The 143,794-nt window shown below is 44.8% G+C and overlaps 3 protein-coding genes across 7 annotated transcripts; 2 read left to right on the top strand and 1 right to left on the bottom strand.

Moving 5' to 3' along the window:
• Positions 1–25,684: 25,684 nt before the first annotated feature.
• On the bottom strand, positions 25,685–57,629 carry GVQW3 (GVQW motif containing 3). Of its 4 annotated transcripts, none has more exons than XM_033208037.1 (2): positions 56,636–57,629; positions 25,685–28,539 (listed from the first exon to the last, which is right to left on the bottom strand). In XM_033208037.1, exons 1-2 carry the CDS (start codon positions 57,098–57,100, stop codon positions 28,300–28,302), a joined length of 705 nt encoding a protein of 234 aa, XP_033063928.1. In that variant the 5' UTR covers positions 57,101–57,629; the 3' UTR covers positions 25,685–28,299. The 4 variants fall into 4 exon arrangements, with proteins under 4 accessions (XP_033063928.1, XP_033063925.1, XP_033063926.1 ...); XM_033208034.1 differs by lacking the exon at positions 25,685–28,539 and adding an exon at positions 52,402–53,279 and having other exon boundaries at positions 56,461–57,629; XM_033208035.1 differs by lacking the exon at positions 25,685–28,539 and adding an exon at positions 52,402–53,151 and having other exon boundaries at positions 56,461–57,629.
• A 136-nt stretch (positions 57,630–57,765) lies between these two features.
• THAP12 (THAP domain containing 12) lies at positions 57,766–89,505 on the top strand. 2 transcript variants are annotated; one of them, XR_004436253.1, is made up of 6 exons: positions 57,944–58,161; positions 72,909–73,029; positions 74,746–74,840; positions 78,094–78,201; positions 83,831–83,867; positions 86,665–89,505. XR_004436253.1 is itself a non-coding variant. In XM_033208033.1 (5 exons), exons 1-5 carry the CDS (start codon positions 58,073–58,075, stop codon positions 88,593–88,595), a joined length of 2,286 nt encoding a protein of 761 aa, XP_033063924.1. In that variant the 5' UTR covers positions 57,766–58,072; the 3' UTR covers positions 88,596–89,505. The 2 variants fall into 2 exon arrangements, 1 of the variants encoding a protein (XP_033063924.1); XM_033208033.1 differs by lacking the exon at positions 74,746–74,840 and having other exon boundaries at positions 57,766–58,161.
• Positions 89,506–117,748: 28,243 nt separating this feature from the next.
• LOC117081341 (collagen alpha-1(XXII) chain-like) lies at positions 117,749–119,516 on the top strand. The gene is made up of 2 exons (XM_033207148.1): positions 117,749–118,245; positions 119,326–119,516. Exons 1-2 carry the CDS (start codon positions 117,749–117,751, stop codon positions 119,405–119,407), a joined length of 579 nt encoding a protein of 192 aa, XP_033063039.1. The 3' UTR covers positions 119,408–119,516.
• The last annotated feature ends 24,278 nt before the right edge of the window (positions 119,517–143,794 follow it).

The following is a 143,794-nucleotide window of genomic DNA, read 5'->3' as shown; positions in this document are numbered from 1 at the left end:
ATAATATGGTGTTCATGGTATTAGCAAGTTGTTTTTATTTTTTTTAATTTCTATTATTAATTTTTTTTGTGTTTCGCTCTTGTCACCCAGGCTGGAGTAAAACGGCACGATCTCAGATCACTGCAACCTCCGCCTCCTGGGTTCAAGCAATTCTCCTTCCTCAGCCTCCTGAGTAGCTGGGATTAGAGGCGTGTGCCACCACGCCCAGCAAATGTTTGTATTTTTAGTAGAGATGGGGTTTCACCATGTTGGCTAGGCTGGTCTTCAACTCCTGACCTCAGGTGATCCACCCGCCTCAGCCTCCCAAGGTGCTGGGATTACAGGCATGAGCCACTGCACCCAGCCGGTATTAGCAAGTTGTAGAAAAGAGTTCCTGTAATCCTAGCACTTTGGGAGGCCGAGGCAGGTGGATCACAAGGTCAGTAGATTGAGACCATCCTGGCTAACACAGTGAAACCCCGTCTCTACCAAAAATACAAAAAATTAGCCAAGCGTGGTGGTGGGCACCTGTAGTCCCAGCTACTCAGGAGGCTGAGGCAGGAAAATGGCGTGAACCCGGGAGGCAGAGCTTTCAGTGACTGGAGACCTCGCCACTGCACTCCAGCCTGGGCGACAGAGTGAGACACCGTCTCTCAAAAAAAAAGAAAAGAGTTGAGGAGCCGTTAATTCTTTCTAGGAGCTAGTAAGGAAGTCACCAAGAAGACAACATTCAAGTAGGGCCTTAAAAGATAGAAGTTCAACAGACAAAGGAGGAAAGGCTATTCAAATCCAAGAAAGAAATAGCAATGGCCAACTCACAGGCATAAACATAAGAATTTTGAGAAATGCATACATTTCAGTTTAGCTAGGTGGGGATTTGGGGGTGGCCTCATTACCACTGGTTGGAGGTAAAAGTCCCAACTCTCCACTTGGCCTTGTCTGACCATCCCACCTGAGAAGGGAAGGGCACCTCTTTGCCACTAGGTACAGGTGAAATTCCGTGTTTTACATGTGGTGGGCTGACAAGGGTGAGAAGCAAGTATTAGGAGAGGGCCTTGTTACTGTCCATTGAGGATAAAAGTCTAAGCTTCCCCCTCTGTCTTCTCTGACATGAACCCAGAAATGGAGAAAGGCAGTTGGGTGGTCTCATTAGAACCTGGCCTTTGCTGGTGGGGTGGGGGTTGGGTTGTAATTTTTTCCCATGGTACTTATCTGGAGTAGAGACGTTATCATCTAAAAATGTTCTGTCTTGCAAAGCTGCTCCTTTCCCAGTCCTTTGACTAGACAGAGCAGGCTTTTCCAAGAGCTTTAAAAAAAAAAAAAAGGCTGTGCCCATCGGCATTTCTGGGTTGCCAGCTTTTCCAGTACCCAATCTGGGATATATAAGAGAAAACCCAGGGAACTTACTACTGAGTATTCCTTGGGTCCCAGGTCCTTAGGTGGTCTGCCTTCTTGTCACCTTTCAGATTCTTCTTATGTTTGTTTTATGTATAATGTTTTACATATAGTGTCCAGGGTTTTTAGCTGTACCTAATGAAGGAATAGGGAAAAGTAAATAGACTCTATCTTTCTGTAAGTGGTGGTCTGAGGTCAATTGATTTGTTACAAAGCTGCCAAGGCAATGCTCTGTGAAAGCCACCATTAAAAGAATGCAACAGTGGGCAACAGACTGGGAGAAAAATACTTAGAGAACACTTATCAAACATAAGACTTGTATCTGAGTAAGAAAACAACCCCATTTAAAAACAGGCAAAAGACACTTCACCGAAGAGAATATATAGATGGCAAATAAGCACAAGAAAACATGCTGAACATGATTAGCCATTAGAGAAATGCAAAGTAAAATCACAATGTCAGAGCTGGGTGCAGAGGCTGTCTCCAGATGCTGAGACAGGAGAATCACTTAAGCCAAGGATTTCAAGGCTGTAGTGTGCCGTGCTTGTGCCTATGAATAGCCACTGCACTCCACCCTGGGCAATATGGTGAGACCCCGTCTCTTAAATCAAATAAAATCATGATACAGTACCACTACCCACCTAACAGAATGGCTGAAATAAAATACACTGACAACACCAACTCCTGGTGAGGATGCAGAGCAACTGGAACTCTCATACATGACTAATAGGAATGCAAAATAGTATGGCCACTCTAGAAAGCAGTTTGGCATTTTCTTATAAATTTCAAGCAGTTACCATATGACTCAGCAATAATATTCGTACACATTTTGCCTAGAGAAATGAAAAAGTTCCCATAAAAACATACATGAGTGTTTAGAACAGCTCTGTTCATGTTCACCAAAAACTGGAAATAACCAGATGTCTTTCAGCGGGTAAACAAGCAAACTGTGGTACATTTATGCAATGGAATACTACTGAGCAATAAAAAAAAGAGGTAAGAAACACACAAGAAATTGGGTGAATCTCAAAGGCATTATTCTGAGTAAAAGAAGCCAATATCCAAGGGTTACATATATATGATTCCATTTATATGACATTCTCCAAAAGGTACATATATCGCAACAGCATACAGATAAATGACTGCCAAGGGTTTGGAGTTGGGGTAGGGTGATGGAACTGTTCTGTATTTTGATTGTAGTGGTAGTTATAAAAACTTCGTTAAAGGCCGGGCGCGTTGGCTCAAGCCTGTAATCCCAGCACTTTGGGAGGCCCAGACGGGCGGATCACGAGGTCAGGAGATCGAGACCCTCCTGGCTAACACGGTGAAACCCCGTCTCTACTAAAAACTACAAAAAAAAAAAACTAGCCGGGCGAGGTGGCGGCGCCTGTAGTCCCAGCTACCCGGGAGGCTGAGGCAGGAGAATGGCGTGAACCCGGGAGGCGGAGCTTGCAGTGAGCCGAGATCGCACCGACTGCACTCCAGCCTGGGCAACAGAGCTGACTCTGTCTCAAAAAAAAAGAAAAAGAAAAAATTCTATACCATAAAAAGTAGTGATGCTGTATGTAGTATTTTAGAATTTATTTACTATTTTTATTTATATTGCTAAGAGTCATCGGTATTGTCACATGTTGCTGTGGTTCATTTATTCTAACTGTTGTTTTTTCATTGCGTGAATTTATCCATTTTTTCAGCCATTCTCCCGTTGATGAACATTTTGTTGTTTTTGTTCATGTGAACAGTTTGCTCTGAATATTCTTGTTCATGCCTCCTATTGAAATTATGAATTTCTCTAAGTCATTTGAACCCAAGAGTGAAATTGTTGGGTCAACTTTTCTCCTAAAGTTAAATATTCATGTGCTCAACTTTAGGAGAAAGTGCCAGGCCATTTTCAAATGTTAGACATAATACTTGACACTGTGAGAATGAGAATAAGAGTGTAATAGTGGAAGCATGGAGATCAATATTTGGGATGCTCCCACTGCACTCTGCCCTTTATCCAAGAGACTTTGCCCAAATTCCCTCTTTTTTAGAAGCCTCCCCTCTTCCCACACCAGCCACGGTGAGTTTTCCTCCTGTAGGTTCCCAAGGCACCTGTTTCATGCAACACTTTAGGTAACTATCAGACTATATTGAGATAATAATTACTTCTAGCAGGTAGGGAGCTTCTAGAAGGCATAGGCCAAGAGTCTTTGTATTCTCCATGCCTAGGACCTACACGGACACAATAAATATTTCAGTAAATGAATGTTCTTCATCAAATCTATACGCCCACTTTCCCAGTATCAGATAATGAATGAAATTTATTCTTTCTTTAATAATATAGAATATAATTGCTTGTTTCCATGATAGTTGCCAATGCCAAAGCTCCTTGAAGGAAGGAACTATACCCCTTTTTTATTATATCCAGCCTTTAATATAGTGCTTGGCAAATTTAGATGCTTGAAAAGTGTATTGAATGTTTAATAAATTGAACCTTGCAGCATTTTAAGAGTGTTGATTCACAGCCTGGGCAACATAGTGAGACTCCATCTCTACAAAAACATTTTTTAAAAATTACCCAGGTGTGGTGGCATGTACCCGTGGTCCTAGCTACTTGGTACTGAGGCAGAAGGATTGCTTCAGCCCAGAAATTTGAGGTTACAGTGAGCCATGATCATGCCAATGCACTCCAGCCTAGGCAACAAAGTGAGACCCTGTCTAAAAAAAAAAAAAAATGTTTATTCTGAATGTCAGTTACCATGGTCTAATGCTGGAGATAAAATGTAGAAGATTTAGCTACTAATAAATATGCCCTGATGACCATAGAATGTATTCATGCATGTGGCTTAAAAAACAAAAATAAAATAATTCTTGGATATCAAAGGGTGAGATTTCATTTATATTATATAAAGTTCAAAAGCAGTTGAAAATAATCTATAGTGATAGAGGTCTGAATGGTAAGTACCTTTGGGGAGTTACCACTAGAGCATGTGGGAGCCTACTAGGATGCTATCAGTGTTCTACATTTTGATCTGGGTAGGGGCTATATGTATAGATATTGCATATGTAAAAGTTTATTAGACTATACAAAAATGATTTATGTGCTTTACATGGATTGTATCTCAATAAAAGTAAAAAGCACTATAATGGTGGATTCATGGCATTATACATTCATCATAACCCATAGAATGGACAACACGCAGAATGAACCCTGGTGTAAATGATGGACTTTCAGTGAGTGATGATATGTCAGTGTAAGTTTATTGATTGTAGCAAACATACCACTTTGGTGCAGGATGTTGATAGTGAGGGAGGTTGTGCATGTATGGAGATGGGATATATACAGCCTCCTCAATTTTGCTGTGAACTTAAAATGTCTCTAAAAAATAAAGTTGATTAATTTTTTAAAAATTAAAACAGGGCAGGCATGGTGGCTCATGCCTGTAATCTCAGCAGTTTGGGAGGCTGAGGCAGGAGGATCACCCGAGCCCAGGAATCCAAGACCAGCCTGGGCAACATGACAAAACCCTGTCTCTACAAAAAAAAAAAAAAAAATCCACGTTTGGTGGCATGCACTCATGGTCCCAGCTACTTAGGAAGCTAAGGCAGAAGGATCACTTGAGCCCAGGAGGTGGAGGTTGAAATGAGACATCCGTGTTTATGCCACTGCACTCCAGCCTGGGCGACAGAGCGAGACTCCGTCTCAACAAAAAAAAAAAAAAAAAAAAAAAAAAAAAAAGAAACAATGGATTAGCTGGACATGGTGATGTGCACCTCTAGTCCTAGCTACTCAGGAGGCTACAGCAGGAGGATGGCTTAAGCCCAGGAATTTGAGCTTACAGTGAGCTATGTTGTGTTTAGATGACAGAGTGAGACCCTGTCTCTTAAAAAAAAAGAAAGAAAATGTTTGTTGTTCACTAACTGAAAAGTTCTGGGGTAGTTGTGGCTTCAGGCATTACTGAATCTGGGATTCAAACAGAGCTAGTCTTAGTATCTCCTCACCTCTGAGCTCTGCCTTCTGTGTTCACTTCATACTCAGGTTCCATCTGTTGGTTCCCAGCAGCCCCAGTTTTACATCATGCACCCTGCTTACAGCCTTAGCAGAAAAGAGCACCTACCATCTCATGAATGGTCTTACCAAAATCTCCTTGCTCTGTTGCTATGGGCTCCATCTGGGTCACATGCCCATCCCTGAACTGTAGACAGGGGCATGTAATGCCCTGATCTGCCAGATCTGAACCACATGTTACTCTGGGGAGAGAGGAAGCGATGTGGGTAAAGTCAGTTATTCCCAAAGGACATGGAGTGAGTGTGAAGGTGGGCTTGGTTTCCCTTAGGAAAACTGGGGTACTGCTGTCAGAGGAAGGTGAAAGAATGCTGCAGAGCAAAATCACAGTCGCTCACTGAAATACACCATGGAAATATATAATAAGAGTCGCTCAAATGTTCATACCCTTCTATGGGGCTCAGAACACACTACCGCAAAATATGGCATTTTGGCATATTGAATATTTAAGCTGAAGGAGTTTGAGAAAATGACTGATGCAGGAAGATCTCTCTGACCTCCTCCTGCCCTTCTCCCTGAAGCAGGTCTTAGGACCCTCTTAGCACTTGTGAGAGGTGCTATCCCTAACATCCTTTTCTCCAAGATGGAGGGACACCAAGAAGAATCTGAACAAACAGGCCTTGCTAAGTCTCCCCCAGTTTATTAACCTTAGCTTATATCCCCTTCGTCCTATCATACTTTTCCAGTACTTTCTACTCTTCCTCAAACCTAGCATGAAAACGCTTAGGTTTAAGTATTTATTTGGGTCTTTATTTCCTTATGATGGTTCCTATATCATGTAAAACTTACATTAAATAGATTTGGATGCTTTTCTTTTGTTAATCTGTTTTTTGTTACCAGGACTTCAGAGCTTAGAAGGGTAGAAGGAAAAGATATTATCCTCTGCTGTACCTTTGCTATAGGATTCCTATTGGTGGGAATAATCCAAAATATAGAAAGAGTTATATTTACAGGGATTTGAATTTCAATGCTATCAAAAACTTGAAGACAACCTAATTAACTTGCAATAGAAGAGTATTTACCTATCCCAAGCATCTACTCAGTATGGAGTCATTTTAAATTAACATTACAAATAATTGACATCAAGGAAAATGCTTATGATATGCATATGCATGTGAAAAGCATATGAAAAGCATATGGATACGAATATAAAAACAAAATTGAAGAGGCCGGTGTAGTGACTCACACCTGTAATCCCAGCACTTTGGGAGGCCGAGGCAGGTGGATCATGAGGTCAGGAGTTCGAGACAAGCCTGACCAACATGGTGAAACCCCGTCTCTACGGGCGGATCACGAGGTCAGGAGATCGAGACCATCCTGGCTAACACGGTGAAACCCCGTCTCTACTAAAAATACAAAAAGTAGCCGGGCGAGGTGGCGGACGCCTGTAGTCCCAGCTACTCGGGAGGCTGAGGCAGGAGAATGGCGTAAACCCGGGAGGCAGAGCTTGCAGTGAGCTGAGATCTGGCCACTGCACTCCAGTCCGGGCCACAGAGCGAGACACTGCCTCAAAAAAAAAAAAAAAAAAAAAAAAAGAAACCCCGTCTCTACTAAAAATACAAAAATTAGCTGGGTGTGGTGGCGTGTACCTGTAATCCCAGCTACTCAGGAGGCTGAGGAAGGAGAATTGCTTGAACCAAGGAAGCAGAGGTTACAGTGAGCTGAGATTGTGCCACTGCACTCCAGACTTCGTGACAGAGCGAGACTGTCTCAAAAAAAAAAAAAAAGGAAGTAAATATGTCCAAACATTAGCATATTAGGGTAGTGGAGCTATGGATTATTCTTTTTTCTTTTCTCTATTTCCAAGTTTCCTTTTCGGTATTTATATTATCATTATAATGTCATAATGTGTTTTGTGAAACTCTATCTTATTAAGAATATTTCATTCTCCTAAATATGGAGTAGAGCCAAAATAAAGAAACCGTGACATCAGCCAACTAATGATTCTGGCTAAGGATATAGAACCTCAGAGTTAGAAGAAACCTCAGAGATATTCCACTTTAACTGCCTCATCTTACATAAGAGACGTCTGAGACCTGGAAAGGTGAGGTAATTTGTTCTAAGTTATGCAGGAACCAGGAAGCAGGTCTCCTAATTTTCAGGCTAGTATTTCTTCCACTGATTGAGCCAGTCAATTAAGTTTTAGAATTTTGTGAGATTGCTTTCCTGAAAATGCATCCTCAAGTTCAAGTTGATATCCATTCTTTCATTACTAATTCAGATTAAACCAGCTATTATTGCTTTTGTTGGGAAAGTGATGTTTTAGAAATAGTATTTAAAACTAATATCATGGCCTTTTAGGTCCTTCTCCTTCACATCCTTGCACATGTTTCTTTATAAGCAATTTACTGAATAAATGCAGAGGAAGCCCAGATCTGACTAAATTAAGTGGACCAAGGTAAAGTCTCTTCACTTTTTGGGGTATCAGCTTCCTCATTTATTCAAAGAATGAGCACCACTGCACTCCAGCCTCAAAAAAAAAAAAAAAGAGAGAGAAAAGAAAACAATAAAACCATCTATACCAATTAGGCTTTGTTTTTCTTTTGGTGACAAATGATGAATGAATGAATGAAAGGGTTTAAGAAACAATGGATTAGCTGGACATGGTGATGTGCACCTCTAGTCCTAGCCACTCAGGAGGCTACAGCAGGAGGATGGCTTGAGCCCAGGAATTTGAGCTTACAGTGAGCTATGTGGTGTTTAGATGACAGAGTGAGACCCTGTCTCTTAAAAAAAAAGAAAGAAAATGTTTGTTGTTCACTAACTGAAAAGTTCTGGGGTAGTTGTGGCTTCAGGCATTACTGAATCTAGGGATTCAAACAGAGCTAGTCTTAGTATCTCCTCACCTCTGAGCTCTGCCTTCTGTGTTCACTTCATACTCAGGTTCCATCTGTTGGTTCCCAGCAGCCCCAGTTTTACATCATGCACCCTGCTTACAGCCTTAGCAGAAAAGAGCACCTACCATCTCATGAATGGTCTTACCAAAATCTCCTTGCTCTGTTGCTATGGGCTCCATCTGGGTCACATGCCCATCCCTGAACTGTAGACAGGGGCATGTAATGCCCTGATCTGCCAGATCTGAACCACATGTTACTCTGGGGAGAGAGGAAGCGATGTGGGTAAAGTCAGTTATTCCCAAAGGACATGGAGTGAGTGTGAAGGTGGGCTTGGTTTCCCTTAGGAAAACTGGGGTACTGCTGTACCCCATTCCATGCTAGGCCCTGGAGATATGAAGATGAATAAGGAACAACCTTTAGGCCAGGCAAGGTGGCTCACACCTATAATCCCAACACTTTAGCTGGCTGAGACAGGAGGGTTGCTTGAGCTCACGAGTTCCAAGACCAGCCTGGGCAACATAGTGAGACCCTGTCTCTACAAAAAAATTAAAAATCGAGGCCAGGCGCAGTGGCTCATGCCTGTAATCCCAGCACTTTGCGAGGCCCAGGCAGGTGGATCACCTGAGGTCAGGAATTTGAGACCAGCCTGGCCAACATGGTGAAACCCCATCTCTCCTAATAATAATTAAAAAAATAGCTGGGCATGGGGACACATGCCTGTAGTCCCAGCTACTTGGGAGGCTGAGGCAGGAGAATCACTGGAACCTGGGAGGTGGAGGTTGCGGTGAGCTGAGATCGCACCACTGGACTCCAGCCTGGGCAACAAAGCAAGACCGTCTCAAAATACACACACGCACACACACACACACACACACACACACACACACATATATATATATAAAAGCATCTAGGCATGGTGGCACACACCTGTAGTCCTAGCTACTCAGGAGGCAGAGGCTGGAGGATCACTTGAGCCTGGAAGGTCAAGGCTGCAGTGAGCTGTGATTGTACCACTGCACTCCAGCCTGGGTGCCAGAGCAAGACCCTGTCTATAAAAAAGACTAAAAAGGTACAACCTTTATTCTCCTGGAGCTCATAGTTGAGTGGGGAAGATGGGATGGGAAGATAGACATGCAGATAGCTGTATACATTATAGAAGAAGGTAATAACACAGGATGTTCCTAAAGGTGCTGTGCTATGAGACTAGGGGAATAAAAAGAAGGATTCTTTCCATCACAAAAGGCTTCGTAGCAGAGGTGGCATTTGAGCTAGACCTCATAAAGTGAACAGCACTTTACTAGGCAGAGTAGTGAGGAGAGAGTATCAAAGATAGCAAGGCAGAGGAAATAGGAAAAACAAAGGCATGAAGACATAAAAAAAAGTACACATAGAATGGGGATCTCGAAAAGCAAGATAAAGGATGTTAGACTCTTAGTGATCCTCACTGGGAGTACTTGTCAGAATAACTTGCAGAGCTCTATTAAATTTTAGAAGATTGTGACATACATCCTTGAATAAAAACCTTACATGGCCACTGAAATCTTATCTATGCCCTAGAACTTTTTGGATCTATGCTTACCATAGTAGCACCACACTTAGTAACACAAGTTATTACCATTTAATCCATGTTGGAACCCAAGTGACAAAAACAATGCCTGTACTCTGGATGGTGAATTGACACTGATGAATGGCTTGATCATCAGAAAACCAAAGAGGATTGCAAATGAAAATAGAAATAAAGACATAGTCTCACACACTGAGTTTTCCCCAGTTCATTTTTTGGGGAGAAAAAAAAAAAGCCCTCTTTTTAAAGGTTCACCCAAGTGTTAAGATGCCTCAGGTGAGGAGTTGATGATAGTCAGTAATTATCCAAGGTGAAATTCAAGATATTTTATAAAGATGGAAATAATAACCCTGTCAGAAATGGAAATCAGCTATCATGGGGTATGGGGCTATAAATCCAAATATAATATCCAACTTGTCTTCACCTCAGAGAGTTTCCAGCTGTTGATGACGTTCTGCTGTGATTTGCCAGAGATGAAGTGCATTTTTAATAAAACTCTGCTCCAGCCAGCTAAGTGAAAGGCTTGGAGCCATGCTCTCTTTCAAGAAGTGTTGAGCACTTGTGAAGTCTGCAGAGAAATGGTAGAAGGTGTCCACTTTCTTGTCAGTTCCAATTAAGATCTTTTCTTTGCAACCCCAGAGTTGAGCATTATTTTCTAAGCGAGCTAATGGGATCAAGTCAGGTCTTTCTCGGGTTGAAAGGACACTTGTTGAGATGCTATGGGCTTTAAACTTACGGCTCCAAGTCCAGTAGTTCAAATTCAAGCCTTGCTGAAGGCAGAGGTAATAAAGGAACACACGCTTATGGAGAGCCCAGGGAGTATATATGTGTCAAGAAATAATTATGGGAAGGAAATGGTCCAAATAATCCTTGAGTATGTGCATAAACACGCGCGCGCGCGCGCACACACACACACACACACACACACCCTGTGCTGAAACATACAAGGCAACCAGTAGTAATGGCAGTTATCTCACCAGATCATAATTAGATTGGAGACTCCTTGGGAGCAAGGACTGAGGCTTTTTGAGCTCTGAATTCCCCAGCAGTGTTGAACTGATGATTGGCCTGTTGAATTTGAGAAGACAGGGGTATGGGCATGTGGCAGTGTCTTCCCACAGTCCCACTAGACTGCCTACAATGCTTCAAATAAGCCTTGCTACCTTCACACCCTGCCCTGTGGCTGTACCCCTCTGATTACTCCTCTGCCAAGCACCTTCTTACACCTCTGTGGCTTTCAAAGTCTGTCAAATTCCTTCTTGTTCTTCATAATCCATCTCACTGTCTTTTGAAAATAATTCTCCAAGCACAAGGGGGAGCAGAAAATGTTCTTGGAAGTCAGAGAAATCTAGATTTGAATCCCAATTCTATCTCTTTCAAGTTCTTAAACATATTACATTACCTCTTTGTGCCTCAGTTTCTTCCAGGTGGGTTATGGGGAAAATTTATTTATTTATTTATTTATTTATGAGATGGGGTTTTGCTGTATTGCCCAGGCTGGTCTCAAACGCCTGAGCTCAAGCAATCCACCCACCTCGGCCTCCCAAAGTGCTGGGATTACAGGTGTGAGTCACTGCACCTGGCCAGTTTTAGGGAAGATTTAATGTGATAAAATATGTAAACTACCTAGCTCAGTGACGCACAGGATAGATTATCAGTGCATGATTGTTAGGTTTATTCACCTTCCTCTGTGAAACCTCAGTGCTTAATAACTGTTAGTTTCCTCTGCCTATACATCCTTTAACATCTCTCTTAGGTTTCTTCGCCTACTCTACCACCCCTGTATCAGCTATTGCCCCCTCCTCTTTTCCATAATACCTTGTTTATGCCTCTTTTCTAGCACTATATGCTGACTTGTGCTGTAACTCATTGTGTTACCCTCCTGGGTAGCTGAAAACACCTCAAGGCACTATCTCCAGCAACTAGCAGAGGGACTAGTTTAGGACAGACATTCCGTAAATGGCTTTCTAATTGAAATATAACATTTAATCCAGCTTTCCAGAAGATAAAGTGAGCATGTAACATGTCTTCTCCCGGCAAGTGCTGAATGGTCTAAGTAGCAAAGAGAAAGTTTCCTAGCAATTAAGTGTTTCAGAGTTGATTGCTGTCCATCCAGCCCAAGTAAGCAGAGCCTCAATTTCCAGATGTTTTTGTTTCTTCCACTTCCAGCCTAGCCAGGCCAGAGGAGCATTCCCATAAGGGTAACCCAATATGTGCTTTTTGATGATCTGATTAGAGTGTGAAATACTTTCTTTGGAGTAAATGCACAAGAGTGAGGTTTTTCTCTGTTTTTGTAATGGACTGAAGGTGACGGAGTGAGAAAAATCGAAGCCAGAGGAAAATCTATCATACCCCAAGAGATGAAGAGCACATAAAGCCAACACAACAGATATTGTCCTGGGTCAAAACTTCAAAGCCTGGGCCATAAATGACTATACACCTTGAAGTGACCATAGGAAAAGAAACAGAAGCAAAAGCAAAAGTTTCCTAGAAGCTGTTCTTTGCAGTGATACCTGTACCAGTGAAGAACCAAAAGCAACCTGAACATCGATCAACTGAGCAAATATTTTCTGAACTACTAAATGCAGGGCACTGGAGTTACAGATATGTTGGTGAAGCTAGACTTCTGACCTTAGTCCATTGTTCTGTCTATTTGATTACCTTCTTTTTTGTTTTCTTTCTTTCTTCTTTTCCTTTCCTTTTCTCTCTTTCTTTCCTTTTCTCTCCTTTGTTTGTTTCTTTCTTTTTTTCTTTCTTTCCTTCCTTCCTTCTTTTCTTTCTTTCTTCCTCTCTCTTTCTTTCCCCCCTTCCTTCCCTCCCTCCCTCCTCCCTCCCTCCCTCCCTCCCCCTCTCTCTCTTTCTTTCTTTCTTTCTTCTTTTCTTTCTTGACAGGGTCTTGCTGTGTCACCCAGGCTACAATGCAGTGGCACCATCTCAGCTCACTACAACCTTCACCTCCTAGGCCAAGCGATCTTCCCACCTTAGCTTCCCCAGTAGCAGGATTACAGGTGCACACCACCATGCCTGGCTAATTTTTGTATTTTTTGTAGAGGCAGGATTTCACCATGTTGCCCAGGCTGGTCTTGAACTTCTATACTCAAGCGATCTGCCCACCTCAACCTCCCGAAGTGTTGGGATTACAGGCGTGGGCCACCGCATCCAGGCTTCAGTTACTTGTTTCGCTCAGTGTTCATCTAAGGAAGCAGAACTACTATGAAGTAATGCGTAAGGAATTTGTTATAGGAATTCAAACTAATACAGTTGTGGGTGCAGCTGGGAAAGTGCCACTCTGAACTTGGAGGGAGGCAGGGATGGATGGAGTCACTGAAGAAGTCAATCCTAGCAGCCAAACACACTCAGAGGTTGTAAAGGGGCTGAAGAAGAGGAGCTGATGGAGACATCTACAGAAGGCTGTGGGTCCACTGCAAATGTCTGGTGCTAGGTTTGGAGCTACTATTGGTCAACAGGGTCAGCAGTCAGGAAGAGCTGGATATGGAGTGGAGGAGAGTGAACCTGCTGGTGCCTCCTCACCTCTTGCTGTAATGAATCCCCATGATCTTCAGAGAACAGTGGCTGCTGATTCACTTTTGCCTCCCAGATCTCAAGCAACCATCACTGTTTTGTTTTGTTTGTTTTGTTTTTTTAGATGGAATCTTGCTCTGTGGCCCAGGCTGGAGTGCAATGGCATGATCTTGACTCACTGCAACCTCCACCTCCCGGGTTCAAGCAATTCTTCTGCCTCAGTCTCCCAAGTAGCTGGGATTACAGGCACCCACCACCATGCCCAGCTACTTTTTGTATCTTTAATAGAGATGGGGTTTCACCATGTTGGCCAGGCTGGTCTTGAACTCCTGACCTTGTGATCCGCCCACCTCAGCCTCCTACAGTGCTGGGATTACAGGAGTGAGTCACCACGCCCAGCCGCAACTATCACTCTTAACCAACTTTAACCTAGAACCATACAGTTGCATTTTAACCAATCTGACACACATAAATTTTCTCCATAACCATAAAGTGATTTCTGTCTTCTCCCAGTTTCCTACAGTGGGAAAAAATTGGACTTATAAGTCTAACAGTGCTGGGCTCTAATTCTGGGCCTGCACCTCTGTAGCTGTCTGACCTCAGGGAAATGACCATTTCTGTGCCTTAATGAATCTGGAGCCCTTCCTCTGTGCTATCATAGTCCCCATGTGCTGCTTTCTGTTGTGTATATATTTCATTTTCTTCTCATTATCTATTTATGTGTCCATTTCCTCCATTAGACCTTAAGCTCAAGCACATGGGTCATATCTGATTCCTCTCTATATTTATGATGCCTGACAGTGTCTGCCACAGAGTAGATGCCCAATATATGTTTGCTGAGAAAATTAGTCCTTGAAACAGAGAAACTCATCAAATTATCAAGCTGGTAGCAGAACCCAGTACTAACATATTAAGGCAATGAGACCCACCTCTGTGTCTGTCACACTCTCAGCACCCTGAAAAATCAGGCCCCAGACACCCTCACCTCATCCACAGCTTATATCTTAAACCATTCACCACATTTCACTTTCAAACCTGTTTTAATTATCCTGATTCCTGAATCCTGAGCTTGACCTCTGTTTATGACCTGCTATCACCTCTTAGACCTTCAAATGTTCAGGATATCTTATTTGAATTTTCATTTTTCCCATCTGGTTAAATACGTTCACTTTCTTGGCATATTTCTCACCCCAAACCCTAGGTTCTCAGGTCAGAGACTATGAAAGTCCCTGCCCTCAGGGAGTACTCAGACTGGTGAACAACAGACAAGGCGACCAGCAATTCCAGGATGGTGTGGTAAGAGATCTGGTTGAAATAAGTTTAGGGTACCTTGGAAGCATAGAAAGAATGAAGAGGGCCGGGCGCGGTGGCTCAAGCCTGTAATCCCAGCACTTTGGGAGGCCGAGACGGGCGGATCACGAGGTCAGGAGATCGAGACCATCCTGGCTAACACAGTGAAACCCCGTCTCTACTAAAAAGTACAAAAAACTAGCCGGGCGAGGTGGCGGGCGCCTGTAGTCCCAGCTACTCGGGAGGCTGAGGCACGAGAATGGCGTGAACCCGGGAGGCGGAGCTTGCAGTGAGCTGAGATCTGGCCACTGCACTCCAGCTTGGGCGACAGAGCGAGACTCCGTCTCAAAAAAAAAAAAAAAAAAAAAGAAAGAATGAAGAGCACCTAAACTTAGAAAGAGAAGGGTAGTTGTCAAAAGAAAGTGTGGATTGATCTGAGTAATGAGAAACTGCACAGGAGATTCCCAGGCAGAGAAAGGGAGAATATGCGTTGCAGACAGAGACCAGCAATGCAGAGGTATGAAGACAGGAGAGATCAGGATGTGGGCACCACAGGTGGGTTGGTGTGGTGAGAGGAGTGTGAACATGCAGTTGAGAAGTGGAGGGAGATGAACAAATGTCAGGCGACGGATGGCTTGAGTTCTAAGCTAATGAACTTAGACCTGACCCTGTAGGACAGAGATGGTAAATTATCAGGATTTGGCCCAGAGATCCTCCTTTGTTCGCCCCACATACTTTTTTTACATTTGCTTTCCCAGTATTTTAAAACTGGAAAATTTTACATAAAATTCTGAGTTTCCAGCTTCTGTGGAAAAATCAGGTGATCCAGCCACACTAGGCTGTCATTCGTTGTTTGTCCTTCTTAGGTGCTAATGTGTTTTGTAACTCGCTAGTCTCTAGTACACCTCTTTGTCCTCATACTCCTACACTTTTGTTTTTCTTTAGGGGGAGAAATATTTCTCACTACCAGTATCTCTGTGAAAAGTAAGGAGTTGAAGGTTAGAGTCAGGCTTTTCAGAAAATGGGGAACAGCATGTGTCTTTGTAGAAATAAAGAAACAAAGTATATCGATTAAAACACTGCAACCTTCTCTTAAACCAGTTCTTTTCACTTGTTTATGTTACCTACAGGATTTGCTATATAAAGAATGATGACTTCACCAGGCCACCTTACTTCCATAAAAGCTTGTGATGCTCACAGACCATCAAGCAGGAATGTGCTGGGTATTCTAGTCTTAAAGAAGGTGTAGGAGACATGTACATGTCTGGCCAGAGATTGTCAAAGACTCTCAGAGTCTTTGGCCAACACTGACTCTCAGAGCCTCAAATAAGTGATGAATCAAGTAGAAAGAAATTAGGAGGGCCGGGCGCGGTGGCTCAAGCCTGTAATCCCAGCACTTTGGGAGGCCGAGACGGGCGGATCACGAGGTCAGGAGATCGAGACCATCCTGGCTAACACAGTGAAACCCCGTCTCTACTAAAAATACAAAAACTAGCCGGGCGAGGTGGCGGGCGCCTGTAGTCCCAGCTACTCGGGAGGCTGAGGCAGGAGAATGGCGTAAACCCGGGAGGCGGAGCTTGCAGTGAGCTGAGATCCGGCCACTGCACTCCAGTCCGGGCGACAGAGCGAGACTCCGCCTCAAAAAAAAAAAAAAAAAAAAAAAAGAAAAAGAAATTGGGAGGACACAAGAAAGAGCTTGTCGGGAGCCACAGGCAGCTAATGCAGCCAGTGACAGAATAGAGGAAATGCAGCATAACCCCCAACTCCAGGATCTAGGGCCTAAAGGCCAGAGCCACTCCCTGTAATCATGCAGAACTCACCCAGCTTCTCTGTAAGAGGGTTGCTGGGTCCTTCAGACTGGCCCCTGCTTCCCCCTGCCCCACCCTCACGTCCTGGGACTGCACCGCACTTCCACTAATCCGAACCCTCCTGCCCTCCCAGAGTCTTGAACCGCTGCTTCTGAGCTCCATGTAGCTGGTGAAAGGAGGCTGCCTTGGGATCTTTGGGGACCTCCTGTCTTCAGTGATGATTCTCTGCTGCTCAGCTCCTCTCCCCATGTAACTGATCCCAGTCCTCTGGTTCTGTCAGCACCTCTGCTGTGTACACTATGAAATGTGTGAGCTCCCAGCTGGGTGGGAACCCTGAGTGAGGTGTGAGTTTCCTCCCAAGCCACTGAAGTTGGCTTTCTGCAGTAAGCCAGACACTTGGGCTCTGCTGGTCTTAGAAACAGTGCTTTCACTACATGGTCAAGGAGAAGGGATTCCCCTAAGTCTTCAAATTGATCTCTCTGCTCCCCCATCTTTTCCCACCTCAATTCTGCTTGTACCCATGGAATTACTATATATTAAAACATAATACTAAATATGTCATGTTTCTAATCAAAAGCCTTGAGCAGGTCCTCATTTCCTACCAAATTCAAACCAAGTTATCTGCCCTGGCATGTTGGACCTGTCCCAGGCTGACCCCAAAATGCTATTTTCTAGGTTTATCTCCCACTATAAATAACAAATGCTGCCAGGCACAGTGGCTCATGCCTGTAATTCCAGTATTTTGGGAAGTCGAGGCAGGTGGATCAACTGAGGTCAGGAGTTCGAGACCAGCCTGGTCAACATGGTGAAACCCCATCTCTACTAAAAATACAAAAATCAGCTGGGTGTGGTGACACAGGCCTGTAATCCCAGCTACTTGGGAGGCTGAGGCAGGAGAATCACTTGAACCCAAGAGGCGGAAGTTGCAGTGAGCCGAGATTGCGCCACTGCATTCCAACCTGGGCAACAGAGTGAGGCTCCGTCTCAGACAAATAACAACAACAAAAAAATGCTCCAGCCAAAATTTCACTTGGCCTTCTCTGCAAGCAAGGAGATTTCTTGCCTTGGTTCTTTTCTTCCTTCGTGCCCATTCCCAGCTGTCCAAAGCCTACCCATTCTACAAACTTCATCTCAAGCCACCTCTCAAAACTCCTAATGGTTCTAGTCGCATGTCGCTCTTGCTCGAGGTACCTGCCATATATTGTTCTCCTTGTTTAACCCTGGGTATAGTCTATTTCTTTTTTTAATTATGGCCACACACCTTAGCCTTTTTGCAAGGCTGAGCTTAGACAAAAGGGGTTATGTATTCACCTATATCACCATTCCCTGGACAGGGCCTGGTGAACGCAAGATGCTCGGAAATATTTCCTTGAATTGTGTTCATTCTTCCTGCCATATTTTTTGGTGGATTCAAAAAAATCTACCTTCCTGGTACCTCTCCATAATCTTCAACTATTCACAAAGGAATGGCTCTTAACTGTCATTCTGTCCAGCCTTGCATTTGGTGATAGGTCTCTCTTCCTGACATCCCTGCCAAGGGAGGATGCCAAGTAATTTCCCACTGGAGCAGATGGAAAAGTAGTAAGACCCATCCAGGTGAGACTAAATACCTCGGCAAGAGAGAAATTTCACACACAAAGTCATCAGAGTTAGTCTAATTGTGTCTCACTGGGGCCTGGATGTCCCTTTTTTTTTTTTTTTAGACAAAGACTGGTTCTGTCACCTAGGCTGGAGTGCAATGGCGCCATCTCGGTTCACTGCAACCTCTGCCTTCTGGATTCAAGTGATCCTCCTGCCTCAGCCTCCCAAGTAGCTGGAATTATAGGCGCCCACCACCATGCCTGGCCAACTTCTGTATTTTTAGTAGAGATGGAGTTTAGCCGTGTTTACCAGGCTGGTCTTGAACTCCTGGCCTCAAGTGATCCACCCACCTTGGCCTCCCAAAGTGCTAGGATTACAGGCATAAGCCACCGTGCCTAACCCAGGCTATCCATTTTGCCAGATGTTCTCAAGCTACAGTAGTAAGAAAGGCCCAGTCCACTGGTAACAGAGGACCAAGACCAAGCCAACTCAGGCAACATTTGCAATCATCCTCCCCTGCATTGTGTAGCTAGCCTACCTCATCCCATGGGGAGTGATGGGACATCATATTTTAAGTACCATACATCATAGATTCAAGTTTATTGGAATTTCATCCCATAAATCAGGAGGCAATAAAACACGAAGGAAGGAGCATGGCCTTTGGAGCCAGCCAGACCAGGTTTACTTTTCATTGTTTTGCTTAGTATGATGTAGTTAAGAACTCCAGAATTAAGCAGAACCAGGTTCAAATGCTATTATGCTATTTCTTATCTCTATAACTTTGGGAAAATTACCCACCTTCTCTGAGCCTTCATTTTCTAATATGTAAAACAGGGACAATAACACTATCCTATCCTCATGGATTTTTGGTGAAAATTAAATGAGAAAATATATGTGTGTCAGCTAGGATGTCTTTAGCTCCAAGTAACAAACCAAAACTCGAAATGGCAGGAAGTTTCAGGATTGGTTAATTCATCAAAAACTCTTCTTTTCATCTTAATGCTTTTCCAACCTTGGTATATAGACTTTTCTAGGTTGGCTTCCCTCATGGTCATAAGATGGGTGCCACGGTTCCCAAATTTATATCCAGATGCTACAATATACAAAGCAGAAAAGGGTCATCTCTTCCTTTTGTGTCTTTCTAAAAATAAGAAAACCTTTCCCAGAAACATCTCACTGATACTCTCTCCCACCTCTTTGGCCAGAGCTGGATAATAAGCCTGCCTTTAATCCAATCGCTGACAAAGGGGGAATGGGATCACCATGATTGGCTTGGCCAGTTATACTGGATATAGAGCCCCTTTTCCTGCCAGATGGATTGCTGGGTAAAATTAGAATTCTATTAGCAGAGAAGAGGCAGGACGGCTACTGGGTAGGCAAGCAACAAGGTCTGTTACAGCATGGAATCTGGCACATGGTAAGCATTTAAGCATTTAACTCTTGTTATTAACTCTTACTAGCTGTATGAACTTATTCAAGTCACAAATCTCATAGATCCCCAATTTCTTAATCAGAAAATGGGAGTAGGATTATCAGCTTTGTTGGATAGTTATAAAGTTAAATAAGATGACACGTGAAATCCTCAGAGCTTAGTAAATGATAGCTACTTATAGTTGTATATAATTATTGCTAGAGTACTTAGGCAGCAGGCTGACATCTTCAGCAAAGGTTCCTGGGGTTAGCACCAAGCTGAAAAGCTCAAAAACATGAACACTAGAAACTATACATACTCAATTTTCTATAATTGTGATTCTGTGTGTTAATTTGCCAGACCTTAATCCAGTTGCCCGTGCCCAATACTTCTCCCTTCATGTAAGGAGATCCAGTAAGAAAATGATTTCTGCTAGGTGGTCCCCTGCCCTTGCCCCTAGAGGGCACTAAAGGCAATCCTGCCTCGCCTACTGGATTTGATGGCCCAACACCAACATCAACCAATCCAAGATCCCTCTTCTTGGGCTTTGAGCCCTCAACTCAGGATGGGAGCTTGATTCTCCACAGCACCCAGGGCTATAACTGTGTCAGACCCTGATTCCCATCCCAGCTCTGCCACTTATGAGCAGTGTGACCTTAGGCAAAGCACTTAACCTCTGTTTGTTTGTTTGTTTGTTTGACAGAGTCTTGCTCTGTTGCCCAGGCTGGAGTGCAGTGGCCCAATCAAGGCTCACTGCAACCTCCACCTCCCAGGTTCAAGCGATTCTCCCACCTCAGCTTCCTGGGTAGCTGAGAGTACAAGTATGCACCACAATGCCTGGCTAACTTTTGTATTTTTAGTAGAGACTGGGTTTTGCCATATTGGCCAGGCTTCTCTTGAACTCCTGACCTCAAGTGATTCTCCCACCTCAGCCTCCCAAAGTGCTAGGATTACAGGGGTGAGCCACCATGCCCAGCTGCTTTACCTCTCTTTGAATATCATCTGCCAGACCTGTAAAATGGGGTGCAGCCTCATGTTTGCTACCTTTCCCTCAAACTTAGGCCTCTGGTCACTTGAAATGATCTGACGTTACTGAACAGATCACAGTATCTCCCCCTCCAAGCCTTTATAGATTACTTTCCCTTCCAAAATCAATGCCAACCCCATTTCATCCTCACCGATCAGGATGGGGTTTAGGAAAGCATTTCCTCTTTCTCCACCTCCTGCCCACAGCTCAAATGATCCTAAAGCACCTTGGACTTGCTTCTTTTGTTCTTTTAATGGTTTATCAGTATTGTTTTAAATATTTTTATTGATACATAATAGATGTATATATTTTGGGGGTACACGTGATAATTTAATACATTCATATAATTTGTAAAGATTGAATCAGTATAATTGGGACATCTGTCACATTAAATATTTGTCTTTTCTTTATGCTACAAATATTCAAATTATTTTCTTCTGTTTTGAAATATATAATACATTATTGTAAACTATAGTCACCCTACTGATCTATCTAACACTAGGTTTTATTTCTTCCATCAAACTGTGTATTTGTACCCATTAGTCAAGCTCTCTTCATCTCCCTTCCCTCCTACTCTTCCTGTCCTCTGGTAACCACCAATCCGCTCTCTATCTTCATGAGATCCAGTTTTTAAGCTCCCACATATGATATTTTTCTTTCTGTGCTTATTTCACTTAACACAATGACCTCCAGTTCCATACATTTTGCTGCAAATGACAGAATTTGATTCTTTTTTATGGCTGAATAATATTCCATTGTGTATATGTACCACATATTCTTTATCCATTCATCTTTTAATGGATACTTAAATGGATTCTGTATTTTGACTGCTGTGAATAGTGTTGCAATAAACATGAGAATGCAGGTATCTCTTTGATGTATTGGTTTCCTTTTGGATAAGTACCCAGTCCTGGAATTGCTGGATCATATGGTGGTTCTATTTTTAGTTTTTTGTGGAACCTCCATAAAGTTTTCCATAGTGGCTGTACTAATTTACATTTTTCACTAACAGTGTATAAGGGTTCCCCTTTGTCCACATTCTTTCCAGCATTCATTATTCCCTATCTTTTTAATAAAGGCCTTTAAAAATTTTTTATTTATTTATTTATTTATTTTATTTTATTTTATTTTTTTGAGACAGAGTCTTACTATGTTGCCCATGCTGGAGTGCAGTGGCACAATCATGGCTCACTGAAGCCTCGACTTCCCAGGCTCAAGCAATTCTCCTAGCAATTCTCCTATCTAAGCGTCCTGAGTAGCTGGGACTACAGGCATCCGCCACCATGCCCAGCTAAGTTTTTGTGTGTATTTTGTAGAGACGGAGTTTCACCATATTGCCCATGCTGGTCTCAAACTTCTGGACTCAAGTGATCCACCTTTCTTGGCTTCCCAAAGTTCTCGAACTATAGGCGGGAGCCACCACACCCAGCCTATAAAAGCCATTTTAACCGGATACCTTGCACGTATTGCTATAATTGCATTGCTCTCCCAGGATGGGAACTTTTACTTGTCTTTCTTAACCACTAGGTTGTGAGACCACAAATTAAGAGGAAGGTCCCTGGACTTACTCATTGCTTTATCCTCAGAAAAATAAAGAGTGTTGAAATGTCATCACTGCAGTGAAGTGTTGTCAGTGAAGGGGAGCTCCAGTTTCCAATGAAGTTCCATGGGTGTTACCTGGAGCCCCAGTAGCACCATGGAATCATTCACCTCCCTCCCTTCTCACCCCTGGAATCCCAACTTCAACAAATAGCAGGATGATTTCCTTCCTTGGGAGCTATCCCAGCAAGTGGAGCATTTCAATAAACAAATAATAAGTGGGGAACAAATGGAAGAGGGAAATGTGGGACCCCAAGAGGAGGATTGGAATAAGACTTGGCAAGAGGCTGTGAATACATCCAAAGCTGATAGATTTATTATTGAGAAGTTTGTTTTTCCTCATGGATCTTTCCTACCTCCAGTATAATAGCACGCAGGGTGGGACATAAAGCCAAAGTGATTTGGAGGAAGCAGGACACCTAAATTCATTTGACTTGGAAAGAGCTTTAAATTTTTACATTCTGTCTTCAAACACAGAGTTTCCCAATGGTCTTAGGGGGATGCGTGTACATTTATGCACATGTGCATCCTAGATTTTTGTTTCTTTCTCACAACATATACACACATACATGCGCACACACTTCGATAGGCAGAGATTGATTTTTAAAAAACAATCATATTCCCATGCTTCTCCAAGAAATTAGGTAGAAAAGAGACCCTTAAACTTCATTTTTAAATTTTTTCTGGAGCTCAGGAGGATTTAGGCATTCCAGATTCTCATATTTCTCCAAGGTGAACCAAATGTTTCACTTCCGTATTTCAGGGTCCCATTTCTTCCCATTTAATGCTCTAACTTTCCTGTAAGAAACTTGGGGCACCTGTGATTTCTACGAACATTGTAATTCTGCACCCATAGGATTAAAATTTCGGTCTGACTTTCAATGATCTCAGTCCCATAGCTATAATAGATTATATATTAATATAATTAATGTTAATATTAATATAATTAACCTAGTCATATATAGTTTTGTATATAGTTATAAATACATATATATTTTAAAGCTATAATGGAAGTTCTCTGGTTCTCTGAACACACCTAGAACTGAGAGTTTAGAATCCTGAGCTTGAATTTTTTTTTTTATAAGAACTTTGGCACCGTCAGAAGCAACTGATTCATCTTAAAATCCTCAGTCACAATTCTCACCTTAGTAGTGCATTTCAGCAGCCATTTGGTCTTCCAAAGACTTGCCTTTGAAGGCATTTCATCCCAGTTATTCACAAGGTGCTAGTTTAAGTAACTTTTGCTACTGCGTGCCATGGACTGCCGTGGACAGTTGTTGGGAAATACAGTTCGCCAACCTCCAAATATCCTTGTATATTCTTGTTTGTCCCAAACAGCAAGGACTAACCATTTTCTGACCCTGAATCACTTACATAATTAGTCACAAAAGCAGTTAGGTAGGTAGGTCAAGGTGATCACAATGTGCAGCAATTCACTCTCCAAGGAAAGGAGACTGGCTTGTTAACTGCTTGCTATAAAAGGTTCTGCCCTTAGCCCAGGATTCCTTGGTGACATCACAGCCCCAAGGCACGCATAGCTGCCATCTGGGCCATTGTATTGACTCGTGGGATTTGAGGGCAAGGAAACTCGCTCTACCATGCTCTTGGCCCTTTTGTTTGTTATGCTATCTTTTTCTGATCCACTGGGTCTTGCTTACTTTCAGCTCCCATAGAGTTGTGGCAAGCCAATTTGGAGTCCTGTTACTCCTTGTCATCTTCCATGAGGTTGGAACTCTTCCCTAATACAGTATCCCATTTTCTACTGGCAATGAAGTCATCATTGAATTCAAGCCCGCTCAGGTCATATTACAATCCCAGATTCCTATCATGGAGGGTCAGTTTCCCATGACCGCTTTCATATCAAGTATTATATCAGCAGCTTCCTGTCAGGAAAACACATCATTCTAGATCTGTGCTGTCCAACACGGTAGCCATTAGCCACGTGTGGCTATTAACATTTAAGTATTAAAATTAAGCAAAATTATATGTTACAAATTATATATCTTGAACAGGGTTCTGGGGCCCCTGGCTATATGCCAGGTACTGTCTTTTTAGTAACTGGATCTGATGGATCCTGGGAAGTTCCAGGGAATTCTAAGAGGCGGGGGGAGGGGGTGGGCGGGATGGCTGGTGCAGTGGCAACAGGGTACCCAGGGAGCTTGGGGGTGGTTACTATTTACTAGCCAGTATAGAAATATTTTAACACTTTAATAACCAATACAGCCGAACGTACCTAATGCAGTCCTGTTGGCCGGGGTTATGACTATGTAAATGTTATTCATAATTAAGCCATATAGGGGTCTGTGAGTATATTTCCATTCTTGTTAAGATTTCAGTTTCTCCTACATTAATAATTGCCTTTTTGTTTTATTTTGCTTAGTTTCTGTATTTCCATCACTATGTCTTCTCTCAAACTCTTTGAAAGAACAGTATGATGACCAAATCTGTCAGGTCCAGCTATATCCCAGGCATTATGATAGCTTAACTATGGCTATCCATCAGATCCAGCTACTAAAAAGACAGTACCTGGCATATAGCCAGGGGCCCCAGAACCCTGTTCAAGAGGCCAGCGTTTGTTCAGATCAGCCAGTTTCTGTGCCAGTCAGCAGCCTCCAGTCCCTCCTGGGCACTGCCTTTGGCTCCCCCAAAAGGCTGACCTGAGCCTTGCTTGCTACACCTACCTGGTCCAGGGAGCCCTGCATGAGAACCATCCTGAGACTGTCCTGGTGCCACCTGGCTGCCAGGTAATAGCCAGCCACCCTCACCTCCCACATATCAGCCCCTGTCCCTGCGTGTTCCACCTGCCCCCAGGAGGCTCAAACCTCACCAGGAGAGACAGCAGCCCCGGAAGAGATGTTGGTATCTCAGAGGACAAATATTTTTTAATGGCTTCTCTGGTCATAATGTATAAATACTGCAAAATGATTAACCAAAAATTGTTAAATAATTGTAGATACAATTATATTAGAGAATGGAGGAGGGAAGCGCTATTAGAGAAATCTTCCATTGTTCAAAGTCAGTAGATAATGTCTGAACCTTGGTGTTTCAGGAATACCCTTAAAATAAAAAATAAAAATAAAAAGGACTAGGTCTATAATAAAACGTGACAAACTCTGCTTGGGGGGATTGGAACTGGTTCACAGAGAAAGGGGTGTTTGAGCTGGGTCTTGAAGAGAGTATAGAAGTTCCCAGTTCCACAAAGGTTGAACTCTAAGGTGAGTGGGTATCTTAAAGGAAGAAAATTCTTGGGCAAGGGTGGTGAAGTATAATAGGAAGTACAAAGGCACAAAAGCATGGGAACATCATTCTGGGGACAAACAATGAACTGTCCCATGGAGTGAGAAGTTCAGGAGCCATGTTAGGAGAAGACAATGGTAGAAATAAAGCAAAGACAGAAGTTTGTGACCAGAGCCCAGCGGCCTCCAATGTAGCCCAAGTGGTCCCCTCCCTCAAATTGGTGGCAGCATAACAGGTACAAATCCAAAAAGCAATTTGGAAATACACATCAGAAACCTTGAAAATGTTTCTATCCTCTATCTCAGTGATCCTACTCCTGGGGATTGTTTCTGAGAAAATACAATTTTTAAAGCATAGAGTGAGCAGCACACACTGGTTTTTTTTTTTTTTTTTGCATCATTATTGGAAATAGTGAAAAACTGGACAAAAACAAAAGTTTCATCAGACTCCTCCTGACAGAGGAGAATACTTAAGTAAAAGATAGCAAATTCACCCAGTGAATAATAAATATGCAGACTGGTATGCCTGTCATAATTTAGGTGGGCTCACCCAGCGGGCCTGCTGGGCCCAGTATCATAGGATGGTACTAATGCCATCCCCATCTTATAGATGAGGACCTGGCAGCTCAAAGAGATTGAATGATCTGCTCAGGGCTATCTAGTTTCAAAGTAGAGGAGCTGAGATTCCAACCCAAGTCAACATGATGGCAGAGCAGTCGGTGCTTTTCCTCTGCCACATGATGCCAGTTGTCGATGATGATCATGTTACCTGTGGAAAGTCCCTTTACATGACCCCTGGCATATTTCTTCAGTCTTGGGAGAACAATGCTAAGCCAGAGTGGACACAACGGGCTGGCAATAAGTAGCAAAAGAGAAAAAAACTGTATGATACAAGGCTAAGCAATAAAAACAGAATACATAGTTGTATCAGTAATAAAAGTGGTCAGAAAAATTATGCCCATGGACAACAGCAGGAAGGGGTAAGGAGAAATGGAAACAGATAATGTGTGAGTGGGTGCTCTCTTTCCTCTTTCTCTTCTTGAAGTTTCCGTTCTTAACACTGTATTATTTGCACAATAAAAAAACAATTCACAATGAAAGATAGAAAGACAGAAAATACGAGTCCCTGGGGTGGCCCATGGCCATGCCTTGAGTCCAGCTGCAGCTCTAGGATTTCCAAAGCCATTTTGACAGCAGCACTCATAAAGAAGAAGCTAGTTCCTTTTGGATGAAGGGGGGAAGGAGAAAAATGTAGCGTGTGACCCATGCCAAGAGGCTTAAGTTCCCTGCCATCATGCTTCAGAGTTGGTGTCATTGCCACATCTGATCAAGCTCTTACGCTGGCTGGGGAGGTATGCCTGTGACCTGGCACTTCCCAGTTCAAGAATTTTTGCATCTGATGGTATTGTTGATCCCTGTTCATTTGTTTCGCCTCTGCTGGCTGGGGCTTGGGTTTGGCTTTGCTGGAGGAAGGGCCAGTGTGGGATTCTCTCTAACTGAGGAACAGAGGCCAAGATGACTTTAGCCAGCAAAGAGAACAGTGAAACAGCAACATTTATGCCCGGGGTTCAGTGATTTTTCTTTGGTTCATGCTCACACCCCATACCTCATTTGATTTTATTCTACCCTTTAGATCGCCATTCCTTTCCAGATTTCACACATTTGCCTATGCTGGTCTCTCTGTCTGGAATGCCCTGTCTCATTCTTCCTGACAGAACTAAGCCCTGCCCATCCTTCAATACCACTTCATTGATGAACCTTTTTCCAATCTCCTTTTGGGGAATGAATCATTCCATCCTCTGGCTCCCAAAACACTTGATTTGTATCTTTCCTATGGCAATTGCATTTGTCTGCAGTACATTATAATTATTTATGCCCATGTCTGTTTCTCCTACTAAATGGTGAGCTTCTCAAGGTGGCCAAGAAATATGTCTTATCCAACTCTGATCCCTCACACAATGTCTGGCATGTGGTAGGTGCTCAATCAATGTATGGAATGACATTAATTTACAATGGTTGAATTCTTCCTCTTTCTATGCACGGGCTCTCTGGGAAAGCTGTTGAGATTATAGGCAGATGACCAATTGGTTTTTATGTCCATTTGAAAGAGGCAGGAAGAGGAAGAGAGTTAAAGCTATCTGTGGATCCATATTCCAGAGATTTCAGCCAGTGCTCCTTAGGGGGATGATAACTGGAATAATAACTAACACGTGCAGAGGCTCTTACTTACACTTTCACGCCCATTAACTCAGTTGAGTCACACAAGGGCTCATGGAGGTAGGCTGGTTGGGCATATTTGGCCTGTTCCAGTGTTACAGCTGAGGAAACCAAGGCTCAGAAAAATGAAGTGATTTGCAAGATTACATCAACTCAAAGTAGGGCTGGGACTCAAACCCAGATCTGTTGACTCCAAATTCCACGCTCTTGGAAATGCTGAGATGACAAGGGCACAAGCAACTCTTCTCCTTGATAAAGGTTTGCAGAGGAAGAAAGGAAGCCTATGGTTAACCTTGATGAAGTATACTTGCACCAGGCCCCAGTTGTTACCCTCATACATATTTACTTCTCATCCAGGGCAGAGACCATGCTTTCTCCATCATTTCTCTCTCCAAAGTTCAGGTCTTTGGCAAGCCTCACACTTTTGCTGGGTCTTGATTTTCAGGTCTAAAATGAGGAGGCTGAGCTAGAAGTTTAAATTGGGTCACATTCACACTGGCACCCAACACAGAGCCTGGCGCACAGTTTCCATCACTCTCTCCATGGATGACTCCCAGTTCCAACACTAGAGGCCTCCAGGACTCCAGCTGACATGATGCAGTGTGTACCCTGCACGTTGCAGCCTCTTCCCAGGCTGGCTGTGGAAACTGAGCCTCCTCCAGACAGCAGGGCTGCTCTGCTCATGCGGATCAAGTCGGGAGCCTCATTAGTCATGTCAGATGACATAGTTAACACTTGGGGCCGGTACAGCCAGTTCATCAAAAGCTCCTATGTGCCTGGCTCCATCACCGCAGCTGAGGAACTACTGTATGTGGAGTAGGCAGTACATCAGAGGAACAGCGCCAGAGTGCTTCCAAATTGGTTTTGATTAATTGCATAGACCTGTCTTTAATTGGTGCCAGTGTAGCAGCCAGAGAACTTATGGGAAAGCAGGATGTTATGCTTTCATTCCCTGAAGTCCCATAAAGCAATGAAAGATGAGGAACAGAATCACTGCTCGTTGAAAATTCATCGACTATGCAGACCTAGAAAACACAAATAAGTATCTGAATTGAAACCTAACCTCATTTTCCCAACTCATTGGAAGCCATGCATGTTCCCCTCTGCCCTGCCTGCCTGCCGAGATATGCAGCTGAGCAAAAGGTGTGATTTCTAAGAAACAAGTGCTTTAGTACAGAGACAGCATCCTCACCTCTCCCTCCTGGAATCGACGCCTAGAGGTATTTGGGAAAGCACCTCCCCTCAGAAACGCCTCCCTTCAGCCCATCTCCATCCTATGAACTGTTACCAGAGACTGATTCACTTCGGGTGAAGCATTCATTCACACATTCATTCTTTCTTTTCTACCTCTTGGAGATTTAAGACATATGTATTGACCGTGTACTAAATACAAAGCACTGTTCTGGTGTCATAAGGAATATAGTAGAATGAAAAAAAAAAAAGGACCCTTCTCCCAGGAGAATGATTACGTAGGAGAAAAGAGAGGACAGATGAACTGATGCATGATGAGTGACATCACATAAAAGAGGAAACACTGGGATTTGGCATCAAGAAGACTTGGGTTCAAATCTCAGTTCTGTTTCTTCTTACTGAGCCACCTCAGATAATCACTTTAATTCTCTAAGTTTCTCTCTCTTTGGGAGGCTGGAGTGCAGTGGTGCAATCACAGCTTACTGCAGCCTCCAACTCCTGGGCTCAAGTGATCCTCCCATCTCAGCCTCCCGAGTAGCTAGGGCTACAGACGTGCACTACCACACCCAACTTTTTCTTATTATTATTTTTTTTTTTTAGAGATGGGGTCTTACTCTGTTGCCCAGGCTGGTCTTGAACTCTTGGGTTCAAGCGATCCTCCTGCCTCAGCCTCCCAAAGTGCTGGGATTACAGGCATGAGCCACTGAGTCTGGCCTGAGTTTTAATTATAGAATAAAATAATGATACTTACTGCACATGTCGACTGTGAGACTTATAAGAATGAGCAGGGTGGAAAGTACCCAGCACAGGGCCTGGCACTGATCAATAAATTGTTGCCAATTCCGAATAAGCATCACTAGTGAGGCTCTGATAGGGTGCTGGGTGACAGTTCAGTATTCAAGGAACAAACCATTACTGATCACAGACTCTATGCCAGGCTCTATCCTGGACATTAGGGATTTAGATAGGAAGCTCAGTCCTGCCCTTGAATGAGACTGAGGTCCACTAGGGAGTCATAGTGATTTAAGGTGGTAAGAATGGCAAAGTGTCACAGGTGTGTTCACAGAAATCTACTCGGGGAGCAATGAGGAGAAAAGGAGATAGGGGTCACTTCTACCTGGGAAATCAGGATAGATTTGCCTAAAGAGGCAATGCTGGAACTACGTCCTGACACATAAGAAGATTTTCATTTACAGATAAAGAAGGAAGCATTTTCCATGCACAAGGCCACAGTTTCCTTCCTTTTGTTCCTAGAGCAAACAGGGGTTACCCCCATAGAATCTTGGAATTAGCTGTTCTCTTTGTATAGAAAGTTCTTCCCCTAAATTTTCCCAAAGCTGGCTCCTTGACATTTATAACCCGATATTTTATGTTTTCGTTTGTTTATTGTATATCTCTCCTACTAGAATGACAGGTCCGTGACAGCCTGAGATCCTGGCTGTATTCTCCTCCACTCTGTTACAACATCTAGAACATTGCCTGGCATATAGTAGGCATTCAGTATACATTTGTTGCATAAATAAATAAACAACAGGAGGCACAGGACGGCATACTGAAATTGAGGACCTATTCTAAGCACAGTGCCTGGCACGCAGCAGACACTGAATTTTCTTTTGTACAATTGAATAATGGGAAATGCCTGAAGCATAGGCCAGAGGAACTGAAGTGGAAGGTCATAGAAGAGGTGGCCTCTGAGATGCACCCAGGAAGAATGACAATGTGATAGGGATGCTAGGAAGGGGATCGGGAGGATTAAACCATAGAACTTTTAAGTCCCTTTCAGTCTTGAGCTTCTGAGAATTTCTCCCGAACAAATAATCTCTTGTCACCCTTCCTGATCCCCTCACTCACACCCCTCCTTTCCACTCCACCCTGTCTGGAGGCTGTAAGGACATCTGACGCACCATTTCCTGCCAATGTAAATCATAGACTGCTGTGTGATGCTAGTTCGCAGGTTTTACCATCCCCAGATGGAGATGGCCCCAAATCTCAGGGTGGAGGCCTCGAGCAAAGCCAGCCTTACCACAGGGTGGCAAATAAGGGGGAACTGTTTACCCACCAGCACCTTCCTGGCCCTGCTCCCAGATAATTTTATTTCCTCTGGTCCTGGATCTGCTCCTTAGTTGGATGCACCTCAGTTCACTTGCTGGAGCACTGATGTGTGACTGTTTAACTACTGCTGCTTCCTGTCCCAGGGATCCTGGGCTTCAGGGAGCATGGGAAAGAGACAAGAAAGAGAGCTTTATATGAGGTAAGCCTTGACAGTAATCATAAAAGTCAAAGACTAACTTACACTTAGATAGTGCTTCACAGTTTACAAAGCCCTAGAGGACCCCTATTCATCCTTCAAGGCCTGAACAAATGTTACCTCTTTTCACTAACTTTCAACCCTCCCAGGCAGAGCTAATCCTTTCCTCCACACTTGATAAAACCTCCATGATAGCCCTTACTGCCTTGTAATAAACGTATCTGTGTACGTGTCTCATTTCCTCCACTAAACCATCAGAACCCCGGGGACAGATCTCTTTTCTCCCAGTAAAACACATTTCTTTTTTTCTTAAAAAGTAATTTTAATGTTCATTATACATATTTTCTAACTACAAAAATAATATTTACAGTTATAATAATAAAAATTATATATATAAAAGCATAATGAAGCAAATTGAAAATCACTTATAATTTCATCACCCAGATCAAACCACTGGTAATGTTTTGAATATATCTTGAGGGCTTTTTTTTAGCATACAGAAAGTAAAAATGGGACCATATAATGCATGTGGTTTTACAGTCTGATTTTATCACCTATCTTATTGTGAACATCTTCAGACATCATTGACAGTTCTTTAAAAACATCATCTTAAATAGCTGCATTATTTCTCTTAAAGAGTATGCCATAATTTTCTTAACAATTTCTCCATTGTGGGATATTTGGGTTATTTCCTTCTTTTTACTATTTTTACAAAAAAGTCTGCAATGAATAGCTGTTACATAAATCTTTGTCTGCATCTCTGACTGTTTTCCTAAGAAAGATTCCTAAGAAATCTTCCTAGAAGATTCATTCCTAGGTCAACTGGTTTAAACTTTTTTTTTTTTTTTTTTTGAGAGGGAGTCTTGCTCTGTCGCCCAGGCTGGAGTGTAGTGGCACGATCTCAGCTCACTGCAACTTCCACCTCCCGGGTTCAAGCGAGGCTCCTGCCTCAGCCTCCCGAGTAGCTGGGATTACAGGCATGCACCACCATAGCCAGCTAATTTTTGTATTTTTAGTAGCAACGGAGTTTTACGATATTGACCAGGCTGGTCTCGAACTCCTGACTTGTGATCTGCTCACCTCAGCCTCCCAAAGTGTTGGGATTACAGGTGTGAGCCACTGCGCCCAGCCCGGTTTAAACTCTTTAAAGCTTCGTGATGCTCATTGCCAAATTGCTCTGAGAAAAAAAATCAATTTATAATTTCACCAATGCAACAACATGTCTCACCTGACCAACATTATAATCCCATCTGTATCTTTACCAAGTCCAGTGTCCTTTTCACAATGTCTCACAAGTTAAGTAATTTTTCTTAAACACAGCAGAAATTATACAACCAAACTTAGAGTTATCCTCTTCCAAGATGTCAACCTGGGTGGGCATATTTATTTATTTATTTATTCATTTTATTTTTTGAGACAGAATCTCACTTTGTAGCCCAGGCTGGAGTGCAGTGGCGTGATCTCGGCTCACTGCAAGCTCCGCCTCCGAGGTTCATGCCATTCTCCTGCCTCAGCCTCCCAAGTAGCTGGGAGTACAGGCGCCCGCCACCATGCCCGGCTAATTTTTTGTATTTTTAGTAGAAACGGGGTTTCACCGTATTAGCCAGGATAGTCTCGATCTCCTGACCTCGTGATCCACCCACCTCAGCCTCCTAAAGTGCTGGGATTACAGCATGAGCCACCACGCCTGGCCTGGCATATTTATTTAAACAGTGCTTCCACTGCTTTAAACGTTTCTTTTTTTTTTTTTTTTTTGAGACGGAGTCTCGCTCTGTCGCCCGGGCTGGAGTGCAGTGGCCGGATCTCAGCTCACTGCAAGCTCCGCCTTCCGGGTTCACGACATTCTCCTGCCTCAGCTTCCCGAGTAGCTGGGACTATAGGCGCCTGCCACGTCGCCCGGCTAGTTTTTTGTATTTTTTAGTAGAGACGGGGTTTCACAGTGTTAGCCAGGATGGTCTCGATCTCCTGACCTCGTGATCCGCCCGTCTCGGCCTCCCAAAGTGCTGGGATTACAGGCTTGAGCCACCGCGCCCGGCCTAAACGTTTCTTTTTTATTTGAAAATTGGCTGCAAAGCAGACAACACATTTTTTTGCATCTAAATTACAATATACTCTGTCTTCAGGGAATGATTTTTGATTTTTGGCAATAGTCAAAAGTCACTTGAAATTCGTGAGATGAGAAGCTATAGCTGGGTTTGGGGTCAGAAATGAGGTGCAGTATTACAGTAATGAGATTGAGGTCTTTTGCAACTTGTAAAGCAAGTCCCAGAGCAGTTCTGGGCAGTAGTGGCATCATCAGAATAAAGGCTGAGCCTTCTAGCATGACCATTCCAAAGCGGCTGCACTCAGGTGGAGGTACAACACAGTTATGACTGTAGCACACAGTTATGGAACCTCCTCTTATGACTTCATCGTTACTCTGTGGCTAGCCCCAGGACCAGGTGTCAACTTATTTCAGAACTGAACTCCAGGCCAGGTGTGGTGGCTCACACCTATAGTCCCGGCATTTTGGGAGGCCTAGGTGGGTGGATTGCTTGAGCCCAGGAGTTTGAGACCAGAGTGGGCAACATGATGAAACCCTGACTCTATAAAAAATGCAAAAATTAGCTGGGCATGGTCATACATGCCTATAGTCCCAGCTACTCAGGAGGCTGAGGTGGGAGGATCACCTGAGCCCAGGAGGTAGAGGCTACAGTGAGCTGTGATTGAACCACTGCACTGTAGCCTCAGTGACATAGGGAGAGCCTGTCTCAAAAAAATAAAAAAGAACTGATCTCCAGGCCAGGCATGGTGGCTAATGCCTGTAATTCTAGCACTTTGAGAGACTGAAGGAGGAGGATCACTGGAGCCCAGGAGTTCAAGACCAGCCAGGGCAACATAGTGAGACCCTGTCTCTACCAAAAAAAAATTTTTTTTAATTAATTAGCCAGGCATGGTAGCATGCACCTGTTGTCCTAGCTACTTGGAAGGCTGAGGCAGGAGGATCACTGGAGGCTGCAGCAAGCTACGATCCACTGCACTCCAGCCTGGACAACAGTACTGATCTGATCTCCTTCCCCCTTCTTTCTTCCTCAAGTCCACTCGGACCTGATGTGACTCCAAGACAATATTTTAGAGGGGCAGTTTAAGGGGAGGGCAGAACATGGCATGGCAATGGAAAGAGCCCTTAGACTTCAGTCAGAAAGAAATGAGTCTGATGTGTGGCTCTGCCTGTGCCTTTTGCCAGCTGTGTGATAGATCCCATTAGTAAAGGAGGATGCTACTTCCAAGGACTGTTTGGGAAAATGGAGAACATACATATAACCACACGCAGACACACAAACACGCACAGGCACGCCAAATAGCTAATGCTTATTGAGTACCGACTTCATGCCAAATACATACTGTGCTTTCTATGCACATGGCAGACCCTGTTGACTGGCTACCCAAAAGCCATTTGCTCCTTGTTACCTACCACTGCAGCTCCCTTAGGCCAATGAGATTTAATAGAACTCTGCTGGGAGTTACTGGGAGAGCTTTTGCTTTCCTGATGAAACAGGACTGCTGAGTCTGAACTGTCTGTGCCTCCCAACCCCTGCCTGCCTTGAACTTGGAGGTGAGGGCTGGGTGTCACAGTCATCTTGTAACCAAGATGGAAAGACCAAAGTAGCACCTTTGGAATTCTTGTTATGCCAGAAAATAACTACCTATTTAAGTCACTGTTAGTTATCATTACTTGCAGCTAAAAATATTGCAATATACATACATAAAAAGTGTCCACACATAATCAATGCTCAATAAAGGGTAGCTATTTGCACTCATTAAAGTTCCCATCCTGTAGAGACTTGAAATGCCTTCTTTTTCTTCAGTTAGACCTCAGTCATCCCCATTGATCCCCTGCACCTTTGCAGGGCACCTACTCAGGACCAGGCTTTGTGCAAGATGCACAGGGCAAGAGGCGCCCCCAATCTAAGGAAGGAAGTGAAAAGCCAGTGAAAAGGAAGTGAGAGTATGCCAGTCTCTGCTGAGACATGGCCCAAACCCAGAAGGACTCAACAGGTAAGTCCTACCGTGGCCTGGGCTTCCTCCTTCTGCCTGAGGCAGACCAAAGATTATGCGCAGGATGCTTGGTACGTCCCCTTCACTGCCCACCTCCTGCAGAAGCTTGGAGATGCTTCTGGGTGGTGGAGGAAATGCTTATTGACTTCCACATCTTTCCAGCCAAATGCTCCTACCAGGGGCTCCCAGGCTCAAGAGAGCCTGGCTTCACCTGCTTGCTGTTTACGCCCATAGGAAACAGGAGGAATCTTTTTCAGAATATTTGCTCCAGCAAAAATTGTCCATAAAGGCTAACAATGGAGAGAAGGCAGACGTACTGAGCTACCTTTTAGATGCCTGGATGTCCCGCATGGGATTTTACAGAGTAACAGATTGAACACAAAACCTATTTCCGTACTTAAAGTTGTATGGCTTTAGCAGTTTAGACAACATTTCTGAGCTTCAGTTTTCTTATTTATAAAATGGAGATGGCTGGTCCAAAGGTAGTGAGTTATCTCAATCGATTGTTCACAGTCACAGATTGAACTCCTCGTTCTACTCCTTCCCTCTTTCTCACTACTAAACTTAACTAGTCTAAAATAAATGCATAAATAAATAAATAAACAAAATGGAGATGTGACAGCCAATTTTGTGTGTTCACTTGACTGAGTACTGAGGTACTCAGATAGATGGGAAAACATTATTTCTGGGTGTGTCTGTGGGGATGTTTCTGGAAGAGATTAGCATTTGAATTGGTAGACCGAGTAATGAAGAGGCACCCCTTCATTAGGATGTGCATGGACATCATCCAATTCATTGAGGACCTGAATAGAACAAAAAGATAGGAGAAAGACAAATTTGTTTTTGCTTTTTGAGCTGTGACATCTGTCTTCTCCTGCCCTTGTGCACCAGCACTCCTGGCTCTTCAGCCTTTGGACTCAGACTGGAGTTTACACCATCGAACTCCTGGTTTTGGCTGGGCATGGTGGCTCATGCTGATAATCCCAGAGCTTTGGGAGGCCAAGGCAGGAGGATCCCTTGAGACAAGGAGTTCGAGACCAGCCTGGGCAACATGGTGAGGTTCTGTCTCTACAAAAAATAAAAATAAAAAATTATTTGGGCATGGCGGCACATGCCTGTAGTCCCACCTACTCAGGAGGCTGAGGCAGGAGGACTGCTTGAGCCCAGGAATGCAGGGCTGCAGTGAGCTAAAATCGTGCCACTATACTCCAGCCTGGGTGCCAGAACAATATCCTGTTTCTAAACAAACAAACAAACAAACAAACAACAAAACCTACTAAACTCTAGTTCTCAGGTCTTCACCTTTGGGCTTGGACTAGAACAGCACCATTGGCTTTCCTGGGCTCCAGCTTGCAAATGGCAGTTCAAAGGACTTCTCAGCCTCCATAATCACAATAAATCATATGACAGAATAAATCTATTTACATATATCTCCTATTGGTCCTGTTTCTCTGGAGAACCCTAATACAGGAGATTATGTCTACCTCCAAGGCCGGGAGTGGTGACTCATGCCTGTAATCCCAGCACTTTGGGAAACCGAGGCAGGCAGATCATGAGGTCAGGAGTTCCAGACCAGCTTGACCAACATGGTGAAACCCTGTCTCTACTAAAAATACAAAAATAAGCCGGGTGTGGTGGCACGCGCCTGTCTCCTTTTCATGGAAGAAAAGCAGACTGCCCTTTCTAATAGTGTGATGTATTTTATCCCATGTATTTTATATATCTATATCTATCTATCTATATCTATACATATATATAAAGAAAATAGAAGGCATAATAAAGGATAATAAAGGAACAGAATAGTATGGAGGAGAGTTAGGAAATTTGAAAAAGAACCATATAGAACTTCCAGAAATAAAAACATAATTACTAAAATTAAAGACTCAAAGATGAGTTAACCTACATATTCGAGCTAGCTGAAGAGGGAATCTGAAGAGACATTTTGAGGACATGACCCAAAATGGAGTAAAGACAGATAAACAGAGAAAACCCGAACAAGAATTTTAGAGAAATGAAGAATAAAAAGAGAGAGCCAAACAGATGTCTCATAGGAGTTCTAGAAAGATTTAACAGAGGGACCAGGTGCAGTGGCTCATGCCTGTAATCCCAGCACTTTGGGAGGCTGAGATGGGCGGATCACCTGAGGTCAGGAGTTTGAGACCAATCTGGTCAAATAGTGAAACCCTAGCTCTACTGAAAATACAAAAATTAGCCAGGCGTGGTGGCGTGCACCTGTAATCCCAGCTGCTCGGGAGGCTGAGACAAGAGAATCACTTGAACCCAGGAGGCGGAGGTTGCAGTGAGCCGAGATTGCACCATTGCACTCCAGCATGGGCGACAAGAGTGTGAGACTCCATCTCAAAAAAAAAAGGGCTAGGCGCAGTGGCTCACGCCTGCAATCCCAGCACTTTGGGAGGCTGAGGCAGGAGGATTACCTGAGGTCAGGAGTTCAGGACCAACTGGGCCAACATGGTGAAACCCTGTCTCTACTGAAAAATACAAAAATTAGCTGGGCATGGTGGCAGCTGCCTGTAATCCCAGCTAATCGGGAGGCTAAGATGGGAATTGCTTGAACCTGGGAGGCGGAGGTGGCAGTGAGCAGAGATCGCGCCAATGCACTCCAGCCTGGGTGACAAGAGCGAAACTCCAACTCAAAAAAAAACAAAGATTTGACAGAGGGAATGGTGGAAAATCATTATTTAAAATATCATGGGGTTCTTCAGAGAAACAGGAAACAGAACCAACAAGATGTGTGTGTGTGTGTGTATGTGTACAGAGAGAGAGAGAGAGATTTATTATAAGGAATTGGCTCACGCAATTATGGAGGCTGAGAAGTTCCAAGATCTGTACCTGGCAAGCTGTAGACCCAGGAGAGCCAACAGTGACTTTCCAGCCTGCGTCCAGAGGCCTGAGGAAAAGGAGAGCCAGTGGTGTAAGTTCCAGTTCAAAATCCTGCAGTCTTGAGATCCAAAAAAAGAGCTGATGTGTCAGTTTGAGTCTGGAGGCAGGAAAAGACTGATGTCCCAGTTCGAGCAGCCAGGTAGGAGGAGTTTCCTCTTACTTGCAGGAGAGTCAGCCTTTTTGTTCCGTTCAGGCCTTCAACAATTGAATGAGGCCCCTTCTCATTATTAGAAAGGGCAGTCTGCTTTACTCAGCCTATTGATTCAAATGTTAACACATCCAGAAACACCCTCCCAGACACACCCAGAATAATTGTGGGGCCAAATATCTGGGCACCCCGTGGCCCAGTCAAATTGACAAATAAAATTAACCATCATGAATTATTGATAATTTTCCAAAACTGGAGAAACATACCAAGACAGTAAATAAACAGTCCAGGCACGGTGGCTCATGCCTGTAATCCCAGCACTTTGGGAGGCCAAGGTGGGTGGATCATTTGAGGTCAGAAGTTGGAGATCAGCCTGGCCAACATGGTGAAACCCCATCTCTACTAAAAATACAAAAATTCACCAGGCAGTGATGGTGCACGCCTGTAATCCCAGTTACTCGGGAGGCTGAGGCAGGAGAATCACTTGAACCTGGGAGGTAGAGGTTGCAGTGAGCTGAGATTGTGCCACTGCACTACAGCCTGAGCGACAGAGTGAGACCCTGTCTCAAGTAAAATAAAATAAAATAAAATAAAATAAAATAATAAATAATTACATGACTAGTCACATACTGATGAAACTGCAGAACCACAAGGCAAATATAAAAGTCTGCAGTGACAAGGGTCAGATTATCGAAAGGAATGTTAACTACAATGAAATCAGCTTTCTCATCAGCAACAATGGGAACCAGGAAACAGTAGGATAATATCTTCAAAGTGTGCACAAAAAACAAATCTCAAACCAGAATCCTATACACAGTGAAACTAACAAGTGAGAGCCAAACTTACAGACATTTTCTGATGAACAAAGACAGTTTACCTCACAGAAACTTGCTGGAAGTATTTTAACACATTAATAGATATACTTCTATAAGAAAATTGAGGCCGGGTGCGGTGGCTCAAGCCTGTAATCCCAGCACTTTGGGAGGCCGAGACGGGCGGATCACGAGGTCAGGAGATCAAGACCATCCTGGCTAACAAGGTGAAACCCCGTCTCTACTAAAAAATACAAAAAACTAGCCGGGCAAGGTGGTGGGCGCCTATAGTCTCAGCTACTTGGGAGGCTGAGGCAGGAGAATGATGTAAACCCGGGAGGCGGAGCTTGCAGTGAGTTGAGATCTGGCCACTGCACTCCAGCCTGGGCGACACAGTGAGACTCCGTCTCAAAAAAAAAAAAAAAAGAAAAAAAAAGGAAAAGAAAATTGAATTCAGGCTGGGCATGGTGGCTCACGCCTATAATCCTAGCACTTTAGGAGGCTGAGATGGAAGGATCGCTTGAGGCCAGGCGTTCAAGACCAACCTGGCCAGCATAGCAAGACCAACTCCATTAAAAAAAAATTTTTTTAAAGAAAATTGGCCGGGTGCAGTGGCTCAAGCCTGTAATCCCAGCACTTTGGGAGGCCGAGACGGGTGGATCACGAGGTCAGGAGATCGAGACCATCCTGGCTAACAAGGTGAAACCCCGTCTCTACTAAAAAAATACAAAAAACTAGCTGGGTGAGGTGGCAGGCGCCTGTAGTCCCAGCTACACGGGAGGCTGAGGCAGGAGAATGGCGTAAACCTGGGAGGCGGGGCTTGCAGTGAGCTAAGATCCGGCCACTGTACTCCAGCCTGGGCAACAGAGCGAGACTCCGTCTCAAAAAAAGAAAAAAAAGAAAATTGAGGCCAGGCACAGTGGCTCACACCTGTAATCCCAGCACTTTGGGAGGCCGAGGCAGGCAGATCACCTGAGCTCAGGAGTTCGAGACCACCCTGGGCAACATGGTGAAACCCCGTCTCTACTAAAAATACAAAACATTAGCTGGGCGTGGTGGCGTGCACCTGTAGTCCCAGATACTCAGGAAGCTGAGGCATGGAAATCCCTTAAGCCCTGGAGGCAGAGCTGCAGTGAGCTGAGATTGCACCACGGAACTCTAGCTTGTCAGCTTAGGTTACAAAGTGAGACTCTGTCTCAAAAGAAAAAAAAAAAAAAAAAGAACAAAGAAAATGTAATCCAGAAAGAAGTAACATGTAAGGTGTGGGATACAAGTGAGGCACTGAAGCTAGATCTCATAAGCCCAGATAGCAGACTGTTAAAACTTTCAGGAATTTTGAGAATTGGTTGTTACACAGTCATTTTCTTTCTTTTCTTTTCTTTTCCTTTTTTTTTTGAGACAGAGTCTCACTCTATGACCCAGGCTAGAGTGCAGTGGTGCCATCTTGGCTCACTACAACCTCTGCCTCCTTGGTTCAAGGGATTCTCCTACCTCAGCCTCCCGACTAGCTGGGACTACAGGCACAGGCCACCATGCCAGGCTACTTTTCATACTTTTGTAGAGATAGGGTTTCACCATGTTGGCCAGGCTGGTCTCAAAACTCCTGACCTCAGATGATCCACCTGCCTCAGCCTCCCGAAGTGCTGGGATTACGGGCATAAGCCACCTCATCCGGCCCATTTTCAAAAATTAAATTATGTAAATTTACAATTAAATGAATCACTTTAAATATAAAGGTCAAAAATCCTCACAATACATGTCTTAATTATTTTACCACATTATGCTATTATCCATGCAACTTTTATTTGTATCTCCTGTGTTTATACAGTAGACATACCATAGAATGGTGTACTACTCTGCATCTCTTCCCAACTCTACATTCAATGATGCCACATTGGTAATTTGAATATTTACACTCTAGAAATTAACAAATGTTACAAATCAGAGATCCCCAACCCTACCAAATGAAAACTGGTGTTAAATATTTACCAGCATACCACTGAATACACGAAATAATGAATTATTTATGAATACCACTCCTAGGTGTATACCCAAGGGAATTAAAAATATATGTTCACAAAAAACTTGTACATGAACATTCATAGCAGTATTCTGCATAATAGCCAAAAGCTGAAAACAACCTAAATGTCCATCAACTGATAAATAAATAGAATGTGGTATATCCACACAATGGAATGTTATTCAGCCATAAAAAGGAATGAAGGGGCTGAGTGTGGTGGCTCACGCCTGTAATCCTAGCACTTTGGGAGGCCGAAGTGGGTGGATCACGAGGTCAAGAGATGGAGACCATCCTGGCCAACATGGTGAAACCCCATCTCTACTAAAAATGCAAAAATCAGCTGGGCATGGTGACATGCACCTGAAGCCCCAGCTACTCAGGAGGCTAAGCAGGAGAATCGCTTGAACCCTGGAGGTGGAGGTTGTGGTGAGCTGAGATTGCCATTGCACTCCAGCCTGGGCAACAAGAGCGAAACTCCGTCTCAAAAAAAAAAATAAAAAAAAAAAAGGAATGAAGGACTGACCCATGCTCCAACATGGATGAACCTTAAAAACATTAGGCTAAGTGAAAGAAGCCAGACATAAAAGGCTACATATTACGATTTCATTTATATGAAACCTCCAAAATAGGCAAATCCATGGAGACAGAAAGTATATGAGTGGTTGCCAGGGGATTAAAGAAAATGAGGAGACTGCTAATGGATAGGGGGTTTCCTTTTGGAATGCTGTAACTGTTCTAAAATTAGTGGTGATGGTTCTACAATTTTGTAAATATACTAACGATTTTATTGGATATGAATTATATTTCAGTAAAAAGAGAGAAAGATAGGCAACAAAACTGGTAGGCAGGTTTATAAATCTAAAGAAACACTGGCTGTTAAAACACCTAATTTGAGCCCAGGCATGGTGGTTCATGGTTGTAATCTCAGCACTTTAGGAGGCCAAGGTGGGATGACTGCTTGACCCCAGGAGTTCAAGACCAGCCTGGGCAATGTGATGAAACTCTATCCCTACAAAAAAATACAAAATTAGCTGGGTGTGGTGGCATGCATGTGCAGTCCCAGCTACCTGGGGAGCTGTGGTGGGAGGATCCCTTGAGCCCAGGAAGCATAGTTTGCAGTGAGCCAAGATCGTGCCACTGTACTCCGGCCTGGGCAACGGGAGTAAGACCCTGTCTCAAAAAAATAAAATAAAATAAAATAAAATAATAATAGCACAGAAACATTAAGAGGATGGGAAAATATACTAGGCAAATGCTAAGCAAAGTAATGCAATATTGACAGATTTTAAGTTGAAAATAATTACTAGGGATAAAGAATCATATGATAATGATAATGATAAAAGGAAAAGTTGACCAGGAAGATACATCCCAGAACCTCTGAGTACCACCTGGCAACACTGCTTCCAAATATACAAAGCCCCCTCAAGTCTTCAGCATGCATGTAAGGAAACTACCAGAGGCCAGAGAAAGAACTACCTAAAAGGATTAGAAGGAACTATTTTTGGAGATCACACAGGTCCACTTCCTATTCCTAACATCTAGAGTGGCAAGACATATTTCATAAGGTTTCATTCAGGTGCCCTCAACACTGGGGCAAAATTAGCCCTAGATTAACATTACTCTGGTCTCAACTAACAAAGCTTAAAAGTAGTAGCCAAAAACTATTTCCAAAAATCGGTCAACTGAAACTGAGGGAGATAGGTAAAATTGGTAGATAACGTCATTAAAACCATTATAACTGTATTCCATGTGATCAATAACCTAGAGAAAAAAATTGAGCGTGTTAAGTAGAGACATGGAAGATATCAAAAAAACCCAAATTCTGGTAGCAATACACTCATTGCCCATATCTTGATTTCTAAACACCATTCTCCAATAAAAGGAACCAGGGCTACAGAGAAATCAAGAATAGAGAAATGGCTGGTCACAGGTGTGGAGAGGCAAAAAACAAGATCATCTTGGAGCATATTGTAGTACCAGAAGGTAAGGACCTGCTAAGAAAAAACAAAAGGTTAGGAGCACATCAAAGGGACACAGAAGCCAACCTGAAAAAACATCCAATGGCCAAAGCTGGAACAACTTGAGCAACAAAATAAATAACACAGTATGGGATTACTACTCAAAATATAAAACAAACATACATGAGTCCAAACATATCCATAGAGATAGAAAGTTGATTAATGGTTGCTGGGGCCAAGGATAAGAAAGAATGGAGAATGACTGCTTAATGAGTATAGGGTTTCCTTCTAGTGTGATGAAAATGTCCTGAACTAGATAGTGGTGATGGTTGCACAGCACTGTGAATATACTAAATGCAACTGATATGTACACTTTAAAGTGGTTAAAATGGTGAACTTTGTCATGTGAATTTTACCACAATAAAAAAATTACCAGAAAAATCCCTTCTTTCATTCATCTATCAAATATTTATTGAGCAGTTCCAGGCAAGGTTTATTCTGGATGCAGGGAACACGGAAGAATCAGATGTGGGCTTGGCTTTTAGGAGGTCCTGGGCTGGTAGGGAAGAAAAACATCCTGCAAACAACTAAGTTCAGTTAAGTGTTATAGTTTTCTTGACGTCAGAATGTGCATTGCTACAATGAGATATCATCTCACGCCAGTTAAAATTGCTTTTATTCAAGACAGGCAATAATGAATGTTGGCAAGGATGTGGAGAAAAGGGAACCCTCATACACTGCTGATGGGAATGTAAATGAGTACATCCACTACAGAGAACAGTTTGAAGGTTCTGCAAAAAACTAAAAATAGAGCTACCATATAATCTAGCAATCCCATTGCTAGGTATACACCCAAAAGAAAGCAAATCAGTATATCAAACAGATACCTCCACTCCCATGTTTTTTTGCAGCACTATTCACAATAGCCAAGATTTGGAAGCAGCCCAAGTGTCCATCAACAGACAAATAGATAAAGAAAATGTGGCATATGTATACAATGGAGTGCTATTCAGTCATTAAAAAGAATGAGATTCTGTCATTTGCAACAACATGGATAGAACTGGAGGTCATTATGTTAAGTGAAATAAGCCAAGCACAGAAAGACAAACCTCTCACTTGTAGGAGCTAAAATTAAAATAAATGAACTTATGGACATACAGAGTAGAATGATGGTTACCAGAGGCTAGGAAGGATAGTGGAGGGTGGGGTGGGGGGAAGAGGGGATGGTAAATGGGTACCAAAAAATAATTAGGAAGAATGAATAAGATCTAATATTTGATAGCACAGCAGGGTGACTATAGTCATAATAATGTAATTGTACATTTAAAAATAACTAAAGGAAGCCTGGGCGTGGTGGCTCACGCCTGTAATCCCAGCACTTTGGGAGGCCAAGGCAGGCAGATCACCTGAGGTCAGGAGTTCAAGACCAGCCTGGTCAACATGGTGAAACCTTGTCTCTACTAAAATACAAAAATTAGCCAGGTGTGGTGGCGTGCACCTGTAATGCCAGCTACTCGGGAGGCTGAAGCACAAAAATTGCTTGAACCCAGGAGGTGGAGGCTGCAGTGAGCCAAGATGGCACCATTGCACTCCAGCCTGGGTGACAGAGCAAGACTCCTCTCAAAAAAAAAATAATAATAACTAAGAGTATAATTGGATTGTTAGTAACACAAAGGATGAATGCTTGAGGTGATGGATACCCCATTTACCCTGATGTGATTATTATACATTATATGCCTGTATCAAAATATCCAGTGTACTCCATAAATATATATACCTACTATGTATCCACAAAAGCTAAAGCTAAAAAAAAAAATAATAATGTGCATTGTACATGATGGTGGTGGAGGGTGGCTTCTTCACTGAGTGGGTTGGTGGGTGGTGGGGGACAACAGCAATGGTGAGACTGAAGCTTGAGTCCAAAAGGGGAGTTTGCCAGGTGGATGGCAGCAGAGAGGGATTCCAGGCACAAAGTGGGGCATGATTGAGCAAGCTCAAAAAGTTGGTGTCCAAAGCCTCCAGTTTTCAGCAAACTCCAAGCCAAATAGCATAGGAGCAGTGTGGGGGATGGTCTTCAGACAGTGAGGTGAGAGGTGGGTGGCCACCCCTTTCCAGTTGCAGTAGGTGACAGTATGCGATGTTGGGGAAATCACATGGACCTGCCAGGATGTCAGGGTCAAAGAAAGCATGATTCCAAGATTGGGTCACTGGGTGGGTGGTAGGTACTGCCCATCCTTAACGTGAGCCTGCAGGTACATTCTATTCAGGAGAGATCAAAGTAGAATAAAATACACAGTCCCCTAATTGTATCCCCTCATACTACACCCATCACCTCATTTTATGTATTCTACAATTTTTAATTTTTTTATTTATGCATTGGAAACCAACTTCCCTTTTCCTCGGGCTTCCTGTTTTCATGTTTGAAATATATGTTACTATGGAAATGTCATGGCACAGTATAGTGGCATTTATAAGTGAAGTGTAAAGAATTTTCAGAACATCTAGAAACATAAGACTGGGGTTTAGGGATGTAAGTCCTAATTATGTGATAGCATTCATGACTTCAGACACTGTGTCATGAATATAAGCATACTTAGAAATCTGAGACAGCACAGAGGAGACAGTTGAGAGCTTTATCAGGATTTATGTGCCCAGATTTTTAAAAACGTAGATGAGAAATATTAAAAACACAAAACATAACACACTACTTGGGAAGAACATCTGGAAAAAATGGATGACAGAATGCCAACATTTACTTATGAATACACACCTCTGGAAGGACCAGGGGACCTGGACACCCCAGAGAAATTTGGTAAAACCCTCTGCACCACTTTCTATGCTATAAATATGTTCCTTAAACATTGTATGTAAATCAACTGTTGGTAAATCATTTGTTAAATGCGAGGGTGGGCATGATTTTAAAGATATCGTAAGAATATACATTTTAGTAAAGGAAATAATTACCGATGGAGTAATAGAAAAAACTCACAGATTGACTGGAGTTCAAGGTCCTTCATTATTATCCTGGCTCTGCCACCAACTAAATGTGTGATTCAAGAAAATCATTCAACCTCCCTGGGCCAATTCCCTCATCGAGTTGGGGTTGTAATTCTGAATTTTCACTTATTAGGTTGTTAATGCGAGGTACAGGGGTACTGGCCCACAGCCTCAAGTCCAGTTTCTTCTGAGAGGTAATATTACACACTAAATCCTTGTGGACAGAGCTCCAGGCTCTCTTACATAAGAGCTACAGTTACCATCGTTCTGTGTTTTGCTCCTTTACAGTCCACTGTCTCATTTTCACAATCACCCTCAGTTGATGATTACAACTTTTTGTTCCAATTCTTTACAAAAGTTTGTTCCTCAGCTCTGTCCTCTGGGAAAAATTGACAGTCTAAGGTAGAAACCCTTTCTTGGTGCTCCTCTCAACCTCTGTCGCCTTCCCTAACCCACAATGCTGGGCACTGCCCAAGGACAAGGGCTGTACTCTGTGCCTAGTGGAGGCCCAGGCTCGAAGAAGGAATTCAGCAAATGACTGCTGTTTTTTGTTTTTGTTTTTGTTTTTTTTTGAGACAGAGTCTCACTCTCTCGCCCGGGCTGGAGTGCAGTGGTGTGATCTCAGCTCACTGCAACCTCCACCTCCCAGGTCCAAGCAATTCTCCTGCCTTAGCCTCCTGAGTAGCTGGGATTACAGGCGTACACCACCATGCCCAGCTAATTTTTGTATTTTTAGTAGAGACAGGGTTTTACCATAATGGCCAGGTTGGTCTCAAACTCCTTACCTCAAGTGATCTGCCCACCTCAGCCTCCCAAATTGCTGGGATTACAGGCGTGAGCCACTGTGCCCGGCCTGGCTGGCTGTTTTTGAAGGAGGAAGCTGAGGCAAGGAGATGGGTCTGATGAAAGACCCGAACCCTAGGAGTGGACTCCTGGCTGCTTCTTTAAACATTTCTAAACTTTCCAAATTTTCTACAATGGACAAAAATATCAAAACCGCAAAGCATTAAATCCTCCTTTTCCTGGCTTTCTGTCAATGCCCTTGTCTCCCATAAATAATGCAGTAGGCAGTTTCCTTCTAATACTGCTAACTTTGCTCAGTGCTCCAGCATTTGGCCCAGGACATAGGGCACACATCTTTTCTTTAAGAGAAACAGCCATTTTGATCTTCTGGTCTGTTTTGCTTAAATAGCTATGACACTGTGCATTTGTCTTTGTGGACTTAACACCTGCCATCCTGCCCCAGGCAAGGACTCCTGCCAACTGGCTCCAGAAAAGGTCATTTATCAACAGTGTTTAGGCACCACCTTGATTAATCTGCCATACAGGAAGTACAAAACACCACTGTAAGAATTCTTTTGTCTTCTTAAGCAAAAACAGGTTTAGGCCTTAACTGGCAAGAGATAGGAAGCTATGAGTCAGGCTTCTTACTGACTACCACCACGTTGTAGAGTAATTCCAGAGCTGTTAAGACGCCTCAAGAAACAGACGAAATTATTCTCCATTGAGCACTTACTCCATGCCAGGTGTTGTGCTGTGTGCCTCATATACACTGTTTAATGTAAGCCTCACATCTAATAATCACTATCTAACATAGATATTTTTACTAATTTATCTTATTTCTTGTCTGTCTCCCTCACTGAAACATGTGCTCATGAGGAGGAACATTTCTTGGGGTCTTGTTTATTGTGTCTACAACGGCATCATACACAGATAAGCACTCAATAAATATCGTTGAAATGAACAAAATGAACAACTCCATGAGACAGATGGTATTATTTCCCTTTTACAGATGAATTAACTGAAGACCTTAGACAGTACAAATGAACTGCCCAAAGTCACATGGCTAGTTAAGAAGCCAGAACTGAAACCCAAGCCTCACTCACTCATTCTATAGATCAGAGGACTTATACTTAGATCTTAAAGAACTCTTTCAGCTTGGCAATTATATGAGCTATAGGCCTATAAAATATGTGTCTTACCTTGTGTACTCATTTGGAGGTTTAAAATTTCACTAAGGAGACATTTAACTTTTTTTTTTTTTTTTTTTTTTTTTTTTTTGAGATGGAGTCTCACTCTAGCCCGGGCTGGAGTGCAGTGGCTGGATCTCAGCTCACTGCAAGCTCCGCCTCCCGGGTTTACGCCATTCTCCTGCCTCAGCCTCCCGAGTAGCTGGGACTACAGGCGCCCACCACCTCGCCCGGCTAGTTTTTTGTATTTTTTAGTAGAGACGGGGTTTCACCGTGTTAGCCAGGATGGTCTCGATCTCCTGACCTCGTGATCCGCCCGTCTCGGCCTCCCAAAGTGCTGGGATTACAGGCTTGAGCCACCGCGCCCGGCCCATTTAACATTTTTATAACAATCATTTTACTAAAGCAAAGATTAAGCACACATTTTTCCAACATAACAATTTCACCTATGGATAGGCATTAGCTACATGATTTTTCATTTTAAAACCCCACAATGATTATTTTTTAGACATAAATAAAAAATACACTGGTTCTGGATGCTGACAAAATCACATTTGCAAACCTTAAGAGTTTGGTAACTTACAACATTAAGATGACTAATGATATGTGTGCAGTATTCTCAGTATAGAATACCCAAAATTTCAGTGTACATCTGTGTTGCTTGAGTGTCCCAGTATGGGAGGAGGTAGACTTGGCACATCGAAAGTCACTGCTATACTAAAGAATCATACGAAGTCTCAGGGATTCTTCAGAGAATCAGCTATTATAAAATCCATCTCAAGAATTCATTTTGTGTGAGAACGTGAGAATGAAATGCAAAGGAGGTTAATTTTACCCAGGAGAGCATTCATATCCTTTTCCACTTGTCAGAATATACTTGATTCATAATGGTCTTTTACCTACCTAGGACTACATCACAAGAGCATGCCACACATGGTGTCTTCCCTTAACACTTTGTATTTTTTTGTAGGGATTATAGTCACATGGTCACATGGTCTCTTCTCCTCCTGGGCAGGTCCTTTTCCCTTCTGGCCCAGCCTTGCTGCCAACACAAGATTATACAGCCTCTGTGTCCACCCAGCCTAGTTAATTGTTCAGAGACCAAACTAGTGATCTGGCCTCAATCTCTCCACTGCCAGCTCTAGATGCTATTGATTTTTACTGATAATACAAGTAATAATATACTGGAGAAATTTTTTTAAAGCATAAAACCAGGAAAACCCATAATCTAACTACCCCGAGTTTGCCTATCCTTTCCATCTTTTTAAAAGACATTTTCTGGATTTTTTTTTTTTTTTTTTTTGAGACGGAGTCTGGCTCTGTCGCCCAGGCTGGAGTGCGGTGGCCAGATCTCAGCTCACTGCAAGCTCCGCCTCCCAGGTTCACGCCATTCTCCTGCCTCCGCCTCCCAAGTAGCTGGGACTACAGGCGCCCGCCTCGTCGCCCGGCTAGCTTTTTGTATTCTTTAGTAGAGACGGGGTTTCACCGTATTAGCCAGGATGGTCTCGATCTCCTGACCTTGTGATCCGCCCGTCTCGGCCTCCCAAAGTGCTGGGATTACAGGCTTGAGCCACCGCGCCTGGCCGATTTTTCTGGATTTATACATACAATTTTGTATATCACTCTTTTCACTTAACACTATAAGCACTTTGCCATGCTGTCAAATACTCTTCAGAAACATAAATTATAATGATGACACAACAGTCTACTGGATAGTCATACTGTAATTTACTTAACTAATTTTCTACTGTTGGACTTTAAGATTGTTAAGTATTGATTTTGCCCACATTTTAGACTATTTCTTTAGGACAGATTCCCAGAAGTGGAATTAGAGGATCAGAGGATCTAAACATTTTTAAAGCTCTTGATAGATACTGCCAAATTGCTTTTCAGAAAACCATTGCCAATCTATACTTCCAACATTGCCAGTGTGTTTTTCTACCAATATAGATCTGTCTAAAGGATAATAAAATTTAAATTAAACACGCAGTCCTCAAATTATTAATGCAGCTGGAAAGGCATCAAGACCAGAGCACAAAGGCATGTGGCAATGGTCATACCTATTTCCAGGTATGCAGTTAACAATGGGTTAGTGTGCACACACGGAATAGAAATTTTGCAAGAGTGAAGAGTAATATAATTAGATTTCAGACCATCTAATCCAAGGCCTGTATCTATTTTGTCCACTGCTGTATCCCGGCACACAAGATAGCATCTGGCACATACAACCACTCAATAAAAGTTTGTTGAATGAATTAACACAGAATCTTCTTTCAGATGCAATCTTTCAGCAGCTGTAGGGTTTAGTTACTCCTGAACTCACAGGAAACATGACTGGCTGGATCAGACACTCTTGTAATGGTCTGTTCAATACTGAGATTCTATTACAACTTTGGAAAATCAGTTTAAATAAAGGTGACACAATAAAGAGATCTCTAGGGGAAAAACAAATACACTTACCTAAAAGGACACATCTCAGCACCAGTTGCAAGGTGCAAATACACATATGTATCTGTAATACTTATGTATATTTGCAAGCATGCAAAAAATACATTTCAGTGAGTTTTGTCATCTCCATAGTACACACTTTAATAGGTGATAACATAAGCTTATTCAAATGCTGCCCATGGTCAAATCATTTTTGGGACTACCTTCAGTTCATTCTATTATTGTTGGTTGCAGCTTGGCATCAGTTTCAGTATTGCCAACACAGGTTTTGGTATTTTACATGGGAATAATATATGTGGTTTTTTTTTTTGTTTTTTTCTTTTTTGAGACAGAGTCTCGCTCTGCCGCCCAAGCTGGAGTGCAGTGGCTGGATCTCAGCTCACTGCAAGCTCCGCCTCCCGGGTTTACTCCATTCTCCTGCCTCAGCCTCCCGAGTAGCTGGGACTACAGGCGTCTGCCGCGTCGCCCGGCTACTTTTTTGTATTTTTTAGTAGAGACGGGGTTTCACCGTGTTAGCCAGGATGGTCTCGATCTCCTGATCTCGTGATCCGCCCGTCTCGGCCTCCCAAAGTGCTGGGATTACAGGCTTGAGCCAACCGCGCCCGGCTAGGTGGTTTTATAATATCATTTTTAGTCAAAAACAGCACAAAATTTATTTTGTGAGCCAGAATATTTCAAGGTAAAATAGCCAACCATTCAGCTATAGTTTACTCTCCTGGCTCCACAGATTATCTCCAGTATTCCACAATTTCCTTTTTTTTGTTTGATACAGGGTCTCGTTCTGTTGCCCAGGCTGTAGTGCAGTAGCACAATCATGGCTCACTGGAGCCTGGACCTCCTGGGCTCAAGTGATCCTCCTACCTCAGCCCTGCAAGTAGCTGGGACTACAGCCACGTGCCACCATGCCAGGCTAATTTTTGTGTTTTTTTTGTAGAGACGGGGTTTCAGCATGTTGGCCCAGGTTGGTCTCGAACTTCTGGCCTCAAGCAATCTGCCCGCCTCAGCCTCCCAAAGTGCTACGATTACAGACGTGAGCCATCGTGGCTGGCCCACAATTTCTACATAATAAATTGCCAGATACTGCCAGATCAATGTGGCATTAATAATGTTATTGATGGAAAATAATCATCTGTCATTTTTATATACACACTATATACACTAGACTGGGGGTTATATCAAACTATAGTCCATGGGCCAAATCTATCCTGCCATCTGTTTTTCTATGGCCTAACAGCTAAGAATGTCTTTCTTTTTTTTTTTCTGAGATGGAGTCTCGCTTTGTTGCCCAGCCTAAAGTACAGCGGTGAGATCTTGGATCACTGCAGCCTCTGCCTCCCGGGTTCAAGCGATTCTCCTGCCTCAGCCTCTCGGGTACCTGGGATTACAGACACACACCACCACGCCTGGCTAATTTTTATATTTTTAGTAGAGACGAGGTTTCACCATGTTGGTCACGCTGGTCTCAAACTCCTGACTTCAGGTGATCCACCCGCCTCGGCCGCCCAAAGTGCTGGGATTACAGGTCTGAGCCACCGTGTCCGCCCTCTTTTTAACATTTTTCAATGGTTTAAAAAAATCAAAATAGTATTCTGTAAAAACTATATAAAATTCAAATTCCAGTATCCACTTATAAAGTTTCATTGGAACACAGCTGTCCTCATCTGTTTCTGTATTAACTATGTCTGCTTTTGCACTAAAATGTTGAGTAGTGGCAAAAGAGACCATATGGCCCATAAAGACTCCTTTACACAAGTCTGTTGACCACTGGACTATACCCAAGTGAGTCCTTGGAGGGGACCCACTGGAGCTCCCCACTATAGATTTTTTGTTTCCAGATATTCATACTGGTAAAGGGGTGATACAACTAGGACAGTGTTTGCAAGGATCTGATAAGGGAGACACTCTAGAACATAAATACATGATGGTTACCTCAGAAAAGATATAAACGCCTAGTAAAATCTGGGTGGGCTGATTGAAGAAGAAGCAATTGGAGAATGCAGGGTAACATACACAGTTTAGCAACAAAGGTGGGCTCTTATTGAGTCACATGGGACCCTGCTGAGACCCAATCCCAAAGAGCCCAGTGAAACTCGCTGGTGATGATGTCTGCAAATAGCAGGGAGGCTGAGCAACATTTGTAATGCAATGACAGACAATTTCCCAATAGTACCCCATTCCTTTATTAGGTGTCAAGTCATTTAGCATCCAGATTTATCCAGGCATTTCCAAAGGCAAGTCTAGACTTTGACGAAAAAATTGATCTGAAAAAAAGGTTCTGGGAAGGAGGCCCCAGGTAAACATTCTTCCCCAAATGATAACACTTCAATGAGGACTCAGTGAGGATCAGAATTCAGAAGACAGCAGAACCCTCCACAAGTTTTTCTAAGTCACAGATTTGGTGAACATTTTATTCTTTCTCTTTTTGATCATTACTAGTGGGGCAAATGAAGCAAGGTAGGGTGGGGTGATGGAAGGGGAGAATTGCATAAAATTAGTGTTAGGATGATCTGCCCCGGAAGGCATGTATTCCTGTTAGACTCTCAACTGTGGCATAAAACATTCCATGTGGACTTTGAATTAGAATGAGCGTGGGGGCGGGGATAAAGATCAACTTGAAAGCCGAACAGCGTCATTGACCAATGGTGTTAAGCTTCAGAAAGTTTGCAGATGGCCAGCTCTCCTACTGACATCCCACAGAAAGCCAGGCTTGATCTCCTGTGGTTAGGTGGAGCTTCTCCTGCCAGGGAAAATACAGCTGCTAGGAGAATGGGCTTTGGATATTATAGCTCTGAAAAAGTTTCATGACTCTTGCTACTTTAGAGGTAACCATATTGCCTCCTTGAGAAACTGGTGACAATGGGTGCCTCTGGGGAGTGTAACTGAGGGTGGCTAAGGTGCCCATGTCCCTTAGAAAAAACAAAATCAATACATAATTCCCCTACGTCACCCCACCCTGCTTCTTGAAGATAGGAAGGTAACCCGGGGCCAGGGCTGGAGCAGACAAATTTCCTTACTCAGCAGCTGACGCAGGGAGCTGAAAGAAGGATCCAAAAAATCAGACAGAAGAGGTGTAAGTTAAGTGGAAAACCATGACCCAAAAGTCAATTCAAGGATCAGCACACCAAAGTGACCAAAAGCAGCTACTGAAGATGTGACCCAGGACCAGAAAACAAAGCAACAAGGAAAGAGAGGAGTAAGAGCAATATGGTGGAGAATAAACAGAGGTATCTGAAAACAGTCAAGGACAAGAGTCTGGGGTGCGACAGACACATAGCTGGATGTGTGGGACTACCGGACCAGGAGCTCAAGAGGCCTAGGCAGCAAGGTGCAGGCCAGGGCAAAACGTGGATCAGCAATAAAATAGATTTGGTGGGTGGGCACATTAGAAATACTCATATAAGAACTTTCCTATTTGGGGATGCCTAGATCATGCTCTACCCTTGGGTTTAGAGATTCTGAGCAGCCAAATGTGAATGTTTTGCTCTGGATAACTCCTTTTCATTATAGCCAACTGGAACCATTTGAATTCACACTCCTAATTACCTGCTTCTGGTTGCTGTGTCTAAACCATAGCTTCTGGTACTCTACACTCCACCATAGGTCTTGGTCCAACATCATTGGCAGGGTCACACCAGCCCTGTTCATAGGACTGGAATAAAATCCAGAAGTAAGTTGTCTCAGGACCTCTGTTTTATAACATGTTAGAAACAACTCCTATAGGTATGGTTGTGGGATCCTGGCCTGGGTCCAGGACCATACAAATCTGCAACGATTACCACTGGGTGGGCCTCAGCAAGGATTAATATGAGGTTTAGCAACAAAGCTGCAAGAACTAGTGGTGGGGACTTTGTTCCTAAAGTGCAGTGTCCCTGGTGCCAAGTTCTTGTGGGCAACCTAGAGCTGCATCTGATGTAGGAGGACTTAATGGTCCTGAAATGGAACGTCTAGAAACTGTTAAGAAGCTGGAGGTCTATAAGCTGTTGCTTGGTTTAAGAGTTTTCTTACACAGTATCTCGTCTTCATGGGACAAAGTCTAGCTTTCAAAATGTCTCAAAACTAACAGGTGTTGATCCAGCGCAGTAGCTCACGCCTGTAATCCCAGCACTTTGGGAGGCCGAGGCGGGTGGATCACCTGAGGTCAGAAGTTTGAGACCAGCCTGGCCAACATGGTGAAACTCCGCCTCTACTAAAAATACAAAAAAATAGCCGGGTGTAGCAGCATGCACCTGTAATCCCAGCTACTCAGGAGGCTGAGGCAGGAGAAACACTTGAACCCGGGACGCAGAGGTTGTAGTGAGCTGAGATCGTGCCACTGCACTTCAGCCTGGGCAGCAGAGCAAGACTCCGTCTCAAAAAACAAAACAAAACAAAAACAGGTGTTAATAAGGAACTTGTAATTTTTGGAGGTGAGTAGAGAAAGTGAAAGAACAGCACTAAAAGTAACTGTGATGAATGAGTGTTGTGCCTCTACTATCAAGCAATATTGTCCAAGAGGAGCTGTAATATGTAAAAATCCTTGAGTAAAACAGAGACTGGTCAATTCTGTGAAACTCTATTACCAAACCCCTGCCCCCTGAATGTTTCTAGTCTATGTGGTATTACTTGGAATCTACTTGGGAAAACTTGCATTCCATAAATCTGGCAGAGGTAGGAAGAGAAGAGACAGAGTTTGAATTTGCAGAAACTGCTTGTCGGAGTCCAAATGGAAAATCACATATCAAATTAGTTGTTACAAATCTATTCACAGACTCAGGGGAAGCAATTTAATAACAACTGGCGTAGAGTTGGAGGTATAGTAGAGGAAGCAAATTATCCCAAATTGTTCATCCGCTGCAACACCATTATCTTCCTCTTGGAACTTTGTTATTTTAGCCAATAGTGTCATCATTTTTCCTTTTTTTTTTTTGAGACAGAGTCTAGCTCTGTCGCCAAGTTGGAGTGCAGTGGCACAATCTTGGCTCACTGCAACCTCTGCCTTCCGGGTTGAAGTGATTCTCCTGCCTCAGCCTCCTGAGTAGGTGGGACTACAGGCACGCACCACCACGCCCAGCTAATTTTTATATTTTTAGTAGAGACGGGGTTTCACCATGTTGGCCAGGATGGTCTCGATCTCTTGACCTCATGATCTGCCTGCCTCAGCCTCCCACAGTGCTGGGATTACAGGCGTGATTCACTGCGTCTGGCCAGTGTCATTTTCTACTGATGCAGGTTGGAAGCCTCATGCTGTTCCACCTGCCCCGGAAGCTTTCCGTAATGTCACAGCCCCATCTCACCCATCCTCATGGATCCAGTTCAAGAACCATCTCATCCATGAAGCTCATCAGCCCTTGGAGATCCTGTTCATAACTTTCACATTGTCAATGCCCAGCAGTGTTCTAAAAACAGTAAGTTCTCAAAACTACAGGCATTAGTTACTAAAAACAGGCTGCTGTGTGGGAATCCACATGTAGGCAGCAGATTCCCTTAATTCAGGGACTAGAGAGCCACCTGGTCTTCCTCCCCACACATCATGGCCTAGGGCTGGGTCCCTGGGTTTATATTTTCTAGGACCAGATACTCCTCTTCCAACAGAGGAGATACCCAAATGAGTGGAGGTCCAAAGAATAGGACTAGAATGAAACAAACCCAACTCTTCTGTGAGATGTAGGCCTGTGAGAAGATCAGTATTGGTGGCCAACCCCTGATTCCTAAGGGGCGCCCACTGAGTCATCCGGACCAGATCAGCCCCTAGGCCCAGCACTGTTCAGTAACACCAGCATGCCACTGTATTATGTACCATACCTCAGGCCCTGACTGTGAAGGAGGCTGAAACTGTAAGCCTTCTTTTGGGGTCCTCCCAGAAGAGCATGCCTCCCTGGGCACAGAGATACAGATTCCAGGAGATCCTGTTCCTCTCTTCTCACTGGCATGATCCTCTGAGGCAGAATGTTGAGAACAAAGGAACAGGACAGCCACAACAAGCTAAGGTCTGGGCAGAGAATAAATTCAAACTTGTTGAGCAAAAGAAATCAAGAACAAGCAAATACCAGAAGGGAACAGCCAGAAGTTTTTCAGTTATGAAGAACAGCAAGGAAAATGGTCCAATAGTCCAGCAAAGAGTAATGAGGAGGGCCATGGTACGTAGGGAGGAGTGGTGAAGACTGAAAAATAGGTGAGCAGCCAAAGAAGGTGCCTAACAGTGAGGCAGCATCCTAGTTCTGGTTCAGCTAACTCACATTCCTTTCACCATGGGGTGAACCAATCCTCAGCTACCCTGGGGGGAAGGCTTGTTGAAGATGACGCCTGCAGAAGCTGGCTGGCAGGGTAGTGGACTCTGGGATGGGATACGGACAGGGGCATTTCCCCATCAGCTTCACCCTGGAGATAACTCCATGTTTCAGAACCTGTTACCTTTTTCCTCAAACATGAGCTATTTTTCCTAGTTTCCTTTGAAAGATTGGACTGAAAGTCAAGTTTTCGTGGTTTAGGCTCACCCTTCAAAACACCCGAAATAACTTTTGCAGAAACCTTCCTCATGTTCAAGTTTTCTTTCAAAATGAGCCTAACAGTTTCTTTGTCTAAATTTAACTCTTCGGCCATCATCCTCACGGTTAACTGCCTGTTTGAACAAACCAAGTCCTTGACCTTCTGGATATTGTCATCTGTTCGGTGGGTGACCGGACGCCCACTTCTGGCATCATCTCGAACATCTTCCCGTCCTTCTTTAAACCTTTTGTGCCAGTCAAAAACTCTGGCCCTTGACATGACTTCTTCCCCATAAGCTTCTTTTAAAAGATGGTGGGTCTCACTTGCAGACTTGTTCAATTTCACGCAAAATTTGATACTAATCCTTTGTTCTAAATAGCGGTCACTCATTCTGGCACTGAAAAACACAGGAACGTTAACAGGCCACGACTGTAGGCCTGCAGGTGTAATTATATCGCTATTCTTGCTCTTCTAGAAGCCTCGCCGGGAAAGAGTAATTGCTTTTAAGAATTTTTGTCCCTCAGCTTCCAGTCGAGGCTGGGGAGATCCGTTCTGGGAAGCTAACAGGGCCAACAGTCGCTGCAAAGCTGGGAAAAATTAAATCGCCTACAACCACTGCATCCAACCAGTGCACGCACATCTGCCGAGAGTTTGCCAATCAGTCAACAAGGTCGCTCCGATTCCGCGGCCCTTAGGAGTATATGGCGAATTCTGCAAGAAAGGCCTAAGTGTTGGCAAATTAAGCAAGCAAGAAGAGATGCATCGGTGATGTAACGTGTAAGCTCGCCCTAGATCTGCAAAAACCCGCGCACGCCAAACCTACCGGAGCAGCCAGGGTATCGCCTGCTCTAGCGTCCCGGGAGACATGCGCGCATGCGCAATTCTTTCCCCTCCGCGCATTAGACTGTGCGCAGTCGCACTGCGCCAGCGCGCGCCAGGTCCCTCCTCCGCCTTGCCACACCCCAGCAGGCGCGCTTCCTTGCGCGTGCTCGCCTGCGGAGAAGGCGGAAAGGAGGGGCGGGGGAGGAAGGCTGAGGGAAGAGAGGGCACCCCTGGGCGTCAGGGTGCATTGTGGGAAGGAGGCGGCAGCGTCTCGGGCGGGCGGGAGGTGCACCAGCGGCGGCGGCGGCGGTAAATCCTCCCGGCCGCTCACAGCACTGTGGAGCCGCGTCCCCAGCCCGGCCTCGGACCGCGGCACCCCTCCTGGCCCTCGCGGCTTCTCGCCCGCCCGCCCCTCCCCCGCGCGTCGGCCCTGCCGAGCCGGCCGGCCGGCCTGGCTCCCCTCCTCGGCCCCGACGGGCGGGCGGACTGCCCTGAGGAGGCGGGGAGGGGAGGGCTGGGCCGGCCGGCGGGCGGGCGACGATGCCGAACTTCTGCGCTGCCCCCAACTGCACGCGGAAGAGCACGCAGTCCGACTTGGCCTTCTTCAGGTTCCCGCGGGACCCGGCCAGGTAAGCGGCGGGCACGGAGCGGACGGCCCAGGCCCACCTCCGCGGTGAACGCTGCCAGCCGCCGGCCGCAGGCGGGCACCTGGGCTGGCTGAGAGGGGCGCAGGAGGGAGGCGCAGCGCACTGCCGTCGACCCCAGCGTTGGACCGAGATGGGGAGCCGGCCCCAAGCCATGGGCGGACGGGCGTCCGGGGACCTCGGAACACGTGCGCTGGTGGGGGCTCTGCGCGCAGGGCACCACCCCAAACACGAGGGATTTGGGGCGGCGCGCGGACGCGGGATGCTGTGGGTTCTCGCCGTGGCTCACTTGCTGTGTGACCTCGGGCGAGTCGCTTTCCTCTCTGGGCGTTAGTTTCCTTAGCTGTCAAAAGAGAGCAGGACTCTATGGTTGTGGCCACTGGGGCCCTTCCGTCTCCTTGCCACCACCCCCGGGACAGTGTTTCTGTTTTGAGTCCCGCTACCTTCTTTTATCTTGTCACAACTGCTCTCTCCTAAGGACTTGTCATTGCACGGTTCAGGGTTCATTTTATGGCTGTCACCGTTACTCATTTTCTCACTTGGTTATTGTAGGGATAACAGAGGGTGTACGCGTGAGGGCGTGGGCATTGGTGTTGGAACCTCTTCTTTCGGATAACCCCCACACACTGACTTATATTTAGGGAATGATAGCATAGGGACTGTGTTTGAAAGGCTGACATGTTTCATAGGCCTGTCTTGTTGGTTCATTCATTTAAAATCAATTCCTATGTGCCGAGCGCAAATGTTAGGTGCTGGGAGTTCACAGGTGAATAAGGGTGTCACTGCTTGCAGAAAGCTCTCAGTCCATTAAGGGAACAGGTACAGCGACGGGCGATTATAATGTGTATTATTTATTAATTAGTTCAATTAATTATTGAAGGTCTACTTGTTGTGAGCGGTGGGGGTTACAGATGAACAAATCGAAGTCCTTGCTCTCATGAAGATTACATTCTAATGGGGGGGAATAAACAAGTAAAATACATAGTGTGTCGGATGATGATAAATACTGTGGAGAAAAATAAAGGTTAGAGGGTAGGGGAATAAGTAGTATCAAGGGACGCACAATTGCTATTTTTAATACAGTGATTAGAGAAGGCCTCACTATGAAGGTGAATTTGAGCAAAGACCAGGTGAAGGGGCCAGCTATGGAGATACCTTGGGCAGTAGCATTCCAAAGAAGGCAAAGACAGGGCAACCAGGAGTCCAGGGAGAGGGACTGAGAGAGAAGTGAGATGAGACCAGAAAGGTGTGTGTATGGTAGGGGCAAATTCTTTAGGTAGGACCTTGTGGGTCTTGGAAGGCACTGTGGTTTTTATTCTGAGTGAAATAGGAAGTCATTGAAGGGTTTAGAGCAGAGACTTAAATTTTAACAGGATCAGTGGCTGGCTGCTAGTTAGATTGTGGGGTGAAAGGTGAAAGCTGGAAGACCAGTTAAAAGGCTATTGCAATAATCTAGATTAGTAGAGGAGGAGGTGGTAAATTTGAGATATGGTTTGAAGGTGAAGCCAACAGGATTTGCTAATGGTTTGGAGGTAGATTGTAAAAGAAAAAGAGAACTCAAGGCGACTTCAAGATTTTAAAAACCTATGTTGGTCAGGTTGGTCTTGAACTCCTGGCTTCAAGCAATCCTCCTGTCTCAGTCTCCCAAAGTGCTAGAACAGGCTCTAAGCCACCACACCCAGCCGACTTCAAGATTTTTAACGCGAGCGTTTGCTGAGATAGGGAACACTGGGAAGAGCAGGTTTGGTAGAGGAATACTAAAAGTTTGGGTTTGAGAGGCCTGATAGACATTCAAGAATAGATGTCTAGGCCGGGCACGGTGGCTCACACCTGTAATCCCAGCACTTTGGGAGGCCGAAGCAGGCGGATCACTTGAGGTCAGGAGTTCGAGACCAGCCTGACCAACATAGCGAAACCCTGTCTCTATTAAAAAATACAAAAATTTGCTAAGCATGGTGATGCATGCCTGTCCAGCTACTCAGGAGGCTAAGACATGAGAATCGCTTGAACCCGGGAGGCAGAGGTTGCAGTGAGCCGAGATTGTGCCACTGCGCTCCAGTCTGGGTGACAGAGCAAGATCCGTCTCAAGAAAAAAAGAATAGATGTCTTTCTTCATACCATATACAGAAATGAACTCCAAGTGGCCTATAGTTTTATTTAGATCAAAGGCCTGAATATAAGAGCTGTATCATTAAACTTTTAGGAAAAAAATACAGCTAAATCTTCATGACTTTAGATTTGGCAGTATATTCTTGTTTGTTTTTTGTTTTTTTGAGACAGAGTCTCACTCTGTTGCCCAAGCTGGAGTGCAGTGGCATGATCTCAGCTCACTGCAACCTCCGCCACTGGGGTTCAAGCAATTCTACTCACTCAGCCTCCCAAGTAGCTGGAATTACAGGCGCCCACTGCCATGCCTGGCTAATTTTTAATTTTTTTTTTAGTAGAGATGGGGTTTCACCATGTTGGCCAGGCTGGTCTCGAAATCCTGACCTCAGGTGATCCGCCCACCTTGGCCTCCCAAAGTGCTGGGATTACAGGCGTGAGCCACCGTACCTGGCTGGCACCACATTCTTAGATATGACACCAAAATACTTGCAGTAAAAAGAGAAATAGACTAAGTGGATTTCATCAAAATTAAACTTTTGTGTATCAAAGGACCTTGCCAAGAAAGTGAAAAGAATGGAAGAAGGTACTTGCAAATTATACATTTGGGGTCTAGTATCCAGAATATATAACGAACTCTTTCAATTCAGCAACAAAAAGACAACCCAATTTTAAAATAAGCAAAGGACTTCTTTCTTTAAACAAAAGATACAAATGGCCAAAAAGCACATGATAAGATGCTGAACATCACTCATTATTAGAGAAGTTCAAATCAAAACCACAAGTGGCAGTTAGACGTAGAATTACCGTGTGTCCCAGCAATTCCATTCCTAGGCATATATCCAAAAGAATTGCAAACTGATATTCAAAAAAATCAAATGTACACACATTCATAGCAGCACTATTCGCAATAGTCAAAAGATAGAAACAAGCCATGTTTATCAGTGCATGAATGGATAAACAAAATGTATATCAATACAATGAAATATTAACCATGAAAAGGAATGAAGTGCCAATACATGCTACAGTATGGGTGAACCTCAGAAACATTATGCTAAGTGAAAGAAGCCAGATACAAAAGCCTGGATGTTGTATGATTCTATTATATGAAATATCCAGAATAAGTAAATCCAGAGAGACAGAAAGCGTATCAGTGGTTGCCTGGGGCTGGGGGAAAGAGTATGGTTTAATTTGAACTTCTCTAATAACAAGCGATGTTCAGCATCTTTTCATGTGCTTTTTAGCCATTTGTATCTTTTATGTAAAGAAAGAAGTCCTTTGCCTATTTTAAAATTGGGTTGTCTTTTTGTTGCTGAATTGTAAGAGTATTTTATATATTCTGGATACTAGACATACAGGGTTTCCTTTTGAGGTGATGAAAATGTTTTAGAATTAGGTGGTGGTGATGGTTGCAGAACATGATGAATGTATTAATTGCCATTCAGTTTTTTACTTTAAAATGGTTAATTTTATGTTATGAGAATTTCACCTCAAGGAAAATAGATGTCTTGAAGAGAGAGTAGGATATACAAGTCTGAAATTCAGAGACTTTCAGATTGGAAATTGTAAATATGGGTGTTCTCAGTTGATAGAGGGTATTTAAAGCCATGGTACGGGTTAAGGTTATCTAAGGAGTGAGCAAAGAGTGGATCTGAGGATTGAGTTGTGGGGCATTCCCAGTGTTTTAAGTTCTGAGACGTGGGAAAGAACTCGCTCAGTAGAGTGAGAAGTAGCCGTTGGGTTCCATGGGAACAGAGGAGAGGAGCATCTTAGTCTGACTTGGCCTTGCCCCATTATGCATTATCTTCCTTTTTCCCAAATTTTAGTCCAAAGACATTCTTACAGATTTATTTCACTTCCATAATGAGGGCACCTCTAGTCAGTTCGGGACCACAGGTCATTTGTGTTAATATGTAGTGAATCCTGTTTTTACTACACTCCTTAAGGGGAATATGGTCTATAGGGAGTTACAGTTTCAGATTTGAAAGAAGTTTTTAGATCTGGTGAAATCTCACTTGAAATACTGGAATTTTCTCAATAATAATGACTTTTAGTCATTTTTAGGGTTATTATCCTTTTGAGAATCTAACATAAGGACTCTTACCTGAAAAAACAAAAGCAAAAAAACATAGACACAATTTAGCATTCGAAGACAAAGGTGTTTATGGACCTTTATAGGCCCTGTGCATTCCTGACAGATGGGCATCTCTGCCCTGGCTGAAACACCTCTAATGACAGTCCTCCCCTTTGTGAGAAGACACCTGATAATCCTGGACAACTTTGGCTGTTGTTTCTTCCCTGTATTGAGTGGACATCTGCCTCCTGTAATTGAGGCCTTGGAGGTCCTAGTTTTGTCCCCAGGATCACACTAAGTCTGTGCCCTTTTCAGTGTTAGACTCGTTTGAATGCTTCAAGACCAAATCATGAATTTCTTTTTAAAAAGATGTTTATTGAGATACAATTCACATATAGTTCACCTATGTAAAGTGTACGACTTGGGGTGTGTACATTAATTTTTAAAATTTTGGTAAAATACATACAACAAACTTTGCTATTTTAATCTTTAAATGTGCAATTCAGTGGCATTAATTACATTCACAGTGTTGTGCAGTCTTCTCCACTATTTCCAAAACTTTTTCATTATCCCAAACAAAAACTGTAACCATTAGGCAATAACCTCCCATTCCCCTGCCCTTCCAGCATTTGGTAACCTCAAATCCACTTTCAGTCTTTATAAATTTGCCTGTTCTAGGTTCCTCCTATAGGTGGAATCATACAATATTTCTCCTTTTATGTCTGGCTTAACATAATATGTTCAAGGTCTTTTTATCCAAATCGAACCTCCTTGTACTACATGATTTCAAGTTCTACTGTATTTGATAGTTTCCTTTTCACTGTGCCCGGAGTTATTTATAACAAAGAAGTAGTTTCCAGAGGTGTTATTGAATTAATAACAGTGTTTTTAGGGTTATTAGTTCTAAACCCCACCCACACCTTTTCTTCTGTAAACAGGTTGTAGGGAAGGTTGATAAAAGGTGACATTGCCAGTCTAGTCTTCAAATGCTAGCATTGTTAACTAACAATAAAGATGAATATATTTAATGCTATTAAAACAGTACATTTCTCAGTCATCAGTTATAAATCCCATGCATGCTTTTAGAAACAGCTATTTAGCAATAATTTAAATTCAAGAGTGTAATTAATAAAGTGTATGGTGTGGAATTTACATACCATAATAGTTCTTACTGTTTTAGGAAACGTGGCATTAATATGCTTCTTTTTTAAAAAAGTGAAATAATATAATCAACCCAGCTTAGGTCAGTGACAGGGTTTAAGTAAAAACAAACAAACAAACAAACAAAAAACTGCCTAAATCTTGATTGCCCCAGCAGGGTGGCTTGCCTAATGCCAAGGCTTGCCACTTTGAGGCAGCTCACAGTGGAGCTCTTCCTAAACCAGGAGAAGGTGCAGGTAGAGCTAATGAATTGCTTTGATTAGAGTGAGTTGGGCGTTGAAGCTCTCTTCTTCCTCTTCAGGCAGCTAGTACTAACTCACCCAAGATGGGTGAGGGCTTCCAAGGTTCTTCTGGCAGTTTAATCAAGGCTGATTGAGAGTTGATGTACTCTACTTTGTGAAATGTAAAATCAGTGGTTTTCTGGGGACTCAGGAGGGTGCCTGTTTGGGCTGCTATAGCAAAATACCTTAGACTGGGTGATTTTTAAGCAACAGAAATTTGTTTCTCATAGTTCTGGAAGCTGGGAAGTCCAAGATGAGGTCACCAGCAGATTTGGCATCTGGTGAGGGCTCACTCTCGGCTTCTTAGATGGTACCTTCTTGTTGTGTTCTCACATGGCGGAAGGGGCAAATAAGGCTTCCCCTTCATGACCGAAGTCACCTCCCAGATGCCCCACCTCCCAACACCACTGCACTGGGGATTGTTTCAATATGAATTTTGAGGGAATGCAGACATTCAGACCATAGCAGCCCCCAAGACCCTTTCAGGGAGTCCACAATGTCAAAACTATTTTCATAATAACACTGATACTATTTCCATTTTTCATATTCAGTCTCTCAGGAGTGGACAGTGGAATTTTTGGAGTGCTACATAACATGATGGCATCATTGCTTTGATAAATTGTATATTGTGTCTTCTAGAATTTTCTAAATATGATTATTCAGATCTGGGTGTTTGATAGACATTTTCTCAGAAATAAACAAGCCTGCCACTTCAAGGAGAACAACTGATAATTTGAGCATTCAAGTTGAAAATTAGAATTTTGGAAAATTTATGTGCCACTGTAAGCTTGGCAGCTCTCTAATACTTGAAGACTTTATACTGATGTGGGTTTTTTTTACGTATTGTATAATTAATTGCGTTAACATTTATATGGTATGTATAACTCACTGAACTAATATTTTGCAAATGACCAATTTATGTTTTTACAGAGACATACATGGATAAAAGATCTATTTGAAGTGCAAGATAGACTATGGGATTTTTTATGTACTAGGGCATGAAAAAGCTCATTGGTCTGGTCTCAGATTTCACATTTCAACTAATCTTGAAGAAACTACCACTTGTGGAGAATTCACAATTATATGGAAAAAAGAAGAGTATTGTAATAACCTTTTTAACTCCATATCATTATGAGGCTAGATTTTCTTCATATATTTCAACCAAAACAACATATAGCAATAGATTAAATACAGAAGCAGATGTGAGAATCTAGCCGTGTTCTATTAAGCTGGACGGAAGAGATTTGCAAAAATGAAGCAGTGTAATTTTTCTCACTAAATGTTTTTGTTTTGGAAAACGTAATTTTTTATTAAAACGTTATTTATGTTAACATAAGGTTGGTATTTTTAATGAATTAATAAGTATTTAAAAAATTTCTCTAATAAATGTTGTTAGGTAAAATCCACATAAACAAAAGGTCTTTGGAGTCCTCAATAATGTAATAGTGCAGAGGAATCTGGGAACTATGAAGTTTTGAGAATTGCTGCTCTAAAACGTGAGCAGCACATTTCAAACTTTTTTTTTTTTTTTTTTTTTTTTGAGGGGTCTTGCTCTGTCAGTCAGGCTGGAGTGCAGTGGCCGGAGCATGGCTCATGGCTCACTGCAGCCTTAACCTCCTGGGCTCAAGTGATCTTCCAGTCTCAGCCACCCAAGTACCTGGGACTATAGGTGCCCATCACAACCCCCAGCTATTTTTTTTTTTTAATTTTTTGTAGAGACAGGGTCTCACCACGTTGCCCAGGCTGGTCTTGGACTCCTGAGCTGAAGCAGTCCCCTCTTGTTCAGCCTTCCAAAGTGGTAGGATAACAGGTGTAAGACACCATGCCTAGCCTGAAGTACTTTCATATCAACTCATTTAATCTTCCAAACAATGCTGTGAGTTGTAATAATAGTACTTCTTTTTTTTTCCTTTTTTTTTTTTTGACACAGTGTCTCATTGTCACCCAGGCTAAAGTGCAATGACACGATCTCCACTCATTGCAACCTCTGCCTCCTGCGCTCAAGCAGTTCTCCTGCCTTATGCTCCCAAGTAGCTGGGATTGCAGGTACATACCACCATGCCTGGCTAATTTTTGTATTTTTTGTAGAGACAGGATTTCACCATGTTGCCCAGGCTGGAACAGTATTTATATACTGTATTCTTTGTGACAGACACTGCTCTGTTATATACTTCTCTGTTATATATACATTATTTCATGTTACCCTTGCAGTAAATTTTGAGGTAGTCCTTGCTTTACAGATGACCAAAGTAGGTACAGAGAGGTTAGCTAACTTTTTTAAAGGCCCTACAGGAATGTCTAAAACCTTAAGAGTAGGACGGGATAAAATATGTATTACCCAAACTTATTTGACCATGGAACCTTGTTTTTTTTTTTTTGGAGACAGATTCTTATTCTGTCGCCCAGGCTGGAGTGCAGGGGCACAATCATTGCTCACTGCAGTCTCCATCTCCCAGGCTCAAACAGTCCTCCCATCTGGGCCTCCCAAGTAGCTGGGGACCATAGGCGCACGCCACCACACTTGACTAATTTTTTAATTTTTTGTAGAAACAAGGTCTCCCTATATTGTCCTGGCTGGTCTTGAACTCCTAGGCTCAAGTGATCCACTTGCCTTGACCTCTCAAAGTGCTGGTATTATAAGCCACCATGTCCAGTCCTTTTTTTTTTAATGGAACAGTTCTGACTGGGCATGGTCACTCATGCCTGTAATCCCAGCACTTTGAGAGGCCGAGGCAAGAGGATGGCTTAAACCCAGGAGTTTGAACTTACAATGAGCTATGATTGCGCCGGTGTGCTACAGCCTGGGCGACAGGTTGAGGCCCCCCCCCGCCGCTTTTTTTTTTTAAAGGAACAATTCTTTGACCAGGATTCCTTGGAATATACTTTTAGAAGTGCTGCATTAGTAGGAAACCATTGAGGGAAAAACATTAAAAACAAAACAAAGAAGTGGTCAGTGATGGTTGACTAGTGCTGAACGTGTTTAAGGTGTGTACAGAAAGTGGCTGCGTGCAGTGGCTCACGCCTGTAATCCCAGCGTTTTGGGAGGTTGAGGTGGGTGGATCACCTGAGGTCAGGGGTTCAAGACCAGCCTGGTCAACATGGTGAAACCCCGACTCTACTAAAAGCACAAAAATTAGCCGGGCATGGTGACGGGTGCCTGTAATCCCAGCTTCTCAGGAGGCTGACGCAAGAGAATAGCTTGAACCCAGGAGGCAGCGGTTGCAGTGAGCCGAGATTATGCCACTGCACTCCAGCCTGAGCAACAAGAGCAAGACTCCACCTAAAAAAAAAAGAAAAGTTAAAAGTGAAATAAAATCTGTACAGAAAAGTGACCATTGGATTTGGCAGAATGGGGTCATTAGTAATTGTCTTGAGCAGTTTCAGTGGAAAAGGGATAGAGCATGAGCCTCCTTGGCATTGATTAAGGAGACAGTACAGCAAGATAAGTGGATGCAGTCCAAATGGATGCTTTAACAAGTTTTGCTATAAAGAGGATCAGGGTTAAGAGAGTTTTAAAGATGGGAGACATTAGGGCATGTTTACACGGTGGGAATAATATAGTAAGATAAATGTAGGGAATTCAGATATTATATATGGAGAGGTGGAAAGTCTTAAATACCCAGAGTTTTCTGGGTGCATACATATTCATACACATATACCCACATACATGTACACTTGTGAATCAGGAAAAGTTTCCCTCAAGAAATGACATTTGAGCTAAGATCTGAAGGCTGAGTCATAGTTAACTGTGCATAGGAAGTGTATAAAAAGCAGCAAGAAGAATGTAGTAGGCTGAGTAAACAGCACTGGGAAGGCCCCAGGACAGAAGTGAACACAATTGTTTATCCTGGGAGTAATGAGAAGCCACTAAAAGCTTAAGCACAGAATAGACATTCTCAAATTGGCTTTAAAAAATACCCTGCAGCATGGAGAAGGGGTTAGAGAAGGGCAGATGACCAGTTTGGAAGAGATACTAGTAGACCAGGTAAAAAATTGTGGTAGCTTGAACCAGGGTGTTATTAATGGAGAGAAGCAAATGGATTTGGGGAGTCATTCCACTGTGCTAAGGGAAAAGTCTACAGAATCTGGAGTACAGGGAACAGAACAATGACAGGGAGAGCTGGGAAAGGGGAGGAATTGGTAAAAATTTGAGACAATTATATAAGTGGGTATATATGTATATAAATATATATACACGTTCATAATACACATATGTGAAAAGACTTATTGTGGTTTATATATATATATATATATATTTTTTTTTTTTTTTTTTTTTTAGACGGAGTCTCGCTCTCTTGCCAGGCTGGAGTGCAGTGGCGCGATCTTGGCTTACTGCAACCTCCGTCTCCCGGGTTCAAGCGATTCTCCTTCCTCAGCTTCCCAGTCATATATAATTTTTATAATTTTATTTGTGTAAAAACATATACACAGAAGAGCTACGTGCGGTGACTCATGCCTGTAATTCTAGCACTTTGGGAGGCCGAGGCAGAACGATCACTTCACCCAGGAGTTTGAGCCTAGCCTGGGCAACATGGTGAAACCCCATCTCTACAAATAATACAAAAAATTAGCTGGGCTTGGTGGCGCATGCCTGTAGTCCCAGCTACTTGGGAGACTGAGATGGGAGAATCGCTTGAACCCAGGAGGTGGAGGCTGTAGTGAGCCGAGATTGCACCACTGTATTCCAGCCTGGGCAACGGAGTGAGTCTCTCTCTCTCTCTCTCTCTCTCTCTCTAAGAAAAAAAAACCCGAAAAACATATGCACAGAAGATCACAAATGGTAACTGTACATCATGTTGGATTTTTAGAGTAACATAGCCATGAAAATTTCACCGGGATTTCTAAAAAATAGAATATTACTAGCATCCCAAACTTCCTCTGCTCCAAGGTCCTCCCAGCCATTATCCCATTCTCCCCAGTGGTAGCCACTGTGACTTCACATACCTTGGATTAGTTAGGTTTTGGGGGAAAGAGGGAGAATGAATGGAAGCTTTATTATTGTTTGAGATATAGAACATAAACAGCACCTCAGTAAGCCTCTTTTGTGCCCACTGTCAGTTGTTACCCTCCCCAAATGTGTCTACTATTCCATCACTGTGTTGAGGCAGGGCCAGACCACCCCATATTCAAAGATTCACTGGAAGGTCTTACAGGACTCAGTATATGGTTGTACTCACAGTGAAGATTTATTGCAGCATTGTAGTAAGAATACACATCTGGATCATAAGGGAAAAAGACACAGGCACAGTCTGAAGGAATTCATGTATAGGCTTTCCTATGCTCTCTCCTTCCCATGAGGGGTCAACCAGAGCCCATTTTTCCCCATTGGTGGAAATGTAGCAACACATGTGCCATGTTTCTGTGGAGAGAAGACCGTTAGAGACCTAGTGTCCAGAGTTTTCACTGGGGCCTGATCACATAGGCAGCCTCTGCCTGGCATATGATAAAATTCCAGATTCCTAGAAGGGATGGCAGGTGTTCAGCATAAATCATGTTGTTTGCACAAACAGTCTAGGCACATTGAGCTGCATTATCAGTTAGGAAAAGTTTTATTTCCGTTTACCAACCGAGTTCCCAGATACTAGCCCAAGGTCCTTAACAAACAGGCCTTTCTAAGGACAGCAGCCTCAGGTCTGCTGTGTTAACTGTTTTTCTGAACAATCATTATAAATGAGTTTTGCCTGTTCTTGAATTTCATATCAAAGGAATCATATAGTATGTACTCCTGGCTGCTTCTGCTTAACATTACATTTGTGAGACTGTACATAGTTTGTTCATTTCATAGCCAAGTAGTATTCCATTGAATGAATATACCACAATTTATCCATTCTACTGTTGATGGGCAAAGTTATTTCACCTTCTCCCCGATATTTGGTATTGCCTCTTTTACGTTGCAGTCATTCTTGTGGGTATGTAGTAACTTGTCATGGTTTTTTTTTTTTTTGAGACGGAGTCTCGTGCTGTTGCCCAGGCTGGAGTGCAGTGGCCGGATCTCAGCTCACTGCAAGCTCCGCCTCCCGGGTTTATACCATTCTCCTGCCTCAGCCTCCCGAGTAGCTGGGACTACAGGCGCCTGCCACCTCGCCCAGCTAGGTTTTTGTATTTTTTAGTAGAGATGGGTTTTCACCGTGTTAACCAAGATGGTCTCGATCTCCTGACCTCGTGATCTGCCTATCTCGGCCTCCCAAAGTGCTGGGATTACAGGCTTGAGCCACCGCGCCTTGCCTGTTATAGTTTTAATTTCCCTGATGGCAAATGAGATTGAGCATTTTTTTCATCTATGTATTGCCATTTTTATTACCTTTTTATTATAAAGTGCCTATTCAAGACCCCTTGCCAGTTTTTATGTTGGGTTATTTATTTGTAGTTCTTCATATATATTTTGAATGTGAGTCCGTTGTTAGAGATATGTATTGCAAGTATCTGACATTTTGTGGTCTGCCATTTCACTCTTAAATGGCTTCTTTTAGTGAAGAAAAGTTACTAACTTTAACCTAATTTATAAATCTTTTCCTCTAGTGTTTGTGCTCTCTGTTGCCTTAAGAGATCTTTATTCCAAGGTCATGAAGATAATCTCCTGTGTTATCTTTTAGTGGCTTTATTGTTTTACCTTTCATATTTGATTTACAATCACTTGGAATTTATTTTCGTGTATGGTGTACAAATAGGAGTTAAGATTTGTTTTTTTTTCATGTGGATATTCAACTCATTCAGCCCTATTTATTGAAAAAGAAAACTCCATATTTGCCGCTGTTCAAAGCTACCTTTAAGTATCTGTAGTGCCCTATTTTGTTTCATTGTTCTGTCCTTCTGCCAGTATCTGTCTTAATAAACTTTACAGTAAGTCTTAATATCTGGTAGTGTAATTCCTTCAACCTCCTTTTTTTTCTCTCTCTCTCTCTCGATTGTCTTGGTTATCCTGGGTTCTTTAAATTTGTGTATAAAAAGTTTTAGAATAATTAGTCATTTCTTTCTCTTGTACAAACTTATTGGGCTTGTGATTATATTGAATTAGTAAATGGGTTTGGGGAAAATTGACATCTTTATAATTTAGTGTGTCAGTTCATAAACTTATGTATTTAAGTTTGCTTTAAAAAGATTATTAGAGGTCTTGCACATCTTTCACTAGATTTATTCTTAAGTAGTTCATATAGAAAGACAGGTGTATTTAATTAGACTGTCTGCCTGATGCCCATTCTGTTCTTGATTGTCTAAGAGTTGCTGTTGATATCAGAAAGCTGCTTCAACTTAGTTTCAGAGGTAATATGTACAGTATTGCTCTGTGTGGAAGGTCTCCAGAGATTTAAGAATTTAAAAAACAAACAACTGTAGCAGTATGGCAGATTATTTTATAGTGAAATAGTTTTCATACTTAATATTTGGATGTTGAAACATGAAATGTTTATAATCGTAATGTACAACTGCGTACAAGTGTGATGAAATTGTGAACATCTTAGGCATCATTACTGTGAACAGTGTAATATTTGGTCAAATGAAATGCTGTACAATTTAGCTGTAGTTTTTTAAAAATCATAACATTTTACCATGATTTTACATTTTTAGAATAGAGAGAATTAAGTGTCAGGGGCAGGTGTGTTGGGGAAAGGTGGACAATAGTGTTAAAACATAAAAAAAAATATTGTAATTATAAAGGAATATGTTGGGCCGGGCGCGGTGGCTCACGACTGTAATCCCAGCGCTTTGGGAGGCTAAGGTGGGCGGATCACCTGAGATCCGGAGTTCGAGACCAGGTTGGCCAACATGGTGAAACCCTATCTCTACTATAAATACAAAAATTAGCTGGGTATGGTGTTGTACACCTATAATCTCAGCTCCTCGGGTGGCTGAGGCAGGAGAATCGCTTGAACCTGGGAGGCAGAGGTTGCAGTGAGCTACGATCATGCCACTACACTCCACCTTGGGCGATCCACCCTGGGCAACAGAGCGAGACACCATCTCAGAAAAATAATTTGTGACACTGTTTATCCATGGCAGAACTTTTATTCTTAGAAATTTGAGGGATGGGCCGGGCACAGTGGCTCACACCTATAATCCCAGCACTTTGGGAGGCCGAGGTGGGTGGATCACCTGAGGTCGGGAGTTCGAGACCAGCCTGACCTACATGGAGAAACCCCATCTCTCCTAAAAATACAAGATTAGCCAGGTGTGGTAACGCACATGTGTGATGCCAGCTACATGGGAGGCTAAAGCAGGAGAATCGCTTGAACCTGGGAGGCAGAGGTTGCAGTGAGCCGAGATCATGGCATTGCACTCCAGCCTGGGCAACGAGAGGAAAACTCTGTCTCAAAAAAAAAAAAAAGAAATTCGATGAAAGATCTGGTTGTGACTTTAGCAGGTTACTTAATATTTCTGTGCCTTGGTTTCTTCATCTGCACAAGGGAGATAATAATAGTACCCATCTTTGGAAAGGACTTAGAACAGTGTCTGCCTCATAATTAGTGCTTATTATTAGTTTTTCTGAAAATATTTAAGCACCGAGAGGGCATGGACTTTGTCTTGTTCCCTGTCTTCAGTACTTTTTGTGTACTGGATTGTGTAGACACAGTCCCTGCATTCATGGAGCTTGCAATCTAGTCAACACATAGTACTATAGATAATAATTTGTGTTCATAGGAAGATAAACAAATACAGCCTTTATGCTTCCCTTAGAAACTAGTTATTTAAAGAACATCTAATTACTGATTTTCTACAGTGACAGTGTTGTTTCGTTTACTTGTTGAAGTTGAAATCCTGAAGGGAATGTTAGGCTGTTAGCCTTGTCGCTGTGCAGCTTTCTGCTTGTTCTACTGATGGTTGGATCTTCTCTGATGTCTGGAGTTGGAAGATGCCGGTTTCAGTTCTAATTCTGCTGCTGATTTTGTACTTGCCTCCAAGCAAGTTACTTCTTAACCTTGTCTGTAATTGAAGTGTTGTTAAATGATTTAGAAGTTTTTTTCCAACTGTTATTTTGTTATTAATAAAATTCTCCAAATTATGTTCTCAGGGAGGGGAGCAGAAATCCGTTGTTATTAATATATGTTTGCCTTAAAACTGAAGGCTGAAATTTAAATGCTGAGCTCATTTTCATAATTGTATTTTGGTTTTATTTATAGATGCCAGAAGTGGGTGGAGAACTGTAGGAGAGCAGACTTAGAAGATAAAACACCTGATCAGCTAAATAAACATTATCGATTATGTGCCAAACATTTTGAGACCTCTATGATCTGTAGAACTGTGAGTAATAGAAGAGCTTGGTGTCTCTCTATTTGTCTTGATTTCTTTCTCTCTCACTCTCTGTGGTTGGAAATGTAAGTATTTGCCAATGTTGGAAAGTATTCCTATATCCTGCCACTTTACGGTGAAGACAGATTTGGAGCTGAATAATATCTGTTTTATTCTTAAAATCTGATTTTGCCAGTCGCCTATAATCCCAGCACTTTGGGAGGCCGAGGCAGGAAGACCACTTGAGCTCAGGAGTTTGAGACCAGCCTGGGTAACATGGCCAGACACCATATCTACAGAAAATACCAAAAAAACTAGCCAGGTGTGGTGACATATGCCTGTAGTCCCAGCTACTTGGGAAGCTGAGACAGGAGGATCACTTGAGCCTAGGAAGTCAGGGCTGCAGTGAGTTGTGTTCATGCCGCTACACTCCACTCTGGGCAACAGAGTAAGAGCTTGTCTGGAAAAAAACCCAAAATGATGAAAAAAAGAAAGAAAGAAAAACTCCTCTGTTTCTGATGCTCCATGTCTACTCACCCGAGGTAACTACTTTTTTTTTTTTCTTTTTTTTTTTTTTTTAAGACAGTCTTGCTTTGTCACCCAGGCTGGAGTGCAGTGGTGCTATCTCAGCTCACTGCAACCTCTGCCACCTCCCCCACCTCCTGGGCTCAAGCGATTCTCTCTCCTCAGCCTCTCAAGTAGCTGGGATTACGGGCACGTGCCACCACACCCAGCTAATTTTTGTATTTTTAGTAGAGATGGGGTTTCACCATGTTGGCCAGGCTAGTCTCAAACTCCTGACCTCAAGTGACCCGCCCACCTCAGCCTCCCAAAGTGCTGGGATTACATGTATGAGCCACCACACCCGGCCAAGGTAACCACTTTTAAATATTATTTAGTTTTCAGAAAAATTTTAGATGATTATAAAAGTTGGTGTTTTTATTTGGAGCTGTTTAGAGCTTTTTTATGAGTAAAATTTTCATCTTGGAATGGAGCTCTTGTTTTCATGTTTTTGGATGTACTATTAGAACCAACTCTTTTTTTTTTTTTTTTTTTTTTGAGACGGAGTCTTGCTCTGTCACCCAAGCTGGAGTGCACTGGCCAGATCTCAGCTCACTGCAAGCTCCACCTCCCGGGTTCACGCCATTCTCCTGCCTCAGCCTCCCGAGTAGCTGGGACTACAGGCGCCCGCCACCTCGCCCGGCTAGTTTTTTGTATTTTTTAGTAGAGACGGGGTTTCACTGTGTTAGCCAGGATGGTCTCGATCTCCTGACCTTGTGATCCGCCCGCCTCGGCCTCCCAAAGTGCTGGGATTACAGGCTTGAGCCACCGCGCCCGGCCTAGAACCAACTCTTAATTTTTATGTGTTAGATGTAATAGTAAACAAATTATCCAGGTAATGTGGAAAAACATTTCCATCAGTAGTATGTAATTTCATATCAAGACCAGTTAATTGTGTGAGCTTGGCCAAGTCACTTCCCCTCTCTGGGCCCCAGTTCCTAATAAGGAGATTAGACCAGGTAATTCCTGAGTTCTAAGATTTTTAACCCTCTGTGATTCTCTTGCTATGATTTATAAAAGGCACAAATAAGGCAAATTTGATTGAAATGAAGCAGACTTGTTTCAGTGTAACTAATGTAACACCTCAGATATTGGGATAGACATAAACTTGATTCGAAGGTACACTATATGTTGTTATGCAGCAATTTATTTTGATATTTTTTTCAGATACATTTTGCAGAGGCATCAGAAAACTAAAGAATGATTGGGTTATTTTATTTCTCAAAATTAATTGAAGCAGATACTTGTGAAGTCATTGGGAGGTGAGCCAATTCCGGTTCAACAGTTTAATCACAAATATTTGAGGAATATTTTTGCCTTAATTTGTTAAGAGGGTAATAATGATCAACCAAAATAAAAGGTTTCATATGTTTGAAAGGCAAACTACTTTTATGTTCTTGACATTAAGTAAAAATATCCCAAATTATTTTAAATACATTTGCCATATGCATTTTTGCATTTTTATTTTAGTAATAAATATGGTCTCTTAATTAGATAATTCTAACCAGATTGTGAGAAATTTAAAGCATAGTTCATTCTTACATTTTTTAGAGAATAGAACAGAAAGATGAGCCAGGTTTGCTTTTTTAATTTCTGAATGATTCTTCAATCTTGAATAAATGAATCCAAATGTGAGAAAATGTTCTTTCTATACATCTAGGAGATGTTATTAAAAACTGGATTTCTGGGCTGGGTATGGTAGCTCATGCCTGTAATCCCAGCACTTTGGGAGGCTGAGGCGGGCGGATCATTTGCGGTCACGAGTTCGAGACCAGCCTGGCCAACGGGGAAACCCCTTCTCTACTAAAAATACAAAAAAAAAAAGAAATTTGCTGGGCATGGTGGTGCATGCCTGTAATCACAGTTGCTCAGGAGGCTGAAATAGAAGAATCGCTTGAACCCAGGAGGCTGAGGTTGCAGTGAACCAAGATTGTGCCACTATACTTCAGTCTTGGTGACAGAGTGAGACTGTGTCTCAAAAACGAACAAGCAAACAAAAACCCCTGGATTTTCTGATATCCATATCTAAATGTTTAAGAGTTTTGGCTTTATTAGTTTGACATTGAAGATCTCATCAGTGGCAAGGCACAGTGGCACGTGTCTGTAGTCCCAGCTACTCAGGAGTCTAAGGCTGAAGGATTGCTTGAGCCTAGGCGTTCAGAGCCAGCCTGGACAACATGATGGTGAGACCCTGTCTTTAAACAAACAGACAAAAAAAATAAAAAAATCTCATCAGTAAACATTCATGACTACTGAATTTGGCCAGAGCCAAATATTTTATTATTTTGACGCTAGAGTAAGATTATTGTTTTATGCTCAAACCTTAATTCAGCAGTTAAAAATTAAATCTTGATAATGCAATACTTGATATCATAAGCAGTAATTGAATATTGTCTTTTTTGGCGTGTGTCCTTATAAATATTTACATTTTTCTTATTTTTCTTATTTTTTGAGACAGGGTCTCGCTCTGTTGCCTAAGCTGGGGTGCAGTGGTGCAATCATGGCTCACTACTGCCTCGGCCTCCCAGGCTCAAGCAATCCTTCCCGTTCAGCCTCCCAAGTAGCTGGGACTACAGGCATGTGCCACCATACCTGGCTAATTTTTGTATTTTTTGTAGAGATGGAGTTTTGCCATGTTACTTAAGCTGGTCTTGAACTCCTGGGGTCAAGTCATCTACCAGGCCATGGCCTCCCAAAGTGTTGGAATTACAGGTGTGAGCCAACATTCCTGACCAAAATAAATATTTATAAAATGTCATTTTTTTCTTGTACATATTCTGTTTTCTGATCTATAATGTCTTTGCTTTATTTGCAAATAGAAAATCAATTTGATTTGACTTTTAAAAATTGTTAAAATGTTTTTTTCCTCTCTTCCTTATTTAATAATTGGTAAGATATCAAAAGTTGATTGCATATGTGTATTTGCTTATTTTGGGGACATTTGCTCAGTATGAAAGATGGGGAAGCTTTGAGTGTAATAACTTGTACCCCCTTCAGTGATTGTGTCCCTAACCAATTCCTCATTCAGCCTCCCTGGTAGACTCGGGATCACGAGCCCAGAACTAGAAGTTGAGGGTTACTAGGAAGTCAGAGAATTATCTTTGTGCTTTCTGTTATGGCATGGAATTGAACTAGAAAATATTGGCTCTGAATAGAAATTCATCCCAAATGTGTTTAACAACTCTTTGGGTACAACCCAAGATAGTGTGTTCCATTTAGATACATGTTTTCCCTTCATGTCTTCCCGACCTCCCTTCCTTGGGTGAACAAATTTAGAAGTTGTTATTTTTGTTTGGCATGTTCTTTGAACATGCTTAGATATTTTGAAATAATCACTGCTTCCAAGAAAGCTTGTTTAAATGAAGTATGTTTTATCTTTATCATTGCAAATTGAGGAAGAAATTAAAGGCACTATTTCTTTGGACTGTCTGAGATGAGTGTAATAGCAGCTATTTATTACTCTCCCTCTTAATAAGCTTCTTATCTCTTACCCAGCCTTCTCAGGGCTGGCAGTAGGGCTGTTACCATCTAAGTATATATCCAGCTTCTAGCCAAGTTGGATGAAATTAACAGGAAGTAGGGTAGAGTATGATCATTCTTTCATAAGATCATTAGGACTTGAAAGAAATATAGAAATACCTAGATTAGCATTTGCAAAAATGTGATTATGTATATCAGTATCACTTGTGGTGTGAGAGTTGGTTTCATGTGGCACATGAATCAATTTTTATTTTAGAAGTTTTGTAATATGTGTTAAAAACGTAAAATTTTTAAAAACATAAGATAAAAACATCAGATCATTCTTCCTACAGTTTTTATTACTTAAGACAGTGTGAGTAGATTGTGTAAAAATACAGATGGTAATATAACTGAAATGGCAAGCATTATGATCGCTAGTATGTGAATAATTTCATTTTGGGAAATGTTGATGTAGTTCCATACCAGAATTTTATTCAGAAGAAGAAACTGGGGCCCAAAAAGGGAAAGTAATTTAGCCAAGGTGTCTTAGTGAGTCACTCACTGGTAGAGTTTGGACTAGTTCCTAGGTCTCCTGGGTCCCAGTCCAATATTTTCACTGTGCCTTGATACTTCTCAGTAATATTAGCAAAAGTGGAACATTAGGTAAAATAGGGATGCATTATTATGGAACATACAAGAGTACAGATTATTTTGGGAGACTTGTACCTCCTGTAGATTTGGTGGGCTCTTGGAAGGACAGGAAGATAAAGTAGCTGGGATGCTGAATTAGAAACAGATACGCAAAATGCAAGCATATTTTATGTTTTATGCCTACCTTCAATTCAGTTTCTTAATTTATAATAAGATTACCAGAAGGGCAAATGCAGGTACAGTTGGAAATAGTAGACTGACCTGAACTGACGTCAAGTTCTATAAGTCTCTATACTTTAGAGCTGGAGTTGAAGGAATATTATGGAGGTCATTAACATAGAATTTTATTGATGTATAATATATTTATAAGGATCATCTCTGAATTAACACGTTTTTCTTTTTCAGAGTCCTTATAGGACAGTTCTTCGAGATAATGCAATACCAACAATATTTGATCTTACCAGTCATTTGAACAACCCACATAGTAGACACAGAAAACGAATAAAAGAACTGGTATGTCTATGTACTTTCAGCTTTCCCACCTTCCCCCATAATACTATGAAATCAAATATGGATGCATTTATGTTAAATTAATCCAAGTTACTCTCTATTTCAGAAGTAATGTAATGGGAAATAAATGTTATAGTTGTTAAATAGTGGCCTGGATGTGAGATGATGAGTTTTAGTATTTAAATTGGAAAATCTCCCTCAAATTTAGCCAGTTGATACTTGTTGGGTTGGTCCAGAGTATGCTGTTAATTATAGGCCACTAGCTCATTCCCTTCTGGGGAAGAAGGAGAAAACTACCTTTTCTTTTGTAGTAAGGAAAGTAGAGCTGAGGTGTTTCCAGAGTTCAGCACAAAGGAATAAAGAGAGGGAAAGTGTAAAAGTGGAGACATGGAATGTTTTAAAGATAAGGCTTCTGTCGCTATTAAATATGGACAGAGTTTAGAAAAAAAACATTAGGCCGGGCGCGGTGGCTCAACCCTGTAATCCCAGCACTTTGGCAGGCCGAGACGGGCAGATCACGAGGTCAGGAGATCGAGACCATCCTGGCTAACATGGTGAAACCCCGTCTCTACTAAAAACTACAAAAAACTAGCCGGGCGAGGTGGCGGCGCCTGTAGTCCCAGCTACTCAGGAGGCTGAGGCAGGAGAATGGCGTGAACCCGGGAGGCGGAGCTTGCAGTGAGCTGAGATCCGGCCACAGCACTCCAGCCTGGGTGACAGAGCGAGACTGCGTCTCAAAAAAAAAAGAAAAAAAACATTGAAATCTCTGTTTATGGCGTAATTTACACATATTCTTATATTCCTTAGATATCCTTCAGTTCTGAGGATTGACTCCTATCTGTATTTTGTTGACCTTAGGTGAACAGAAGTATAGTAACTCCTTAGTCCATGGCTTTCTGTCATCATTGCCACTAGCAAGGCCCTTATTTTGCTTTATTTTTTTTCGTTCTTCACCCACTATTACCATTACCATTCCTTCCCTTACCAGTTGGTGTCCATGCTAGTGTATTTAATATATGTCCTATCAGTTCACCTACTGTGTGCTTTTTAAAGATAGCATTTATCTGATTTTCCTTATTCTATGCTTACCTTTCATATTTAGATATTTTATCCATTTGGAGTTTGTATGACATACAGTAGGGATCTATAATAACTTTTTCTCCTTGTAGAGAAACTGTTTTCCCAATATGGTCTGTTAATCCTTCCTTTCCTCCACTGGTGTAAAATGCCACCTCTGTTATATAAAAAGTTTACATAAGGCTGTTTTGGGGAGTTCTGTTCCATTTCACTGTATTATTTGTTTGCAACTATACCACACTGTTTTATTACCTTGGCTTTGTAATATATCTAACTTTCAAATCAGGTGATTGTTTAACTCTTCTTTTTCTTAACTATTTGTGGACCTTTATTCCTCTGTATGAATTTTTTTTTTTTTTTTCCCGAGACAGGGTCTCACGCTGTCACCCAGGCTGGAGTGCAGTGGCATGATCTTGGCTCACTGCAACCTCCACCTCCCGGTTTCCAGCAATTCTTCTTGCCTCAGCCTCCAGAGTAGCTGAGACTACAGGCACTCACCACCATGCCTGACTAATTTTGTATTTTTAGTGGAGACACGGTTTTACCATGTCAGCCAGGCTGGTCTCCAACTCCTGACCTCAATTGATCTGCCCGCCTTGGTCTCCCAAAGTGCTGGGATAATAGACGTGAGCCACCGTGCCTGGGCTTTTGAATTTGAAAGTCCTTTTGTCAAGTTCTCCTAGGAATTATTTTGGGATTTTCATTATAATTGCTTTGAATTGACATATTTACAATATTAGCAATTGTAAATTTATTACTAGTTTAGTATTATTAATGTTAGTAAACGAATATTACTAGTTTACTATTACGGTATAAACTATTGTAAAGTATTAACTAGTTCCATCCATGAATAGAAAAAAAATCCCATAAAATACCTATCAAATAACAGCAGTCATTGACAAAACTAAATACTAGTTTTTTGAAAAGAATATTAGAATACTTTTAGGAGTACAGAAAATGAAAAATTTTGAGGGCTTTTGTTACAGTTCTTTAAATGAGAATGTATACATTCTTCCTTAGATCACTTCTTAAATACATTATGGTTCTTACTGGTATAGATGATATATTCTGGTTGAAATTGTTTCCAGCACTTTTGAAGAACTTCTTTTTAAATTAATCGTAATAAGTCTTCTGAGTTTTTCCTCTGTTACTGATTGTATCATCTGTAAATAAGGAGAAATTTGTCACTTTCAGTTCTTACTATTTTAATTTTTTCTGTTGCCTGTCTTGTTTAGTCAAGATGCCTGGTACTACGTTGAACAATTCTAGTAATGTCATACTTGCCTTGCCCCATTAAGTATAATGTTTGCTGTTGGTATTGTTAGATAGTTTTTATCAAGTTAAGGAAATTCCCTTCTACTCCCATATTCAGAGTTTTCTTGTTTGTTTTTTGTTTTCTTAAGACAGGGTCTCACTCTGTCACCCAGGCCAGAGTACAGTGGGGCAGACACTGTTCACTGCAGCCTCTGCCTTCTGGGCTGAAGTAATCCTCTTACCTCAGCCTCCCAAATAGCTGGGACCACAGGTGTGTGCTTGTATTTTTTTTTTTTTTATAGATGCGATCATGCCATGTTGCCCACTTTGGTCTCAAACTCCTGGGCTCAAGCATTCCTCCTACCTCAGCCTCCCAAAATGCTGGGATTACAGAAGTGAGCCACCACACCTGACCTATATTCCGTTTTTGTATTTAACTTATCACATGCTTTCATTGCATGTATTTAATAGAAAAGTTCATTTTTTTTCATTCTTTAATCCAATGAGTAATACTAACGGATTTTCTGTGAACCATCAGCATTTCTGTAATGAATTCTAGTTGATTGCAATATGTCTGTTTGCTTTTGTATGCCATTGGATTCAGTTGGTCAGTATTTTATTTAGGATTTTACATTTGTGAATCTTGGCCTGTAACTTTCTTTTCATGTACTCTCATTATCCACTTATAATATCAAGGTTCTATTACCATCATAAAATAAGTTGGATATCTTTTTTTTTTTTCTCCTAGAAAAATTTGTATAGGTAGATGTTATCTGCTCTTAAAAGTAAGGTAGAACTTGGTAAAACCATTAGAGGGCTTGGGGTGGGTGAGGGAAAGTTTTGATTGCCATTCTGATATCTTTATTGGTTTTCTCTTTCTTCTTGTGTTTTGTTAATGTTTTGTTAGTGTTTGTAATGTTGTAAGTTTATGAAAGTTTAATAATCTTTTCAAAGAACCAGTAGTTTTGTCAGTGATTGTTGTACTTGTGAATATTGGTTTTCTTACTGGTTTTTCCTTGATTAGGGTGATTTACTTTTTGACTCTTTTTCTAGCTTCTTGAATGTTTAGCTCATATTTATGTGTATTCAAAGCTGTAAATGTGTCTCTTAGGTCCATTTTAGCTATACCCCACAACTTTAGACAGATAGTGCTGTCATATCTGGCTGTAGGTATTTTGTAATTTCTCTATTTTGTTAACACAGGATTGTTTTTCTTAGTTTCCAGATGTGGAATTATTTTTAAAAATGATTTGATATTTTAAATTTTAAATGTTATTAAGAGATACATAGAGGATACATATAGTCTATGTGATGTTGATTCTTTCTGATTTTTTTGCATCCATTATTGCTATTGAAGTCTGTGCCAGCCTGATTCTTGTTCCTTTTTAGGTAATCATCTTTTTCTCCCTCAAAGCTTTTTAAAAGTTTTCTTTATATTTGACATTTTAAATTTTGCTAACCTATATCTAGATGTGAGTTTTTTTCTTATGTACCTTAATTTGTCATCTTACAGCTGAGGACTTACATCTTAAATTCTGAGAAATCCTTAGTTTTTATTTTTCGTTATGCATTTTCCCCTCTATTTGTTTATTTCTATTTTCCTGGGACTTCTCTTAGATGAATACTGACACCTACATTACAGTCCTCCATTTCAGCTTTCTTCTTGGTGTCCATGGAGGACTGATTCCAGGACCTTCCCTCAGAGAGCAAAATCCACAGATGTTTGATTCCCTTATATAAAGTGGTGTCGTATTTGCATATAATTTAAACACATCCTCCTGTGTACTTTAAATCATTTATAATACCTAATACAATGTAGTGCTATCTAAATAGTTGTTATATTACATGTTCAGGGAGTAATGACAAGAACAAAAGTCTGTGTGTTCAGTATAGACACAACCAAACTTTTTTTTTTTTGAGACAAGAGTTTCGCTCTTGTTGCCCAGGCTGGAGTGCAAGGGTGCAATCTCAGCTCCCCACAACCTCTGCCTCCCGGGTTCAAGCAATTCTCCTGCCTCAGCTTCTCGAGTAGCTGGGATTTATAGGCATGCGCCACCACGCCCGGCTCATTTTGTATTTTTAGTAGAGACGAGGTTTCTCCATGTTGGTCAGGCTGGTCTCGAACTCCCGACCTCAGGTGATCCTCTCGCCTCAGCCTCCCAAAATGCTAGGATTACAGGTGTGAGCCACTGTGCCTGGCAGAACCATCCATTTTTAAGTAATATCTAGATTATTTATGATGCTTAATACATTTATGTGTTTGTAACACCTAGTGCAATGTAAATGGTATGTAAATAATTATGCTGCGTTATATGGGGGAATAATGAGAAAAAAGTCTGCACATTTTCACGATAGATACAACCATCCATTTTTTCCCCAGCATTTTCAGTGCATGGTTGGTTGAATCCATAGATATGAAGTGTAATATGTATCAGGATGAGGAGCTCAATCACTTGCTGTCCTGTAGCTATCATTTCCCTGTAGTCTGTCCCTCTGAGAGCCTCACATAATCTCCCAGCAGGCATGCTCTTCCTGACCCGCCATCCTTATAAACATGCAGTCCATAGGATAAGGAGGGGATGTCCAGGTTGACCAGCCTGCTGATGTTTCTTGTTATCAGCACCATGTCCATTGCTGCCCAACAGGCATCCTGCTGTCACTGGCATTGCTGCTTTTCTGCCACGGAAAACAACAAAGTGGCTTATGATTTAAGCATTGTAGAGAGTTGGAAGGAAAGTAAAGGATGCAGCTGGAAAGTTCTTCCTTTGTCTAACCCTATTGGTGCCACTTGGCCTACTATGCTCTGTGTCTGCTCTGTGTATCTCTTCCGTGCTGGTACTCTTTCACCTTCTCCTTCGCAGGGATTTCTCATCACTTTTGTGTTGAGTCCTGAGATTCAGCAACCTCCTTCTTGGGACATCTCCAGGGTTAAATTGGGAAGCAAGATGATTTGTGTCCTCTTGAATTTAACTCCAAGTGCCATGGTGTATTTTTGTGACTTTCATTAGCCAGGAAACACTTATAACCCAAAGTTATGGTGATTTAGGTAGAAAATAAGTAAAATGATGTATTCTTTTCTCCCTAGGACTTTGTTATAACCTTGGAGTCATTAACAGCTTATTCTGGTTTTCTCATTGTCTGTCTGTTTAAAGAATGTATACGATCTATATAAAGAATTTATGCTCTTGAAAGAATTAAATTGACTCAGACTAGGCATTTGTATTTGTGAGTCTAAGATGATAGACTAGAGGTCAGTTTTTTAAAGATGATTTTTTTTTTTCTCTTTTTTCTTGACATTTAGAGTGAAGATGAAATCAGGACACTGAAACAGAAAAAAAGTAAGTGATAGTGTTAATGAGTCAACTTCTGAATGCCTTTTAAAAAGGCCTTGACCTGGTAAGGACAAATAAATATGTTCTGTGTCAAAAACCTACCTTGAGAATGGATGTAAGAGTGTGCTCAACTTTGTCGTGTGTTTTGAAGTTATCTATGAGAATAAAGTCTAATTTTAGTTTGTCTTTATTGAGTGGTGCTATGCCACACACTATACTATGTGCAGGCCTCACAGAGGTGACGCCTCCTCTCTCAGTGTGGTAGAGGGGTGGCAGGCACACAGTGCTCCATTGTAGGGAAGGAAGGGCAACAGTAGAGGCATGCACTGAATCTCTTTTCTGTCCACCCAGTTGTGGTGCGTAATGAATTCTTGGTAAATGTTTAAGGACTAAATGCTGTGGGGGCACAGAGTGCCACTGGGAGTAGTGGTCACAACAGCCTTTCTGTAGGTGCTGATGCCTGAATTATGTCACCAAAGGACGAGGGCTAAAAGCTGTTTTTCTTCTTATCAGTTATTAGTTACTCCTCCTCTATTTATTGCTGTTGTTATTAACATAGCATTTTATTGAGTGCTTACTGATGCCAAGTCATTGTTCTAAGTGTTTTACTTGTATTAATTCATTTTATTCTCACAATAGCCTTGAGATAAGTACTGTTATTTCCCTCTTCATGGATGAGGAGATATGGACTTGGGCAAAGAGAGGGAAAGGTATTCTGTGCATGAAACAGGGTGCTAGATTTGGGGAACTACACTCATTTTAGTGTTGTTAAAGTTTGTGATAACTCATTATGGTTAGAAAATGAGCTTAGAGAGGACCCCAAAGGCCAGAACTTGCAGACTTGTGGGCTCTTAGCAATAGGAAACCACTTAGGGGTCTGTAAGTAGGTGATAAGAGGGACCTGATTTCCATGGTACATAGAGTACTCTGTTGGATTACAAAAGGTAACACTGGAGGCAGGGAGGCCAGTTGGGCTGTCAGCTGACCAAATAAAAGTTGACAGGCCTTGAATTAAGGCAATGGTAGAGAGAGTAAAGAGAATAGATTCAGGGAACTTAAGAAATTTGTATACCTATGACACCTAGGAAAGATGCCCAAAAGAAGAGGGACTTCACTTTTCACTTTGTACTCTTTGCTCTTTAATGAACTTCTTTTTGAAAAAAAATAAAAGCAAGGGAATTAGTACTAGTTAATTGGAAGTAGAGAAACAATGGAGGAGAGAGGGAGGGAGCCAGACAGGCAGGCGTCCAGGAAAGCCTCTTGCTTTCTGGCTTGGGAACCCTCCCTAGAATAGAACCACTGCTGTGTCACGTATGATGAATAGCAGTGTCATCTGATTTGAGGAGGGGTGAGGGAAGGATGCTCCCTGCATTTTGCTGAACCCTTATTAAGCTCTGAAGCATGGCTCACACAGGCTCCAGTCAGACTAGATTTCCCTTTGTACTTGGACAGCCTGCTTCCCTCTTCTACCTTAGTGCTTTTGCTGGAATAATTCTCACCAACTGAAATGCCCTCCTTGTTCGTGACCCCTTATTTATCCTTATCATCAAATGCAACTTCTGAATTTTTGTTTCTCCCTGCCGCCCTCCCCAGTCTTTTTTCTTTTTGAGATGGAGTCTCACTCTGTTGTCCAGGCTGGAGTGCAGTGGCACGATCTCGGCTCACTACAACCTCTGCCTCCCGGGTTCAGACAATTCTCCTGCCTTAGCCTCCTGAGTAGCGGGAACTACAGGCACATGCCACCATGCCCAGCTAATTTTTGTATTTTTAGTAGAAACAGGGTTTCACCATATTGGCCAGGCTGGTCTCAAACTCCTGACCTCATGATCCACCCACCTCAGCCTCCCAAAGTGCTGGGATTACAGGCGTGAGCCACCGCACCCGGCCATAGTCTTATGTTCTGAGAACTAGGTTTTAACTGTGACTCCTCAGATTTGGATTATTTTCCTGCAGACACCAGTGACCTGTATGACTATGGACAGGGCATTTAGCCTTTAGGGCCTCAGTTTTCCTATCCCCTATGAAGAGATTAGGCTGTGTGATATTCTAATACTAGCCCTAAGAATTACATTAATCTCCTTTATATTATACTGGTTTGTACAGTTGTCCCATATCTCCCATATAAATGTGTGGCATAATGGTTTGATAAAAACAGCATCAGCATGGATCTTGGAGCCAGACACACTTGGATTTCAACTGTACTTCCATTCTTCTAACTGTATTTGTGATCTTGGGCAAGTTTACTTAGTGACCTCATTTGTCAAGTGGGGTTGATACCACCTGCCTGAAGAGAGAGTAATGTGATGCATATAAAATACTAAGCACAGTAGTTTAGTAATTAGTTCTGTCCCAGTTGGTTTTTCTGAGGGCATGGACTGTCATTCATTACATGTGTGGAATGTCTTGTTAAGTGTGTTTTAAAAATTAGGCCGAATGTGGTATCTCACACCTTTAATCCTTGTACTTTGGAGCTGAAATGGGAGGATCCCTTGAAGCCAGGAGTTCAAGACCAGCCTGGGCAACATATTGAGACCCCCTTCTTCTTCTTAAAAAAAAAAAAAAAAATTATTCCTATCTTATAACAGCATTTACATCTAGGATTAAAATGTATCTGTTTACACTGTCTCTCCCACTAGAATGTGTCTAATTTTAATCTCTATCTTAGTCTGTAGTCTAGTAAATGCCCTATGAATATTGAATGAATGAGTTTGTGGATTTTAAATATTTAACCAAAGGTGTAATATTTTTTGTTTTGTATGATTTTTCTTGAGCCTGTCTGTAACATTAATTCTTTGTTTTCCAGTTGATGAAACTTCTGAGCAGGAACAGAAACATAAAGAAACCAACAATAGCAATGCTCAGAACCCCAGTGAAGAAGAGGGTGAAGGGCAAGATGAGGACATTTTACCTCTAACCCTTGAAGAGAAGGAAAACAAAGAATACCTAAAATCTCTATTTGAAATATTGATTCTAATGGGAAAGCAAAACATACCTCTGGATGGACATGAGGCTGATGAAATCCCAGAAGGTCTCTTTACTCCAGATAACTTTCAGGCACTGCTAGAGTGTCGGATAAATTCTGGTGAAGAGGTCCTGAGAAAGCGATTTGAGACAACAGCAGTTAACACGTTGTTTTGTTCGAAAACACAGCAGAGGCAGATGCTAGAGATCTGTGAGAGCTGTATTCGAGAAGAAACTCTCAGGGAAGTGAGAGACTCACACTTCTTTTCTATTATCACTGATGATGTAGTGGACATAGCAGGGGAAGAGCACCTACCTGTGTTGGTTAGGTTTGTTGATGAATCTCATAACCTAAGAGAGGAATTTATAGGCTTCCTGCCTTATGAAGCTGATGCAGAAATTTTGGCTGTGAAATTTCACACTATGATAACTGAGAAGTGGGGATTAAATATGGAGTATTGTCGTGGCCAGGCTTACATTGTGTCTAGTGGATTTTCTTCCAAAATGAAAGTTGTTGCTTCTAGACTTTTAGAGAAATATCCCCAAGCTATCTACACACTCTGCTCTTCCTGTGCCTTAAATACGTGGTTGGCAAAATCAGTACCTGTTATGGGAGTATCTGTTGCGTTAGGAACAATTGAGGAAGTTTGTTCTTTTTTCCATCGATCACCACAACTGCTTTTAGAACTTGACAACGTAATTTCTGTTCTTTTTCAGAACAGTAAAGAAAGGGGTAAAGAACTGAAGGAAATCTGCCATTCTCAGTGGACAGGCAGGCATGATGCTTTTGAAATTTTAGTGGAACTCCTGCAAGCACTTGTTTTATGTTTAGATGGTATAAATAGTGACACAAATATTAGATGGAATAACTGTATAGCTGGCCGAGCATTTGTACTCTGCAGTGCAGTAACAGATTTTGATTTCATTGTTACTATTGTTGTTCTTAAAAATGTCCTATCTTTTACAAGAGCTTTTGGGAAAAATCTCCAGGGGCAAACTTCTGATGTCTTCTTTGCAGCTGGTAGCTTGACTGCAGTACTGCATTCACTCAACGAAGTGATGGAAAATATTGAAGTTTATCATGAATTTTGGTTTGAGGAAGCCACAAATTTGGCAACCAAACTTGATATTCAAATGAAACTCCCTGGGAAATTCCGCAGAGCTCACCAGGGTAACTTGGAATCTCAGCTAACCTCTGAGAGTTACTATAAAGAAACCCTAAGTGTCCCAACAGTGGAGCACATTATTCAGGAACTTAAAGATATATTCTCAGAACAGCACCTCAAAGCTCTTAAATGCTTGTCTCTGGTACCCTCAGTCATGGGACAACTCAAATTCAATACGTCGGAGGAACACCATGCTGACATGTATAGAAGTGACTTACCCAATCCTGACACGCTCTCAGCCGAGCTTCATTGTTGGAGAATCAAATGGAAACACAGGGGGAAAGATATAGAGCTTCCATCCACCATCTATGAAGCCCTCCACCTGCCTGACATCAAGTTTTTTCCCAATGTGTATGCATTGCTGAAGGTCCTGTGTATTCTTCCTGTGATGAAGGTTGAGAATGAGCGATACGAAAATGGACGAAAGCGTCTTAAAGCATATTTGAGGAACACTTTGACAGACCAAAGGTCGAGTAACTTGGCTTTGCTTAACATAAATTTTGATATAAAACATGACCTGGATTTAATGGTGGACACATATATTAAACTCTATACAAGTAAGTCAGAGCTTCCCACAGATAATTCTGAAACTGTGGAAAATACCTAAGAGACTTTTAAAAACAGCCTTTCTTATATTTGATATTTGGAAGAAAAGCCGTAAGGTGTATGTAGGCCACTTAATCACTAAATATCTTTGCCTATAGGACTCCACTGAATACATTAGCCATTGGTAATCTACCTGTTTAAATGGCCCCTGTTTTTGAACTCTCATGCTTTGAAGACCTACCTGTCCTTCCAGAAGAGAACATTGAAAGTGCCGTGTTTCCTTCTGCGTGATCTCTGTTGACGGCACTCTGGAATTGTTTTAGTTAAGTCATTTTAGACATAACATTTATTATCACTGTGGATCTCTACTTGTTGGGTGTTATGAATTCTTCGAAGAAATATATTTTGAAGAGGTGTGGGAGGGAGGAATACATTTTATAAAATGGTATAGTGAAGCCCACAATTGATCTTTGACTAATAGGAGTTTTAAGTGTGCTAAAAATCTATACTGGACAGTTACAAGAAATTACTGGAGAAAAGCTTACGAGCTCGCCAAACAAGGATTTCAGTGTAGATTTTGTGTTTCTCGAACTTAAAGGAACAAATGACAGAGTTTGAATGGAAAGGCCTGCTGTTGTTCCACATCTCATTGTTGCTGTTTACATTCCTTTCTGGAGTCTACATCTTCCTAAGTTTTTTAGCAGGTATATGTTGAACACTTCTGTTTCATGATTGAGACAGAATCAGAGGCCATGGATACTGACAACTGATTTGTCTGTTTTTTTCTGTCTTTTTCCATGACTCTTATCTACTGCCTCATCTTGATTTATAAGCAAAACCTGGAAAACCTACAAAAATAAGTGTTGTGGTTTATCTAGAAAAATATGGAAAATATTGCTGTTATTTTTGGTGAAGAAAATCAATTTTGTATAGTTTATTTCAATCTAAATAAAATGTGAATTTTGTTTAAAGCTTAGGCACATTATTTTTGGTGGGGTCAAAACATTCTTGTTTAAATTCTCTTTAAAAACATTTGATAAACTGCTTCACAATTCAGGATGAGTCTTTTGTATGTGGTTTACTAATTGGGTTATAGAAAAAAACAATTAAGAAAGTATTAAATGTAAGGTTCACCCAACTAGTTTTTTTTTTGTTTTTGTTTTTGTTTTTGTTTTGATGTACTGTGTGGGCCCTGGTATAAATTGTCAGTTTGTCTTATTATTGCTGGCTAAAATGAATACAGAGGTGTTAATGAATTATTTTATGTTGGGAGTAAGTGTTCCTTGAGCTTCAGAAACCAGAGTGGTGTGTATTTGCTGGACTGCTGAGAATGATAGCTCACAGTCCATTTCTCTGTTCTAGGAAAGCCCACAGATGTGTCAAATCAAGACACATTATGCATGCAGCTTATCAAAAAGATAAGAGTTTATCTTGTAGCCAGGGCTCTAAGAGATGCCTCTGTCCTTGGCAGAAAGAACTGATCAAGTTCATGATGGCAGGATGACAATGAAGGAGACACAAAGCTGGTGTTTCAATACATTCATCCTGTTCTTAGGGCACTTAAGAGTGGTGTGACCTTGGCAGGTTATTTAACCTGCATCAGTTTCCTCCACTATAAAATCTACCTTAAGGTTGTGCTATGAGGGTTAATTAATTTATCATCAGTGACCTATTGCTGCTTAACGTTACCCCCAAATTTAATGGCTTAAACATCTGACCATTTCTCACAGTTCTGTGGGATGCTTGAGTGGTTCTTCTGCTAGTCTCATCTGGGCTCTCTGCATTCAGCTGCGAGGGTGGCTGGGGACTGAATATGATGACTGGGCCTCTCCATGTGGTCTTTTATCTTGCGCTATGTAATGGTGGTCTCAGAGTACCAGGAAAGCAAAGGCAGTGGCTTCAAAACCTGGACTCAGTAATTCAGAGCATCACTTTCACCACATTCTTTTAGTCAAAGCAAGTTACTTGGCCAGTCTGGATTCGAAGGATGAGGAAATCGACTGCTTTTGTTGGGAGGAGCTACAAAATAATGGCCCCCTTTTCAGTGTGCCAAATAATGTATTCAAAAATATTCATGCAATAAGCATTAGTTAAGCTTTTGAGATGCCTGTCATTTGTTTTTATAATGTAAGTATGTTCTCTAATTTGGGAGTCTATTGAAAGCTTAAAAGCCTAATTTATTAAAAGATGTTTTCAACAAACTGATCTTTGATGGTAGGTTGAATCAGTGGTAATCTCACTGATGAAACAGGTTGTCTTTTGCAAGATTAGATAATTTAGAAAGTGGTAGGTGTCATGACCATTTATTCCACAAATATAAGTTGAATGCTTACTGTGTGCCAGGCTTCTTGGCTTAGTGCTGGCAATACCCAGTACATTTTCTGACTCACCAAGCTTACAGCCTAGAGTTGGCCCACAGTTGGCCCATAAGTACATAAAATTGTACATACTTACAACTATACACACACAAACTTCATAGACTTCAGTAAATCAGATTTATTGAAATTAAAGGAAAGGAAAATAACATAGAGTATCCACAAAAGCCTTGTACAGTTTTTTAAAAATAAGGTCTGTATCATATCTAAATAGTTTGCAAATGTACTAGGAAAGACATTCAAGATTTAGCATATCTAATCAGAGGAATTTTTGCTTTTGACATATCTCATTTTTTTTTTTGGAAAAAAAAGTTACACAGTTGAAGCCTGATCTAGGATGTGAGACCTGTGAAATAAGTGGGAACAAATGCTTTATTAATAATTCTATGTAATTTTCAGTTAATTCTTAGAATAATTCCTGCGAGGTAAGTAAGTAGTTGGTTGAGTTGAAAGAGTCTTCCTTCTGAGACCAGTTCCTCTGCAGTAACTTAGTTGGATCAGGTTTATTTCTGCTTGATATTAGGGGCAGCCACTTTTTAAGTGCTATTTTAAGTAAGTCATAGGAAAATTGTACTTGCAGTGTTTATTAATACTTATATGTTACTTTAGCGCTTACAAGGCACTTTGAATGATCTCATTCAAGTTCTCAGAAAAACTCAGATATTAGCCCACTTTTTTCTGTTGAGAAATCATGCTCACAGAGATGAATTAATTGCCTCAAATTATATGGCAAGTAAGTGCCAGAGGCAGGTACTTCAGTCCAATACTTCGATATTGAAATTGATTGTGAAAGCCATTTCATTCTTAAGGTTTGTAAAAGGAATATTTGCTTTAGGAATAGGTTCCTTTTATGTTCTTGCTTTATCCATTGCCAGCTTTCAGCACAGCATCTCTAAAATGCACTCGTTATAGTCGACATGGGTTTCTTGCAAAGAAAAAAAAAAAGGAGCCTGAAACTTCTGAGACTTTACAAACTGGATGTAGAAGTGCTGCCACCTTTGTTTGGCTGCCAAGACACTACCACAAAGGACTAGATCCAGGTCCATTTATTTCATGAGAGTGGATGCAGCTGTCTTGCCATAATCAAATGCTTCTCTGTAGCCAGCTTTTTGTGGCCAGAAAAAGTAATTTTTAGTACAGATTAGCATAAAAATATCCACAAGATCAGTTTCAGGAAACAATTACTAGCTTAGAAGTAACAATAAGTGTGATCTATAGGTTGACTAAATGGCAGTTAATTTCCAGACCTTTTTTAAATGTCCCTTATTTCTCACCATGAATACTATATAAATAGAATACACTACCTGCCACTGTATTTAGTTTCATAAATTATTTGGACAGGGTGAACAACAGACTTCAAAACTATGTAGAGGTAGTAAATCTCCTTTTTAATGAGTTTGAATTTACAGTAGTAGTTTAAACATCTGGAAGTTTAAAATCTTAATTCATTCCAAATGTTCAACAAGGATGTACTTTAAAGAGGATATTGTAATTGAGGGATCAAGAAAACTGTTGACTCAATCTGAGGCCTTTCTACTTTCCTCTATATACATTAATCACATACAGCTTAAGAGGTTGACAGTTCAAAAAGAGAAGAGGTGGACCAAAATATCCAAGTTGGCATGCTTATATGAGTAAATTTTAAGAGTATAGTTATAACAAGGGTGAAGTTTAAATGTTGGTAATTAGCAATCTAAGGATACAGTCAGATAGTGCTGCTGTGTTCTATGCTTCTTATGGAAATGAGGTTTTTTTGAATTGTTATTAAAGCTGGGCTTAGAGGAGTCAAAACTTTTGACTTCTAAATTGTAATTTTGATTAATGCATCTCGTAACCCAAGATTCTGGTGTGAAGCCAGCACCTAGCATGAGACCAAGCATTCCTTTAGTGCACACTGACTGAGTTTCTACTGGATGCTTGTTAGGTGTCAGTTTTCTCACACCAAAACAGGGTTGTAGCAGCAGCAGTCATCATTGTCCACAGTGGCAGCTGCTGCTAACAGTGCTCAGTATATGCCAGCTATGTGCAAAAGCACTTTACCTATAGTGTCTCATTTAAACTTCTCTACTTTATGCTCTACTTTATGAAGAAGGTACTGATACCCCCATTTTACAGGTGAAAACCTAAGAATCAGAAGGTCACACAGCTAGTGAAAGGTAAATCCAGAATCCCAACATGATATAATGATTTGCAAATCTAATTTGTTGTTAATTGTATTTGCTTCTCATTCTAATTTTGAATATCATATTGAACACCTATGTTGCTCAGTCTGTGGCATCAGGCACAAGGCTGTCATGGATACAAATGTGAATGACATAGAGCCCATGCCATGGACACACAGGAGAATAAGATTGACCCCAGGCCCCCAGTGAGCTGAGTCACATGGGAGAGCCAAACAAGCAAGCTGGAGTCTGCCAGGATCAGGGCTAAAGGTGGGGTAACCCTATAATTGGTGGTCCTAACCAAAGTACTTTTGAGCATGTAAGGGGGCACTATTAATAGTTATGCCGGACAACAGATAAAACAGACTGTCTAGAGCACACCACAACTTTTGTTCACCATAGCTAGAGGTAAACTCGGTGTGAGGGGAGCACAGAGGAAAGTGCCCTGACTGACCAGAGGCAGTGCCCTGGCTTATCAGAGTGCAGCATGTGTGGTGTGTTGTCACCCTCGCAGGCCTTAGTCTAGATGCCAGTTCCCCTGGGGGCTTTCTCATCCCTGAAATCTGGGTCAGGGGATCCTTACCTGTGACTCTGAGGTGTCTCCCAGTTTGCAGCTCAGAGTAGTAGACAGCATTGAATATAGGAGGTCAAAAAGGTAGGCAACAGCCTTTGCAGAAACCTATAAAAACAGCAATATTTGTTTCCCCATATATTACCTCATTAAGTTAATGAGTGATGATGGTATGTAAAACTAAGCCAAATTCACCACCATCATTGCCAATATAGGTCCAGTTGAAACATGTTTGAAGCCACTGAGAAATTGGCATTTGCTAACAGTAGTTGGACCTTTGAAAGTGGTGTGTACTGTGCAACTTCATGACCCCAAATATTAGGTTAGTCTCTCACTTCCTTCTCAGTGAAAATGTAGCTTTTATATTAGTATTAGAAGTATACCCATATAATGTGTGATTCATCCTCCACTCCCCATGTACCCCCAACAACAACAACAACAACAAAACTGATATTCAGCATGCTATTTCAGGTTGTTAAGGTACCTGATACATAAGTAATACGTCTTCCTCACACCAGTATTAACACACGTTGAATTGTAAATTCTTCATGGTGGTGAGTTTTAGAGCTGGAAGGAGTTGTGGAAACTTTGTAGACAACTCATTTGACAGAGGACCGGAGAGGACGGCTTGCTCAGGATCGCACTGCTTGGTGATGGCAGAGGCTGGGGGTGAGCAGAAGTGTCCTCACTCAGTCCTGTGCTATGTCACAGCACACAGACGTAACTCAAGATGGAAAACCTGAAAGAATTATTTCTTGGCAGGTGAGCAGTGTCTGCCCTTTAAACTGTTACTAGTGTAAATGCTAATCCTGTAAGTACGTCAGCTTTATAGGAGAGAGATTTATTAAACAGGCCAGGATCTGGGGTTCTTGGCACCATTTCTGTTTTGTGTTACCATAAAATTTGGTTTTAAAAATATTTGGTATTGCTTACATCTTTTTTGGCAAATTCCTATTCTTGGTATGATTATTTTTCTTTAGAAGAGTCCATGTGATTAGATTGTAGATTTGCAAAGCCTTTTTTTCCCTAAAAAACATGTTGAAAGCTTTTTTTATAATTGGTTTGTGGAATTTGGACTTTCATTAATAGCAGCTGCTATATATTGAGCACTTACTATGTACCAAACATCGTTTTAGGTACTTTGTAACAGTCATTTAGGTTCACAATAATCAGATGTTACTATCCCCATTTTGGGGATGGACCAGAGAGTAAATGGCTTGCCCAAAACCACTCAGTGGTGGAGTGGGATTCAGACCCTAACCAACTGATTGTGGTAGACTAGGTTACTCCTCAAAGAGGAAATACCCACCTTTTTACAAATGAGTATGGAAAGACTAGGGGGAAAGTACACCAAAATACCAGTTTGTCTCCAGGTGGTGGGACTATGAGGAATTATAACTTTCTTTCTTTGACATTTCAATTTTTCAAATTTTATATATATATAGCCACCTTGAAAAAGATTAAATAGCATTCTGAAACAGAAAATTCAAGATTACTTCATGAAAACATTTTTCTTCTAGTATATTTGTTACTACTTTTCCAGTTCCATTTAACACACATCATGCCAGGTATTATGCTAGGTGTTTTGGCTGCAAAGATGAGACATTGACCCTGTTGGCAAACTTAGGCTGCTAATTTGTCAGGGCCCAGCTCAAGTGTCCTATAACAAGTGCACCCCTATGTCTGGCCCCCAATTAGTTCTCACTCCCACTCCTGTTACCTGCCTAGTCTAAACCATCATCATCTCTCACTTTATCATTCCCTACAAGGTTATTTTCCACCCAACATGCAGAGTGATTGCGTGGACCTCCTTTTCTCCGACCCCCACACTTAGACCAGAATCCAGGCTCCTGACCATGACTCTTAAGGCCCTATGTGAGCTGGGCTATGCCAACTTCTAGACCTTCTTCATTCTGCCCAGCTATTAATGGTGGTCTTTTGGTTTCATCTACTCACAAAGCCCATTGAGAGAGGCTTGTTCAAGGCCTTTACACTTGATGTGCCTTGAAAGCTGTTGACCCAGTTAGCTCCTAGCTCATTTTTTGTACCATTCAGGTCTTTGCTTAAATATTATCTCCATGGAGAAGCTTTCTCAGACTACCTTTGAAAAGTAGCCTACCTTTCCTGGAAATGATTGGTCTTCTCACACTAGTATGGAAGTTCTACAAGGGCTGGGACTTTGTCCTATTGACTGGCTGTATTCCCAATGTGTAAAACAGGACCTGGCGTGTAATAGTTGCTCCATACTTGTTGAACAAATGGTGGGTTCCTAGAGCCAATGGGAAATTCACAGTGGCTAGAGGATTGGAGGGGAGGAAAGCAACCAGAGTGAAGATGGAAAGGGATTTAGGGGCCAATCCATGAAAACCTAGAAAGCCCTGCTCACGAGTTGGCCTGATCATAGAAACAGTGCCCTTCGCAGGTGAGATGCATATGCAGAGTACAGCCTACAGTTTCTGGGCATGTTTAGAAAGTGAGAGAAGAGACCGGGCGCAGTGGCTCACGCCTGTAATCCCAGCACTTAGGGAGGCTGAGGCAGACAGATCACCTCACGTCAGGAGTTTGAGACCAGCCTGGCCAAGATGGTGAAAACTCGTCTCTACTAAAAGTACAAAAATTAGCCAGACATGGTGACAGGCGCCTGTAATCCCAGCTACTCAGGAGGCTGAGGCAGGAGAATCGCTTGAACCCAAGAGGCGGAGGTTGCAATGAGCCGAGATCGTGCCACTGCACTCCAGTCTGTGCAACAAGCGCGAAACTGTCAAAAAAAAGTGAGAGAACACAATCGAAAAGCAAACCCCACATTGGCCATTGTTAATCATAATTAATAACGTCTGTGATTTGTATAGTCTTTCTTCCAATGCGCTCCAAGTCTTGAGACATGATCCCTTTGGTCTCCCAGGCCCCTGCCACAATAACAGCCTTGGCATGTGACTCACCACCCTCTGCTGCCATATAATACCCTCCTATTTATCACCCGTCTTACCCCTTCCTTTCCAAGTGAAATAATTTCTGCCTTATTTTTTCTTCTCTTCCTTCCCTTCTCAAACCACAACCCATATAATTTTCATTGCCCTCTTTAGAACCTCCTTGTGTCTCGGCTCCTGCCTTTTTAATACAGAAGGGGAGCCAACCTGAAACAGTATGGATGAACAGATGTGCATTTTTAAATCACCCTCCATATATAATGGCATCTTCTTCTGGACTGCAATTCCTTTTCCAGCATACAGTCTCCTTGAAAGATAGATGACTAAATGCAAAAGTAGCTGCTTGTGCCTTAAAATCATTAGCAATCTTAGTGCTTATTTGAGGTTAAATTGCCTACCCATAGCATGAGATTTATCCATGTGCTTAAATAATAGAATTAAAGGATTGATATAATGCTTCATATAATGATGCTTACACTTAGGAAGGAATATAATAATATTTATTGTGTGCCTCCTGTATGCCAGGCACTATGGATCCACAATTTGATGAGGCTGATGTATTATTCCCATGAGAGAACTGAATTTAAGGATCATTTGCCTGAGGTCCATGTCTGCCTAAAGCCAGAGGCAGTGCTCTTTGCCCTGCACCACACAGCCAGCCTCAATCCCACAGCACTCGAAGGTGCACCAAGAGTCTGCACAGACATCTTGTCATTTCAGTCCTCGTAACAGCCTGTAAGATGGCAGTGTCATCCCCAAGTGGCTTGCCAAAATGCGGCACTGCTGGGATGGACTTTATGTCTCTTTTCCTCCAGCTCTGTGGCTTGCTTGCTTTCTTGTTTGTTTGTTTTTTGTTTTTGAGACAAGTTCTCACTCTGTCACCCAGAGTGGACTGCAGTGATGTGATCATGGCTCACTGCAGCTTCCGCCTCCTGGGCTCAAACGATCCTCCCACCCAGCCTCTGTAGTTGCTAGGACAAACTATGTATGCCATCATTCCCTGCTAATTTTTGTATTTTTTATAGAGATAAAGTTTTGCCATGTTGCCCAGGCTGGTCTTGAACTCCTGAGCTCAAGGGATCCACCCGCCTCAGCCTCCCTAAGTGCTGGGGTTGCAGGCATGAGACACCGCGCCTGGCCAGCTCTGTGGCTTTCTGATTTGGAGTCTGGTGCATAGGGTCCTGTGCATGTCACTGTGGTGGGTGGAGGGATTTGAATCTGGCTCTTGAAGAGTTAGAGCATTGGTGGGAGATGCTGGAGGAGCCTCAGCCCCTGTGACATCGATAAGAGCAGAGACATGGGTCTAGACGAGGTTGTTGTCCCTTTCCTGCTGGAGGAAGTAGAGACAAGAGTGACTGGGACCTGGAAGCATCAGAGTGAGAAAAGGGTCAGGGTTGGACAAAACAGCAGCAAGGGACCAGAGAAAGCAACAAGGAGAGTGCCGGGAGACCCCATCTAAATGCTGTCACTTTGAAGTGGTGGGGCCTTAGGTAAACCACTTTACCTCTCTGAGCTCATATATTACAGTTTTTATTGTGGACTCTATGGGTAAACCTCTTCACATCCTGGAATGCCACTTTCTCCAAGGAAAGGTCTGGCTAAACCCGACTGCTCACCAGCTGATTGTGGTTGACTATCCCTCAACAAGCATGAAATATTGGTGTGAAGAACCCAGAGACTATTTATCTTCCCCACCATTCCATTGACCTTGAGACAAATGGGCAAATTGCCACCCCTCTCTGGGCCTGTCTCCTCATCTGTAAAGCAAGGATGCTAAAATATCTCATGATGAGGGAGAAGGCATTTAATCAGCTATACGCAATATTGTTACTAAAATGCTCTGACAGAAAAAAGGCTTCTAGATGAAATTAGAACAGGGTGAGGTATGCGCCAAGGGTCCTGGAAAGGCTTCTTGGAGGAGTGTGGTGTGAACTAGGTCACAAAGACTAGATAGGTCAGCAGGTAAGGATGCAGAACTGGTGTGGACAGCTAGGGCAGAGGCCAGGTGTCCTATCAGAACAGGAGGGCTGCTGCTTTGTCTCTTTCCTTCCATCTGACCCCATCAGCATCCTCCACTCTCACAGCTCAAGCCCGTGAGTCTCAATTCTAAGAGGCTATTGGTGGAGACAAACTTTTGATTACATAATAACTTTTAGGGAAATGAAAAAATATTTCAACTATAAACATACACTAGTTTTATGTTGCATCTCAATTTCAAAACCATTAAACTGTGGGGATAAAATGTATCTTAGAATTGAAAAAATACAGTTGTCTCACTTCAGAATGAATACTACCAAAAAAAGTCATGTGGACTTTGGAACCAATGTTCAAGTTTCTGTTCTGTCACATACTAGCTTTATTATTCTGTGCCAGTCACTTGATTTCTCTAGGCATCAATGCATTTTTTAAATAGTGTATAAATTGCCTGGGCATAGGAGGTGAGCAGTTAAGGTTGTTTGAGTCTGAATGTTGATTCATTTTGGGAAGAGGTCTCCACAAACATATTTTGTCAAATTATGGGTTGCCATTGAATAACTATATGTTGTTATTTTTAGAATAGCATAACACAGACCAGAGGTTCTCAACTGGGGGCGATTTTGCCTCACCCCCACCCCCCAGTGACATTCGGCAATATCTGGAGGCATTTTTGATTGTCACAACCATGGTGCAAGGAAGGGGTACTGGCTTCTAGTGAGTAGAGGCCAGGGATGCTGCCGAACATCCCATAGACAGCCCCACAACAAAGGATCATCTGGCCCAAAATTCCCATTAAGGTTAGGAAACCCTGACATCAAGGTGAAGAACATAGATTGTGGAGCCTAACTGCCTTGATTTGAACCCCAGCTCTGCCATCTCTAGCTGTGTATCCTTGGGTCAGTTGCTTCACTTTTGTCCTTCAGCATCTCCATCTGGGAAAGGAATAATACTGTCTTCCACATCCAGTGGCTGTGTGGATTACTAGGACCTACCACAGGGGGAGCATTTCAAGCAGAGACTGGCATCCAGGAGGCACTCAGTGCCAGCTCTTATTTCAAGGACTCAGTGAGCACTAGACTTGGTAAAACTACCTGGTGATCAGTACCAAGACTTCAGAAAAGATACTTATCTCCATGAGGCAAAGTTTCTTCAGCTGTAAAAAAAAAAAAAAGCAAAAACAAAAAACAATGAAAAATCACGTTTCGGGAATCAAATGAAATCAAGAATATGATAGCACTAGGGAAACAGTGGAAGATCTTACAGATACACTTGTATCATTGTTATTGCCTCAAACTCTTTCCAGTAAGAGAATGTTCTGGGGTGAAGCAATAAACTCTCCCGGGCCAGGCTGTAACTCAGCAGAAGGGACAGCCAGAGAGAGGAGGTGCTCAGAGCAGCACGTTGCAGGCCCAGTCCTTAAGTGCATCCTCAGCTGTGAGTCCAGGAAATCGCCTTTATTGCTCTGTTATGTGCAAACTGCGCCGCAGCTTCACATACCACTTTCCCCAAAGGAGTGCTTGGCAAACCAGCATACACACCCTCTCTGCAGACTAAACTCTGGGAAAAACAACAGCATAGATGGAAAAAGAGTGCCCTATAAGTCTTTGGCCAGGGATCTCTTCCTGCTCCACCTCTGTCTTCTCTGGCCCAGTTTTCTGAGCTCTTGGATGAAGGAACTAGATTGCTGGCCTGAACTCCAAGGCCTGCTGGAGCCCTTGTTCTAGCCACATAGAACTGAGTAAGGGTTTTTATTATCTTTAATAGGGAACAATTATCTAGCAGGAACAGTGTCTATCAGTTTACATAAATAAAGTTGTGTTGGTGGGGTGTGGTGGCTCATGCCTGTAATCCCAGCACTTTGGGAGGCTGAGGTGGGAGGATTGTTTGGGGCCAGGAGTTCGAGACCAGCCTGGCCAACAAAGCAAGACTTTGTCTCTAAAAAAAAATTTTTTTTTAAAGTTGTGTCTCAGAAGCACCTCGTGAAACATTGGGTATTATGGCCATATTGTTGAGGATATCACTGAGGCCCAGAGATGCTGAGCAACTTGCCCAGAATGCATAGAGTCAGGTCCATATCACTCTTAACCAACACACTGCAGTACCCCAAGCCAGAACAAGTAAAGATTTTGGCAAACATTAGGCACTTAATACTTGTTAATTTAGTTTAATGAATGAATACAAGGGGAAATGACAAAGTAGTTTGTTCCTTATTGAGCTCTGTCTACCCCGTCTCTCACCACGTCATCTCCTCTCCTTGTCTCAGCTCCCAGTGCCCACTCACTCTTGCCAAGAGCTCTGCACCCTCTCAGCAACAAGTAAAACTGTTCTTTTTTGTTTGGTTTTTTGAGCTGGAGTCTCGCTTTGTCGCCAGGCTGGAGTGCAGTGGCGCAATCTTGGCTCACTGCAACCTCCGCTTCCTGGGTTCAAGCGATTCTCCTGCCTCAGCCTCCTTAGTAGCTGGGATTACAGACACCCGCCACCATGCTCAGCTGATTTTTGTACTTTTAGTAGAGACGGGGTTTTGCCATGTTGGCCAGGCTGGTTTCAAACTCCTGACCTCAGGTGGTCTGCCTGCCACGGCCTCCCAAAGTGCTGGGATTACAGGCGTGAACCACTGTGCCCAGCCAGTAAAACTGTTCTTTAAGGGACCTTCAGTGACAAGTGCAGAGAACCGTCCTTCTCATATTCTATTTGGTGAGCCTGCTCTGTGCCAAGCCCTGAGTGGGCTTGAGGACACAGACCTGAGTCATCCCTGACACTTGCTCTGAGGGAAGTTTACATCTGTGGGAGGTGAGTGGGAGTGAGTGGGAGACTGATGAGAAAACCGGCTTGTTACAAGAGAGCACGATAAAAGCAATCCTTGAAGGGGAAAGGCTCAGGAAAGCCTTCCCTGGAGCGGGCGGAGGCAGGGTGGGGGGTTGCAGTGAGACTTCTTTTAAAATTTGCACACCTGTATCTGACATGTACTGGGCCACAGCTGCCCCCGTCATCATCACAACTTATCCTACATTCAGTGTCCTGACACCACATGATGGAAAACTAAAAAACAGTCTCTATCTAGCAACTCAGAATGAGAACTGGGAAAAGGAGGAAAGTAACAGCTGCTAGGGACCTCCTATAGGCCAGGCACTTTAATCTACTTTAACTTATGACTAGCCTGTGAGATAGATAGACCCATTGTAGAGTTAGGAGGAAATGAAGTTCAAAGAGGTTAGACAATTTGCTGATGGTTCCAGAGGAAATTGCTTCTAAGGGTAAATAGGTCAGGCCGGCTGCTGTGGCTCATACCTGTAATCCCAGTACTTTGGGAGGTTGAGGCAGGCTGATTGCTTGAGGCCAGCAGTTTGAGACCAGCCTGGGCAACATGGTGAGACCTTGTCTCCATTAATTTTTTTTTTTTTTAATTCCCTGGGCATGGTGGTGCACTCGTGTGGTCCCAGCTACTAGGGAGCCTGAGGTAGGAGGATCACCTGAGCCTAGGAGGTTCAGGTTGTGGTGAGCCATGATTGTGCCACTGCTCTCCAGCCTGGGTGACAGTGAGACCCTGTCTCAAAAGATAAAAATAAATAAAAAACAATAAGGCCTCTCCATTTTGGGTCCTTTTGGAGGTCCACTCTCTTATGGCCCCTGAGAGGGGCAGTGTTGGGGTGTCCAGTGAGCTGCAGAATCTGGGTGGGAAGTGAGTACAGCCCAGTTTCCACACAGCCCTACCAGATTATCTGATCAAACTAACTCAGGTGCCCTCTCCTCTGGAGTGCCCGTGGGGATGGTCTAAAGGACAAGAACAGGCAATGCAGAAAGGCACTCCTAGATCACTGTCCAGTGGTTGGCAGTGTTCTTGGTGGGGCTCAGACAAGAATGAGAGATCAAGGGGAAGGTTGAGGAGAGGGACCTTTCAGCTGTTTCTGGGGGCTGCCCAAGAGCCACCAACAGGCTACTGTGGGAACCTCAGTCCAACCTGTAGAGCTCAAGCTCCTGCCTAAACTACCCACAATAAGTAGAATTGTGGACACAGGAAAAACAAACTACTGCATGCCCTACTCATTAACCCAGTCACAATCACTCCCAATGATCTAATTCTCCACTCACCCATCCACCTATCACCTCCTCCTCCCTCCTTTCAGTCATTCCCCTGTTGCACTCAGTAATTTATTTCTTTCAATGAGTGTCTAGGGACACCTGTCAGGCACTTCAAGCACTTTGCTAGGATCCAAGAAGCCTTCATCATGGTGCAAAAAGCATGAGATTCAACCCTTGACAGATGACACAGAACTTTGGCAGAGAGAAACGAGTTAAAACAAAAGCAGTCCTGATGGAAAGAATGGTGGGAGCTAAAGCAGAGAAGTATTAAAGTCTAGGAGAAATGTTGGTGATCATTTGTCATTTACTTTGACAGAGCAGTGTTTCCCAAGAATGTTTGACCATAGAGAATCTCTGATCAGTGGCCTGAGGAATGCACTTCAGGAAAAGCTGGGAGGGGTGTGTGTGTTTGCGTGTGTGTGTGTGTGTGTGTGTGTGCGCGCTGGAGAACAGGAAGGTGAGGGCATTTGTACTTGCTCCTGGAGGTGGTGATCCCCAACATCTAATCCACAGAATACTAGTCCTCAGGGATGCTGTATTAGTCTGTTCTTGCATTGCTATAAAGAACTACCTGAGACTGGGTAATTTATAAAGAAAAGCAGTTTAATCAGCTCATGGTTCCACATGCTATACAGGAAGCATGGCTGGGGAGGCCTTAGGAAACTTACAATCATGGCGGAAGTTAAAGAGGAAGTAGGCACATCTTACATGGCCGGAGCAGAAGGAAGAGAGAGAAGAAATGGGGAGGTGCTATGCACTTTCAGACAACCAGATCTCATGAGAACTCTGTCACAAGACAGCACTGGGGGATGTGCCTAAGTCATTAGAAACCACCCCCATGATTCAATCGCCTCCCACAAGGCTTCCCCTCCAACACTGTGGATTACAATTCAACATGAGATCTGGGTGGAGACACAGAGCCAAACTGTATCATTCCAGCCCTGGCCCCTCCCAAATCTCATGTCCTCACACTTCAAAACACAATCATTCCTTCTTAACAGTTCACTAAGTTTTAACTCAAAAGTCCACAATCCAAATTCTCATCTGAGACAAGGCAAATCCTTTTCACCTATGAGCCTATAGGGTATAGGCATTGGGTAAATGCTCCCATTCCAAAAGGGAGAAATTGGCCAAAATAAAGGCCCATGCAGGTCCAAACCCCAGCAGGGCAGTCATTAAATCTCAAAGTTCCAAAATAATCTCTTATGACTCCATGTCTCACATTCAGGCCACATTGATGCAAGGGGTGGGCTCCCAAAGCCTTGGGCAGCTCTGCTCCTGTAGCTCTGCAGGATAGAGACCCCTTGGCTGCTTTCATGGACTGGAGTTGAGTGCCTGTGGCTTTTCCAGGTACAGGGTGCAAGCTGTTGATGGATCTACCATTCTGCTGTCTGGAGGGTGGTGGCCCTCTTCTCACAGCTCCACTAGGCAGTGCCCCAGTGGGGACTCTGTGTGGGGCATCCAACCCCACATTTCCCCTCCACAATGCCCTAGTACAGGTTCTCCACAAGGGCTCCGCCCTGTAGCAGACTTCTGCCTGGACATTCAGGTGTTTTCATACATCTTCTGAAATCTAGGTGGAGGCTCCCAAGCCTCAACTCTTGCCCTCTGTGCACCCACAGGAAGCTGCCAAGACTTGCTTGCACTTTTTTGAACAGTAACCTGAGATATAGCTTGGCCCCTGTTAGCCATGGCTGGGATGCAGGGAGCAGTGTCCCAAGGTTGTGCAGGACAGCAGGGCCCTGGGCCCAGTCAGCAAAACCATTCTTCCCTCCTAGGCCTCCAGGCCTGTGACAGGAGGGGGTGCCACAAAGATATCTGCAATGTCTAGGAGGCATTTTCCCCATTGTCTTGGCTATTAACATACTTTAATGTAATTAATAAGTAAAGCTCCTCTTATGCAAATTTCTGCAGCCAGCTTGAATTCCTTCCCCGAAAATGTATTAAAATGTGTTTCCCTTTTCTACCACATGGCCAGGCTGCAAATTATCCACATCTTTGTGCTTTGCTTCCCTTTTGAATATAAGTTCCAATTTCAAGTCATTTCTTTGTTTATGCAGGTGAGTGTAGGCTTTTAGAAGCAGCAAGGCCACATCATGAATGCTTTGCTGCTTAGAAATTTCTTCCACCCGGCCGGGCGCGGTGGCTCAAGCCTGTAATCCCAGCACTTTGGGAGGCCGAGACGGGCGGATCATGAGGTCAGGAGATCGAGACCATCCTGGCGAACACGGTGAAACCCCGTCTCTACTAAAAACTACAAAAAACTAGCCGGGCGACATGGCGGCGCCTGTAGTCCCAGCTACCCGGGAGGCTGAGACAGGAGAATGGCGTGAACCCGGGAGGCGGAGCTTGCAGTGAGCTGAGATCCAGCCACAGCACTCCAGCCTGGGTGACAGAGCCAGACTCCGTCTCAAAAAAAAAAAAAAGAAATTTCTTCCACCAGATACCCTAATTCATCTCTCTCAAGTTCAAAATTCAAGTGATCCCTAGAGCACAGGGGCACAATGCTGCCAGTCTCTTTGCTAAAGCATAGCAAAAGTAACCTTTACACCAGTTCCCAAAAAGTTTCTCATCTCCATCTGAGACCTCTTTAGCCTGGACTTCATTGTCCATATCACTATCAGCATTTTGTTCACAACCACCACCCCCATGATTCAATCACCTCCCACTAGGCCCCTCCTCCAATGCTGAGGATTACAATTCAGCATGAGATTTGGGTGGGGGCACAGAGCCAAACCACATCAGATGGTCTGGAAAAATGGTCCCAGCAGCAAGTGTAGAGAACACCAGGCCTCAGATGGGTTCACCAGACACAGCAGCATGTTAAAGGCCACCCCACCCCAAGCCTATGCAGGAAAGACACTTGAACATCACTTAACCCTGCATGTATCAAACTTATTTCACCAAAAATCCCTTTGTGTCAGGGAACATCTTTATTTGGGGGAGTGGGGAGTTGACTGTTTTTTGTTTGTTTGTTTGTTTGTTTTTGAGACAGAGCCTTACTCTGTTGCCTAGGCTGGAGTACAGTAGCGTGATCTCGGCTCACTGCAACGTTTACCTCCCAGGTTCAAGCAATTCCCCTGCCTCAGCCTCCCGAGTAGCTGGGACTACAGGTGCATGCTGCCACACCTGGCTAATTTCTGTATTTTCAGTAGAGACGGGATTTGGCCATGTTGGCCAGGCTGGTCTCTAACTCCTGACCTCAGGTGATCTGCCCGCCTTGGCCTCCCAAAGTGCTGGGATTACAGGTGTGAGCCACTGTGCCCAGCTGATTGACTGTTTTTTGAAAAAGCTATGTGCTTATGGTATTCATATATTCCAAACAGTGCACTAGGGCACACTTTGAAGCATTTTCCTCCCACCCTTGACTCCCTCAGTCTCCAGTTTCCTTCTCCAAAGGTGGTCATTTGTCTCTCTTCTGTATCCTCCCAAGTTCCAGGCTATACAAGGATGTATGGCCGTGTTTTCTTTTCAAAATGCAGGTGGAGGCAGCTGATAAACACATCTCTACTGCAGGTATTTTAAGGGCTTCCGGTGCAAGGCAGTGTTCAGCAATGGTGTCATGGGGACACCTCCTTTGGCTGGACCTGAGGAATGAGGAGGAACTATCCGGGGGTCCTAAGGATGTATCATAATGCATTTAGCCATTCTTCCAGTGAGGGGCATTGAGATAGTTTCTAGTCTTCTGTTAATCTAAACCAGGTTTGGCAATCTCTGGATTCCTGACCAAATCCAGCTCAGCTCTTGTTTTTTATGTACCTTCAGCTATGAATTTTTTTATGTTTATAAATGGGTTTTTTTGTTTGTTTGTTTGTTTGTTTTGAGACAGTCTGGTTCTGTTGCCCAGGCTGGAGTACGGTGGCACAATCTCGGCTCACTGCAACCTTCACTTCCCAGGTCTAAGAGATTATCGTGTCTCAGCCTCCTGAGTAGCTGGAACTACAGGTAGGTGCCACCACACCCAGTTAAGTTTTATATTTTTGGTATAGACGCAGTTCCCCCATGTTGGCCAGGCTGGTCTCAAACTCCTGGCCTCAAGTGATCCTCCTGCCTCAGCCTCCCAAAATGCTAGGATTATAGGCATGAGCCACCACAACCATCCTATAAATGATTTTGAAAAAATAATATTTTGTGACACATGAAAAGTATACAAAATTTAAGTTTCAACATTCATAAATAAGATTTTATTGGAACACAGGCATACCCATCCATTTATGTTTGTTTATGACTGCTTTTGAGCTGCAGCAGCATTGTGGATTAGCTATAATGAGACCGTATAGTCTGGGTATGGTGGCTCACACCTGTAATTCCAGCACTTTGGGAGGCCGAGGCAGGCAGATCACTTGAGCCGAGGAGTTCAAGAGACTGTATAGTTCTCAAGCCTAAAATAGTTACTGTCTATCCTTTACAGAAAAAGGTTACTGACCTCTGCTTTAAACAGTGCTGCAACAAATATCTTTCCCCATTACTGCAAACATGTAAGTAGATCTCTCATAAATAGCCCATTTGATCTAAGCCAATCTGAGAGACATAGCTCAAAAAGCACATTTCAGCAATTTTAGTTAATTTTTCTTTTATTTTAAGTGAAGTTAAGTAAGCATCTTTTTAAACACATAAAAGTGTTGGGCCATGTGTGATGGCTCACACTTGTAATCCCAGCAATTTAGGAGGCTGAGACAGGAGAATAACTTGAGCGCAGGAGTTCAAGACCAGTTGGGTAACGTGGTGAGACCTCCGTCTCTACTAAAACTACTATCCAGGTGGGGTGTGGTGGCTCATGCCTGTAATCCCAGCATTTTGGGAGGCGGAGGCAGGCGTATCACTTGAGGTCAGGACTTCAAGACCAGCCTGGCCAACATGGCAAAACCCTGTCCCTGCTAAAAATACAAAAATTAGCCAAGTATAGTGGAGGGCACCTGTAACCCCAGCTATTCAGGAGGCTGAGGCAGGAGAATCGCTTGAACCCAGGAGGCAGAGGTTTCAGTGAGCCGAGATTGTGCCACTCTTACCTGAGTGACAAGAGCAAAACTCCATCTTAAAATAAAATAAAATAAAATAAAATACAAATAACTGCCCAGTGTGGTAGCACGTGCCTGCAGTCCCAGCTACCAGGGAGGCTGAGGCAGGAGGATCGCTTGAATTTGGAAAGTCAAAGCTTCAATTAGTCATGACTGTGCTACTGCACTCCAGCCTGGGTGACAAGTGTCTCAAAAAGAAATTATATATATCTATATATTTATATGTGTGTATATAGTATATATACATAATGTGTGTGTTTACTCTTTACTGTAAATTTTTTTTTCAATTTGATAAAGAATATGGGTCAGTTGTGGCGGCTCATGCCTGTAAACCCAGCACTTTGGGAGGCCAAGGTGGGTGGATCACTTGAGCCCAGAAGTTCAAGACAAGTCTGGGCAACATTGTGAGATCCTGTCTCTACAAAAAGTTTAAAAATTAGCCAGGTGTGGCCAGGCACGGTGGCTCACACCTATAATCCCAGCACTTTGGAATGCCGAGGTGGGCAGATCACGAGGTCAGGAGATCGAGACCATCCTGGCTAACATGGTGAAACCCTGTCTCTACTAAAAATACAAAAAATTAGCTGGGCGTGGTGGCGGGAGCCTGTAGTCCCAGCTACTTGGGAGTCTGAGGCAGGAGAATGGCATGAACCCAGGAGGTGGAGCTTGCAGTAAGCCGAGATCGCGCCATGGCACTCCAGTTTGAGCGACAAAGTGAGACCCTGTCTCCAAAAAAACAAAAAATATGAACAAAAGTATTTTTCTTATTGCTTTACATAAACAAGGGGGAATTAGCATTTTTGTCTGTCTTGCATCCAAATGTTTTCTCTATTTGTTACTTGACTAACTTATTTATTTATTTATTTTTTCATGTAGTAATGCTCGCCTTGTCAGTGAAGGGAAGGTGGGTTCAGGTGCTGATAGCGAAGGGGATGGGGTACCTGGGCCAGGCAGGCAATACTTGTTTCTGGATCCCCTACCTTGTTCCCAGCCCTGGCCCAGGCACTGGGGTCCAGCGGTGAGTGAGGTGGGCAGAGGCTCTGCCATCATGGCACTGATGGGTAAGCAGGGCAGTACTCAGCGCAGGTGTTACAGGGACACCTCCCCAGCTGGACCTGAAGAATGAAGAGGGACTTCCCAGGGGTCCAGGCTCTAGCGGGAGGGTTCTGAGCAGTAACTCATACAAGGCTAGACCTCCGAGAGATGAAGGTTTCAGAGTGCAGGTTCTTGTAGCCTAAGCTCTACTGAGTGGTGATGAAGCACCTGTTATGGCCACTCATGAAAGGCAAGGACAGGAGTCCCAGGAGTCTCGTTGAGTCTCTGAGGTGCACAGAAAGCTGCCCTGTGAGGGTCTAGAGAGTTTCACCTCTTTGTATAGGGGAGGGAAGTACCTCTCAGGGCTGAAGCTACCCTGCCAGCAGAGACTTAAACTCGGGTCTGAGGGGTTAGAATTGGCCGGGGCGGAGGTGAAGCATTGCTTTGCTCCAGGAACAGCAAAGGGCGTGAGGACAAGGCTGGCCTCTCCTGGAACGAAGACCTCTCCCTGCCCTTCCACAGCCCTAGCCTCCACTTTAGTTCTACCTCTCCAGAGTATCAGAGGGAGAGACAACTACACCTCCAAAGACCAAGCGGCAGCCTGGGAGGGGAGGAGGGGGCTGGAGGAAGATGTGACTGGAGGGTGAGACCAGCCCCTCAGGCCTTGAACGTCAGGCTAAGCCAGCAGCCTGCGAGCTGCTCCCCTGCCCAGAGCTCCACCCCTAGAGCTCCCTGCAGGTGATGACAAGGATGAGGGGGGAGGCAGGGGGAGAGCCAAGAGCTCACAACGGTTCTGCTGTGCTTGGCCAGGAACTCCGCCAGAGCCAGCTTGCTTGCTTGCTTGGAGGGAAGCATCTGATTTAAAAAGGTAGTGGCCCTGGGGTTCAGGGCCAGGCCTGCTGGCTGCCATCCTACACAGCAGCCCCACTCCAAACTCTCCATCCTGGGACGTCTTCATTCCTCTTTACTTTGGTGTTCCCAGTTAAACCCAAGTAGAACTTCACAGCTTTGGGCAGAGGACTTACGAAGCAGCAGGGGCCAGTGCTCACACTTGGGACTCTGAAGTCACTGGAGGACCTGCAGGACCAACCTGCTGGAGACTTCATGCAGAAGGAGGTGCGTGGAGGTGGCCCTTCACTGAGCACTTGCTGTATGCGGAGCGTTGGGCAGGGCACTTCATTTATGGGGTTCCCTTTTCATCCTTTAAGCAACTGTAGGTATTATTGTCTTTATTTTACAGACAAGAAAAGAGGGTCCTAGAAAGGCTAAGGGGATTCACCCAGGGTTACACAGTGAGTCAGTGGTAGGGCTAGAATTCTAATTCAGGTTGGCCCCACCTGTGAATCTAATCTGTGCTTAACCCCTACACTGCTTTGTGCAGGACATAATCCTGTCTTGCATGTGTCTGGCACACAGTGAAGGTCTCATCATGTTGACTTTATGATGCACTTTCTCAGCTGGAGCTGTGGGCCTCACAGCAACCCTTCAGGGCCAGTAATGCTTGTCTCACTTTCATGATGTGCAAGCTCAAGCTTAGAGAAGTTGAGCAACTTGCCCAAGGTCATACAGCTAGTCTCAGAGGGTCAGGGAAGTCGGGGAAGTTCAAAGAAAGGTAGGGTAGAGTGAGTTTTCCCAAGGAATGACAGGAATGTTCAAGGAACTGAAAGCTGGAAGTGTCTGTGGAAGCTGCAGATCTGCTGGCAAACAGTGGGGCTGCTCATGGAGTAGTGAGCCCAGGCCCTGGGTAGGGGTGTTGGGGGACTCTCACCCAGCAGAAGAGCAGCCATCAGACACCTGGGCTTGGGATGCCTGCCTGGTCCCTTGTGTTACTTGGAAACGTCAGCAAGAAGGACCCTTCACCGGGCATGTTTCTCTTCTGTCAGATGAGGGCTACTAAATGAGGTCTTTGATTTTTATTGTTCAGCAATGGCATCTTTCTTTAAAATAGTCTTGGCTGGGTGCGGTGGCTCACACCTGTAATCTCAGCACTTTGGGAGGCCGAGGCAGGTAGATCACCTGAGGTCAGGAGTTCGAGACCAGCCTGGCCAACATGGTGAAACCCCCGTCTCTACTAAAAATACAAAAATTAGCAGGGTGTGGTGGCGGGCACCTATAGTCCCAGCTACTCAGGGGGCTGAGGCAGGAGAATGGCTTGAACCTGGGAGGCGCAGGTTGCAATGCGCTGAGATTGCACCACTGCACTCCAGCCTGGGTGACAGAGTAAGACTCCATCTCAAAAAAAAAAAAAAAGTCTTAAGCTGAACTTCATTTGTTCGCCCATTCAACAAATATTGAGACTTTCAAGGCACCCGGAACATATGGTTTACCAGACTGCTTCCTGCTTTGAGTGTCTCTGACATGTGTTACAGAATTAAGGGTCCCTACGCCTCCACTCAGCGTAGGAATGGGCCGCCTGGCTGCTATAGGCCCATGCCCTCATTTGGGAGCTCCTTAACCATGGTGCTCAGCTGAAAGGTTCCCTGTCAGAGCTGAGTATATTCATGTACTCACAATTGGCCATTTCACAGATAGGGTGGGGAAGGCCCAAAGAGTGGGCCAACCCCTGGGTCCCCTGAAGCAGCCTCTTTATGGCATCACTAATCAAAGAGGCTTTGTGCAATCAGTGGAGACTGGGCGTGTCCATGATGAGAGAGAAGCAGCGAGGAGGCAAGGGTGAGCAAAGCTCTCTAGGCGGGAAAGAGGCCCGTTTTGCAGAGGCCAACTTCCTCCCTCCCACCTGGCAGAGCCTTCCTAACAACCTTCCCTCCTCCACCCACACCCGCCAGCCTCTGCCCAGAGCCAGGGTGTCAGCTTGGGTTTGGTGACAGCAGCCCTGAAGGAGGTGTTGGATGGTTAAAGCCCTCCATTGTAGCAGCTCTGGCATCTTCCATGAGCCCAGCCTCACCAAGTTGTCCTCCTGCCAACTGGAGAGTGGCTGGCTCCTGAGGGATCCTCTCCAGCTAGGTAACTCGATTCCCTACAGCCCAGCATCAGCCCAGCTCTGGCCACCAGGGCTGACAGCTGCTGTCTTGGTTCCCAGCCTCTCTCAGGAGTCAGAGAACATTAGAAATTCGGTGGAACTACACTGGGTGTGGCTTCCACTTGCCTTATGATAACCAAGTGAAACTGAATTTTTCTCAACAACTATGAGAAAGCTTAAGAACAAGCTATTTACAGGATTCCACTTAGCATCTGAATCCCTCAATTCACAAAAACCAATATGTGAGTAACGTGAAATGACGCTTTTGGTTTTCTCCCCTAGAATGTTACTATCATACATGTAAAGCATGCTATTGTAATTTCACCTACCATTCACTATTCACTACCTTTTCATAAGGACCAACTGGACTTTACTGAGATTATGCTTTTCCCATTTTGCATCGAAAAATTTTTTTAGATGAAATAGTGGTGCAATAGTACAGGATAGTTTTTCTTTTTTAAAATTTTTTTGAGACAGAGGATGGAGACTTGCTCTGTCTCCCAGGCTGGAGTGCTGTGGCATGATCTCGGCTCATTGCAACTTCCGCCTCCTGGGCTCAAGCAATTCTCCTGCCTCATCCTCCTGAGTAGCTGGGATTACAGGCGCCTACCACCATGCCGGCTAATTTTTGTATTTTTAGTAGAGATGGGGTTTCACCATGTTGGCCAGGCTGGTCTCGAATTCCTGACCTTAGGTAATCTGCCCACCTCAGCCTCCCAAAGTGCTGAGATTACAAGTGTAAGCCACCACACCTGGCCTAGTACATGATAGTTTTTGAGTAACTTTTCACAAAGTCTAATATGTATTCAGAATAATCACACTCCTAAACATATAGCTTGATGCTTTACCACTAAATGAACACACCATGGAACCACCTCCCAGATAAAGAAACAGAACATCATGATAGTTCTTTTTTTAATGTTCTTTCCTTTTTTTTTTTTAAAGCAAACTTTAAAAGCTGGTAACTTTACGCTGGTCACCTCCTCTTCATTTAAATTTTGCCAATTGGTAAAATCTAGAATTTGGAGACGTTCTGGGCTAGCTGATCTAATAATGTCCCATGCAGTGCTGCTGGAGCCCTTGGAGCCATTATCTCCTGTGACACAACAACCAGAGGAAAGCAGACACGGGCCAGGGACCCACTTCACCCCATCTCAGGAGATAGGGGGAATCTGGCCCAAACATCCCCTCCAGATTCAGCAGAGTTGGCTGCTGGATGCCAGGGCCGAGGCGCAGTGATGAGGAGTGGCTTTGGAAGGGAGATGCTGGGGAAGAATCATTCCTCCCACCCAGGCCTCTTTTGCAGCCTCTTTTCATCAGCCGTTACTTTTCCCTTCCACCTGCCCACCCCAGGGGCAGGTCTTCTGGACACCTAGGAATCCTCAGGTGCACATTGTGCATCACCATTGCCATCTCCTCTCCCCCCACTCAATTCTCAAGTCACAGCTCCGAGACCCAGGAAGCATTCTCTGACCCCTTTTTTCTCTATTGTTAATGGAGAAACCCTGGCATCTTTCTGAAAGGCTATGAGATTTGTTCAAAATCACACAACAGGCTGGGAATCCAGGAGGCCACATCCACTCAACCAAGGCAATGCACATTTGTCAAGGACTTGCTTTGTACCCAAACATAGATTAAAGTGATTCTAAGGAAGAGGACCTTTTCTGTTCAGTAAGTCTTATGTATCATTATGCTCAATAAATATGTGCCTGGCCCTCACTAGGTGTTGACCATTCATGCATTCAGCAAATATTTTATTGAGCAGTCTCTCTGTGTCACTAGGCTAAACTCACTATCTTTGGGGAGTTCGCAGCCTGGTTGGAGAAATGAGACCAGACCAAATATCTACAGTCAAAGCTAGACGTGATCACAGTAATGACAGTGAGATACAGGGGAAAGGGGAAGGAAACATCACATGAGATTGTGGGGAGCATGGAAGGCTCCTCAAAGCCATGCATTTGAATTTGCCCTAGATGGATGAATTGTGTTCCACCTACTCAGCTAACTTAGCATCCCAGTGTCCCCAGAATGTTCCTCTCCTGCTAGCCTTGCTGAGTTGGCCAGTGTCCAGCTGGGCCTTCTGCTGAAAATACTGCTCTCCCACCAAGAGTAGCCCTCACTTAAGGGCCTGTTGTTACGCAATTTAAATATTTAGTTGTACATGTGTACAGTTTAGAAAGTCTGTAAGGCTCGTAATGGAAAGCAGCAATCCCCCTGCACCCCTCCCACAACACACACACACACACAAATGCACACAAATTTTCTGCTTGACATAGGCTACTGCTTTTCACTCTAAATTATTTGCTTATACTGCTACTTCTTGATTTTTCAGTTTCTTTCTCTTTCTCTCTCTCTTTTCCCTTACTCTCTCCACACTCACATGTGCATTTTGTGTCTCCCTACTTCCTCTTAGTATCACAAGTTTGATTGGAACAGCATTCATGTTTTCATTATCAGGCGACATGCTATTGACAACTGGGCTGTGTAGTATTCTATAATTATTTTTCCTTCCCTGCATAACAATTGTGGTTATGCAATTCTCCTTTCAATATGTTTAAATGCATTGGCTAGTCTACCAATTTCATCTTCCTGAAGAAGTCCCTCCCAGAGTCTTCCACCATGTCCCATTAGGATGAATTGTCTTCTATTGCACAATAGAATAGAATGGCCTGGGGATTCCTTTGCCCCTATTCTTTGTGACATTTTCTCTTCCTTGGATGCCATGTTTTCCTCTTTCTTGGTTAACTCCCTCATTTCTGCTGAAGCACACCCTCCAGAAGCTTCCTCAGAAAGCATGCAAAGATAATTCACATGACTAGAAATGTATTCTCTCTTCACCCATGATCATCAGTTGGCTGGGCGGAAATATAACTTTCTGGGATGGAAATATAACTTTCTTCAGAATTTTGGAGGCATTTCCCTATTGTCTCCTAATTCCCATCTTGCTATTGAGAAATCCAATGATATTCTGATTCTTAATCCTTTGTATGAAGCCTTCTTATTTCCTCTTCTATCTGGAAACTTTTATGATCTTCTCTTTGTTATCAAGATTCTAAAATTTTGATGTCTTGGTGTGAATCTATTTTCATACATTGTACTGAGTCCTCAATGGGTTATTTCAGTCTGAAACTCATGTATTTCAGTCTGAAACTTATGTATTTCAGTCTCAGACATTTTCTCTAATCCCTCTTTCTAGAATTGATGTCATTTAGGTGTTTAATCACCTTGAGTAGCCCTCTAATTAACTTGTCTTTGCTGTTTTCTGTCTCTTCCTTTTCCCTATATTTTCTCAAATTTATCTTCCAACCATTCTTTTGAGGTTTTTTCATCTTTGGCTATTGTATTTAATTTCCAAGAGTTCTTTTTTGTAGCATCCCATTCTTGTTTATGGATGCAATATCTTATCTCTAAGGACATTAATTATAGTTTTCTTTTAAGTCTTCAGTCTTCAGCTTTTTGTAGCAATACCTTATTTCTTAGGATGTTAATTATAGTTTTAAGTCTTTAACTTTTTGCATAGTTGCCATCTTCTGAGTTCCTTTGTTGTTTCCCGCTATTGTTTTGACTTCTTTTTAATTAGAGGCTTTTCTCAAATGCTTACCCATCCTTTGCAGTCTGCTCATATTTAAGAATGAGACACTAGAACAGATATGATACCCTCTGAACATGATTGGGGCTGTGCTCAGGGATCTAGTTGGGCCATTCCACATCTTTTCTTTTGTGCTAGTCAAAAGAAAAGCTCCACCAATCTCCTGCCTGAAGTGTTCTACATATCCTGTCTGGAGTATTAATATTTTGCCAGGAGACAGAGTATCTGGAAATCTGATTGTTTCCAAGCAATCTTTCTGTTTTTAGCCTCCCCCTGCCCCGATCCATCCACTTTCCAAAAGTACCTGGTACAACCAATTCCTGAACCATTTGGGGGTTTAACAGTGTAAATTGGGCTGATTTTCAACTTTCTTTATTGCCTTTTAGGATTTAATCAGTTACCATTCTTTGTTGGCCATGTCTGGTTTCCAATATTATGATAAATCCCTTTACTGTTGTTTTAATTGGTTTCAGGGAAGACCATAGTGTGAGTTCCACTTGCTATCTTTATTCTAGTTCAATTTTTAAGTGGGCAGCAACAACACATTTCAGGCAGGAAGTCTCTGTTTATAAACATTAACAGAGACCGTAACCAGAATATGGAAAAGGGCCTAGAGGGGCCCTTCCCCACCAGTTCTTTACCTGTTAAGACTCCTGGCTCTAAAAGCCCAGGTCAAAAGCCACTCCTTGCAATGCCTTCCTCAGTCTCCCCAGCTTGTATTTGTTTTATTCAAGTTAGGCCAACTGAGTGATAGATATTACAGTACTTTATAGACATTATTCCATTTAAACCTTTACACTCTAAAGTGTTAGAGATTTGGAGAGGTGGATGCACTGACTAAGATCCCACAGCCTTCCTGACCACTTCACAGGTGGAAAACTGAGGTGGTCCCATGGCCAGAGCTAAGAAAGGCGGTGCTGATTCCTGGGCCCCCACTGCACACTGCGCCCTTTGGCATCACAGTAGGCCAAGAGCAGCTTACTCTTAGGTGGCCACAAGAATCACAGGGACAGTTTACATTTACTGAGATCGTAACAGCCCAAGGGGTTCACCTTGCCCGCTGCCTAGACAGAGCCAATTCATCAAGATGAGAATTGCAATAGAGAAAGCATAATTCAGGCAGAGCCGGCTGTGCGGGAGATCAGAGTTTTATTATTACTCAAATCAGTCTCCCCAAGCACTGGGGAGCAGAGTTTTGAAGGATAACTTGGTGGGTCCAGTGTGCCAGGAGCTCTGATTGAGATGAAATCATAGGGAATGGAAGCTGTCTTCTTATGCTGAGTCAGTTCCTGGGTGGGGGCCACAAGATCAGATGAGCCAGTTAATTGATCTGGGTGGTGCCAGCTGATCCATCAAGTGCAGGGTCTGCAAAACATCTGAAGCACAGATCTTAGAGCAGGTTACAGAGGGTCAGAATCTTGTATCCTTCAGCTGCATGACTCCTAAATCATAATTCCTAATCTTGCGGCTAATGTTAGTCCTACCAAAGCAATCTAACCCCCAGGCAAGAAAGAGGTCTGCTTTGGGAAAGGTCTGTTACCATCTTTGTTTAAACAATAAACTATAAACTATATTTCTCCCAAAGATAGTTCAATCTATGCTTAGGAATGAACAAGGACAGCTTGGAGGTTAGAAGCAAAATTGAGTCAGTTAAGTTAGATCTCTTTCACTGTCTCAGTCATAATTTTGCAAAGGCGGTTTCAAGATCTCTCAGTAAATGACAGACCTGAGACTTGAACTCAGGTCTCTTCCATGCAGCCTTTCTGACATAATTGCTGACTTTGAGGAGCCCCAAAGGTGGAGCTCATATTTTGGTGAAAAAATGGCACGTGTACTGCAGAGTCAGCCCTGGGCACATAAAAGGAGCACCAAATGGGGGTGAAGGAGTGGTGTGCAGTTCAAAGGAAAAAGTGCTTCCTCCCGAATAACCAGGACTGCCTTTGCAGAGGTGGTGGCATCTGAACTCATCACTCCACAGGTTCAGGATGGCTTCTTTTCTTACCTAGGGGATGGGCGGTGACAGTGAATAATAATGATGGTGGTGGTGAAGTTAGTAAAGCACTTTTACTCAGATCTCTTTGATTTTACAGAACTTTGTGGGCTGAATGTTATCTTCACTTTAGGCAAGATAAAACCAAGGCACAGAGAAGTTAGTCATCCAGCAGGAAAGCCTGGGCTTCAGGGTCCAAGTCCGTCCCTTCCAAGTCCCCGCTCTCTGCTTTAACCAGGCCGAGGGGGAAGCTTCCTATTCCAAAACATCTCTTTACCAGCGCTTCGCAACATGTGGACTATTTACTTGCTTTAAAGAGCTGATTTCCCGGTCCCATCTCAGACCTACTGCATCTTTGGGAGATGGGGCCCTGGAATCTGCATTTTAACAACTGTCCCCGTGATTCTTGTGGTCACCTACGACTGAGCTGCCCTCGGCCTACTGGGATGCTGAAGGGCGCTGTGAGCAGCTGGGGCCCAGGAATCAGCACCGCCTTTCTTAGCTCTGGCCATGGGAACACCTCAGTTTTCTGCCTGTGAAGTGGGCAGAGTCGAGACTCCGAGGGTGCCGTGCCCCGCCTGCCGCCCCGACAGCCCTGGCGAGCGCAACACCTGCCTCTCTCCCAGGCTCCCTTCCCCTTCTCCGTCCCGCCCACCCGGGTGGAAGGAAACAGCTGAGGGCTCTTCGCTTCCAGGCTGCGGTCGCCTCCTCTTCCGCTGCGCAAGGGCCGAGGCTGGGCGGCTCGGGGCCGCTTTCCGCACGCGCCGACCCCTGCCGGGGACAGCAGGGGACCCGAGTGCGCGGCGCTTTCCGCCCGCCGGGCAGCCTCGCCCCCGCCTGCCCGGCCAGCAGTCCATGAATATTCCCGAGGCTCGGAGGGGGCAGAAAACGCTTTCCAACGCGTCTTCTAGCCGCGGTCCACCTTTCCACGCGCGGAACCCTGCGAGGAGAGGCCTGGACACCAGTCAGTACCGCGCCCCCAAACCCTCGCCCTGCGCAGCCCGATGGTACAAGCGTGGGCGTGGCAAGGCAGGCGGACACAGACCCAAGGTGGGGGCTGGGGGAGGGTGCCCCACTCAATCCGGGGCTCAGGGAAGGCGTCCTGGAGGCATTTCAGCAAAGCTCTGAAAGATGAACGGATATGATGGACAGAGGGAACAGAATATGCAAAGACCAACAGGGTGGCAGTTGGGGAGATTCCAAATATTGTGTATTGTCACAACACTGAGTTCAAGGTGTAGTGGCTCAAGATGGGGCTGGAGAGAGTGGGGAGAGTGTCCCGAGCAGGTGCTTGGAAAACCATGCTGGAGGATGGGCGGCTCTGAGGGATTGTAAGCAGGACCCTGACTGGCCAATCATTTGCTTTCCGGGAAGGCCACTCTGACTGGTGTGGGAAGGGGACTGGGGGAGTGGCAGGGGAATGGGTGAGGAGGCTGTAGGCAGAGGTCACAGTGCCTGCACCCAGGTGACGGCAGTGGGAATGTCTCCCTCCTGCCAAACCCTTCTTCCTCATTGGTCCAGCTTGGACCCTCTTCCAAGGCCTGGCTCAGTGCCCCACTCACCACCTCCAGTAAGTCTTCCCTGCTCCCTCAGGGTCTCAGAACACCAAAGCCTGTATCTGATTATTTGCTGCCTTGTCTTTGGAATTAATCTGTGTGCATCAGCCTTCAAGGGAGCTGGGCATGGTGATCAAGACCACCCGAGAACCCCAGTTCTACTGCAGACATGTGAACTGGGAAAGTCTTTCATTCACTCTGAGCTCACTTTCTTCCTCTGTAAAATGGGGAGAATGATCCCTCCGTTGAAGGATTCTATATGCCTGGCATATGGGTATGCTCAGTGAGTGAGCTTTTTCTCCACTAGAGTTGGTCAGCCTGGAAACCAGACAAGGGCCCTTTGAGTGTCTCCTGAAACTTCTCTAGGGCTTTTAGATAGAAGCAACAGTGGATAGCAGTGATTTTTAAGGCCAAGGATTGGAATACCGGAGTCCCTGTGTGACTTCAGGCAAGTCAGGGCCCCTCTGTGCACTCTGGATAACAAGGGGGCAGGCAGGAGGACTCCTACAGTCTCTACTGCTGCTCTTTTAGGTGTTACCTTTCTGGTGGAGTTCTTTGGGTTTCCTTGGGAGGCAGAGGCACCTGGAAGACCAGCCCAGAGCTGAAGATCTAAGATGACAGATTGCCAGGATCCTGGCTTGGAGTAGCTACAGCAGGTAGCCAGGCATGGGAGCAGGCATCTTGGGCACAACAGGATCAGATGTGTGTGAGCAAAGCCGTGGGATTTGGGTAGGTCCCAGATGAAGGAGCCATGAGTGGTGTCATCACACCCTTCTCTTTGCCCAGATGAAAGTCCAGTGGGCCACCCATGGTTATGTGGCAAGCTCATCGCAAGGCATTTTGGCTGACAGGAAGAGCAGGAACAAAGTGGTCAAGACTCCCATGTTCAACTCAGGTGACCTAAGTCTGTAGTGAGGTAAAGCACAGGAAAACATCTAGTCCAATGGCACATAGGAGATGCTTAATAAATGCAAATTTATTGAACACCAGACCTTATACTGAGAAGCAGTGGGTCACACACAGTCTCTTCCCTTGAGCTCAGAGCCTGGGGAGAGCAAGAGATGGGTACAGAAACATCCCTGGCCTATGCAGGGATAAAGGACACCACAGGAACTATGGGGACCCAGAGGAAGATGGGATTGAACTTTTACCAAGAGCAGGCTCTGTGCTCAGTAGTGAACTTGGGGAGAAAGGTATATTAAGGAAGGTTTCATGGAGGAGGTGACTTTGCTCTGGCACTTTTTGTTTTGTTTGAGATGGAGTCTTGCTCTGTTGCCCAGGCTGGAGTGCAGTGGCACCATATCGGCTCACTGCAATCTCCACCTCCCAGTTTAAGCGATTCTTCTGCTTCAACCTCAGAGTAGCTGGAACTACAGGCATGTGCCACCATGCCTGGCTAATTTTTGTTGTTTCAGTAGAGACAGGGTTTCACCATGTTGGCCAGGCTGGTCTCGAACTCCTGGCCTCAAGTGATCCACCCACCTCAGCCTCCCAAAGTGCTGGAATTACAGGTGTGAGCCACCGTGCCTGGCCTGCACTGGTTTTTAAGCCAAGAAGGCAGAGAAAGTTATTTCAAGCAGAAGCAAGAATATATATGGGGGGCCGGGAGCGGTAGCTCATGCCTGTAATCCTAGCACTTTGGGAGACCGAGGTGGGTGGATCATGAGGTCAGGAGTTCGAGACCAGCCTGACCAACATGGTGAAACCTTGTCTGTACTAAAAAACACGAAAGTTAGCCAGGCGTGGTGGGGTGTGCCTGTAATCCCAGCTACTCAGGAGGCCGAGGCAGGAGAATTGCTTGAACTTGGGAGGTGGAGGTTGCAGTGAGCTGAGATCGCATAATTGCACTCCAGCCTGGGCAACAGAGCGAGACTACTCCATTTCAAAAAGAAAAAGAAGAAAAAAAAAAAAGAAGAATGTATGTTGGTCGGTGCAAAAGTAATTGCGGTTTTTGCCATTAACTGTAAAGGCAAAAATCGCAATTTTGCACCAACCTAATACAAAGTCACAAGACTAGGGAAAGCACGGAATGTTCAAGGAGCTGGTGAGTATTTTGCTGTATAGGAAATGGGGCATCAGAGGTCAGCAGAGGCCCGGATGGGAAGAGCCTTGAATGCTAGCTAAGGAGCAAGCATGGTCTTCAAGGGCAGTGAGGGCAGTGAGGACGCATGAAAGGTTTCTGAGCAAGAGAATGATGTGGTCAGAATCCATTACAGAAGGAAGCATCTTGCATTCATCGAGCCATCTGGAGAGACCTGGGGGTGGCGGGGAGGGAATTGGGCCAGTGGGCCCAGGTAGGAACTCTTAGCTGTGCTTCAGTCCACTGGGATTTATTTAGGTCAGAGCCGGGCTCCTGGGACTGGTGGCCTCTTCCCACATGGACAGTAGGTGGCGCTGCAGCTCTGTGTATGCAGCCTCCAGGGCGCGGCTACCTGTCCTCACCTAGGTGGGTCAGACCCCTTGTCCCGCTTGGCCCTGGGGCTTGGGTCCCATCTCCAGGGATGAGGCTTGGAGGGGTAGGATGGGGATGGTAGGTAGGATTTGCTCTTCCTCCTCCAGAAGCAGGGAGGCCACTTGCTTTACAGAACCACAGGATGTGTGAGTAGAGAGGGCCTCCAGGGACTTTCTGGCCCATGTCCTATTTCACGTGTAGGTAAACTGAGGCCCCCAAGGGGGAGGGGCTTGCCTGAATCACGGAATGGGTTAGTAGCTCAGGGCCGGTTCCAGTGCCTGACGTGGGAGGTCATCCCATCCCTTCCCCCTCCTAAATCCCTCCCGTTTGCCTCCTCTTGCCCTCCCCATTGGCCCCTCTCCTCTCAGTTCCTGCCATCTACCTGGCCTGGAACACTGTCCCAGCCTCCTCACAGATGGCTGTGTTGTCTCTTCCATGCCTGCCCGTGCCTTTCCCCACCCCATCCATCCCCCACCCAACCCAGGGATTTCCATCACACACAGATCCAATGGTCACTCTCCCCTGTTAAACCCTTCCCTGCCCCCTCATCATCCCTAAAGGCTGCTTAGTTTGCTTGGCAGATGTGGATCTGCTCTGGGCCCCCAGGTCCCTGCTCACCCTGGCCCTCATGCCTTATCTGTGCCAATCCTACTGTCGCACTCTTACTAACCCTCCATGACTCAGTGGGGGTCTCCAAGGTATGGGGGCTTAGGTGCCCCTTCTGGGCTGCCATAGCTGTGACCACACTGTGTGAGTGAGGGTCCCTGCTCCCATCTTCTCTGCTGAATCACCCAGAGCACATCCAGGGTGGGGACCCTGGCACCTGATTCCCATTGCTCCCCGTGGCATGGGGCTTGGCCCCCATGGGAGCTTTGTGCTGTCCTTTTGGATGAATGTCTGAATGACAGGTGCACTCTGAGAGGATCCTTACCAGATCATGGTACAGTGCCATGGGCCAGGCACTGTGCTGTACTTCCATGCACAGCCTTGCAATCCTAACAGCAGCCTTGGTGGGGTCACACTAGAATTACTAACTCTGTTTTGCAGAAGAGGAGAGTGAAGCACAGAGAGGAGAGATGACTTGCCTAAAGTCAGACAGCAAGTGAGTGAATAGAAACCAGGTTCACCAGGCTGCCTGGCATAGCAAGACCCCAGGCAGCTAAAGGGATGGGCTCAGCATGGTGGGACTGCTCCCAGGAGCTACAGGGCAGCAGGGGCCAAATCTCCCAGAGTCTGAGCAAAGCTAATGTGGAGCTATCAGGAGGCCACTTAGGTTCCTGGGCCCTCAAGAAGTCAGGTTCCCTCCCTGTTTTAGAACATGGGAAGTCTCCAGTTGTTCCAAGTCAGGCAGGGACCTGGGCAGACTTGAGTACCAGAAGCACTTCTATGGCTGCTGTGAGGTAGAGACCAGCAGCTGGAGGCCAGCCAAGAGGCCAACCTAGTGATCCAGGGAGAGGCAAGGCCCAGTGGGTCAAGCAGCACACGGTCTGGGATCAGGCCCGGCCAAAATATTAATACCAAGGCCTTCCAAGGGGCCCTGTGGTCAGTAGGCTGAGTGCCTGGAAGCAAGAAGTAAGCAGCGATGGGGCTGCCCATGAAGATGGGTGGGCAGAATGTGATAACGAGCTGGGCGCTGTGGCTCTCGCCTGTAATCCCAGCACTTTGGGAGGCTGAGGTGCGCAGATCGCTTGAACCCAGGAGTTGGAGACTAGCCTGGCCAACATGGCAAAAGCCCATCTCTACTAAAAATGCAAAATTTACCTGGGAGCAGCGGCATGCACCTGTAGTCCCAGCTACTGAGGTGGGAGGATTGCTTGAGCCTGGCAGGTCGAGGCTGCAGTGAGCCGAGATTGCACCACTACACTCCACCTTGGGTGATAGACTAAGACTCTGTCTCAGAAAAAAACAAAACAAAACAAAAAACCATGGTAACAAACTGCAAATATTTGTTGCAGAAAAACCTAGGAGCATGGAAGGGCAAAAGCAGAGGCCAGCAGAGTGGGCTCAGGCTTCTAGAGCCTGACACTCCCAGTGATGGGAGTGTCTTCAACTTGTTGCATGACCTTGATCTTATCCCTGTTCCTCTCTAGGCACCAGTAAGGGAAATTTTAGCCTGAAGTCCCCCAAGGGGACTCTGTATCTGGGTGCCCAGTCTTGATGCTACATAGAAGTCAGAGGTAGAAGGGCCCTTGGTGTCTCAGGCTCAGAGAGGGATTGGGCCTGCCCACATCCCACAACGAACACAGGCCCAGAACCAAGAACTCCTGATTCTCAGTCTGCCTTGGTTACGACACAAAGCACACTCCCTCCTGCTCTTCCAAGGCGAGTGTTCGGATCCTTTAGGGAACCCTTTGGTGGTCATTTGGTGCAGCCTCTTTGGCTGGGCAACTGCAGCTTCTTTTTTTTTTGAAACAAAAGTCTCGCTCTGTTGCCCAGACTGGAGTGCAGTGGTGCGATCTCGGCTCACCACAATCTCTATCTCCCAGGTTCAAGCAGTTCTCTGCCACAGCATCCCAAGCAGCTGGGATTACAGGCACCTGCCACCATACCTGAATAATTTTTGTAGTTTTAGTAGAGACAGGGTTTCACCATCTTGGCCAGGCTGGTCTTCAACTCCTGACCTCGTGATCCACCCCCCTCGGCCTCCCAAAGTGTTGGGATTACAGGTGTGAGCCACTGCGCCTGGCCCATCTTTTTTTTTTTTTTTTTTTTTTGAGACAGAGTCTAGCTCTATCACCCAGACTGGAGTGCAGTGGCGCTATCTTGGCTCACTGCAACTTTTGCCTCCTGGGTTCAAGCGATTCTCCTGCCTCAGCCTCCTGAGTAGCTGGGATTACAGGCACCCACCATCATGCCCAACTAATTTTTGTATTTTTAGTAGAGACAGGGTTTCACCATGTTCACCAGGTTGGTCTTAAACTCCTGACCTCAAGTAATTCACCCGCCTTGTCCCCCCAAAGTGCTGGGATTATAGGTGTGAGCCACCATGCCCGGCCTGCAGCTTCCTCTTTATTCCCAGGAGGGAGCACTCAGGATGCCTTCCTAGTGAGCATGCTACAGAACTTCCTTTAATTTACCCTGTACCCTAGCTGCAGCCATTCTTCTTGGGGGTGTGTTTGGGGCAGGACAGTGTGGGGAGTTGCTGGGGAGTGTCTGCTTGGTGGTGATGCCCAGTGCAGTCTGATGCCCACCTTCCTATCACCACCCCTGCCAGCATCACACCACTTGGTGAGGTCAGCCTCTTGCTGGGAGGCTGCCTCTTAGGGGTCCCTTGGGGTCCTGGTCAGGGCTTCTCCTTGACTCATCCAAGGGGTCCAGCCACTTCTGGAGGGTAAACCTTTCCCCTGGATCATCAGTCTCAGGGCAGGGTGCCTCTTCCAAGCACCACCCAGTTCTGAACAGCAGGGCCTCTGGCACCGGTCCTTAGCTGTGGGCTGCAGTGAGGGTCCCTGCTGGTTTCCTGGTGGGAGAAGTCAGACTGGCCCCTGGGATGGTGCCGCCAACTCACGCCAGGGGACATGAGGGGTAAAGCATCATCCCAGCTCGAGTGGGGAAGTCAGGCGAGTATTAGCATGTCCCAGACCCTCTCCTGCTGCCTCTGGTCCTGCCTCATCCCTGAAACTCCCACTCCCTGCCCAGGGAGGTGTGTGGAGGGTGCTGCTCACGAGAGGAGACACACTTTTGCTGAGCCCCTGCCTGGTGTAAAGGCCTCTTCCACCAGAGTCCTCACAGCCGCTCTGTGAGGTGGAGGTGTTACCATCCCCATTTGACCAGCTGAGATCCCGAATTGCCAAGCCACTAAAAGTGGAATCGGCACTTGAATGTCTTTCATAATCCAGTTTCTCACCATGTCCTTATTCATGCATAGGGAAGCAATATTCATTCATTGTTTTTTTCTTAAAGTGACTCTAACTGGTAGGAATAACTAACACATAGTAGTGACTCAATCAATACTTGTTGTGAGCAAATGAACTAGTTGTTAGGACTGGGAGCTGCTGAGATGACTGCCCTTCTTGGCATTCAGCACCGGCCCTGTTGGAAACCACACTGTGTGGAGAGAGCTGCCGATGCAAGGGGAGGCTCTGCTCGGGGACCTGTGGGCACAGCATGCTTGTCCCACCACCTTTGAGATGTAGGCGAGGCAAATCTGAGGAGCAGGAAGACAACCGGGGATTAGGGTGGGGCATGAATTAGTTGGCGGAGGGTGTTTCCTCCGCGAGTTCCCGTCATCTCTCTGTACTCCCTGCCCTGCTGACATGTAGCCCTGGAGCCCCTCTTCTCCTACAGACTCAGCCTCCTCCAGGAAGCTTCCTTGCACTGGAGCCTGGACTGGGCCTTGCTCTGGGCTTCCCAGCCCTTGTGAATTGTTGTGACACAAGTTCCATGTTGTCATCGACTAGTTACGTGGTTGTTTCCCCATCAGACCAGGAGTTCCTGAAGGCAGGGGGTTGTTTGATTCCTGTCTGAGTCTGCAGCTCCCATGACAGGGCCAGAAGGAAAGGTTGTTGAATGAATGAATGAATGAATGAATGAGTAAAACAAGTAGTGCAAATATCCCTAGCCTGCAAGCCTTGGGCTTCAGTTCTGCCACCAGCTGGCAAAGCCCCATTCCACTCTGGTTTCACATGTCCCATCTGTACTCTGTGGCCATGGGACCCTCCAACTGCCTCTGAGAAACAGGTAACGAGGGAGGGACTAAGTGCCACTGGCGGATGCTCAGCTTGAAGCTGCCTCCCTGTGCTTATCCCCTCAGCCTGAGCCCCGCCTACTGAGGGTGGAGGAAGGGCCCGTCAAATTGCATTCCCCTCACGCTGCGTTGCATTGCCTCATCTCAGAAACGCTCCATCTTAGCTCTCATCTCTCTGCCCCAAGCAAGATAGCTTGGCCAGCAGACCCGCTGACATCAGCCAGGACTTGCTGGGGGCCAGGGTTGGGGGCCAGGCCCTGTAATCCACCCACAGGATCAAAAAGCTTCTACAATGCTCTGCAGGTTTCCAAGCCTGTGCCACACCCAGCCCAGCCTCCCCACACCCCAGAGGGCTGGGCTCTCCATCATCATTCTGTTACTGAGGAAAGTGAGACCCACGGAAGGAGGGGCTGGAATGTCCCTGAGTGCCCAGTGACCGGTGCCCCAGCTGGGAATCTGGACTCAAGTCTTAAACTCCAAACTGCTTTATTTTAATCCCTAGTGGCTATCTCAAGGTGTGAATTTGGGCAAGTGGGTGATTTCCTCTGGGTCTCAGTTTCTTTTTCTGTTTCAGGGGGATGGCTGTTGCCCAGTACTCCTGAAGGTGCCTGGAGAGGTGGAGGGGCTGCTGGACACTATGGAAAAGGCACCAGCTGGGAGCCAGACCCTGGCTCTACTTCTCTCTGGCCTCAGCTCTGTGTCTGTAGAGTGAGGGGCCTGGCTGTCCCTTGTTCCTCCCCACTTCCTCCTCACTCTTGCTTCATCACCCTCACAGTGAAGGCGGTAGCAAGAGGAGCCTCCTGTGCACTGGCTATTTTTCAGGCCTGGGTTGGGCTATGGGCATCAAGAGAGGGCCCAGTCTCCACCCTTAGGGAACCCATGGATGTACAGGGGAGGACACATCTATTTGTCAGTTCATCCATCCACCATAGGTCATCTATCCATCCATCCATCTATCCATCCCCACATCCCTCCATCCCCCATCCATCCCCCCATTCTTCCACCCATCCCCCGCCATCCTTTCATTCATCCATCCACACACCTATCCAGCCAGCAAACATTTACTCGACATGGTCTCTGTCCCAGGCCTAGGCTATGTGGGACTGCAGAGCAGACTCCCACAGGGTCCTTCCTTCAAAGACTCACAATCCACCTCCAAGCTACCCTCACATCTCAGCCCCCAACCTGGGCACTTCTTCCCAGGTCCAGATCTTATATCTCAGACACCCTGACTTTGCCCTTTGGGTGTCCCACAGGCTTTCAAACAACACTTGATTTGTTCCCCACCCTACCTGCTATGTGCTTCTCTCTCAGGTTTCCCCAGGTCAATAAATGGCCCCGTGATCCATCCAGGGCTTAAACTCTACACATCTTCCCAGATTCCTCTCTCCTCTCACTCACCCTTGACACCGAAACAAGCGAGCAGTAAAATCTGAGGATACTGCCTCCAAATAAGCTGCTGTTGCCAATTCTCCCGTCTCCACCATGGCCACAGTCACAGAAGCACAGTCACACTGGGCCGTGACTGTCTCCTCTCACCCCTCCTCCACAGTGGCAGTGAGACCTTTCCAAACGCAGACCCAACCCTGACTCTCTCTGCTTAAAACTCTTTCAGGCTCCCATTGCCTCGAGGCTTAGGCCATGTTCCATGGGGCAGTGTCCAGCTGTGCCCACCTCTCTGGCCTCATCTCGTGTCACCCTCGTGACAGCCTTCTTTCTGCTCCTCAAACTCCTGCTTCAGAGCCTTTGCCTGTGCCTTGAAGAATATGTCCTTCTGCCCCCCGTCTGCTCCTCATGGCAGCCACCTCTGGCCAGTGTCTTCCCTCCCATCAGCTCTCAGTTTGAACAGCACTTCCTGGGGTTATTCTCACCTGAACCTCAGTCTAGTAGGTTCTCCTATGTCCCTTCTGACTGCCCTCCTTCCTCCCTTAAGACCATCCTTGGCCGGGCGCAGTGGCTCATGCCTGTAATCCCAGCACTTTGGGAGGCTGAGTCAGGTGGATCACGAGGTCAGGAGTTCGAGACCAGCCTGGCCAACGTGGTGAAACCCCATCTCTACTAAAAATACAAAAAGTAGCTAGGCATGGTGGTGGGCACCTATGATCTCAGCTACTCGGTGGTGGTGGGTGCCTGAGATCTCAGCTACTCAGGAGGCTGAGGCAGCAGAATCACTTGAACCTGGGAGGCAGAAGTTGCAGTGAGCTGAGATCACACCACTGCACTCCAGCCTGGGCAACACAGCAAGACCCCGACTCGAAAAGAAAAAAAAAAGACCACCCTAACATCTCCATTTCCTGCCTGTCTTCTTTCTGTCCACATTTGTTAAGTGCCTACCATATACCTGGCGTGAAAATACAGTGATGAACAAAAGTAAGCAGGGTCCTGGCCCTCAGGGAGCCTGGATTCCAATGAGGGAGGCTTATGTTGGCAGAGAAATGCCCAGGACATAAAGACAAATTGAGACAAGCATTTGCTACTTCTCACGTGGGATTGGTCACAGATTGGCTTCCCTGAGAGGCAGCCCCTGGCTGGCTGATGAGGGTGTCCCTGGAATTATCCTTACTAAAGGGAGGAAGCAGGATGCTGTGATAGTCGTATGAAGCCCTCAGCTGGCCCCCGGGGGAGCTCTGGACCTGGACAAGACTCAAAGTTGCCCCAGTTTGAGGTGAGGGGCTGGGTCTCCCCTCCCTGCAAGCTGGTCAGTCATCGGTGGAGGCTGCCCCTAGAAGAGGGAGTGATCTTGGCCAAGGCAGCTTTCTTCAGCGGAGCTGATCTCACCGAAGTGCTGACAGCTGGGGGCTGTCTTCCTGCACTCTCAGCATTTCACTTCTGAAGAGGGACCTAGAAGGCCTAGCATCTCACATGGAGGCGTGTGTCATCACCCATGCGTGGCATGTGGGGAAACTGAGGCTCACAGGAGTTACAGGCTTTCCTGTGGTCATACAGCTCACTCATCAGCCTTATAATTGTCTCTCTTCTTCCAAACTTCTCTTTTGGCACCTGCTTCCCCCCTGGGGAGCCATGGAGGCAGCTGAGCACTGGAGAGGCTAAGGGGTACTCCAGAGAATTCAATAATCCAGCACCGCGGGGGTGGACTGGAGGAGCAGCGAGGGCTGGTTCCTCTGTCAGGTCTGCTACTTGGCCTCACCTGGTACTTGGAGGGGCACTGCAAATGCTGCCTCTGGGGGCCATACCATTGTGTTTAGAGTGTGGGGGCTCTTGGACCTCACCGATTCAGAGCTGTCCTCACGATTTGGCCCCTGGTGGCATCCGTGGCCCCTGTACCCCTCAGAGGCACAGCCTGGGTACTGGCCGAGAGCCTGCAGGTGATGTAAGTGGTATGATTGAGGGGGAAGACAAGTGAGCAGAGCTGGGCCTGCTGTTCCCAGGACTGTGGGTTAGACAGGCTAAACAACAAAACAAAACAAACCCCCGGCTCGCCAGCTCTCTGTTACTGTTTGCCAAGCACTTCCCCAGGTGCTTTACTTACACTGCAGGTCATTCTCACAACACTGTAAGGAGGGACAATTTTTTTTTTTTTTGAGATGGAGTCTCGCTCTATTGCCCAGGCTAGAGTGTGCAGTGGCGTGATCCTGGCTCACTGCAACCTCCGCCTCCCAGGTTCAAGCGATTCTTGTGCCTCAGCCTCCTGAGTAGCTGGGATCACAGGCACCTGCCACTACACCTGGCTAATTTCTGTATTTTTAATAGAGATGGGGCTTTGACATGTTGGCCAGGCTGGCAGGAGGGACACTTTCTTAGCCCATTTTAACACGGAGGCTTGAAAAGCTCTAGTGACTTGCATGGTGATGTCCGGCTGATAAGTTGTGACGGGAGGAACTCAGGAGGTAGAGAATTCTTGCTCTGTCGCCTAGGCTGGAGTGTAGTGACATGATCATGGCTCACTGCAGCCTCAAACTCCTGGTGATCCTCTTGCCTCAGCCTCCTGAGTAGCTGGGACTACAGGCATGTAGCATTGTGCCTAGTTTTTTTTTTTTAGACGGAGTCTCACCCAGGCTGGAGTGCAGTGGTGCAATCTTGGCTCACTGCAACCTCTGCCTCCTGGGTTCAAGCGATTCTCCTGCCTCAGCTTCCCAACTAGCTGGTACTATAGGCACGTGCCACTACGCCCGGCTAATTTTTTGTATTTTTAGTAGAGACGGGATTTCACCATGTTAGCCAGGATGGTCTCGATCCCCTGACCTCGTGATCCGCCCGCCTCGGCCTCCCAAAGTGCTGGGATTACAGGCTTGAGCCACTGCGCCCAGCCTAGTGCCTAATTTTTAAAAAGTTTTTGTAGAGATGGGGGTCTCACTGTGTTGCCCATTAACCTCTCCGGAGACTGGCCTGAGCACTAAAGCCATTAAATGGGTGTTAATACCAGGAGCAGTGCTAATCAATGCTGTCTTTCAGGATGTTGCATGGTCCAGATGGCAGGGGTTAGCACAGGCCCAGGCTCTGGAGCACAAAAGCCCTGCAAAGGTCGGCTGCTCTTTCAGGAGGGGTAAAGGAATGGGCAGGCAGACCGGGAAATCCTCAGCCTCCCTAACCGCTTTAGGGCTTATGGGCCTTACCTGTTCCTGATGAGACTGTGGCAGTGCCTGGGCCCCCTGTGGGTATGTGGTATGCACACTTGCATTCATGCATGAGTGTCCTGCTTCTGCCCCCAGAGCAGGGCCCCCTAGAGCCCCCAAGCCATGTATCCCCTTCAGATTGGGCCTCAACCAGTGGGTTCATGGTGCCTGATTGCTTAATGAGCTTGGCATCAGGATACAAATAATTGCACCACAAGTTATGCAAATCTAATCATAACAACACTGTGCTGGGCAACTTGCATTCTCTCAGCTCTCAGGGGCCCTAATCCTGGGACAAAACTTCCGTGGGAACCACACCATCCCACACCCTCCTACTTTTCTGAAATTATAACGACAACGTGCACCTTGGCCTCAGTAATCACAATTGCACAGAGGGCTCTCTGCTCCCATGCCACCCGCGTCTCACAATAGGAATGAGCAAACATTTATGGAGTGCTTACTGTATGCCGGGCACAGTTCAGATCACCTTATGCATATTAATGTATTCAGCCCTTCCAGTAGCATAATAAGATGGTCATTATTGGATTCTGTGTTTCATAGATGAGGAAACTGAGTCTTATAACTTGCCTAAAGTCACGTAGCTACTAAAGGGAGAAGTCAGAAAATTTTGCAAGAAGGGAAATTGAGGCACAGAAAGGTGAAAAAAGACTTGTCAAAAATTTTAGAGTATTTGGGGGTTCACCCAGGTCTCCTTGGACCTCTTCAGCCATCTTCTAGGTCCATAAGGGTCCGACCGTCACCCTGATATGTGGCTGTGTGTGTGTTGGGGGGTGGGGTGTGGGCTAGGGCCTCCTTCTGGGAAAGTCAGGGGATGTAGCCAAGGCAAAGAGCTATTTTAAGGCCTCCCCTGCCCGCCCTGTTCCCCACACAGCCCCTCTGCTGAGCCAGGCTGCAGTGGCCCAGGGCCTGGGCCAAGCGTGGAGAGGTTTGTTCCATGAGCAGAGGGAAGTCTTGGCTCCAGGACACTTTACACCCAATGAATTACTTCAACGCTAGATTAGGCTTGCAGGCTTGGAGCAAAGTGATAATAGGACCCAATTAAATTAATTTATATGGACTCTATGCTCCAGCCCCTCCCTCAGCCATGGGGGGGGCCGGCCTGACCCACCCACCTTGGCCCCCAGGCCCAGGCTCAGCCCCCAGGGAGGTTAATGTGGAGGCTGCGCCCTCGCGGTGGGAAAGCCAGTCCCCAGCATGGGAGGGAAAGGCCAAGGCTGTTTTGTTTTCAGTCTGATGTGCAGGTTGGGAGAAAATTACCTTAATTAAATAAAGACTTGAAGAAGCTGATTCCTGGTTCGAGGTGAGGTCTGGCAGGTCTGGCTAAGGACAAGCTTCCCAAGGTTCCAGGGAGGAACCTTGACAAGATGATTTGGGGTGGCCTTGGCTTGTGGCCAGGCCTCAGTGCCTCACTCTCCCCGGCGAGGGGACCCATGGCTCTTTCTGCTGAGTGGGCAGGTGCAGGGGAGAGCTGGGCACCAGGGCCGTAGGTGGCTCTGCTGCAGCTGGTTGTGAGGACATCCTCAAACCCTTCCCAGGCTCAGGATAAAGCCCACCTGCTTAATGTGGCTCACAAAGCCCCCACTCACCTGGCTCTCCTGCTTCATCTCCTGGTTATCTTCCTTCCACCTGACTCCCACCCTACATTCTAGAGAGACTGAATCCACCTGCAGCTCCCGGCTGGGCACGGCCTTTGCCCGTGCTATTCCCCTGCCCAGGACCTCCTCTTCCTCACTTTCCCTAGACAGCACTCGATCCTCTCCCCACCCCTGCACTTAGCACTTGGAATGTGGTGGTCTGTCTTGCCAGGAAATGACTAGGAGGGCAGAGGCAGATACCATCAGCACCAGGCCCCAGGGCCAGGCCAGACTTGGCATGGAGGCGGCATCAGCGGAGGTGAGATAATTTGAGTGTTGCCGGCAGCTCTCCTGCTGTGACTCTGCCCCAGTCCCTAGCCCGGGCTGGGTCATCACTCACCTGCACAGGCCGCACTAGATGAAGAACCAGGTGCCTTGCTCGTGACTCAGCTGCTGGCCTGGGACAAGTTATTTCCTTTCTCTCAACCTCAGTTGTCCATTCTGCAAAAGGCGACCTGGTGTCAGGGACCCCAGGGCCCTCCTGCATCTGATGCTCAGGGATTCTGCAGTTTCTGGTGTGGAAGTCTTGCCCTACCAAGCAGAGGCCAGTGTGGATACTGGCTTCTGAGAGCCATGAAGGTGAGGAAGACAGAGGAGGGCATCAGGGGAGGTCCTAGGCTGAGCACGGCAGCAGGGCTGGGGCCCATCCCGCAACCGTCCATCGGTCTCCCTGTGCTGCCCACTTCTGCTGCTGCTCGGACACTCCACTTTGAGATCCAGGCTGCCATCTGTAGGACTGGCAGCTTCTGCCAGGCTCACATGGCTCTGGGCCCAGAGAGGCCCCCAGGGGTTGGAGGTAAGGAGTTAGCCTCTCTCCTTCACCCCACCCACCTCTGTTTTTTGACTCTTGATCCAGGGCTTGAACTTCATCCTATGGGGTGTGGGAGCTTGTGCTAAGCAGGAAATGGCCTGATGAGATGGGGGCAGGCTATAATCCTGTCTGGAGATGCCCCCAGGTGAGGCCCCTCGGGCAGACCCTTTACACCCAGGTCAGGCCTACCACTTCCCTCAGCATGGATGGACCACTTTGTCTCACTCAGACTTTCCAGCAAGTCATTGACTCTCTAGAGCAGGGGGGCCAGCCATGGAAAAACCCGCCTTCGCCACCTTTTCCCCTCCCTGAAGGATACAGGGCCATGTGGGGGTTGTAAATTTATGGTGGAAGCTGAGGGCTGGTGCCTGCTGCAGGCAGCTTTTGAACCTTAGCCTTCCACTCAGCACCCACAGAGGCCTTTCCTCCAGCCAGCGGAAGGAGGAGGCCCTTGGCCTGGAAAATAAAAGGCCTCTGTGGGGAGGCAGGAGCCTGAGTAACTCTCGCTGACCCTCAGCTCACCCCTCCAGGGCCCCAGAGGCAGGTCTTGCAAGCTCCACTATGGGGATGTCTGACCCAAGGGGGAACTTAGCGCCAGCTCAGGCCCTTAAGTCCCCACAGGCCTCCTCCTCATCTGATTGGCCTTTTTCTTTGGTAAGGACATCTAAATGGATGGGGATTTAGAGCTTGGATTCCTGTCCTCCCAGCTCGGCCTTCTCCAAGCCTCAGTTTCCTCTTTTGTAACAATAGAGGATTAGATGTAGTCATCTTTCAGTTTTATTAGGGGTCTAACATTACAGTGAACTCCACGTTCCTTTCTGGGTTCCTCCTCTGTGCCAAGGCCATGTCAGGAGAGACGCCAGTGGTCATCTGGGGGTGTGTGTGGGGTATGGATGTGGGTGTTAGTGGAGACTATGGTGGGAGCAGGGAGGGGCCTGCAGCAGCCCCTGTAGGCAGGAGGCAGGGAAGACTTCCCCAAGTGGGTGAGAGTGGAGTTGAATTTTTGATGCATTCATGTATTGATTAGACAAACAGAGTGCCTGCTATATGTCAGAAAACATAATAGGCACAGATGGTGCGTGCATGTATGTGTGTGTAGCATAACTTTGAGTGGAGCCTGGTCACCTTCTCTAGCTCCACTTTAAAGTTATGCTTCCACACTGGTCACTACCCCTCTCTAGGAATCTAGTCAGTATGGAGTAGATTAAGAAAATCACCTCCCTGGATTTGGGTACAATATCTCCATTGAGGTGGCTAAAGAGATCAGTAGTTATTTGGCAGCCCGTCTCACTCGGCTGCAGCAGGGAGACCCATCCACTTTGGCTATGCTGTCAGACATTTTAAGATTTGTAGAAGAAGCACAGAACATTCCAGGGAAACAATAAATCCTTGTGGGATGAATGAATGAAGTGTCTGATTTTTGGCTCATGCCGGCCCCGAGGAGGGAATCTGGAGAGTTAGGGGGCACAGAGGAATCTTCAAGCCTGGGGGTGGTGTTACAGTTTTTCCTTGGGAGCTCAAAATACTTCCTGTCTTTCCATTCATCATTCCCCCCACCCTGCTGGTTGCCTTCTGCCTTCACAACACCACTCTTTGGGGGATGGAACAGCAGGCTGATAGACTCATGGAATCTCAGGTTGTCAGTACTGGGAGGGCTTCTACAGAGAGTCCAGTTCAACCTCCTCTGCACAGAGATGGTGAAAGTGAGGCTGGAGTAGAAGGAGGCTGGCCAGGTTCCTAGAGTCACCCAGGGAGTCCCTATTGGAAGGCGGTGCAGACGGATGGGGAGGACCACATTGGATGGTGTGAGTGCCGGCAGCCTCTACTTGTGGGGACAGCTGGCTCACGCTGTTTACAAGATCTCTAGGTTAGCCCCATCTAGCACCACCACCCAACAGCCCTGCAGAAACTCAACACTCTGAGCTCAGTGACCCTGGCAGAGTTCTCCTCCCCCAGGGCCAGCTGGAGAACCCTGGCAAGGCAGTGTGGGAAAGCCCTCCATCCTGGGGTGCGATTTCAAGGCTGGCACAGGGAGGGGCCTCCAGCTCAGGCTCCTCTTCTGGCTTTGGGCCTGCTCTCTGTGTGGCTGTGGGCCTCAGTTTCCCCATTTGTGAAATGATGGCACCCAGCTGGATTCTGAAGCCGCTGATCTCTCATGCTGCTGTGTATCTGAATGTCTTAGCAGGGAGGAGTCTGCACTCACCTTCAGCATTTCCTGCCTTGGCACACGCCAAGCCCCCTATCTAATCCTGGGGTCCCAGGCCTGCCCTCCAGGGAGAAATTGCTGTGATTTAAGGTTCCAGATTTCCTGAGCCATTAGTGTCATGATACTTTATACCTGGGCCTTGATGGCTTTTTAATTAAAAATGAATCCCTCCCAATCCCTGGTTTTACGTCCATCTCCGGGAGCCTGTGGAGGTGCCCTGCTCAGCCTGATGCTTTGCATATCCCTGGTTTCTGCTCTTCTGTTTCCTCCCTTGAGTCCCCAACTCCCCTTGTATTAGGAAGAGAAGGGTCTGGGATTCTTTATGGACTCCTTCTTTGTGTTAGGTGCTGAGGCCCCAAAGTGCACACCATGGATGCTCAGCACCACAAATGTTAAGGTCTCTGTGTAGGACAGAAGAAAGGGATGGCCCCAAACCAGTTCTATTACTGGCACCCACCTCTAGCCCAAGCATGAAAGGAGGCAGGGACTGGAAGGAGAGGTCTGGTGTGCAAGGACTGTCCCTTTCCTGGCAAGTCCTGGATTTGGGGGGCAGAGGGACAGGTATCTGATTTGCACTTGAAACACCATCTGGAGGCTGGAAGCTGGAGGGAGAGAAGAGGGGGCTGCAGGGGCAAACCCTTTCTGCCAGAGTTTGGCAGGCAAAAGCCAAGTTTCCTGTGGGTCAAAGTAGACACTCTGGAATGGAGTGGGGCTCAAACCACGCAGCAAGGATCAGTCCGAGGAGTCTGCCGCTTGCCAAGATCAGGGAATCCCAACAGAAAGCGTCTGTGTGGGGCTGAAGGAAGACTGAAGACCTCAAGTGGGCTTGAGGGCGGGGCTGGGAAGTCAGCAGCAGGAAGAGGAGGCGTGCCCAGGCCGATGAATTGTGGGTTGGAGGTTCTTAGCAAAAAGGGGTCACTGAAGAGTCCACAGGACACAGGACACCCCAGAGACAGAAGGCTGGCATTTGGACACTGCCACCCTGAGAGGACTCCCCTGTCCTGCATTCAGCAGTTCCAGGTAAGACCCTACTGGTGTTCCACACTGCCCTCCACTCCTCATTCTAGGCCTGACTGTGGGCAGAGGGCAGCATAGAGGAGTGGAAGGAGGGAAGAGAGGAAGAAACTGAGCCCCTCCCCACCCAGCAGTGGAATCAGTGAATGAGCCTGAGCTGGGGGAGGCGGAACTTTGAATTGGGCATGAGATGAAGCTCCTGGGGTCTGACTGGGTGCACCTGTTACCAGCTGAAGATGAGCTTGTTCCTTAATACTGAACGCAGAGCAGGGAGATGCGGGTCCACCCTAGGTCCTTTCCTTTTTTTTTTTTTTTTTTTTTTTTTTGAGACATAGTCTCACTGTCTCAGGCTGGAGTGCAGTGGCACAATCTCGGCTCACTGCAACCTCCACCTCCTGGGTTCAAGCGATTCTTCTGCTTCAGCCTTCCGAGTAGCTGGGATTACAGGTGTGCATCACCATGCCCAGCTAATTTTTGTATTTTTAGTAGAGATGGGGTTTCACCATGTTAGCCAGGCTGGTCTCAAACTCCTGACCTCGTGATCCACCCGCCTCGGCCTCCCAAAGTGCTGGGATTACAGGCGTGAGCCACCACGCCTGGCCCTAGGTCCTTTTCAGAGGTGGGGAGGGAGATCCAATAGGGCAGGTTTAAAAGATGGTAGTGAGGCCAGGCACAGTGGCTCACACCTGTAATCCCAGTACTTTGGGAGGCCGAGGAGAGTGGATCATCTGAGGTCAGGAGTTTGAGACCAGCATGGCCAACATGGTGAAACCCCATCTCTACTAAAAATCAAAAATTAGCTGGGTGTGGTGGCGCACACCTATAGTCCCAGCTATTTGGAAGAATGAGGGAGGAGAATCGCTTGAACCCTGGAGGCGGAGGCTGCAGTGAGCTGAGATAGCGCCATTGCACTCCAACCTGGGGAACAAAGCGAGATTCTGTCTCAAAAAAAAGAAAAATGGTAGTGAAAAAGTTTTTTACTTGCATGCCACTAAAAGTTTTTCACTTGCATGCCACTGATTCGGCCTGTTCCGTATACCAGTTACACACACACTATTTCACTGAATCTCACAGTCACCGGTTTTATCATTTCCAAGTTACAGATGAAAAAAATGAAGGTTGAGAAAAATTCAGTGACTTGCCCAGGGTTCCTTGATTCAGCATCTGAATGGATTCTAGCGTCTGAGCAGAAATCCTTCTAGCCTAATGCTTTTTCTCAACCCCTGGAGACTCTAATTCAGGAGCTCAGGAATGGAACCAAGGAATCTGCATTTTCACAAGTGTCTGGGAGACTCTGGCACAGGTAAGTGGTCCAGGGAGCATGTCCTGGGAAGCACCACCCTCACATTGATGCCTTTATGGTGAGAATAACATTGTAGGTGACAGGGTCGGCTCCAGAGTGCCCAGGCATGAGGGCACTGTACCACCGGGGAAATCTGTGCACCTCAGCGGGCAGGGCCCTGGGGTTCCTTCCTTCAGTTCTGTGAGCTCCTAGGCTGCTCACTTCTCCTCCGCCTTCCAGGCTCAGCCACCTCATCTGAAAATGGCAATGATAGTGGGTGTGGAGGCTGGGCACGGTGGCTCACTCCTGTAATCCCAGCACTATGGGAGGCCGAGGCGGGCAGATCACCTGAGGTCAGGAGTTCGAGACCAGCCTGACCAATAAGATGAAACCCAGTCTCTACTAAAAATACAAAAATTAGCCAGGTGTGATGGCGTGCACCTTTAATCCCAGCTACTTAGGAGGCTGAGACAGGAGAATCGCTTGAACCTGGGAAGCAGAGGTTACAGTGAGCTGAGATCGTGCCATTGCACTCCAGCCTAGAAAACAAGAATGAGACTCCATCTCAAAAAAGAAAAAAAAAAAGAGATAGTGTGTGTGCAATGTTTGCAGAACACATTTACACTTGGGCTTTGTAGATGTCCAGCCTGGAGGACACTCCTCTTGTCCCACGTTTTCTGTGCCTTCCAGTCCCCATTCGTGTCTCGTGAATGAATGCATAGCGTGTGCCAAGAATGATCATTGAGGGAGCTCTAGAACCAGACTTGGCAAGTTTGAATTCCAGCTCAACTACTCCTTAATTGTGTGACTTTGGGGCAAGTTACTTCTCTCTGTGCCTCAGCATCCTCATCTGTAACATGGGATATTGTTGGCACCTATGTCACAGATAGTGGTGAGGATGACTTGGATTTGTTTCTGTAACTCAGTTGTGTGTAACGCGCAATACATGGGGGCTCGCCCTCCATAAATGCTAGCTATTCCTATCACTATTATGCATATTAGTAGTAATAGTATTACTTGTGAGACTGAAGCATGCCAGCTCCTCAGGGAAGGGGGACTTGGAGGAAATGATTGGTCTACCTGGGGCCAGATCAAAGCTCGGGGGTTGCCAGGTATGGCTAGAGGACAACAAAGCAGATGTTTCCGTTGGAAGTTCCTTGACAATCAAGGAACAAGAAAGAATGTAGGGTCGGGAGCGGTGGCTCATGCCTGTAATCCCAGCACTTTGGGAAGCTGGGGGCGGGCGGATCACCTGAGGTTAGGAGTTCGAGACCAGCCTGACCAACATGGAGAAACACAGTCTCTACTAAAAATACAAAATTAGGTGGGTGTGGTAGCACATGCCTGTAATCCCAGCTGCTCGGGAGGCTGAGGCAGGAGAATTGCTTGAACCCAGGAGACGGAGGTTATGGTGAGCCAAGATTGGGCCACTGCACTCCAGTCTAGGCAACAAGAGCGAAACTCCATCTCAAAAAAAAAAAAAAAAATGGAAAGAATGTAGCTGGGTTGGGCAAAGCCCCAGAGAGAACTGGGACATGGCGACAACAGGATGTGCCCATCTGTTGGGTCCATGGTTGGTGCCATCTTACCTGAGGGGCAAAGCAGGGAGAAAATCATAGCACCTGTTGGGGACCTCCCTCGCTCAGTCCCCACAGGAGCCGCATGCAGTAGAAAATAGCTGCTCTGCATCTCAGTGCACAGATGAGGTGATTGGGACTCACTTGCTTCAGGTCACAGGGCGGGTGGCAGAAGCAGGATTCAAGCTGGGGATGACTCTAAACCTGTGCCTGTAACTGTGGCCCTCCTGGGAAGGGAAGCAGAGGGAGGCTGCAGTTCTCCAGCGGCCCCCGCCACACCTCTGTGAGAGCCATATGGGTGGGTGGCGCGGCCATTCCTTCAGCCCATCCAGCGCCTGGGCCGTGGCTGGGTTGATACATTATTTCCTTGGAAAGCCAGAAGCTGCTAAGAATCACTGCAGGTAGAATCCCTCTGTGGGTCCTCTGATGGCCCCATCTGTGGTGACAGCCATTCCCTGCCTCTCTCAGGCTGCAGGGGCAGCAGGGTAGGCAGAGGCAGTTATCTCGGCGGCCCAGTCCCATGGGCGTGGCAGCTTGTCCTTTGGTTTTGAGGCCCCGTGCTCTCCAGTGAGCTCAGGGTTCCCTGGGTCAGGGGATTGGAGGTCTCAGGACCTGGAAACCATCTAGAGCAACTTTATGGGGCTGCTGGGTTCTCAGGGCCCATAAAACACATTGAGTTTGAAGCCCTCAGAGTTTCCATGTCTCCCAGGCACAAAATGAGCAGAGCAGGAGCTGGGCACAGGGTTTTGTGGGGCAGCTCGCACATTCAGGCCTGCTGTGGGTTGGGGGTTGAGACTGGGGACCTGAGAGCCAGCCAGGAAACAGGCACCTGCCAGGCATCCTGCCAGTCCTCACAGTCCCTGAATCAGGTGCAGAGGACTATTCCTTTCTAAATAACATTTTTTGGTTTGTTTTGATGTTGTAAAATCATGCTGTATTCTTATTCTACAGAACATGAAACTGAGACTCAGAGAAGTGAAGTGACTTGAAGAACAAGGTGGCCCTGGGGACAAGAAAGAGGAGGAGAAAGAAATGACCCAGGCCGGGCTGTTCTGGGGACCACCCCCACCCCAGCTACAGGGGGAGGCTCTTGTACCTAAGAAATTATATCCATCACTGAGGTCCCCCACCTCCAGCCTTTATATGAAAGAAATAAAGTAAACATGTTTTTAGGCTGCAACGTGGGGGAATTTTGCATCAAAACACTCTTGACTGCAGACAGGTCAGGGGAGGGCACCAAGGGGATCCACCCTCCATGCAGCCACGCCATGAGCTGGTGGCAGGCTGGCCTGGGCCCATGGGGCCAGCAGGGAGTGGGAGCTGGTGTCTGGTGTGGAGGTCAGAGGCTGGCCCCCTGGCCCAGCAGAGGGGTACCTGTCAGCTGGTAGATCGCTGGCCTGCAAGCACATTGCTTCTCCTAATGCAAGTCATTTCTGGGCCAGGCGGCTTTGTGGGAAGAAGCTCAGACCAGTGATACCAGCTCCTCAAGAGGGAATCCTGGCTGCAGCAGTCCTGACCAGTAGCCCTCCAGGAAGTGATTTTTTCACCCCTGCCTTGATGGGGCGCATGCTCCCTCCTCCCAGGGTAACCTCATGTGGGGCCCATCTGCCTGGGAGAAGATGCTTCCAGACACTGGTTCAAACGTCTGACTTCCTGTGCCTCCTTTCTTTGATCCTCACTTGGCCCTCTGGGACCCCCCTCGTTCATTTGTTCATGTTTTCCTTCAGCAAATACTGAGTCCAGTGTGGGTGGAGCCTGTGTCTGCCATTCCCTCTGCCCAGGCAACCCCTCTGTGACAGGAGCGCTCTGTGTTCTCTGGAGGCTGCCTCCACTCTTGGTCCGTTATTTCTCTGCTCCCACCTTCCTACCACCTGGCTGCCGTCTGAACAGTCAGCAAGGACCCGTAGGAGGCCGTGGTCAGACAGCAGGGCCAGAGCCCCCAGCTGGGTGTGAGGGCCTGGGTTGCAGGCCCAGTTCTGCCTCTGCTTCCTGCACCCCTCTGTGGTCTTGTCTGTAAAATGGGAATTCAAAGCAGATGGTCTTGAGGCTCATCGCTCTTTACCCCTTAAGGCTCTGTGCAAAGGCCACCTCTGGCCCTCTGACCCCAGCTCAGATTCTTCTAGTCTCTGCTCTGAGAACGGCTACCTCATCTTGGCATTGACTGTGTAAGAGGCAAACCTGCCCTGGCAGATCCCTGAAGATTTATCATGTACCCCAGCCCCAACACTGGGCTGGGCACAGAGGAAAGTTTGGGTAACATGGGCCTGAACCGAGAGGTGGGTAACAACAGGCAGAACAAGAACACCCACTTCCAGGGTGGGTGGTGGGGCTTAAACTCCAGCCACAGCTTATGATCTCTGTGACCTTGAGCAAGTTTTTAACTTCCCTGGGCCTCAGTTTCCTCACCTATAAAATGGGGATAATACTCCAGAGGAAATTAAATTATATTTTCTTTCTTTATTTTTGAGACAGGGTCTCACTCTGTGACCCAGCCTGGAGTGCAATGGCACGTTCGTAGCTCACTGCAGCCTCCAACTCCTGGGCTCAAGCTGATCCTTTCATCTCAGCCTCCTGAGTAGCTGGGACTACAGGCACCAGCCACCATGCCCAGTTAATTTTTTGATTTTTTTGTGGAGACAGGATCTTGTTGTGTTCCCAAGCTAGTCTCAAACTCTTGACCTCAAGCGATTTTCCCAACTCAACCTCCCAGAATGCTGGGATTACAAGTGTAAGCCACCAAGTCCTCTTGGTGGTTACATTATATAAGTATGTTTCATGTATTGTAGATGCTCAGTAAGTGGCTATTGTGTGATTTCATTTTGCCCATATAAGGCCAGGGGGTTCTGCATCTTACAGAGGTATCTGTGCATTCTATGGGAGTATGCCCACAGATTGCAATTGTACTCAACTCACCTGTGTGCCCAGCCTTTACACTGGGCTCCTAACCATGCACAACAGGCTTCAAGGACTCCATAGAATGGTGTTCCACAGTGGGTAGGCATATGCAAACCTGTCCCCAGTGTCCGAGGAAACCGAGAGGCTAAAGCTGGCAAATTCAGTTTCTTAGAGAGAAAAATGTAATAGGGTCTGACAAACGGAAGCCATTGTGGTGTCTCGGGTGGCAGTGAGACAAGGTGGTGGATCCCTGCACCATTATCCCCCGAAGACCCAGGGCTTGTATACCATAGGGAAAGGGCATCTGTGATTCAGAAGGGATGTGTAGGACAGTCGAAGTACCATAACATCAAGGTTGTTTTGGCCTAAGGGCAGGATTTACAGTAAGTGTGCACTCTTACACAAGGAACAAAGGAGAAACTGGAAATCTTAGAGGCCTTCCCAGAACAGGGGTTAATCAAAAGTCAACATGGTGTATCAGCATCTGAGATGGAGTTGCTTTAGCCTGCACAGGTGGGGAGCCAAGCAGCTATGTGGCCAGCTGGCTGGTGGAGGCAGACAGGCCTTGGAACACTCTGTTGTTAGAGACTTGGTGGCTGGCATGGCTTAGTGGGGCCAGGCTACCTACCAAAGGTAGGGCAGGCTTGATTGCCTCCCTCGACCCTCCAGGCCTGGCCCAATTAAAGGTTCTGCCCCACTAGACTTGGAGCCCCGGGGTTGAGGAACTTGTGGGAGAGAGGAGGTCTCAGCTTGGGACAGGCTCTGCACCCAGAGGCCCCTCCCCTTCACAGCCAGTTTAGTTCATTTTCCAGCCCTTTCCTGAGCACCTACTGTGTGGCAGGCCTGCCTGGAGGCTTTGCCTGTTATCTCACTGACCACTGACTTGCAAGCAAAGGATCATTGTTCCTTTTTTAAAAAAACAAATTTAATTTATTTTGTTTTTATTTTATTTTATTATTTTATGTTATTTTATTGAGAGAGAGAGCCTCATTCTGTTGCCCAGGCCGGAGTGCAGTGGTGTGATCTTGGCTCACTGCAACCTCTGCCTCCTGGATTCAAGCAATTCTCTAGCCTCAGCCTCCCGAGTAGCTGGGATTACAGGCACACACCATCATGCCTGGCTAAGTTTTGTATTTTTGTAAAGAAGGGGTTTCACCATGTTGGCCAGGCTTGTCTGGAGCTCCTGACCTCAGGTGATCCCCCCGCATTGGCCTCCCAAAGCGCTGGGATTACAGGTGTGAGCCACTGTGCCCGGCCCATTGTTTCTATTTTAGAGATGAGGCTCAGAGAGGGGAAGTGACTTGCCCAATGTCACACAATTGGTAGGCAGCAGGGCCAAAATTTGAACCTGAGTGTGTGTGATTCCAGAGCCCAAGTGGGCTCTGCCACACATCCTGAGTGATAGGTTACCACACAGGACATCCTTTCTTTCCTCCCCACTTTCTGCCTTCCTGCTCTCTGTAAACACGTAGTAAAAACTTCAACTATCTGGGGAGTTGCTGGACACATAGGCCTCTGCCATGGAGGAGCTCATCTTCTAGTGGGGAAAACAGACAGGGGCTGAGAATTATTCTGTGAGACACAGAAAGCAAGAGAATTGTGGGGAGGGCTGGGCTGAGGGAGAGCACATGTTTAGAGAATCTTCCATTCAACAAACTTTTATCAAACCCTTAGATTAATTTATTTCTTGCTTGCCTCATTCCAAAAGGGAGATAGCATACAGACATATATAGAACACAACCAGTTTTTAAAAGGCGAAGAGACAATCAGGGCAAAAAGTAAAATAATAAAATAAAATAACTAGGGACCAGGCGTGGTGGCTCATGCCTGTAATCCCAGCACTTTGG

This window comes from Trachypithecus francoisi, unplaced genomic scaffold (genome assembly GCF_009764315.1).
Source record: "Trachypithecus francoisi isolate TF-2019V2 unplaced genomic scaffold, Tfra_2.0 Lachesis_group8, whole genome shotgun sequence".
Classification (NCBI taxonomy): Eukaryota; Metazoa; Chordata; class Mammalia; order Primates; family Cercopithecidae; genus Trachypithecus; species Trachypithecus francoisi.
Note: the sequence above shows the minus strand (reverse complement) of the source record. Positions and strands in the feature narration are given on the sequence as shown.

Bases quoted from the DNA above. Each gene is read 5' to 3' on its own strand.
- THAP12 (XM_033208033.1), top strand. From the start codon at position 58,073: ATGCCGAACTTCTGCGCTGCCCCCAACTGCACGCGGAAGAGCACGCAG. The intron at 73,030-78,093 runs GTGAGTAATAGA...TTTCTTTTTCAG, and splicing joins CCTCTATGATCTGTAGAACT to AGTCCTTATAGGACAGTTCT. The intron at 83,868-86,664 runs GTAAGTGATAGT...TTTGTTTTCCAG, and splicing joins GACACTGAAACAGAAAAAAA to TTGATGAAACTTCTGAGCAG.
- GVQW3 (XM_033208037.1), bottom strand. From the start codon at position 57,100: ATGAGTGACCGCTATTTAGAACAAAGGATTAGTATCAAATTTTGCGTG. The intron at 28,540-56,635 runs GTAACAGGTTCT...TGTGTTTTCTAG, and splicing joins GCTCATGTTTGAGGAAAAAG to GTCTGCATAGTCGATGAATT.
- LOC117081341 (XM_033207148.1), top strand. From the start codon at position 117,749: ATGGGAACACCTCAGTTTTCTGCCTGTGAAGTGGGCAGAGTCGAGACT. The intron at 118,246-119,325 runs GTACAAGCGTGG...CTGCTCTTTTAG, and splicing joins TCGCCCTGCGCAGCCCGATG to GTGTTACCTTTCTGGTGGAG.